This window comes from Magallana gigas, chromosome 5, assembly GCF_963853765.1.
Source record: "Magallana gigas chromosome 5, xbMagGiga1.1, whole genome shotgun sequence".
Lineage (NCBI taxonomy): Eukaryota > Metazoa > Mollusca > Bivalvia > Ostreida > Ostreidae > Magallana > Magallana gigas.
In genome coordinates this window covers 15,099,235-15,221,130 of record NC_088857.1, presented here as the reverse complement: position 1 = coordinate 15,221,130, position 121,896 = coordinate 15,099,235, and the positions used below count along the sequence as shown (strand labels likewise).

Sequence of the window (121,896 nt, the reverse complement as noted above, 5' to 3'; positions counted from 1 at the left end):
CACAAAAATTGGGAAAATGGAGAAAATCTGAAACATTTTTTAATTTGCGTCTTTCATTTTTTGCGATTTAAAAAGTCCCTTATAGAAACGATACAGGATATAATTTCTGCGAATTCAATAATTTGCGATCTAAAAGAAGTCGCGAAGAAAGCGAAAATTAGATCACTGCCTAGTAATAGACTTTTACTTAGTCCATTAAAGTTTGTAAAAGTTTGTAAAGGCTATTTAGTTGCTGAGAGAATTTTTTAAAGCACTCCACATTTTGATAGTCATTTACCTAAGTATTAATGGAAACCAGCCAAGCAGTACTGGGGAAAAAGTCGGACGTTTGAAATGTTTACAACAATGACAACAACAACAACAACAACAATGACTGACAACAAACAAACAGAAGGGGAATTCATTATGGCTGAAGAAATCCCGCTCCATCCTTTCTATGCTAAAATTAACTCCACCAGTACACAGGTGAAGACGAATTTAAAAAAATTGTTTAGTTCGTAATTCTTCTTGCTCACTGGTATTTTTAATCTTAAGAAATGTTTGATACGGTCAGTCCTTTTTTTAGCAGAATTGTTCTAGATTTTAAAAGATTCGAAACACAGAGGACAAAATGCATGTCAGTCAGAGAGACAGACAGGGGTAGAAATTAAATTAAATTACCTTCGGTCTTCAATAGACAACGATTTGTTTCAAAATCCCAATATTGATAAATTAAATCATTTCTACTTTAACTTCCATATCGCTAGACTACTTACGTGCACATCTTCCTTTGTGTTTGTCTAGCTTCCTGTGAGGCCTGCCATTCCACAGCCGACTGTACCCTGGCCTGTAGCGATGGAACACTAGCCTGTTACCACGGCAGCTTTAGCTGTATCAAAAGCTCAGGAGCATGTATGTACAGTGTATAAGTAATTAGTACAGCTATATCTCTTGGAGATATTTATACATACACAAATGAAAATTACAGTAGTCGTTGAATGTTACTCATTCAAATAAAAATATCTTTATAATGATAAATATTTCAAAAACCATATGTCGTAAGTAATAAAAGCCACTTAAACTTGTGATGTGGTTTATGAATTATTCTTGAAGAAATTAAAAAAAAAATGCAATTAATGAAACTGACATTTTATTTCTTTATTGCAAGTGTTGCAAATGTTGAAAATAACGCCTTTTTATATAAATGTGATGAAAATAACGCCTTTTTATATATATGTGATTAACATGGTTTTTTTCTGCACATGGACATAAAACAAGTTATGTGATAGGGTTTTTTCTCTCCTATTTTAAAATTAATTTCTTGGTTATTTCAATTTAAAAATCATACGTATAAGATAATATAATCACTCTTGCGTTTCAAATTTCACAGTATGTATCAGTAAATTACATAGACCTATGTAGATGGTAACAAGGGAAAGAGTTGGAGTTGTCATTCTTGGTACTTATTAAAGTTAAAATTCCAAATAAACAGTGACAGTAGTTTAAAAGTACTTAGATAATAATTAATGCTGATTTGGAATTATATGCACTTAAAGCTAATTCAGATTTGATTTTAAAGCTAATTGTAAAACACTGACTATAACTACTATAACTATCACCTAGTCTATCGTAAAGTTTGAATAATATCTGGAATAACAGTTATGATTAACCATTCATTTGTCGTTTTTATAGCAATGTAGGTAATGGTACCTTTTGAAGATATGGGGCTCTCACCAGAAATCATAAAATGCATGTTGGGATAATGCATGATTTTTTTTTTGATTTATTTTTGCTTACAAATTTTTATATATTTTAATATGAATTTTATGGGATTAGATTATAGATTTGACTTTCACATTTATCCTTTAACCTGTAGCCTGTGTGACAGCAGACACGTGTGAAACTTGTGAATTTGGCCGCGCCCACTGCTGGGGAGGAATATGTCATTGTTTTGGTCACTGAATAAACTCAATAACCCGGAACTCGTATATTATGTTTTACAATTGATACTAATATCTTGTAAGTAGTTATTATGTTACTAAAAGTCTTGTAGATTTGATTCACACGCATTATATAAACAAATCAAGATCAAAAAGTAAACACTAAATATCTAATAATTTTTCCACCTTGTCGATTTATAATTTGCCATATAGTTTAGTTGAGTTTAAATTTTCAATCAAATAACAAATGGATAGTTTTGCAATCAATACCACTTAGATAAAAAATAACTATAACAATATTTATTTACACTTGATAGAATCATGTTTTATTCAATCTAGAATTTTAGATTATCAATAGTATTGGTAATCAATCCACTTAGTTCCCCTCTACAAGCAGATAATTCTTTGTAGACTTAATATTGGTATTTACTAAGATTGATTACAGAAGTTGATTCATATGCTTTAATGCAATACATAGTAAAACCTTCCACCCAGTCAATGAATATAGTACTGTATAAAAGAAGCAATTTACTTTCACAATCCGTGCACGTAAGACAAACTTGACTGACACGTTCATCAACATTATTCTGTGTCTCCAGGGTAAGTTTTCTTTTTAAAAAAGACACACAAAATGATTTGACGAAGAGGTTTTTTTTATTTGTGCAAACAACATAAGCATGACATACTGTGTGCGCTACCACGGTATATAATAATATATACAAAAATTAACAACCAACCGCATCTATCACAGTCACTGATGGCAAGGGGCTCTGAATTAATCTCCTTGAGCAATATTAATACTCTGCAGAACACCTTAATACTGATATGGTGTAAATAAATAAATGTTTTTGCGATTTATTTGTAATTCGATCGGGTTCGGCATTCGTAATAATTATTTTCTTGTAATTTTTTAATTCAGACATCCTATGAAAAATTAGTATATCCATATCCCCCAAAACATACCAATATACATGAGTAATATGTTATAGAATACCAATAAATAAAGTAAAATATTACAAATTTATCAACAAACATTGATTACAATCACTGATAAGTGATTATTTCATATATTTTAATGAACATCAGCACAAAGAAATCTTCCCCAACTAAATGGTATGCTCTTTGTAACAAAACTCGAGCTGAAAACAAACTAGATAGTCAAAGCAACATTCGAAAACGATTTCATTTAAATCAACAGACATAAAAAAAATTAATAAAGATAAATAAATAAAACATTAGAACTATAACTATTAGCTAACAAAATTACTTCAAGTAGCAAACATACTTATCACATGTAAAACAATGAAACAATTTAATGACATTCTTTAAAAAAAACAACAAATGCAAATTGTATTTGCGACAATGAAATTGAGAAAATGAAAACATCGAACAACTTGTCGTTAATTGACAAAACACAGAGAGTGTCATTGTGTACCATGGAAATATAGAAGAATGTATTCCTTTTCAACATCTTCATACAGCAAACTAGAAAAAAATACACTACAAAACAGGATGTCTAAGGCATTAAAATGAAAGAAAAGTTTATAATTTTGATTGATGAAATTCGAAATAAAAGGAATACACCCTAACTCTCTGACTCATATATATAGATACAGAATAACATTTATATATTATTTATTATACTTTACAATAACAAAGTGTTTAACCCTTATATGATTAGTTCATCAAAATCGAATCAGTCGGTGTCCAATAACTCTGAGATAAAAATTGTTCCTAATTAGTTAAAATCACCTAGCATGTTGGCATTTGAAAAACTGGGCCTATTTTAGGGTCCATGGGGAAACCCTTGCGCATGCCCATACAGTAAGATGTATCGATCTTAACGGTGTTATCCTTGACTCCAATGTCGTGCTCCAGGGTGGCCTTTGTCTTCATCAGGCGAGCTAAGCTGAGCTCGGATGCCTTTAGCCTCTCCTTCAGAATCCTCACGGACTCCCTGATTTCGGTCACCTCTCTCTGCAGTCTGTTGAAAAAGTAAACGAAAACATCATTGTTCATATCATTTTCACATTAAAAACGTACACTTAATGAATTATAACTGTTCTTAAAATTTATACCATATACTTTCAAATATTCAGAAAAGAATCTTTCTGCGAAGATTTTAGAATCCCTGCATTTGTTTAACAATTAAATCATTCCCGCAAACAAGTTTTTTCTTAAATTTCTAAATTCTTAATAGCAAATTAGATTATTTTCATTAGAAATTTCTAAATTCTTAATAGCAAATTAGATTCTTTGCTGACTGTCGATCAGTACAGTACTTTGATTATTGGCAATACATGATACTAAGGTTCTGTTTTACGTACGATTTCATCACGGGGTCGTTACAGAGCTCCACGTTGATACGCCTGGTCCTCTCGTCCAGACGGGTCTGAGCAACCTTCATCGGGCTCTCCTTGTCCTGGATAGCCTTGCGCAACAACTCGATGTTCTTCTCCATGTCGAAGATCTCCTGCATAGTCTATTGAAGAAATACAGAACCATTTAACTAATGGTTTACATGAACGATACAATCCACCCATCTCTGCTGATATAATTACATATATATACACGATTGTATAATATAGATTTTTGTTATTTTATTTTTCAGTGCTTTTTGCATTGTGCTCAGGTTGGAGAGAATTATTCATGATTTTGCTTACTCTCTGCAGATGAGCCTGCAGTTTGTTCCTGGCATCAGTTGTCTCCCTGATCCTGGTGTTGAACGAGTTGTTCACAGAGTTGAACTGGTTCCACATCTCGTTGGCGCATGCACGCAGAGTGCTGTCGATTTCTCCTCTCAGGCGTTCAGAGGCGGCCCGTTCTTTCTGGGATCTTGCGATGTTCTCCTGGGTATACCTCACCCATGAATCGGGAATTGTAATTCTGTGAATCAAAGACGTCGATGATTGATATTGTACAGTTAAAGCACGTTCTTATGCAAAATGTCCAAGATTAGCGAGACATTTTCTTGTTACTTTTGAGCTTCTTTACTTTTTCGCATTTTTTTTTAACTTTTATTTTTTAGGGATTTGGGTAATAACAATGCACCGGCCTTTCGTAAACAAAAAAAATAACAAAGCTTCAATGTTTGCATGTTTGACCGATTTTGTACAGCGCAGCCATATCTGATGAACCAAAATTTGACAAAACATCAAAGATTAAGAACTAAAACTTGACAGGGTGCCCCTTTTGGATCGCCTTACGTGTTGTCGATGCTCTCGATGCCTGGGTAGTAGCCGATGCCACTGGAGGAGTTCCTGAGCTGCTGCATCCTGTCGTCCAGGCCCTGGGCGTGGTGCTTGTCCTTGGCATCAATCTCCATGGCGTGCTGGGCGGCGCGGTTCATCTTCAGCTGGACGTAGGCTTTGTCCAGAACCTTCTTCATCTTGGCCTGACACTTCTTGATGCAGTCTACCTCCTGTAAAGTAGTAAATAATAGGGTTTTATGTTTGTTTCTACATTTGGTGAGACATTTTTCCCTTGTAAAAACTTATTTGAAGTTTCGTAGATTATGGTTTTCTATTAATTTCTTCATTGGATGCAGTGAAAAGTTTAGTGAGGTTAAAACTATTGCTACATTTATGTTTACCTAATTGACTGCTTTTAACCTACTTTGTTACACTTTTGGATTGTTTTTTAATAATTCATACACTGTACCTTGATCAGAGTGCGTTCCACATCATCGTGAACAAGGTCGATGCCCTGGCGTTTTTCACGGTGCATCAGACACTCCTCGGCGATGTGGAGGGGGTTAGCAGTGTCTCCAAGAGCCTTCTCCAGGGTACGGCGGTACTCCTTCAGACATACAAACAATCATGACCATCCATTATAGTACTTTAATAGTTGAAGTCATGCTCTCAGTGAAATTAACCAAAATGGAATCTTACACGTAATTTTTTTTCATTACGGTATTAATGTATTTAATGTCAAATGTTAAGGTTAATTGTGTTGAGGAGAGAGAAAAAAAATATTAGTACAGATTAATATTTTTTGTTGAGTGTAATTTATTTATCAGTATCTTTTAAAGCTTGATAAAAAACATTTGGATCATACATTGACATAAACATATTTTTAAAAATCTGCTTCCGTTACCAGCCTACAATAATATTTTTTTAACAAATAAGCAATGTGATTTTCCCTTAACCAAACATATTTTCCATTGCAATCAATATAAAATGCACGTTTGTGTATGTGCATAGGTATATTTATGCTTACACAAAAAAGAAGACATACGAAAGATACACGTACAGAGAATGGTCAGCCATCGCTGGTGTTGTAAATTCCAAGCATTTTTGAAACTTTTTTATTTTAATTGTATCAATGTTATCGATTAATGTTTCTATATTTCAAGTTATGCCAGGAATTTACAACTGTTAAGCTTTGTTGAGTTAAGAATGCATGCAAAAATGTATTAATGTAGTCAAGCATAGACATGTATGTTTATTGTTTAGTTTCAGCAACTGCTATGCTGCTCCCAAGTTAGGAACCCAAACTGACCCCCAAAATAGTTAAAGTATGACTACAATTAACTTCCACCTATATTTTTTGTTGATTCTTTAAAAAAGAAATGTATAGCCACATTAAAGATGTGTTAATAACTGATAGCGCACAAAAAAGGTTTTGTAAGTTTATAGTGTGTCTTAGAAATACGATAAGAAATGTGAAAGTTTTCATTTCTACATTATTAAACCTTACAAAAAAATCAGACTAAAAGTGTCAGAAAGAGTCAAGATTGGTGGAAGGTGAACTTTTTATCGCCATGACAGAAATACAACAAAATAAGTGGAAAGAGGGATTTTTTCTTTGTATTTGTGAACATTTGTCGTCGGTCGTTACCTTCAGGTTTTCAATTTCTGTTGCCATGGCACTTATCTCGTTGTTTAGTTCACTTTTCCAGAATGTAATGTCATAGACTCGTTCCCCTGATGAAATAAAATGTATGTATAACATGGTGGATGAACTAAAACAATTACCCTTCATAAATATTTCAAAGGTCTGTAAATTCCCTTCGCACTTGGATAAGCAATCGTTGAACAACTTGATGAATATTTTACACCACCCACATACCACATTTTATTGGCGAAGTTTTACATGCACTTTGAAATATCTATGATGTAAAAACTGTTCCATGTTGCAAAATTTGAAACTTTGTCCTTTACAGCTTCGCTGAATAGATGTAAAAGGTGTCAATGTTCAAATTTTACGACAATAGACCAGTTTTCTACATATCCACCATGTTGGAGGAAGCAGCAGTTGTAGGAAGGAAGAACGGACTACCCATCATACAACCGTAGACCGGTCTACAATGATACCTCTAAATTATGACTCTCCGCTTCCAAGTGACTTATTTCAGATATTAATTCGCTCTTCCAAAAAGCTATGTCGCTGACTCGCTCGCCTAGACAATATCATGAGCAAGAAAAAGAAACAGAAAATTGTTGAAATTAGGAAAATGTTAAATACATTTTTTGTAAGAAAAAAGTTGAAAACTACTTCCTTATCTACATGTATATAAAATTATTATTTTAAACCTAAACTATCTAAATATACATGTAAGAATTTAGATTGAAAGTCGAACAAGAAAATCTTATCTTGAACCGACGAAATATAAGAATTTTAAAATATATAGAAAAATTATTTGGGTTCTATTCTTTGACTTGATAGCAGGTGCTTGTTTGGTTCAAGTGTTCACCTAGTTTCTTGGTGATGTCATTCTGCCTGTTGCGGGTCCTGGCATCGGTCTCCTTGACCGCTCTCCAGGCGTCGGCCCTCAGTCTCTCGGCGAACGACCTCTCCTTGTCGGACAGGGAGAAGTTCATGCTGTTGGACATCCCCCAGTCGTTGGTGGAGTAACGGGAGTAGACGGCATTCCTGTATTAGAGAATATGGTATCATGATATTGGAGTTAGAATGTCAAGGTCTATTGTGAAGCGTTTCCACTTCAATAACAATTGGGATGTACTAGTATACAAACGTTGATGTTCTTAATATTTATGATGCAGATAGTGGGTCTTCCAGTTTGAAAAAAATAAAAGACATATATGCGTATGTACATTAATGTTCAAAAAAATTTCAGGAAGAGAAAGGATCTTTCATCAGTTAGAAAAACTACCTGGCTGGGTTGTAGTAAGCCTTGGCGTGACCCATATCCAGAGATCGTCCAGCGTAGCCGAGATGGCGGGAGATGGTTTTGTCACTGACGTAGGGGAGGATCTTGGACATTTCCGGGGTGAGGGGCGTTGCACTGCGTGAACGCATGATGTTGTAATCGTTATATCCCAATCTTTAAAGGATAAAAGAGAAAATGTACATCTCTGAACTACTTATGTGTGTAAATTATGTATGGTGGTACCAGTATAAAAGAATATAGCCGACTTTGCCTGTTGCGTTCAATAAGGATAGTGTTGTTATAGTAGTGTAAGGATATTTTGACAATTCGCTTTGAAGATTAAATTCCTTAGACTAAATAATGACATGTTTGTAATGAAGTGTATCTATTTTTCATTACTAAGCAATATCGAACCATTAACCGATATTGCCTAAAAAGGCAGCACTTCATGAACACGAACACAGTTTAACTTGCATACCATTTAAACTGAGTGTCACTGTTTCAAGAAACATTTAGATAAGTGTTCAAAATGAAAATTTCAACGGGCATGTAACTCTACACTAGCAATTATCGGAAAGCCTTTTGGGGGGATTATATATATGAAATACGTCTTTGTAATATTAGTAAAATGTCCTTCTGATAACGGGGTTGAAAAGATTAAAGAGTCGATTTCAGAAGATGACTCGCAATTTATTTGAGTGTTAAAAACGGTATATTGATATGCGTTTTACATTGAATTATTTATCTTAATTAAGACTCTCGATCATAACTTACATTAAGATACACAACTGCTTAATTATATTTTGCAGTTTTTGATAAGGTACATGTGTGAGATCGATCGAAAGGTACATCTGAATTTGTGATATTTTGATCAGTTATTCAGACTACAAAATCTTTTCGGGTCTCCAAAATTCACAAATGTAAACAACCTTATTTGAAAGTACAAAACCAATCTTATGGCCTGAGAGAAATTCAATTTCTTTTTCAACACAGGTTCAATTCAAGATAAGATAAGTAAATTGAGAACATACCTGCTCATGTTGGTGTATTATCAAAAGTTTGATTAAATAAAACTAAAAGGCTGAGTTCTCGGTGACGATTTCTACTGTATGTACAATTCTATTTCCCGTTCGAGAGGATGCGTTGTCATAGAAATGCACCTAGCAACCTGTCACGTGTTTTTTTCCGGAGCAGGAATTCTGAAAGAGAGATGAATATCATTCGTGTAAAACTTTGTCATGTCATTAACTATTTATCGAGTGAATGGTTATTTTTTTTTTTCGAACGCACAAAATATCCGCAGCATGAACAATGTCTGATAAGCGTCCCTGGTAACGAATAATCCGAATGGCGCACTAAAGATATGCAGGTGCAACCTTTTGACCTGCGCATAATCCGTTTTTCTTTGTACTCAAATAATTTTAAATTAACGTAAGCATCGTATTTGAAGCAAAAACAAAAATGAAGCATGAAAAAAATGAATGTAGTATAGTTGTACATGTACAAATGTGCTAGACAAATACGGTTTACATATTGACAACGACATGCTTTTACTGAAATGTAATTACTCAAGACAATGATCGTCAAATACAATTAATAAAACGTATGTGTGTTTTGAAAACGGTAGAATAGCACTTACTACTATCATTATAAAATTTAAATGTCATGTCTATATACTTATTTAAATTACAAGAAAATATCCACAGAATCCGTAATGCCAAAATAGTGTAAACCTTATATAACCAGAGAAAACAAATATGTGTTTTCCTAAATATTTCCAGTGGACCAACCGACCAAGTCAGCAGAGTGTTTGTATTGACTATAAACCTATATTTTATTAAGTTGAGGATTAAATGATTGTACAGTGAAATGTTCATTAGAAAAAGGCCAATACAATGTCAATATATTTACATTTTGTTTTATCTAACAGCAAAGAATGGAATGTAGATGGCAATTCAAATGGTTACATACAATATTAACATATTAACCTACTTCTTTTCTTTAAAAAAAAAACCCTGTTTAAATTCAGTTAACTAATGCAGAAAAAATAAATAAGGAAGGGCGGCTTCAGGCGAGGGCAGCTCGTAAGTCAAAACAAACGTACAAATAACCGTAGTTAAATGAACTATACAAACATTTGTTTCGCTGGGCAAATAAAATATAAAGCATTCGCAGTAGTGATGATCACGGGTAGTTAGGTGTGTTGTAATGTTCATGGAACTCCGTGTAATGATAAAATATTCATAGTAAATAATCATTGGCGTCGACAGACACTGAATTGGGTAAAACTAGGACTGTTTCGATCAATAGAGGCCGGAAACAGCCATATATATTGGTACCGACAAAGCTCCTATTCTAAAAGAATTGGTTCGGTATACGTCAGCAAAGGCAAATCAAGTTTTTGAAATATTAAAACCACTTTTTCGTGTTGACATAAGCAAAATTTCATTGCCTTTTCTTGAATGCTTTCACAAATTCAGTTTCACTGTATCAAACAATGATGGCAAATATTTTGAAGTGTTGGTAAATGAAGCTTATTGACCAAACTCTCCAATGAATTCACTTACAAGTACATTCTATTAATTTTGTTCGAAACTTGTCGCTTTAGACTTCAGTACTAAACCTTTAGTTTGAAAATACATGTAATCCCATTGATTATCAATGTCGAGCAATGCAAAAGGTTAAAATAAAAGCTATTAATCTCTTATTCAAGGTTTAATATGCATTTGGCAACTTGTACTTCGAAATCATTAACATATTTACTGATAAAACAACATGCATTTTATTTGTTTGAAGTTTTTAAACCACCTTTCTCTACACTCCTTGAGCTAGAGGGATTTTTTTCAATAAAAAGAAAAAGATTTACTTTAGTAAAGGTGTAAGCTTTGGAAACAGAGCAATACTCCTCCGTAAAACCTATTTAGCGACAAAACAAAAGAGCTGCAGATTAAATGAACGGCAGTAATGCCCCGGGATTTCGAGCGGCCCAGACTAAATTGCTATAATCTTTGACCACCTGATCTAATCCGTCTTTCGCCAAACTTTTGCCGGAATCGATTGTGAAATCAAAATGGATTCATTTGGTCGTCTTTGAAAATGCACACTGTCAACGCATTTGACGTGTGTGTGAAAAGTAATAATAGACTTTACAATAGCAAAAGACCCCATACTCGAGTGTAAAAGGTCTTGATTTCAAAGACGGCTTCCAATTAAATAAGTGTTTCGTGTCAAACTTTTGGCAGGAGAGAGGTTTTTTATCATGCAAAGACGGACGGGGGTGTTAAAGCGGACCAGTAGACAATGGACTTTTCATATCCAATTTTTCATATGCTCTAGTTCCTGTTGAAAATGAGATCCTAAAGTATGTCATTAACAAAGTAAAAATATAATTAATATGGCCGAGTAATCATATCATTTTTTTCACATATTGATTTCGTTTAACGTTTCAATTAACGAAATGAAAGAAATAAGATCTATGAATTAAATCCGCCATCAAGAGTAAAATTACGCTCAATAATTTCCAGACGAATTCATTGTCACACCGTATACTCATCTTTAAATCGTATCCAAGAATAATATCAAGTTTCACTAGCAGGTGTGTATTACCTCACTACATGTATTCCAAGTTGGACAAAAATAAAAACCAAATTGTTATCACCGATGACAAACGTAATGAATTTCGAAAGACTCGATAAATCAAAGTAATATCATTCGAATATCACTCACCCAATACAATATCAATCGAATACCACTCACCCAAATATTCAATAGGATGAACTGGGCAGGAAATATATACGTCTATGTTGCGAGAGGTAGCTAGGTGCAGCTAGACGACTGAGGAACAATTGAGTTGCACTGTGACAACGACAGAGTGCATTAAGGGATTAAAATGCACACCGACTATAAACTAGTCCCAGCATTAGGGATTAAAAATCACAGTCGTCTGTTATTTATGCCGCTGAAAAATTTAATCTTTCATATTAATCTTATTGTTCTGATATTAAAATTGGTCGTCCAAGTTTCCCGAGCTAATGCCCCTCGCCTTAACGACCTTATCAATGTCGCTTGGAAACAGGCATGAAAATGCAAGTAATCGCGGCTACTTTTTACTTGCAGGAGGTAATTAATTTAGTCACTGAATGAAACAATGCTACCGAATTTCTCCGGGTGTTGAATTTCGCTCCTTTCTCTAATAGATTTTAAACGTGTTCCTGATAGGCTCTGCTTCGCGATTCAAGAGTACATATGACATAAAATCTCTTCTTGTCTTTTGAATTCTCTTGACAGAGTACTGTAATTAATATCATTGGCTGAAATTCAATCACGTGCGCAAAAAAAATTGTAGTAGTTTAATGTGCAAGGCACAATGCATGCCAATTACTTTGCATAATTTTTACACTAGCTTAAACAACTTATGAGGAATTTGGAATGAAATTCATTTTCTTAATCAATGGATACAGTTGCGATGCAATATCAATGGCGAGTTTAATTTGTAGAAAGTATATAAGGTAAAGTGAGTCTGATTTTTTTACCTCTGATGTTTAAATACTTCATTGTTGGACCTTTCAATGCCATTCATGTTAAAAAAAATGTTGGAGTTGTATACATTCTTTGATATTGGATCAGAACCAGATATTGAAAACATTAAGAAAAACCATGATATATGTTCTATTCTACTATAATCACCATAAAGATAAATTTTATTTGTATGTTCACTGTAAAAGAAGCCTTATTGAACAGAGCAGATGGTGTGGATTTTCAAAAGATTCATAAAATTGCGCAAAGAACTAATAACATGAGACTTTTGAGCTTACTATGTCTTTTATACACAATGACCAACCATTATATTTTAGGATACGATTAAAATTTCACCAAACATTATATTGGCCGTGTTACACATTAAGCTGTTAATGGAAACATATAATATCGTTTTCCATAGGGGAAGTCAAAGCATAAAAAAGAATGATAGAAGTAGGTTTACAAAAGTTCCAAAATGAATTCGAGATAATAACGGTTCTAATTTAAAAAGCATTATAAGAAAACTTGAATATCTTATAAAGGTCTCAACACCATTTCAGAGACACAAGCAGAATGGTTGAGAGAACAATCTACCAGCGATGAAGCATAACTTTAAACTTGTGAATAGAGGCATAGAATACCTCAACAAGAGCTACCAAACGTTATGCCTAGGAACTGTTTTAACAGAACAAAGAGGTTTATATTTCGCCTACCCTGTTCGTTCGATAACAACTGATACTGAGTCAATGACGTGGCATAGTATGGGCTCTTTGGTCGCCCGGAACAATCGGTTAGGCACAGATGACAAGATAAGAGTTACAAGCAATAATTGTCTCTGGGTTGCATTAAATGTGTTTATATGTTCATTAAGAAGCATTGGACGCGACAGAGGCCTAACTTCGCATAGGGAGATTGTATACAGCCTTTTTGGGGGGTTGTTTACATAATGCTTCAGTATGAAGTGTTCCATAAACTAATCATCGTTTTACGGTAACTGTTTTGGAGAGAGTGATTGCGTTCAATGATGTTATTTATAATTTCGTCTCAAGACGTTGTTAATGAGCTGTCAAATTGAGAGCAAAAATACCCCAGTGTCAGTATCAAATATGGGAGAAATGCCAACTCAGCACCCAGTGGCATTAATGATGAGAAATTTATTGAACACGCATTGATTTTATTGAAGGATAGAGCAAAGTTTCCTGATGCTACCGTGGCAGAATGTCTAGCCATAAAGACTCTAGAGACACTTTGTGACGAAAAGCGACTTCCGGTGTTTTTCATCAACCGGAAATAGGTCATCACCATGAAGATGACGAAATAAGGTCCCCATCTATTTATTTTTCACGGTTACAAGACGTAGATATAAAATTAGTCCCCTTAACAATTGAACTTTCTTATTTTGTTTTTGGGTGGGGTTCACGAACTACATGTATGGACACAAAACATTAGCCAGCTGTTTTGTTTATATGTGGCTTGAGAAGGTTCATATATTTTTAATATTCCCCAGCCCTAAAGTGTATACCCTATTCATGATCTTGTAACCATCGAGTTACTGTAAAACTTATGTATTATTAATTTTTACGACACCCGGTGATAAACCGAAGCCCCTTAACCTCCCAACAAAACAGACAGCCCAAATAAAGTCTGTAGAGTCAATATTGTTGCGTTATAAAGCTGACGGTTTTATTCATGTGGTTTTAACACAATGACACGAATGACACTTCTGGACTACTCCAGACATATTTTACGCTGCTAAGCCTCAAAGGGAAGGATTCTTATGACGTGTTTAAGTACGACAGAGCGACCACATTCTTAATATTACAAAACTAACTTTTGTGGGTCGGTCCCTTGTTATCAGTTCATAAGCCCCACCGAACAATTCGTCAAATTTTAAAGTTCATATTTGTTGCGTGACCGGATCTAAGTTTATTAACTTATTGTATACTTCTAGCGGTCAAACATTTTTCTCTCTAACTGGCCTTCATAACACGAAGGTGTGAAAACTTTTTGTAAGTAAAATCAATGGGAGAAAAACAGATCAAAGAACATGAACAAAACATGGCCGACCAAGAGACCAATACACACAAGTGTTATTTAAATTGTTCAATGAAAAGTCCTCCCCAGTAGATAATCTATTTAAGTCATCGACGACAGGTTTAGAGTGTTCAGTTTGATATTGAATGCCGGGACTATGTCCGAATCGTTGAATACTTGGTATTCCTATTGGTGAATTGGTAGTGGGCAGTGTATTCGCTCACTAATCCAATTCTCTTATCTTCCTAAGATCAATCAAACAAATGGATTAGATGGGGGTTAAGTCTGTATTTGTTACTGAATTGGCTTAGTCTGATCAATGCGGGGCAAATTTGTTCAGAATGGCTTTTATTGGAAAGTGCGTTCGTCTATATTTTACATACGTCGTACAAAAAGTGCACTGAACATACTCGATTTAAACAGCTTAACAACGAGTACGCGTTCTTTGGGGGTTTTTTTATTTGATCTGTTTATATAGGCTTATATTGTTTTTAACGTTTGATAGCCTAGTTGGCAGATGGATTATCTGAATACATTGCATAGTTGAAAACTAAGTATAACAATGATATATAACAATCAAGAGAGAGATGCATAGAAAACATTGTCAAATCATGTACATGGGTGCAAAGTAAATACTGGTAAACTCTATACATACAGATTGCATAAAAACTTATGTCTGCATCGATTTTAAAGAGCGAAACTAGTGAAAAATGCTACCTTGAAAACAGTATGCTAAAGTCATTCCAATTATGAAAAATTATGTTTCATTTTAAAACCGTTTCATAATTAATTTCATTAATATTCGTGATTATCTTTTTCCACTTAATTCTCTTATAGCTGTCATTTAAATTTCATTTTTCTTTTTACATAATGTGCTTTAAGTGATACTTGATGCCTTATAGCCCTTTAAATCTCAATCATTAAAATCTATTAAATTGTAACGTTTTTCTACTCTAAAATGCATCCTCCCATGATCTTATGGCGGAGAAATAGACCAAAGTCGTCGATTATTGATAATTTTTCCCGTTAAAATTCTGATATGTTAAATTGATACTACTCAGAAACCTCGTCTTACCTTTCCCTCGTTCAGCCTTTGCAATCAATTGGTTGTCAACGACATGGCGTCCCGTTGCTACGGGTACTCGTTTCATAGACACGCACATTTCGCGCATGCAATGCAACATCCGGTCAACCCCCCAAAGTTTCGTTTCTTTAAAATGTCTAATAGTTTTGTTTTTACAGAAGCTGAATTCTTAAGGGTCACCGATTGCTGAAAATACTAATAAGTAAATGATATTTATAAAGCTTACCTTGCAAAACCCAATGCTTTCTATAATATGATCCTCGGAAAACTTGCCTTACAATTCGCCGTCAGTCGCGAGCAAAATGTTAAGGTTGAAGGGTTTTCTTTTATCCAAAACCTTATTTAAAGTCTCTTTAAACATTCAATACATATATCTCTGAACCGCTTATTGAACATTCTAGACAGCATTTGTTTAGATTAATAGTTTAATTTCTAAGTCCGCTGAAATGTGCTTGTACCTCTATTAATCACTTCATTCATACGCAAAAGTGTCCACTTTCACTCATTATTTACTCTTGGCTGTTTTTAAGGTTTTTCCAACTTGAGACATATACAAGTATTTCAAGCAATAAGAGGTTTTATCTTTGTAAAGAAAAAAATCAATATAAAAACTTCATTTTTTTCGATAAAGAAACAGAGGTAGAATGACTCCTTCTTTGCCAACATTGTAATCTGGCAAATACACCTTTAAAACTGTAAGAAAGGTGTGAGAGTAAGACAGCAACTTGAGGATACTGCATGCATGGTGTGGGGTTAACTGCCAGTCTCGTAATTGATGGTCCTTTCTTTTCATTCATAATTTAAATACACACAAACAATATCAATATAAGGGTTTTGGGGTATTGACTGTTACACACCTGTCTATCTCAAATTTCGTGTATTTCTGCACCGAAACAAAGCATACTTATATCTGGGTCACCAAGCCTTAACCTGACATCAAATATTCATTATTTCCCTTTCCGGGCCACCGCTGCTAAACCAAAAAGGGAATATCTTATACATGTAAAAAGGGAGTGTGAGGAGATCTCTCACATTATAGCATTCATTTATTTATGAAAAAAGGGAAATTTTAATCAATTCGAACGATAATATTGAGTATATTTGCATAAGGCTCTCTCTCTCTCTCTCTCTCTCTCTCTCTCTCTCTCTCTCTCTCTCTCTCTCTCTCTCTCTCTCTCAATATCATAGAATAGCTTTTTGAAGTTGAATTTGAAATGATCGAGCTGTCCATTTACTTACATACGTCTGGTAATATACACTCTGTATCTATAGATACTAGCATTCAGTGGCACCTCAGACTAATTTCATTTTAATGATAAAAATGGGTATCTTATGAAATGGGAAAAAAACCCAAACAAGACTGCAGCTTGTTTTAAATGTAATAAAAGTTATGTAACGTAGTCTACACAACACCTCAAGCTATTGTCTGGGAACAGCTTGGATCGACAACTAACTTTACTCAGTGCTGAATGCAGTAATAAAACGCCATGGTCTATGTCAACAACAAAAGTTATATGTGAACATTCTCAGTGTGCCGACTTTCACTCGATTTAAATACATGAATTAATTAGGACTTCCCTTGATATGTTCTCTGGAAGAGAACAGTCCTTATAAGCGTACTCAAGTAGACAAAACATTTACTCACAATATCACTAATGCTGGGTTTTTTTTCTCCCCATTTTCTTTTTTTTTTTCCTTACCCCCTCCCCTCCTCCCCCAAATCTGTATGTCTGTTTACATGAAATGGAAACTGTTTAGCATGTCTTATATAAATGTGTGTATGATTAGCCAAATCAGTGCCTTCGATATTGATTCAGGTTTATTTTTTGGTTACATTTTATTTTTAACTTTCCATTAATTTGTGCAATATACATGTATTATTTATTATTTAGATGCAGTTAAAATCTGTAATGTTCCTGAGAGAAATCATACGTGCAATACTTGCATCATTACTGTTGTCAGGATGATGATCCGTCGCTCTCTTCTCACAACAATAAGAAGAGGAGCGAATCATCACCTACGGTCAGCAAAAACAAGCACCCAACATCAGCTGTTGTTTTATTCTTAATTTGATGTTGAGGTAAACGACAAACCAAATCAGAACAGGCGTCAACTTTTTTTTTCTTTTTTCTTTTCTTTTTTTTTTTTTGGAGAATAATATAATTCTTGAACTTGTATCACTTCACTAGTATACATGTACCTAAAAACAAGATTCGTATTTCAGAAAGGAGTATAGCTCTCTTTTAGTGAAGAGTACTTTGTGTAAATAGACCTTGGAAGCCACATTTTAAAAAAACTATGTGTATATACTTTAATTTTTATAATTTAATGTTATGGAATCAAAAGAATTAACAATCCCCGTTATTAAAAAGCTGACATCAATATTATAAGTGGAGTTTCCTAGCATTTCCAATGAATTTGTTATTAAGAGTTTTGAAAGAGCGTTATATATAATTAAGGGATTTTTTGGTTTTCTGTCGTAGTATGGAGTTAATTAATACTTTATGAGTTTATGACACTTTGATGCAAATGAAAATACCCAACTTGAAATAGGTACATTTTAAGTGTAAAATCAATAAAAGCTTTAGTTTTTATGTGTATTACCTATATCGGTGTGTAGTGTTCAATTCCAAAACTTGTTTTAAGGTTTGGGCAAGGGCAAAATCCCGCCTCCTCAGTGTATTCGAGAATTCGATTGTTAAAATTCGATTGTTAAAATTCTTTTACGAGTTCATAAAATACTCAAGTGTAGTTTTATAGTTTTCTTGAATTATATCCGGGGGAGGGGGGTCCGCCGAGGGATAATTTTGTTTTTCAGGGGCGGGGGGGGGGGGTTCCGATATATATTTTTTGGTAATATAACTACATATATGGTTTACCACGTTTAAATTTTCCAGGGAGTGGTCCCAACTCCCCCTCCCTTTCTCCCCCTAGATCCGCGCATGCAGGGATTTGTTGAAGTATACGATGAAAAAAGTTCAAACCAATCTATGACTATATAGAGAAAAATGGTTTATTAATACCGATATGTCTATAAACTTACAGTGTGGAAATGAGGGGTAGGCTAAGGTTACCGATTCTCATCGATTCTGTATCAAAAAGGGGTGATTAAAGGACAGATCTTAAATTACAAATGAAAAAAATAAATATGAAATTAACTTTAATTGTATCTTGTAAAGCTCACCTCAACATTTGGTTTAAATGAGCTAAGAATTAGAACTCTGGAACGAGAGCAATATCCATTAGTATTGGCCTTGAATGGTACATATTGAATAATATAAACTTTTCAAAGGAACAGACATGTACATGTGAAATAATAACTTTTATCGATTTCACAATTATTGCTCGGTTTTCAAATGCTTTTTAAGGCCAATGCCTGCATAAAAATTAAAAGTTATTCAAGCACGAGAAAATAAAATATTTGTTGCTTGCAAACTTTAAAGATTATTGCGTTTTAATGAGAATATTCGATAGATAAATTATTCTTTTTCATCGGAACCCACATAAAGTGTAATTAACAATATCTATTGAGTGTGTCCAACGCGTTATTTTATTGCAAAGCAACGTTTTCACTTCACATCTGCAGACATATTTTTTTTTTAAAGTTTGCACCTATTGTTACAAATCAATAGAGTGTCATTCGTCTGGTACATATATATATATTTACACCTAAGTGGTTTTTGCTATGTACGTTTTAACGACACCGGTTGGGTTTTTTCTCGCAGACGTATAAATATTTGATTAGCTAATGATCTGCCATGTTCCCCAACATTGTAAAACAAGTTTGGAATGAGATTGGCAGAACAAATATTTTGAAATCACATAATCAAGAGAATTGACAACAACTGAGCAAGGGGAATGAATGTCCTTTCTCCGAATATAAGAAATTGCTTTTGTAGTCAGGATGCATGTGTGTAAACAAAATGTTAACAAACATTCTCCTCGTAAAGAATGATCTTGAATTTGTGAAAGAGGACGGCGAATCATGAAAGTACGTTTGGAAGGTTAATTTCGGAGGAAGAATAATAAGTCTTTCAAAAAATATCGATTTCTTTTCATTGTTACAAATGCGTCTTGTTAAACAGATTATGTAACTGTATTTTTTTTTTATGTGAGGGTTAGTGGTGGGATATGATTAAGAATTAGTTTGGTTAGGTTGCATTGAGTAATTACTGTCAAAAAATGTGATTAATAACGAATCAAAGAATAAGACAAATGATAAGACAAAAAGAAAAATTAAACAAAAAATTAGCACGCCAAAAACTCACCATTCTTGTTGTGGTACTTTCTTGGTTTCAAAGACGTAACAGCATCAGTGACGTCACAATTAAAGTCATTACCGAGAATCTTGCCAGAGTTACCTATCTTTCTGTCATTATTCTTTCACAATTTTAAAATAATAGCTTGTGTGTAATACTATTTTCACTTTTGATAAATTTCAAAATACATGCAGAAATAATTGTTATTCCTTAATGGGGGGGGGGGGGGGGGGCGTTTTTTGTACAAAGGCTCCATGACTAATATCCCACATTTATGTACTGGTACTGTACCAGTACATTATTGTCAAAATTTGATGTTAAGAAAATCTTTTAACTCTTAACATCTCCAAAAATTCACTTCCATTTGTTGATATAGTATATAAAAAAATTATGTATGTTTTATACATGTATACTATTTCAACTTATGAAAAACCATCTGTCGCCATTCCTGTTTCATTATAATAACGTCATTTCCAATGCTGTTTTACGGTTCGCGCAAGGACATGATTCCTACGATGGACTTGTTCGATGTGGTGTCATGTGCTTAAATTCAGTTTTTATGATTGCTCCCGTAGGAGCGTTCAAAAATTGCGCTAGCGGCCATGTTTCAGGCCACTGCGCGGGGTATTGGGTATAGTTTTCAACTAGCAATAACCACGCCTCGGATTAACCTCATCGGCTATGGTACCGCCACTGCGCAAAGCTACCGAGTATTGGTTTAATACGTAATATGTAGTATCCAGCCATTTACCTGAGATGATTTTTTCAAGACTAATTTTCAAAATTTCGTGTTTATTGTTTAAATTTTTTGATAAGTTATCGTTTATTTTCAAAATAAATACAATTATTTTATTTTATTGTAAATAATTAAAACTAAAGAAATACATATTTGTGTAATTACATAAAGATTTTTAATTATTATACGCATACCTTTCTAAGGGAAATAACACACTCTGGCGTGTACATATTAATGGAGTGAATGTACATTGTACTCTACATACGAGTTGTCTTTCCTGAGAAAGCAGACAGTATGACATAACTGGTACATATACACGTACACACATTTAATTTTAATGTATATAATAAAGTACTATATAGAATGTGTATCTTTTTTATTTCTTAACATATATTTTAATTTGTGTGTTTTTGAACAATGGGTTTTTAGGAGAAGTCTAAAGTGGTAGTATTTCATGCAAACAACTATTTCCACATTTGCGGGGGGGGGGGGGGGGGGTTGTTTGTTTTTTTACTGTTTTTTAATGACTGACAAATAAGCAAAAAGCTTCTTGCCAAAACAAGATTTAACGTATTGTTCTATTGATACCAGAGACATAAATAACAGAGATTGGCAACTCCGCCATTAGCATGTTCTGTTGTTGAAAAATGGTACGGGACCAACCTTACTTTGAGAACTACATAAAAAGTGTGCATATAGGTTTTAGACATTTTGAAATGTACGTCTTAAATTGAAACAAATACCCACGCAAAAAATAATTAGAATGTATTGTATACATGTACAAGACATGGTCAATCATATGTCTCCTGAATACTTAGGAACAAAGAAACTATTATGATCACATTTTATTTTTCAGGGGGGAAGGGGGGGGGGGGTGTCGATACATGTACCAACCCATCTTAATTTTCCTTCGGACCTGCTGTAACAGGATAGAGACTGTCTCCATATTTATTGGTACATACAAGGATAACTCCAGAGCAGTAAACCTTTGCATTTGCTGAGAAAAACAAAGAGATCTACATTTCTCTTTGAGCTAGCTGATATTTTAGAGAATTGCAATGTATATTTCAATTTTAATTCCTACTAGCATTACATTGTGCATAATGATCAATGACATCTGAATTTTTGTTTATTTCATTGTATATGTACTGGATTTAATTAATTATATTAACAAAATTGTGATACACAAATAATTTTACAATTCCATAGCTTGTGTTTACAAGATTTTGACATTTTTTTTCAGCTTCACATCAAATTTCGTGATGGAATCAACCTTTAAAACATAACATTTTAAACATTAAAAATGTGTCAAGTCCACAATGCATACAACAGTACATGTATAGAACTCAACTGTATGCTAAATTTATCTTATCTCATTATATCAAATAATTAATGAAATCATGAATTTCAAAGGTGGTGCGTAAAAATAACATACTTGTTTTTTATTCTCCAATTTTGATTTTTTTTTCTATAACATTCTGAAATCTCATTGCTGTGACAACCTATGATTTTGTGTGCCTCGATTTAAATAAATTTGAATCTCTTAACATATAATTAATCATTCATATGTAACATATTAGTATCCCTTCTTAAACCCATCATTGGTTATGTGAAAAAATATATCAGATATTTTAAAAAATAATATATATCAAGGCATATAGGTTTCATAAATTTAATGAAAACTTCAATAAAGTTAAAATCATCCTGCAAACATAGAGGTTGTCATACAAATACCAGTACAGTACATGCAGTAGTAAAGTACATGTACTATATCTTATTTTTAAAACAAGCAATCTTTTTGTTTCTGTGAATAAGATGTTTCTCAACAAGGATTTGAAACTTGCTTTGCAGGAATATGCAACTTGCATATGTGCTTTGCAATAGATTTAATGCTTCCTTAAGAAAATTCATTGATAAAGCAATAAAATTGTACAAGAACAGTTGGGCACCAGAACAAAAACAAAAATATTATACACAGTTACACTGACAAGACAGGAGAGATGCATTGATACAATTTCAAGTAAAAGTTTATTTTTTAATAAATCTTTTATACACAATCCAAATTAAAAGAAAAAAATGTTGTTTTAAAGTACATGTTAATACAATAAATAAATTACAACACATCTAAAATAACATATTTTAATTCTCTGAGCCAAGCCTCTCTAACTGCTTCAAAAATTGTGTAGCACTGGTTAAGTCACTGCAACCATACACCACTTTACGTGGTGCCCCTGCATTTGACTTGTTTTTAGCATAGTCCACAAGATTCTGATATTCAATGTAGTTGCCTCCCCCCACCATGAACACATAAGCTTCCTGGAATGGAGACTTGTTCCTGGGAATACCCGAAGAGTCTGAGCGCAGGAGTTTGGGATCAAAGTAACGGAAATCATCCACATCCTGTAGTGATTTCATGTCCATTAGAGCATCTACCACTCGAGTTGCCGGTAGGTTATGTTTCTTGATGACCAAATTTTTCACTCCCTCCATCAAGAATTGGGAGCCCTGGTTCATCAGTTTGGAGAACATTCCCACCGTTTTGGTTCCACCTCCCGCATACTGGCTCGGAGCTGCGGTCATTTTGGTATAAGCCTTCCACTTGCGGATGTAGCTGAGAGCAGATGTGTCACAGTTGGCGCCAGTTAAAGCAATCAAATATTGGTCAATCTCGGCATCGGACATGGGTGGTCCGCACAGCAAAGCGATGATGAACAATCTGACTTTGTCTTGTGGTGTCCCACACTCGTGGTCGTTTATCATATCCATCAATGATTGATCCAAGACAGATTTCCCCATCAGCTTTTCTTCAGTTTCAAAATAGACATCTAGTTTCCTGGCCTTGATCTGCTCTAGGAGAGCCGTAGCGATGTTGGTGTGCTGGTCAATGAGGCGTTTTCTCTCTAGTAGCTCTGGCAGAGAGCTCACAGTTGATGTGAGTTTTGCTGTATGGTCAGACAACATGCTTATTGCTGATTCATCCTCTCCCTCAATTCCCATGGCTGCTTTTAGCTTCTTCACTTCACCCTCCTGAGTCCTGTAATTTGAAAATTCAGTTCTTTACTTTTTTATTTCTTTTACTTAATATAAAAAATAAATTATGTGTAGATCAAGTGCGGTACTGATTTCTCTGAGAAGTAAATTAATAAGAATTAAATGCATGTAACATTATACAATTCAATAAAAGAAATCGAACTCATAATGAACATGCAATCCCTTGATATCTTTGAGCAAATACATACTTTTTCTGATGGCATTTTTATGAAATCCAAATGTTCTTTATAATAAATGTTTTAATATCATTTTCACATTAGAGAAAACTTTTATCACACTAGAACATTTTTCAAGAAATAACACAATAAAGTGATTAAAATAAGAAAATCATATCTCTTTTAAGATCTTCATGTTCAAATAAGCTACCTGTAAGAATCTAATTCCACTTGGACAGCTTCTGCCACAGCTGGGAAGGGGCTTCCTTTCTGTGCCTGCCAGAATTTGTCAAATGGCTGCAAGTCATATGTTTTCTTCTTCTTGACAACTCCACCTGCAGGTGTTCTAGACTCAACAGATTCTTCAATATCCACTCTGTAAAAATAATAATTTTTATGAAACAAAATTAGTGAAAGTAGAGTTAGATTTTATTTTAGATAACATTTCCAGGTAAGAACAATTTTACAGGTAGGTCACTCTGTAAAATTTAAATTTCATACAGCTCTTGTATATATCAATAATATATCCATTTATTTATTGATTTTCATAAGTTTCTGTTACCTATTTAACTGAAGATCAAACACATCATGACTAAGAGCCTGATATGTCCAGGTATGATGAAGCATGGTGGCTAAATCTAAATTACGATCCAAGAGAACAAGCAATGGTCGCTGAAATGAAAACTGTCCGGCTTGAATATTGTCACTGGTGAAAAAACTACTTCTGGCATCTCGGATGTTCTCTCGGAGCTTTTTGTCCAACTTCTCTGCCACCATCTCTGCCGCATTGCCTCTTGGGCACCGAATGATAGGAACAGTTCCCAAGGTAACAAACACTGAAAACAAGCTGTCAACCACTGTATCCATGATGTGTTCTATTTCTGTGTCCTTCACATCGCCTTTGTTCAGGGCATAGTACGATATACTGTCTCTGTCTTGGTGACGGAGAGTGAACATGTCGTCTTCGAGAGAAATAAAATTCAGATATTGGTCAAACACTTTGGAAACTTGACTTACACAGTTACTGTGAATGGCAGCACTGGCGATTTCTTCCAGTCTTTGGCGAGATATGGCCGAGATAAAGTTAAGGTAGTATGTCTCGTACAACTGACTCTGGAAATCTTGGCCGATCCGACGAATATTGTCGTCTGTAGGCATAACAAAGTAAATAGCCGGTACGTCTGGTATAGGGTCGCGTTCCGAGTGTAATTTCAGATGAAGTGTTACACCCATGTCTCGTAGTTCTTTCACCGTTAAAAGTGGTGAAATGATATCCTGTCCAAATCTGTCGTATACCAGTACTTTCCATTGTGGTTCTGTGGTGGTAGCTTTTGTGGCAGGGACGTTAAAATTTAACATACGTTTCAGAGCTAAAATTTGTTTCTCTCGTAAGGAGGACGCCATCTTGAATAACAGCGCCGTCTGTCAGGCGACGTGGCGATTTTGACGCAAAGCTCAGGAAAGACAACCCAAGTCTTACTGCAGTTATGACCCTTAGACTCATGACCAGCTAATGACATTGCCTCAGGCAATAATTAATAATATAACAAATCAAAACATATATGCTTATAATACATCTCTTTATTGAAATATAATTCATATATTATGCATAATCTGGATGTGCTGATGAAAGCGCCTCATGCAGAAATTATTCAGAGAGAAAAAAAATAAAATAATAAAAATCACAACACGAAAATAATCACAAGTGAGTGCAAAATCCTAATTCATAAAACAGATAGACAACCTCTGTAAAAAAAACATGTATTTCTTACTGCATTTTAGGTATCTCTAAATTAAAGATTAACAATTTTTTCTCATAAGAGTCACTCATACATTTCATACATTTGTGGGTTCCCCCCCCCCCCCATTTAATGCATTTTAATATCAACAAATTGTACAATAGTTAACAACAGAAGATTTTTTACATTAAATGATACAAGTATATAATGAAGCAAGTACTGCATGATTTTAACTGATTCTCCTTAGTGACATTCAAATCATTTAAAATGCAGAAGAGGTCTTAAATTAACAACAAAAATTCTTAAAGTATGTACATACATGTAAATCCAGTTTAGACCAAAACGTATTCTGTGTCTATGGTAAAGTAAGTAAACCAACATCTTCGAGGAAAAAAGAAAAAATAACAATATACTGGCATATATTCATTTACCAAATTAAAAAATATTCTTTCAAAAAATAATATTGGAAAAGGGACATCTCACTTACTCGAGTTCTCATTATATTGTATAAGAAGATATGTCAGAACCAATTTTAATATATAAACATTTAAAAACATTTACAAAGTTTTTCAAAAGATACAGCTGCAAAAAATATTTTCATGGAGTGTGAATTAATTATAAATCAACACTGAATGTCAGATCTCATTTTAGTTTGAGATTCTTGATTTGCCTCCTCAATTTTATTTCATTATGATTTTTTTTAAAACAAAAGGATGAATTGTTTATTAGCAATCAAAAGATTTTTCAACAGAATTTAAAGGTTCAATCCATCACATTTCAAACATGTTTCACCTCATAAATCTATGCATTGCATCCCTCTTATTATACACTTATATGGTATGTTTTATTCCTTTGGTCAAAGCAAATCTGAAATGCATTCTGGGATTTATACACATACATATTGCACTAAATTTTCAACAAGCACATGTATTCTTCAGTTATGAGAACAAAAAAAAAATTACAAACTTGACAAATGGATGTTTATCCTAATATAGCTGTACACTCCAGGCTTGTATTGTTAGAGTTATAAGAATAGTACATGAGATGATATACACACTAAAACCTCCTTTGATTAATACAAGCATTATTCTAAACTGTTAGGCACTGATGTGTTTACATTAAGAAAATGGAAGACCTTACTTCGGATCATTATATGAAAACAGATTTAATGGTAGTCTTGGTTAATATATTTCCGAGTCATAAAATCTACGATTTCTATAGGAATATTAAGAATTAATGATCAGTAGCAGTAATGTTACAATGTTGTTTCTTCACACAAACTATCAAAATAATTGTCAATAATTTTCCATAAAACCATATACATGAAGTTCATCCCCCATATAATTAATATAAAATCTTGTGAAAATCAATCCACATTTACTGTTTCTAAGCTGCATAATCCTGACATCAATACCATCTTTATTTATTCAACACTTCCTTGCATTGTTTATAAAATACTCTTCCACACACATGTCTTCTTTATTGTATTCCTTATATTGAACTACTCTCTTAAACTAAACATAAAGTGATATTTGGGGTGAACATCAAAGACAAGAAACAAAATAACAAAAATTCTCTCCAGGATAAAATGTTATAACACAACATTTGTACATAAAATGAAATACTTGTGGCTATGCCAAACTTTCTGCTGGCCCTATCTGACTAAGAGCCAACATTAGAATGTCTCGTTTCTCTTTGAACACCCTCAGTTCTCTTCCAGCAAGTCTAGCACTCTCTAGTTCACGTTCAGCTATTTGAAGTTCATGTTTGATAATTCCTCCTGTTTCCTGTTCACGGGCAATCCAATCTAGAGCCATCTGTGACCTCATGTCATCGTCAAGGGAACGGTGCGAATAATGAGCCAGCACTTCCTGTCGAGAACAGTTTCTGTCACGCATGGCTTTTAAGCTGCCGTTCCAATGAAGGAGCTGAAAGACTGTCATAAGTTCTTGAAACTCAAGCATTGTTCTTCCTTTGTTGGCCTCTAACATAAAACGAAATGCTCCTATACCAGTAGCAGGATTATCCGCATCAGCTAAATTCCCCTGAAACATGATAAGGAGAAATTCTTGTTACAACATTCTACCATATAAAAATATGTTACAATATGTTATATTTTTTTCTAACTAAACTTATATGAAAAGTGTATTCTCTGTCTGAATCATTAATTAACTTGTCTAATCATACCAGAGCATGCATTTACTGTAATTATAACTGTTTATCAAACATACTTTTCAAAGAATTAAATTCACTTTTATTATTAGCTTCTGCAAATATTTTCAAGAGTTGACATGCTCCAAATAATTTACCTGGAAAGACCCTGCAGCATCTCGTACTGCCCTCTCAATAAACTCATCCGAGATCTTCCGAGAGGGGTGCTCGTTGAATACGGAATTCATTAAGGCAATTTTAGCTGCACTACGCCTTGCCTCAGCTTTTGTTGGACAGTGCTGAAAAATGGAAAAGCTCAGTCAATTTTCTTTATGAAACAAAACAAGCATTTTAAATAGAACAGCGATATGTTACCAAACAAAGAACAAAAAAACTTTGTAAAATGTTCTAGCCGAGGCTTTAACTTTTCAATGAGTGAAAGAAAATTAAAACAGATTTTCTGTTCTGTAAAGTATTACACAAAGATAAATCTCTATCAAACTTTACTTGAAGATAATTTTCTAAAACCTTTCATCAAAAATGTCTTGTTTAGTAATTTTCTTAAACACTTTGCAGAAAAAAATCCCAGATCTATCACATAGTACCTGAAAACTGCCAAAACAGCTTCCCCCGGGGAGGGAGACAAAGCACACATAGGGTGGGGAGTTTGAGGGCTGGGACTCGTACACCACCAGGGCTCCGTTCTTTAGATCCGCTCCCCGCTCCAGCTTCATCTGCCAGAATTCCTGCAGGGCCTCCACAACATTCACTGAAATAGACAGAGTGTTTGATTTTACACTAGAAGGCATAAAAACTGGCTAATAAATGCTGAACAAAAATGTTGTCATAACATTGAGATTACACTAAGGCCTTTTTCAAGATTTTAAAAATAGGGAATAAAATTAAGACACTGAAATTATGGAAAAGATATTTTCAAGTTTCTTTTATCATGTAGGACATTGTTTACATAAGTATTTTGAGTTCATTTGAAAAACATTTTAAAATTCTAATTAACAAATACGTGTACATGTGCACGTATTCCATGGAATTGCATAGCAGTTTAGAACTTTATGACAGAATGCTTTGAAACATTTCTTTAATGCTTCAATGGTAAACCTCGATCGGAGTCCATCCCTTATTTCCCTTGTGACTTTCCCATATTCTTTGAAGAATAGAGCTTATTTTATTAATAATATTTAAATGAATGCTTAAATAATAATAATTCAGTGAATTTTTGTATTAAAAATTAAGTCATAATTATATGAAATGCACTTTGCATTTCATTTGAAAATGAAATGTCAAAGCTATTACATATATAATAACATCAATAGTGCAGTTATAATTGCAGTATACTGGTAATGACTTCTTTTGATGTAAAACATTCTCTTGTGAAAATTTCTTTGCCCATCTTTCAATACATTTATTTCTCAATGACATCATGTCTGGTTTGACAATTAGATCACCCAAGTTAAGTCATGCGGACTAATCTCCGTCATAATGGCTGCTTTAAAAACCTGCACTAGAAACTTATATATGCGGGAGAATTTCCTGCATTCCTTGACAAATGTCTTTAGAAATCACCTTGAAAAGATGCACCCAAGGATAACAGAGTTTAAAGGCAGGCGAAATCCCCAGTGATTCTGTGATAACCGACTGCTGTATTGAATGAACTGGCAATTGATAGTGGTTTCCCCCTAAAGGATAGCTTTAATAACATGATAACAGTTCATTTATGAAATGAAATATTGGGTAAAGATGACAAATAAATCCTGAATGGCATCAATCTAATGGACATCTAGTTGAGTCCTAATGCAGGATGTCGTCCAACGGACTGAAAATTTTGTTTTACGACCTTTAATATATGGACAGTGGAATAATCTTGTGACCACATCTGTTTATCTACATTTCATCTCATTACTATACATGTGTTTGCCTAACTATTGATTAAAAGATATTGCAGATAAACAAATGTTTTATTTTAGGTCAATTTTAAAGAGTAGGAAGCAAATGACTAAATACAGTGATCCAGCTGATATCTGTAGATACAATCTATTGAAAAATCACTTGAATTGCCCCAAGTGAATAGCATATGTAAGGCCATCATTCTGATTCATTCATGATACCCCAGTGGGTTTTTTTTCACCAATTTAGGACTTGAGGCTGGGGCCCTTTCAATTGGGAAAAATAGCACAACAAAACAGGAACATTGGAAAAATTCATTTTTATTTGTACGATTGTAATGAAATTTATGATTTCTGTCATTTATTCAAATACTAATTAAAGTACAATGATTCTTTTTCTAGAGTTTTTGAAATTATTTATCACCAGGTATTCTGTTCAGTCTTTCTTGAAAATTTTGCAAACTCTATATCCATTAGTTTGAGAGAAAAAATAATTGTGGCCAATGCCCATGTTAGAAAAATTTGTGGAATTGACTTCATCGTACCTATAATTTAACCCTATCTTATTTTTAATTTAAAGTAACTCAATGAGAGAGAGACAGAGAAAAAGGTGCAAAGGTTTTGATAACTTTTTATTTAAAGGGGGGGGGGGGGGGGGGGAGGAGGGTGTCTGCAGACAAATGAAGATTATTGTTCAAGCACATAAAACATGATTTGCCATCTGACCTTTATTTTATGCTGCTACATTTAAGTATAACTGAATGTAAACAGGTAATTTACTAGTGATTTAAGGAGAGTGATTGAATGTTTAATATTGTAGATGAAAAGCCATTGCTTTCTTAAATTCACTTCTGCAGATTAAGTGACCCAGATAATTCACACTCTTGACCCTCTAATCCACTAACACCAACCTTCATTATTTGATGTCTTCTGTATCAATATCAATATTGAGTGAAAAGTTATAAAACCCTCAAACCCTCCCAAAATTGAAACTCCCATGAATCAGGGCTTCTGCAAACACCCCCCTTCAACCAGTCACAAATGTGTGTCAACAAGGAGGGGGGATTATAAATACATGAGGCCCTGGATTATCAGGAAACGGCCTTTTCTTCTTGTCCCTGCCTTTGTCTTGCATTGTGACATGGGGGTAAACAAAATCAACTGGTCATTTATGTGTCCTTAATCCGCGGCTTTCAAGCCTGATTGGACTTTAATTCACCATGTTTATCTTTATTTGTAACACCAAGCTACCTGTGAGAAGGGTCTCTTAACATTTAAAGAGAGCGCTTGTTGCGAGAATTTCTTCTTTTTTTATATAATCACCCATTTATGAGTATTTGATGTCCTCTCAAACAAAAAAAGGTTGTATTGATCCCTTTGTTTGAAGTTGAAATTGTTTAAATTTCAGGTTCTGAAGATGAAAATTGATTCTTTATAACAATTTGTTGTTTCAGGTTCTAGGAACCCTGCCAAATCAGTCTCTAACTTTTTTACATTGAAAAGAAAACAAAATTAAGTCAAATGCCTTCACGCATATTAAGGATATTTGCCCTCTTATTCTTATCACTTTCCCTCTAATAAATGGGCAGTAAACGAGACATTTATTACTTCAAATGTGACGATAAAACATGATAGGGGGGAAATGTCTCCATGTACATGAGACATAGAGTCCCTATTAAGTAGAATACAACAAAACTATACATTTACATATGCATGTATACCCGAACATCCACATGTTACATTTACATGTTAAGATAGCTTTCAGTAATATAAACTCCATTGAAATCATGTCTGCAGTTGACCAGACTAAACATACAGTTCAGGATCTCCCAACTTACATTATAAAAATACCAATGTGCATATTCGAGCCTGTAATCCCATTGCCTATTAAACTCATTTCAAATTCAAATCAAGCTAGTACATGTAGATTCAAGTTAATCAATCTTGGAAGCTTGAATTATTTGTTTAGTCTCCATGTCGGGCAGCAGTCTAAGTATTTGTTGGAATTCATATTCACAAATCTATTAGAATTTTTTTTTTTTTTTTTTTTTTGGGGGGGGGGTTAAAGGAATAAATTGTATCAATAAACATGTCTGTTTTATCTGGTTTAGCTATTACCATGATTGTAATTAGTACCAGCAATAAAAAATGCACAGAATAATCTAGTATTGATGTACCAGTAAGTGGTATACCTGTGATCAAAATTGCACAAATTAAAGATAATATCTATAGGCTAGACCAAATTTCTTTTTTAAAAAAATCAGCAAAAATTGCTATTGAACTAAAACCAGTGTATGCCATTAAAAGAATGCATATATACCGGTAGTATGGAAAATATCTTTTTGCTGTTGCCAACAAGCCTGTTGGGATAATTTTGAGTAAAAGGACCATATATCTTTTCTTTTCAATAAAAATCAGTGAAAAAAAAAAAGCTACATGTATTAGATTAAATGGACGAGTTGGTAAATGCAAGTATTATATGTCATCAGTGCATGCATTTAATCAACTCAGGTATTTATATACCTGGCACAAAAGACACCATTATTGTATCAAAGTCTGTACTGTTTGGTTACATAAGATAAGAGAAACCTTGATTTTTTTTCCCCGTCTTACCAAACCAGGCCCCACTACCTAGAGGTAAATGGAGTACATTTTCTCTTCACCTGTTCTATGAATCAGGTGCAATTTTACCTGTATCTACCTGGTCCCCAATTCATCAAAAATGATAATCAGATATGAAATTTTGATGAATACAAAGAAGCTATCTATTGAAGCTTGCCCCCTGAACAATACAACACACCTATTTTAATGATAAGTTCCATTCCTGTGTGGATTGAAAAGAATTGTCTTTCAATTGATATAAAATTTACAGGTATGAATTTGTGTGTGTTGTGCTTTAGCATTATCAACAAGGTGATAGATCAAGCTAAGTGCCTTACTGTAACAGGTGCTGAAATACACATAACATGTACTTGACTTTATAATGATGGCTTTGGCACATTTTCAATCATACATGTATAGTGAAGCCTATCATTATCAATGATATTGAAAGAGAGATAGAGGCTTTTTACAATATAAATGACATTGTAGGTGTTTATGAATAGGAAATTGGGATGGTTCATAACATGCATTGAAATATCAACATTTCTATCTGAATCTCAGCAACATTAATCACAAATAGCCTCCAGAGATCATTTTATTTGATTTTCTACAGTTAATGCATAAAAAATCAAGCAGACGTGTGATCGCATTTCTCATTTCTCGCAGCCTCATAAAAAAAAAATGCACTATTATGAAATTTATCACCTACGGGGAATCATATTCATTACTCATGTTTTATGGTAAATCTTACTAACAAGGTTTTCCATTTGTTAATGAAAAAGTTGATTAAAGCCCAGCTACCAAGTACCAAGTGATGGTTTCCAGGAATATTAAAGGCAATGCTTTAAAAAACCTTTTGCCTTTGGCATGGTTTGTCAGGATTGAACAATGAAACCATACATGGCTGACGAAAAACTGCATGACGAAGAAATTCTTATTTACTACATGTATATAAAGTAATTACCCCGTCCGTATCCATGAGAATGCTTAGCAAAGCTATTGACCACAGCATCCACTGCTTCCTTGAGAACAGTCTTGGCTTTGGCGTCTGACATTGAAGCTCCAGGCTGCTGAGACACAGACATCCCAGCTGCAGCAGCTGCCATGATTTGTGAGGGAAGGGGTCGGTTCATCTCAGCGTACATTGTTGGGGACATCGGAGAGGAAGCTTGGCGGGGTGCTGGGACAGGCTTACCGTGCCCACCCATACCTGGGTGTCCCTTATACATGGCCATTCTGAAATCATGAAACTTACAGATTAATTTTTTAACACTGTTTGAAAAGAATTCTATAAAGGACAGTTTGGACCCAATCTCTCAATTTAGCTCCATATTATACTTTAATTTAGCTAATATAATTTCATTACGGATATTTCAAATAGTTCGATATACAAGTACAAGAGAATATTTCAATGCTTGGTTTTTAAGGATTTAACTGTTAAAGCTACGGAGATCATTATGTAAACAGCTGCATTGAGATAAAAACTATGAACATCTTCATAGAAAGTAAATAAAAAAATCAACATAATTTCTTTTAATGAAAAATATCATGAATATAGCTGATTACTAATCCACATGATTCAGTGAATTCACTACCCTGATCTGTAAACAAAATGGAGAATGCAAACATCGAAACAATCTAAGGATCTTACCTGTCAATTTTTTGTTTTCATCACGGTTGCGGATAAAATATATCCCAGTAAATAAGTTCAACAGATACCAATCCTTCCCACGGATTCTTACATAGTCGATATACACCAATCAATAATTCATGCGACACTAAAATTACTGATAACTATTTGAAGAATTTCACTTTCATGTTGATCCAAATCTAATCTCCTTCATTGGTAAACTGCCGAGGCATTCCAAATTAAAAATTCACGGTCCATGAGTTTTCGTCTCCCTATCGTTTCGCACCGAATTTAGTTCCTCAAAACGCCAAAGAAGCAAAATTCATATTATTATAAATAAGTATTTGTTTTATATTGAAAGTTGAAGTTAATGGAAGACTAGAATTAAGCAGGTCATATTTAACAGATATCAGGTTTGGATTTGGGTATCATAGATTCTCTTTTGAGAAGTGGACAGGCATATAGCCGCTATGTTCAACAGATTTTGCGATTGATTTTTTCCTTCTTTTTTGATTAGATATATTTAATCTGCTTCGTTAAAATATTTAATACTGCCGGATTATTATGACGGTGCCAGTGTGACTTTTTCCCCACCCGTCTATAAATCTTTTTTTACGCCGTGTCTCTGTCTCACCTGTCAGGTGAGATATTTATCTTTATAAAATACATATGATAAAAAATAACAATTCCTCCTCACAGGAAAAAATCTAATTCCCAGAGGACATTAAAAAATTTAATCAGGAATTTCCATTAGAAATAATTTTCCTACTGATTTTCAAATCCAATATGGAATCTCTGTTAGAATTTTATAGGGATTGATTTCCAGTATGAAAAAATGAAGAGAAAATTATTCTTCCTTTTGAGTATTTTCTTCTATCTCACCTGTCAGGTGAGACACACCCTGGGTCTAGACATTAATGATCCTGCGGAAACTGCACCTATATGGCTGCTTTTCTTAAAATTGTGTTTTATTAATTTATATTTTCGAGGATTGTTTAATTCGTTACTGATCGAATCTGTAGCTACATTTTTTACATAGAGGGAGCCTGGGTTGAGGCCGGACTTTCGAAACGATAGACTACAAGTAATTTTTTTCGGCTGTCCATTCAGTAGCTGCATTAAGCATACCAGGCACGAAGCAAGCATTATTTCTGAAATTTACATATAGAAAATTTAATTAACATAAACAAAGTTACCCCCTTCCGTCCTACTTTAGAAGAGCATTAAAAACATGAAATTAAATTCACAATGAAATTGAAGATAGAGTAGGTATACGCTGTCCTCCTCCTCCATGGGTTAGTATTTTTACTTCCAAAAACGATGCTACGTGCCTGAATCGATGGTAAAGGTAAATTTACATACTTTTACTCAATTAGATATTCAAATGAATAATTAATATATATAATTAAACTAAAATATATAGATTCCGAAATTTTTTTTTAAAACAGACAATAAAATGCTTTCTTTGGATTTTCATGAAGTGGGCTTTGTATGCCGAGAAAAATACTTGCATATAATCAGTTTTTCTGCAATGCCCGCTACCTTACACTAAAATGACCCACCAAAGAAAACGATAACCACTGATTGAAAAAACTTTTCTTACGAAATTTCGCTCAGTGGTGTAAATATATATAAGAAGCATAATTGATTGCTTGGTTGGCCTTTCCGACATGCGCTACTTCGATATTCTAATGAATATTCATTCTAATCAATTAAACAAATGAAATCCTCAAACTAACAACACGACAGTATAGAGATATTACTTTGAAAATAATAATTAACGTAAGTGATAGCCTTGTAGAACTTTATAGATATTAATACAAGCTCGATAAATCAAGGGAGCAGTTTAAGTTGATTGTTGAAATTTATAAATGAGGTCGATATATTTCTCTTAACAATAAATTACGATTTTTAAAAATGTTACAAAGAGCAGCATTGATTGTCATTGCACATTACATGATTTAAAACTACCAAACGCGTGCGATGCTCTGAAGAAGAGAAAAATCATGATTCCGTTTCCAATACATTCTCAAAAATCTGATATTTCTTCAGAAAATGGTGGAGATAAAACGATAGATCATGGAGAATTCAACGAGAAAGAAAATGGCAGACAATCTCTTCGCGAGTTGTGGTGGGAATTTCTTTCGGAAACGACATGTCATGGATTAGGAAAAGTTGGCTCGATGCGCAGGAACAGACTCCGAGGGTAAGCAAGTATATTAGACAGAGTTACATGTAATTCCATTTTTCGTTATGCTGCATGTTATTAACAATTTCTAGTAAGTTATTTAAATGAAATGCTATACATTTAATTAAATCAATTTTTTTAGAGAGTGAATTTTACAATTTGCTTTATTTATACAAGGATTCTTAAACGGAAACTAAATTGTTCGTGAATTTCAGCAAAATTTCTCAAAAGTTGTCTTTTGATCATTACCTTTGAAAGTTTTAGAAAACAATTAATGAAAATATCTTTTCTCAAAAAGAGTTGTATCCCACACCAGAGGGTCATTGTACCTCAAAGAGAATCGTAACAATATATACGTTATTTCTTTCGAAAATTAAGCCTTTCCATTCAAACAATATGCTAAAGATTTCTAATGACATGCACGGATCTAGAGGGAAGTCAGGGGGACACCCCCCCCCCCCCCGGTAAAATTTAATACATAGTAATGTAATTGAAAACAAGTCTTGAACACCACCACCCCCCCCCCCCCCTTTCAAACAAAATCATCGCGCTGACCCCCTGGGGAAATATCTGGAATCTGAGATTGAATAACATTTGGCAAATGAGCAATGCATATGTAAATATATGGCTGACAATATCATTTAAAACAAATATTTTTTTTTCTTTTGCTATTCAAGAAAAAGTATGAATAGTTACATATACTGAGAAAGGATATAGATAACTTGAAGTCGTAAACGTGTACACTGCACCGATTCTTGTTTCAGAATACTTTGGATGGTGTTTTTGATTACGTCAATGTCGACCATCATCTGGTTTCTGGTGGACGAAGTTCGCAGCTACTATTCCTATCCATATCTGAGTAAGACATCTCTAGAGACCTTTAAACGGATGCCCTTTCCAGCCGTGACCATCTGCAACATGGGCTCCAAGAACAAATCAAGATCCTCCAAAACAGAAAAAGACGAACTGTATTGGCTATCTATATCCAGTATGTCTGTTTTCTCCTCAAAACGAGTCAATTGGACCGACTCCTATTACGAAGAAAATGGTTATTTCGAGCCAATAAGTCTTGAGCAAGAGTTAAGCATGGGCATGGATGTATCCAAGTTCATACTGTCCAGCGCTTTCGACTTTATGGGTGAGCTTGAGTTCGAGCCCATTCTGACGTCACTGGGGGTGTGTTATACCTGGAATGGCGACGGTAAGGCGACGACAAAGATGAGCGGTTCGCTGTATAACCTCCACCTCATACTGGACATCAACAGAGAGCTGTATGAGGCGGGTTTAACCACCTCAACAGGCGTGAAGGTAAATGTTATTAAAAAAAGAAGAAGAAAGAACTAACAATAGCCACTGCATGTAAATCAGTGTCACAAATTTGTCATATCATATCAATATTTGATCCCTTTTATAATTGAACCACACGTTTTCCTGAAATAACAACCACTTTTGGCTAAATCCTTTGAAATGGATTCAAAATATCAATTTAATTCCATTAATAAAGTAAAAAACTGTTGGTGTTTTCTATGCAAGAGTTGCCTGTTCTTTGTAAGAAAAATCGTTTAACAATTTTTTTTCCCTAGATAATTGCAGTATAAAAATGTGTGCCACATGTCACTGATGTCCTTGTTATCATGATTATGTCTTCAAGTTATTTTTGTATATCCTTGTTATGCCTCCAGTGGGCCATCGACTGAAAAAAAACCTCAATTATAATCTATTGATTTACACATAAACAGGGCCGCTGCGGGACGTATATGCTAATATAATGTCCCTGATATAAACTACTTTTAAAATTCGCTGTAGACTAATATAGATGATTTAATATTTTTTTTAAAAATATCTTACTACTTACTATAGATGAAAAACACGTGAAATACTTTGAATTGACCCCTACCGCGTTTTTTTTAATTCATGCACATTGTAAAATGAGAAGAATACTGCTTTTGAAGTAATCAAGTGCCAGTTAAATTAAATGCACTCTTCTACATAAAGGGACACATTCGCAAATTAGTTTTAATTAGACTGATAAAATATATATACAACTGGGTAATCTTTACTGTCATAATTTATTGAAAACTAATATTTGTGAATTTTGTAGGTATTCGTGTATTTCCTCAGTTGGTTAATTTTCAATAAGATTAATGCCATGAAATCGTTATTAAGAAAATCGTCGATAATTACTGTCCCACAAATATATATATAATTAATAATATCAAACGATGCCAGTAGTTCAATTTTATCAAAATCAGACTTGTATATAGTCACATCCCTACTCCTAATACATACACGAACATTGGATATCAACATTACTATTACAATATATTGTTTTCCTTATTTGGCAGGTTATAGTACATGAGCCGGGTACCATAGCGGACCCTATCAACCAGGGGTTTACTGTGGCCCCGGGGGTGTCAGTCCTAGCATCGGTCAGCAAGAAGCGGGTAAAGGTCAAAAAAGAAAAAAAGTCGTTGGTACTTTTTACAACACATCTAATTTTGAATACAACTCTTGGAAACGGTGTTATTTTTAGCATTACAGAGATCAGCAAAGGAGTAAAGAAAGTTGCATTAATTTTATCTGCATTAAATAGTTCCACTCACGTGCACGCGCGTACATACATCGACTAATTATAAACATATTGATCGTCTATGAAATCCCAGTCTAAATACCGTACGAAGGTGGTTACTGTTCGTGAAGGAGCTATAGCTTAAATAATAGAAGGGAAAAGGGTACACACGAAAGTAACACACATAAATACACAATTATCATTAATTAGTGTAGACCTAGTGTAACCATGCCTACCCAGTCTCCTTCATCCTACTTTCATTGTATATAATGTATATTTATGCTTATTTACTATTTATTTACTACCTATCTAATATTCATTTGTAAAATGTACCTCTGACTTTTGAACTGTATATACTTGTTGACCCCATGTACCATTTCATGGTTTGAGTGAATAGAATGAATTGATTCCGTTTACTAGTTCATTAATATTTTGATTGTAGTTTACGTTCCTGCCCTACCCGTTCCATGCATTTGTAGAAGACTACTGCCTGGACACAATGGCCCCGGATTTCATTAACAAATTCCACCCGCTACCCTACAGTGTTGGTGCCTGTAAAAAGTTTTGTTTCGCTGAGAAGATTTTCAAGAGATGTGGATGTGTACAAGTGGGCGATTTAGGTAACCAAAATAAATTGGCAACATTTGCAACCTATTTTTACTATTTTTTGCAATGTTTACAAAAAAGACGACAAATAGCTTATCTATACAAATCAAGTGAGTAGGCACTCTAGGTTTTTGAAATCTAAATCGTTTGACCTATGCATACTGAACATCGATGAGTGCAAATATATCACCTGTTGCTTCGACCTCTAGATAAAATGTTTTTCTTGATACATGCATTTGCTTGAATTATAATTTTTCTATTATGAGAATTGTAAATAAATTTCACTCTTGGCTTTGAAAAATAGGTAACCATTCCATATGCTCGAAGTACCAAATTTCTACATGCTACCTAAAGGAGATGGGTGAGTCTTCTCCTTTAATTAAATTAAATTTTATAGCGAGCGCAGCGAGGCGGCGCGAAGCGCCGCTCGCGTAGCGAGCTCCATATAGACAACGTGTACGAACGGAGGAAATTCGAGTTGAAATCTGCACATTGTTCAAAGAAAATTTTGTGGACCCGCGTGAAAACGTTCTACTATCCCAGTGATCCTTTGCGGTGCATAGCAACATGGTGGAACAGGAAGCGTTTCAACGGAAAATTCTTACCTCTAAATTGCATACATCATTTTAATTTAACAATAAAGAATCCTTCTAAAAACATTAAAATAGATAACACATAAGCCTACGTAAAATAAGCTGTACCTATCTGAACTTTTGCTGACATATGACGTCATTTCCTTCCCCGAATTTGTCCGACAATTTACGAATATGTTTTACGGTGCTACCGTTCTGGCGAGCGCAGCAAGAATTACACATACCTTGTATCATTGTCAACCTAGTGTTATTTAAGTATCAACGAACGTCAAATAATTTTTGAGAGAGTATTGCTCTACAATAAGTATGCCAAAAGTACTAATTTTAATGGTTATGATATATACAGCGCAACCCCCTACCCCTCTCCCGAGAGAGAGAGAGAGAGAGAGAGAGAGAGAGAGAGAGAGAGAGAGAGAGCGCCCGGTCCGTTTGTAGGTGTAGGTGTGTAATTTCCCACCTTTAAATTTAATGGTTTGAGTATATGCAATATCTACATAAATTTTTCAACTGTTTATTTTTTCTCTTTATTCCTCTTTATTTAGTTCAAAATGTCCTTATTGTTTATTTCCTCCCTACTCATATACTTACCTGCCTACTGTACATGCATGCACAATAAGCTTAAAAATGGAGTAAAGTATGGCTCTTGCTAGTATTTATTTAGATAATCTCTAAAAAAAAATAAAAACAAATCATATGTCAATGAGGCAGGTATCGCAGTCTATACTGAAATAGCTAGTACACGCATTACAGATGTTTGATCCACCTCTAAATTTATCGCGGGAAATATCACGCGAGAGCACTGTGACGTCATCTATGATTTGTTCGTCTTTGTTTACGTATCTCGACTCAATATACAAAGGTATGGAAGCATGTAACAAATCTCTTGAGTCTCGCCAAAGCATATGCGGTACTCAAAACGTGTCTTCACACCTTAAGACACCGTAAATTACGAGTTAAAAGTCGGCCATTTTTGGCATAGCACCACGGGTGAAAACATTAGAGAGCATTATGGGACGTAGACAAAAAATTTTGTTTGATGAACTGTAGGTTTAGCTCGTTCTTTTTCCCGCGCACACTGGTTCTTAGAGCTCGCTTCGCTCGCCGGCGCTGCGCGCCGGCGAGCTGCGCTCGCTATAAGTTAACTATGACGTCACAAAGATCTCGCGATTTAATTTCCCGCGATACATTTAGAGGCGGATCAAGCATCTGTACTGGATGTAACATGTAAAGTACTCAGTATCAGTGTTAACGGTGACTCTTTGGTTGATTAGTTTTGTTTTGATGATTTATTTTTTTTTGCTTAGTAAAATGAATACACATGCAAGTTCCATGCTAAATTTATTATCATATTTATCCAATCATATATGCATACGTTAGGTAGGTGACAAAAAATCATTAAAAAAGAAAAGTCTAATCATTATTAGATCTACGTGCAGCCACGTCATTTTGTAATGAATAAATAAAATAAAAGAATTAAGCTATTTGTTATATAGTTGCATATGTGGTCAAAACTTTCAATAATATTGGATATCACACACTAAAAAAGAGCACATGTCTACAACGCTTATATAGCGTACAAAAATTGAAAAGATTAAAAACAAAATTGATGTCACAGAGGAAAATAGTTAAAACACAGATAACAAATTGGAACAAAATGAGAAATAACACAGACATACAATTTATTGTTTACTGATTTTAATGATCATTATTAAAAGGTAAAGTAATGATAAAACATAATTGTATTTACAAAAAACCAAACGGCTTTGTGTTTATCCAAATATTTAAATAATTCTGTTTAACATTTTATTAATGCTCAGTGGTAGTTTGTTTAAGTGTATAAGCCTAGGAAGGGACCATTGGAATAAAAGTTAAATAACTTTGGGTTCCTTGCGGCGGTAAAAGTTTTCAAACAAAGCCAAAGTTTTTTGGTTAGGGCAAGTCCGTAGGTTGCATTTAACAATGATGACAGATGCGTGGTTCCTTCTACGCTCGCCCCAACGGTCACACCGTAAACATATTAATCGATTTTTAAAAACGTTGAGACCTACTTAAAGTCTTAAAGTAAACATTTTCAGTTAGACTTTTATACAAGGACGTTAAAGATGATGCCAGCTGCGATTGTCCACATCCATGCGAGCAGACGACATATGACGTCATAGTATCAACTAGTCAGTTTCCGTCTGACCTCTTTGTCAAGACTCTGGAGTCTCACTTGAATATGTCTGAAGAACGGATAAGGTGAACTGTTTTATTTACATTTAATACGTGTACATTGTTGTTAAAAAAATATTGACGAAACAAAATTTCCTTCTGTGTAGTTTTATATAATTTAATTAAGTAAATGCTAAATATAGATCTTTTTTCAATCATTTGTTATTGATGCAATTCTTTTCTTCTTAATGTTCCTTCCTCATCAGTTCTCTCTCAGTGAAAATGGTTGGGCCTGGGGGGTTCGAAAACTAGTTAAAACTTTGATGGGCTCTTTTTCTCTCTCTAAAAAAAAGAACATTTAATAAGGTCATTATGAGACAGATAAAATATGAGTTCTGCAAAATATATAGTATTCCTCGAGAGAATACAGCAATATCTTTCATTTATTTTAATTTTTATAAAAACCTATACAGCGAGGATTCTTAATTTCATCGTGCTTTCACCTTTCATTCCACATGACCTTGGTTTTTTAAAAGGTCCTTCCGGTATACCTTTATAATCATAACGCTTGGCGAAGGACATTTGCTACCTTTTTTGAAAGCCCAATATCTGTTGCAGCCAGGGGATGAACTAACAGCCTAGCTTTCGCGCATAGAATGATAGCTCAAATCAGGCACGTAGTATCGGGGGGGGGGGGGTATTTTTTTAAATTTGCATATAAAAAATAAATTAACATGGAGTTGTCCCCTATACGCTGTTAACTGCCCCCTTCCCTTGGATTTGGATTTTCATGATTAATTTTGAGATTTTTTTTTTGACTGACATGTCAGTCCCACTTTCAAAAACGATGTACGTGCCTGCAAATCCTTATAAAAGTCTACTACATGTATTTGTGTGTAATCTTACATGCGATATGAAGAAATTTAATGCTCCTTGGTTGTCTGAGTGGTGATCATGATGGTATGTTGAATTTTGATATTTATTTTTACTTACATAGGTCCAATCTTCTGGAAATAAACTTATTCTACGACAAGCTATATTATTTATGGGTGAGACAAATACCAAAATATGAAAGGATTGGAGACGTTCTAGGTATAATTTAATTTTTTCTAAAAAAAAAAAAATGTTTAAAGTTATGAATATTATGTTAAAGCATAGTTGTAACCAGTAAAATCTCTTTGTCTTTGCTTTCAGCCAGCATTGGTGGCCAGATGGGATTATTCATTGGAGCGAGCGTTCTAACCATTATGGAATTCATAGAAATCATATTCCTACTGCTGTTTTTTATTTTAAAACGACTGAGTTCTAAGCATAGAAATTCTTTGGAAAACGCTGACATTTGAGCTGACATTCGCGTACACCGGAAAAAAATCGTGCCAGGAAATCCTTGACGTTGAGCGTTCAATGCGACAACGAACTCTTTAATTTAAAGATATCTTTTATAACATGCAAATCTAGATTTTATATTCGTTTTACGTTTGTTTTTCATTTCTGGAGAATATGACGTACGGCGCGACGTCGACTCGTTGACGGAAGTAGTTTTCCTTTTAACGTTTGGGGACAAATAATTCGTCGTCATTAAGATATTTCTATGGTGGTTAACAAGGCAGATTCAATTGATGTCTGAAAGAAACTTAGAGGTGTCTTTTCGATGTGACGTTACTCTTGGACCCAGAGAGAAACGCTGGGGATATTTTTATTTTATGGAACTGTATTTTTCAGCGAACGATTATGTTGAGATTTCCTACTCTTGTGAAATCAGCATTACGTGGAATGTTTACTTTAATCAAGTTATCAAAAGATATGCTATAGATTGATAAAGTAGTAATGATAATAAGAAAGCTGATGGTTATGCTACACTACATAGCATTCGATTTATATGTTTTGACAAGGCCGAATTAAAAAAAGCCAGATCATTCTTAAAATATATATTCAATTGCTACTAAGTATTGCATTAAATAAAAATTTCACAGATATGACTTGTAGCGGCAAACAAGGGAGCTGAAGGAAAGGGTATTGTCACCATAGCAGTTAAAAAGGATACACATAGATACACTTAAGGATATTACACTATAAGAAAAAGATACATGGGTTTAGAAGTCTATATAAATTATATTAAGTTAAAAATTTAATCATAGAGCTGAAGGAAAGGAAGAGTTGGTACAAAGGATACACTTGGAGACACTTAAAGCTGCTTGGTCCGATTTTATATCAAATTTTATGCACGCTTTTAAACGATGGTTATGCTTAGTATATGTATAATAATAGATATTGCAGTAGTTTTACCCGTCAATTATGCCAAATTTCAATTCAATGAAGAATCAAAGTACTGAAGTACTGACGGGAGTTGATTTCATCAATTGTTATCTATTTATTTTGCATGGCAAGTAAATTCCTATAAATATTTGAATAACGCACATTTTTATAATATGAATCCTACAGGAATTTCGTGAAAATCCAATATCAATCATGTTGTGTAATATTCAAAGAATTATTCCATCAAACTACGTATTAGTAATCGAAATAGTTATGAGAAATTGTATGGATCCAAGCAAAATTGAACTCTACTCTCGTTCAACCATACTCTCAGCTGTATCCGTTAATCTCCGACAAGCAAGAGAGACTCTTTGCGCTTGTCGTAGATTTACGGAGACAGCCGAGCGTCTGGTTGAACGAGACTATATTGAACTCTGGCGTAGGAAAACATAAAATGTACGACTTCAAAAAATATCTAAATTGTTCGTACCATTTAAGATCTGACTATTTACAAGGTATCTATAAATGAGTTTCCTTGAAGAACAGTGCTTAAGAACTCATAACATCGAATTTATTGATTAGAACTAAATGTTGTCAGCGGTGTTGATTTGTGGGTAGACGGACATCTCGGCCCAACGACACCTCGGCCAAGGGCGTTTGACACCTCGGCCCAGACGGGTCGGCCCAAATTTATTGACACGTCGGCCCATGTAAAAGACACCTCGGCCCAATGAAACTTTCGGTTCTACTAAACATAGATATAAAAAAAAAATAGGGGCAGATAATTACTTTATCTATTCATTGATTTCTTCTTTCTATCTCTCTTTTGAAGATAATGACCAACGACATGAAATATTGAATTGGTGCTAAATGTGATAAAATTGCCAGATGATATTTAGCATCAAAATGTTTGTACAAGACGCGCACATGATCATTATATTTAAAATTAGTATGATCATATTTATTTAATCAACACTGAATGATTAGTATATCGTTATACACAACATTAATGAATAAAGTTCATTTAAAGTCTATAAAAAATATTTTTTATGTGGAAGGTTAGATAGAAACAAACCTAAATCAACTTTTAGTGAAAAGGTCATGTCTATTTTTTTTTAAATTTACATCGATATGTACAATAAGCGCGCATAACTTCGGACATTATAGTCGGGTCACACTTGCATACATGTATGACTAAACCTGTCAATCAAACTCTGTGTATTTGTTTCATTGGATGGCCACGCGTCTCATTTTTTTTTGTCAACAGCCAATTGAAATTTGATGACTTTAAGGTTGTCGAAATCTTATTAATTTTTTTCACTACAATAATAATAGAATATGTGAATTTTGTAGATCGGAAATTTCAGGAATTGATGACACACTTGAAATATATATTGGTGTTAAATCTAGGATTAAAAGATTGCAATACTAAGTATTTAGATATTTTCATGAATTTATTAAATCTACAAAGATTGATCAGAAAGTGGACACAATAAAAATATTTTGCGTAATAATGAAATGAAATGATGTGTTGTTTCTCTGACGATTTTGTAAATCTGATATGGGGTGGTAATCATCCAAAGGATATATATGGACTTCGGTGATTATCGTCTTATAATCAACTGTTCGTAATTAAATCTTCATTGTCACCCGTGACTCGCGTTTGCGACTCCAAAGGAGTTGTTTAACTATTAGCGTCATTGTCGAAATTGTCGTCATTTTCTTAATTTTACTTTCTTGTTTGCTTACAATTAGAACTTAATGGTCTCATTTTTTTTTTATTAATTCAATTTCTTTTACAAGTATTTGATATATAATATTTTGATAAAATATATATGTTGATAAAATAAAAACATTTAAATCAAATATTTTTGTTTTAATTTTGCTTGAACCGAGATGTCTTTTACGTGAGCCGAGGTGTCTCAAATTTTGGGCCGACCCGTCTTGGCCGAGGTGTCCTGGGGCCGAAGTGTCGTTGGGCCGAGGTGTCGTTGGGCCGACATGTCTGACATTCGATTTGTGCTTAGGTCCAAACACTGTTTCACTTTCGGTTTGCCAGAGTAACTGCATAGGAGAGTTGATTAAAATCAACTCCCAAAAATACGTACAAAATTTGCTAACAAAACAAACGACATTAAAAGGTACCGCGCATGCGCGGATCTAGAGGGGGGGGTCGGGGGGGTCCCGACCCCCCCCCCCCCCCCCTGGAAAATGAAAATTTATTAAATTTACATAGTAAAATTATCGCGAAAATATGCCTCGGACCCCCACTGGCAAACACAATTATCCTTCGGACCCCCCCTGGAAAAATTTTCTGGATCCGCGCATGCCGCGTTATTTCGCCTCATGTTAAATTTCACCCCTGACGACGAGACGGGCATGGTTGTATTACGAATTTGACATCGCTTTAAATAAAGGTCGAAATGATCAGACAAATTACAAATAAACATGTGTACGTTTTTTTCGCTAAAATTTCCAAAGTCTGCTTTCATTACAATCGATGCACAGCATGCGGGTTGAATAACCCCAATCATTTGGGGACGAAACCAAGCGGTTTCCTTTTCTAAACATTCCCGTGATGCATTTTGGTTTGTTTTTTCGTTTGCCCAAAGAGAAATTATTTTTATTTACTTTTGAATATTTCTAACTTTGAAAGGAGACTGATTCTGCTGGTGTAAATAGGAGAAAGTCCATAACTTTCTAAGATAAATGATTTGTATGAAAACAAAAATTTGATTCTGTAATTACAAAAAATCGGACCAAGCAGCTTTAATATGGTACAACACAACGAGAAAGACATACAAGGGTTTAGAAATGTTTATGTGTTTTTAAGTTTAAGTCAAATATTAGGAAGCTGAAGAAAGGTCCAAAATGAAATCCAATTTTTCATGACATAGGAAGAGTTGTTAACCTTTTGAGTAGTCTCCCTTTATATAGAATACGAAGCATGTACATGCATCGCTAAACAAAGACATTTCCAAGATTATTTCATACTCAAGGATATAACACAGGTACCATATATGTCTGCTTTGTCATTTTTACTTAAATTCAGGTGATGACGAGACCTGAGTAAGGTTCAACGTCGACCATTTTGAGAACTCGTTTATGGCGAACTACTGTATTTTGCAAAAATATGCGTTTGTTTGGTAAATCAAATTTTACATGCTGTCAAAGTTAGTCAATTCTGTTTCCGATGACGATGACAATGTCAGTAAAAGTGAAAAAATTAATGTTTTTCCATGATTTTAAAATGATTAAAGATGTCTTTCTGTGCTTCGGTGTGAAATAAATTACTACCTTGAGCTTTGTATCCCGTTTGTAGTCACTCAGTTGTTATAGATAGTTTTAAATTCTCTGAATTTTAACAGTTTAATGTAATATTTATCGTAAAAAGTCTTATTCCGTTTTTAAAACACTACAATGATTAAAAGCTTGAAACAAATACTTACATAAGTACAACATTGATATTTCCTTCTCCATACTTCCAAGTTTTTATTTGAAGTCTGATTTTATGATTTTCTAAATCCTAAACACGTGATGTAAATATATATAATTACTGATTTGCTAGAACTTTATCTATTGGGCCTTTGCATTTTTTCATATTTCAATACAGAACACCAACAATATTTATTGGCTTTCAGTACTTTTAGTTCTTTGATTTAACAAGGGCAGGCTACTCTAATATCACTTATCGGAAGCAGCATGATGATGATGATGGGTGTGTTGTGTTAATATTAATTTAAATGAATTATTTTTAGAATTTATGTGGTAAAATAATAATTATGAGAGGAAGAAGAAGAAATAAATTTTATGATTCTCATGTGAAGAGTTTCGCACATAACGTTAGACAAATCGGAAACATTGAGCGCGTGTATATTGGTTCGAATTTCCTCAGGAAGATAAATGACCTATAATTTTAATTAATGTTAGCCTTTATTATCATATCCTATAATTACACAACTAGGGCACAGTTTATCCCTAATAAAATTACTTATATTTTGATACATGACATGAATATAGCAAGTGTTAATAAACTGTTTTTGTAACATTACGCATGCTCTAGTGTTCAAAGGAATTGTCATAATGATATGTTTCTATTAATAGAAAAAACATAGTTTCTTTTCAGAAATAGGGAAGAATTTAACAACATCGCACAACTGACCATTGTCAACAATATGAATAACCACAACTCTGTTCCAAAGAAGGCTAAATTGGATGAGCTTGGAGAATTTGACAAATTATTCCCTGAACTACTTGAATGTTTAAATGAAGGATGCTCAAAGGAGAAAGAGCTAGATAAAGTATTAAGTTGGTTCAAAGAGGTAAGTCTTATGTTTTAGATGATATTATATCGTATAGTTATAGAAAATATACTGGCACTGTACCAGTTATCGGCTAAAATTCAAAGTTTTCTTTTCGTAATTCCTTATTTCTTGATATTTTTGGATAAAACTTGACATACCTTAAATAGTGAACTCCTTATTTATCAATCTGTTAGTTTATATCATTATTAAGAACCCAAAACATCTCTTTTTGTGCTTTTTAGCACGGCCCGAATTTGCCGAGTTTTTGCGATTTACTGTACCAGTTATCGGCTTCGTGATGATAACATAGTAAAATCCCTGTACATGTTGATTTTATACACTGCTAAATGTAATTTGAATTATGCCCCTTGTGGGGTCAGACTAAAGTAGTCGGGATTATGATGTATTATAAACAAAACTCATAAAATTGTTCGTTTATTATCATAAGGTAATACACCAAATCGTATACTATTCAATACATAATTGTGCAGTCAGGCGTTCAACTGCGCTACGAATCTCTCGGAAATTAGTGAATTCCTTTTGTTTATACATGTTACATGTATTGATATTATATGTCATATCAAAGAAGGGATATAATAACATATCACAAAGAGGTAGTATTCTAGTTTTAACTTATTACGTCACTTCCCCCTGCTGAAAGTGCAAAGATGTAAAATCAGCGGTAAACAATGATCGTTTAAGCTCGATGTTTAAATCATATTCAAGAAAATTTTCAAGCAAACTTACTTTTCTTTATTCGAAAAGACGACTGAATTAAAAAAATCTTGGAGTGCCGCGTGCTATAAACCTGAACTTTCAGTTTAGCCGATAACTGGTCTTAGCAGATAACTGGTACAGTACCAGTACCCTTTTCCGCCTTGTGCTATATAAACAGAAAATTCGCCTACCGGGGCTACCCTTTTCACTTTTGAGAAGTGGACAGGCATAGCCTACATCCACTTCTCTTCGCAAGCCCTCATATTTTAATTTTGGAAAACATGTAAATGTCGGAACCAAAGACGGTTTACAGTTCGACCCATGTTTCGACTGTCTTTGGTTCCGACATTTACACGTTTTCCAGAATCAAAATATGAGGGCTTGCGAAAAGAAGTGGACGCTGTATATCAGCCCTCGAGTCTGAAGGCTTTCTGGCTGATATACAGCGCCTTTGGGCTGATATAGGATGCAATACGAAAATTGTCATGTGATATTCTATACATAATAGTACCCGGTAACCTATTCTTTGTCCCAATATATCCCCATATCAAATTTTGATAGATTATTCAGTGTTGTTTTGCATAACTATTAAATAAAATGACTGCAAGTTCATGTTTAACAATATATATTCTCCATTTTCAGGTTTCAGAGTATAATGTTCCACATGGGAAGAAAAACAGAGGCCTATCTGTCATTGCCTCTTTGAGATGTTTCAAAGAAACTCTTTCAGAGGAGGAAGAAAAAATTGCCAGAATATTAGGATGGTGTATAGAATGGGTAAATAATGAATAATTCTAGTACCGGTACAAATACATTTAATGTACCGGTATTTAAAACCATTGGTGTTAAAGATAGTGAGCATTGCCAAAAATACTTAACCCATGTTAGCAGGCAGTCTGATTAAAATCAAACATCCACTAGCTCTTTTATTTTGATGGTCACAAGGAAGTGAAATATAGGAGCTTAAGTGGAAGGTTTGATTTTAATCAGACTGTGTTAGCAGGTTATGAAAATTTTTCGTTTGCTACCTTCATAGCCTATAGATACCAGTACTTGGAAGTCTCTCAGGTCAGCTCATGGAAGTCAGTGGAGTTTGTGCCCTCAATATAGCTAAAGCTTCAATTCTTCATAGAAAATTCCATGCTTTGTCATTAAAAGTATAAAACAAGACACCATGAAACAATGTTAACATTATTAATTTTAGGTATTGAATAAACATTGTTATTAAATGAACTTTTAAACAATGCATTTGAAAGCTAGTTTAATAATAAAATTTTATGTTGTCATTTTAATTTGATGGAACATTTTTAGTTTCAAGCATTTTTCCTTGTTGCTGATGACGTAATGGATAGTTCAATAACAAGAAGAGGGAAGCCATGTTGGTACAAGAAGGTAATGAACACACTGTAGTTGTATACATTTTGTTTTATATAATTCTGTGCAAACCACACCTTCACTAGCCACGGGTCTCTGAACCTTACTGCTCCTCTGTTTTTGAGGAGCGATGCCTATCAGAAACCTTTGGCTAGTGAAAATATGCAAACCACTGGTTATTATATAGGGCCCGCTCTGCGGGCGCCCTATAGTGATCAGTCTGTCTCTTCGTCTTTCCATCTGCCTGTCTATTCCAGATCGCTTGTCTGGAGCATATCTTCTCTCCCCTTGGCCTAATCTGGCTCATACTTCACCCATAGAGTGCCTTTGAGTAAAGGGTGTGCAGTGATCTTGAAACATGTTTGGAAGTTAAAGGTTTATGTCATAGCAGAACTATATAAAAAATCCTTGTCCGGGGCATATCTTCTCTCTCCTTGGCTAGTCTTGCCCATACTTCACTCACAGAGTGTCTTTGGTCAAAGGGTGTTAAGTAACCTTGAATCAAGTTTGTAGGTCAAGGGTCAAGGTAGAAAATCCTTTTTTCACAGCATATATACTTTCTACTTAGCCCTATTTGGCTCATACTTCACATAAAAATAGCTTTTGATTAAATGATTAAATGATGTGTTGTGACCAATTTTTAAGGTCAAATGTTTTGGTCAAAGCAAATACCGGTATATAAAAAAATCTTGTCTGGAGCATATCTTCTCTCCCTTTGGTCCAATCTGGCTCATACTTCACCCACATGGTGTCGTTGATCAGAAGAAGAGTAGATCTCTTTATAATCAATTTTAGATGTTAGATTATTTCCCATTTGCTTAATCTTGCTCAGATTGAACAAAAATGCCTGTATTTATTAAGGGGTAATGACATTGAATTAGAAGTTCTTTGCCAGCTGGAAAATTTCAAAGTTATAGGTCAAGGTCAAAGCATAATTGTCTGAAATTCTTTTCATCCTATTGTCCATTATTAAAGCGGGGTCCTTTGAAATGGTCACCTTCTTAATGTTGTCTAGTTGAAATTAAATTCCTTTGAGAAATGTTTTGGAAAAGAGATGAAGAAGAAAAGATAGGAATCAATTTTTCAAAATAAAAATAGCTATTTGTTTTGATGACAAAGGATGATGAGATGGAAATGTTCAGTCATTACAATGTATAATTTTATATCATAATTGGATACATAAACAAATCAGTTTCATGTAATAACATCAGATGCTTACAGATTTGAAGGTTTTAACTCTTGATTAATACAGTGTATGATCGTATGTCTTTGTATTACAGTATAATTCTGTAACAAATGCTTGTAGTGCACAAAACAGGGATATGTCTTATTTGACTTCATTTACCATTTTATTATTTCCGAAGGAGGGAGTAGGTCTGGTGGCCTTGAATGATGCTATTTACTTGGAGTGCTGTGTGTACCACATCTTGCGTAAATACTGCAGACACAAAACATACTATGTAGACATAGTGGACTTGTTTCACCAGGTAAAAACAGTTATATTAAACAATGTCTTTTGAGAGTCATACATGTACATACCATTAACTGTATTATTTATAATGATATCTCTTTCATATTAATTAGTTTATTAATCTTATTAACCATGTTTAAACAATCAGCTTTTTATGATTTAAAGTGGATCTCTCAGCGTTTTCATGTGACCTAGGTTACAAACAGAGTATGGCCAAATAAAAGTCTGATCATTGCAAAAATGTGAAAACTCAGTTTTTTGATCATTGTTAAAAGTCAGATCTCAAATTATGTACATGTATATTCAAGTGCCTCAAGATTAAGGAAAGTATATACCTTATATTAATGAAATCAGTGATGCAATTTCCTGTTTCACAGACATGTATGCAGACAGTGAGAGGTCAGTGCCTTGATCTGATCACAGCTCCCTCTGGTGGTAAGGTAGATTTCACGGACTTCACGGAAGATCGGTACAACACCATCGTAAAGTGGAAGACTGGTTACTACTCGTTCTACCTGCCTGTGGCGATAGCAATGTATATGGTAAGACATTTTATTTTCAAAATGAGGGATATTTGAACATTACATGGGTAACACATGTAATGTTCAAATATCACACATGATGTGTTACTGGTTATATTGTGCACAGTCTGTCACCCATCTTGTACAACAATTGTATTTGTAGAGTAGTATAACAGATGATGACTCCCATGAAAGAGCTCAGCATATCTTGCTACACATGGGCAGATATTTCCAAATACAGGTAAAAGCATTGTTATCAGTTTCTATTTACATATATTCATGTACATGTATCTAAGTCTAAGGAATGGCTTTTATATAATTATAACAAAATGGTTCATTGTTTAAGTATCTGTATTTTTGAAATTTGTTTTTAAAGGTAAATCTGTATTGTACATATGAGTGGTACTTTTAATAGTAATTTATGTATGCACAGGTATACATCTACATACTGAATTCATTAATACATATTTGTTATTGAAAGGACGACTATTTGGATTGTTATGGAGATCCAGAGGTGATAGGGAAAATAGGCACAGACATTCAGGAAAATAAGTGTAGCTGGTTAGTCATACAAGCTCTGAAAAAAGCCACAGAATCACAAAGAAAGATTTTAGAGGTACATGTGTACTTATGTTTATAACAGCTTCAAATTTCTGTTAGTTTGATAGTGTGTGTTGTGATTTTACATATGTCATTATCTTAAACAGCTTCACGTTATCATGCAGTACTTGAATTTATAAATCATTTTAATTATAGAACATATTTTAGTTCCTTTAAATTCTCATATAGATTTCTAGCTGATTCAAAATTGTCAGCCTAGCATGTATGTTGTGATAATAATGTAAAGTACTACATTTTTATATACTGGTTATTCATTATATCTGTGTGCTGTATTATGAATTCTGTCTAATATTTCAATTATTTCACATTTAACAGAATAATTATGCAGACACTGATCCTTCTAAAGTACAAAAAGTAAAGGATTTATACCAAGAATTACAGCTGAAAGAACTGTACCATGAATTTGAAGAGGAGAGCTACACAGAACTGTTGACGCTGATAGAGAACCACAGCGGAAGCCTGCCAAAATCAGTGTTCCAGGGCTTTGCCAAGAAAATATACAAGCGTGACAAATAAGAAAATAGTCATATAAATATATAAATTGGACCCAAAACTTATACATGTAGAACTTTTTTACATAACGGTATTTACGTGCATGTGTTCTAATGTGTAGAAATACCATTTTGAGATTTGTATTGTGGTACTTTTATCTGTATACACAAGTAATTGTATTGGCAAATATGAGTGGATTTAAGAAAAAAATTACTTTTAGCAATTATATTTGTGGGAGAAATGTTGAGAAAGAATGTAATGTATGAAATCTTTTACTGTATAAAAGCTTTATAGTAATTATATATGTGCCTATGCATTTAGAAAGTATGAACGAGGAAAATGTACATGCATTTAAAAGGGTAAAAGAAGAAAATACAGCATAATACTAGAATTACTGTATTGCAAGACATTTTTATACATGTGTACATGCATGTTTATAGCTACATGTATGTTGAAAAATATACATCATGATCATCAAATGATATTATACTTTTTTTGCCGTTGATCAATACTAGTCTAACAAACTTATCTATGACAAAAACAAATTTTGATATTATTCACATTCATGGTATTTTAACATCACATTAATATCATTTATATTTTTTACCATGCAGCCAAATGTACAATTTCGAACAATTTGAAGGTATTTTTTAATAGACATATGAATGTAATCATTAGATTATCATCCAATAAGTAAAAGCGATAAACCTTCATTTTATGCTTTGAATTACAGTACATGTGATATTTTTACCAGTAAATTACATGTTCCATGGTCACACATTGATGAAAAATACATTCCTAGCCCGGAAACATTTATTTGATGGTCATTTGGGCTTCTGCTGGAATTTTCTGATCAATTGAGAATTTTAATTGCCCTACTAGATCAATATGGAAAAGACATTGGCTCATATATAGTGCTCTTCATAAAACGAGCCCAAATTTTTGAAGTTTTTTTTATTTTTATATCTCAATGTTTTTATTTAGTTTATATTTATTGTTGTTACTTATAAGTCATATTGGTATTAATCTCTACAAAAGATGCTTTGTGTATATAATTCTTTTAGAATTAATTAATACTCTCTCCCAAGATATTTATGCAGCATATTTGGACGATTTTTAATAAAAATACACATACCTGTGAAAGAAGTGCAATTGAAATCGATGGAAGAAAAAATATCCGAGACATTTTCATTGACACATTATCATTTTTCATTCGGAAAAATCACAGGAACGAAAAAAGATTTTTTACAGAGATATGTAATGAGAAATGTTTACTTCTTTTCTCCATTCGGAAGTCACTGGAAATAATTCACACAATTTTTCAACATAATCATCTGATTACTTTCACCTCTTGCAATGCAATATCCCCATAGACATTTTGTTTTTAGCTGTGTATTGAAACCTGACAAGCTAGAAGGGGTATTTCAAAGGGGAAATCTTGGGATTTTTTCATATTCAACAGTATGAATGAACCCAAAGGTATTTATAAATATAGAATAATTTTAAAAATGTGCGATATAAATATCTTGGGACAGACCTTTATGGTAGACTTCTCTGTCGCCAAAATGCTAGCATTGAGTTATCTCCTATGTCACATATAGACATTTTGTCATTAACATCAATCGTGAAATGTTGGCTTTAGCTTTTCTTGTGGGTATATACAAAGTATATCTCATTCTTAACTTTTCTTGTGGGTATATACAAAATATATCTCATTCTTAACTGAGTTTTTTTTTTTTGGGGGGGGGGGGGGGGGGGTGGCACATTTTGATGTACATAATAGGAACAGGAAAAGAGGTACATCCAATTCGGATTTCCAAATATTTTCAATTACTTTGCATATACATATATTATAGTGCCATGACTGAACTATAAAGACCACAAGGACCAATTTACTAGTTTTTTGTAATGATTTATGCATTCATAATGTACATGTATACTTTTGTAAGTAAAGATGTTTGCATTTGAACTCTTACGTGGCCTTTTACTTTTACGGTTTGTATGCCAGAAGATCAAAATAAGATCTGCAGAGAAGTTATTCAGATGTTACTCATTCAGTTGTACATGTATCTGATTAATATCTTGTTAAAGAACATTACGCTGGATATATATGATTCCTATTTGATTTTAAGGTCAACATAAGGCCAAGCAAATCTATTGGGTCATATTCTTCTCGATATATCTGTGTACAAACCATACACAATCTAACACCAAAGCAGACCCCAAAAGCTACCCCAGGTCTGCTTTTTAAAAATTTACATCTGCTAAGTGTCTGCTTGAAGTCTGCTATGGGCTTACTTGGGGTCAGCTTTATGCAATGAAGAGTGAAGCAGACACATTTTTTTTCTTACCACCTGTAAGCCCACCCCTTGTATATGTAGAGACATTTGGTCATTTTTTATTAGCGATTTAAGTCTGCTTTCTGTGTCTGCTCTGCATCAGATCTGGGTCCACCAGAGTAGACCAAGAGCGGACACAGAAAGCAGACCCATGGTTTGGTTGGGGTCTGCTTTCTGTTTAATAGGTCTGGTCGATACTGTAAAAGTATAGGAAAATACTGACTTCTTAATACCTTAAGAATCCTTTTAAAAACCCACTGAAAATATTTCCTTTTCAATAATCAAATAGAGAGGAGAGGTTTACCATTTTCGCAAACAATTCTTGTTTTAAGTTGGAAGGGGGAAAAAGGCACACTGCACATAATTTTCAGAGACAGAAGAATGTTTTCTCAATATTCTTTAAATTTTACTTTTGCAATGATTTATGTACATGTACTTCTGCAAATCAATTTCTGATTTTCATTGAAGTCAATTTAATTAAGCATGTGCAGCAATTAAGAAACAACTATATTGCAAATTTCTATGATCATTTATTAATACGTGTATGCTATGATGAAGTTCAACGCAGACTGACACAAGAACAATATTGGCAAGTCTGATTCAGTTGAGACTTTTCCTTTTCAATCAAGAAAAGTATATTTAATAGACAAGTCTCTATTTAAAACAACACTGTATCTGCAACTATTCACTTTTCATCCACAAAAGATTTGAATTTGGTGAGGAACTTGATGTATTCGCCGTGCTCATAACCGGTGCTGAATTCGATCAACTCATTGGCAAAATCATTGTCAATTTTGCGCTCGTCCAACATGTCCATCAACTTTTCGTACATTTCTCCATCCATGGTTTCCCCACTGCACACATAAGTTGCGGGGCTGATTTCCTTTTGGTAAACACTGAACTGTTCAATTTCAAATTTGTCCCTCACTTCATTTTCATCTCCATCGTCTGCTTCATATTCACTGAGAAACTGGCAAGATATACGAACTTTGGTTCCACTTGGTTTCTTGATTTCTACAATAAATGGTGGTCTGCATATCATGTGTGGCATACCTTCCTCCGATTTCAAATCTTCTTCCACCAAGTCTGTTGCATTGTTCACGTTGAATTCGACTGTAATTGTTTCATTTCCTTCAGATTTTGACATCGAAACTTCGCATCCATTCGAATTAATTTTCCAATTTTTGAAGTAACTCGCTGTGCTAGCACCCATCTTCTTCTCGTTTTCAATTTCCTTCTCTATGTGTTGAGACATATCTTGGTCTGTCTCGGTGTACAGCCATCTCTTCTGGAGAGGAGAACATTCGAGTTTTCTCGACAATGCCGCAGTCACAGAAAGTTCGCTTTTGTTAAATACTGAGGATGACAAACCTCTTTTGAACGATGAAACGGTGTATAAAGCCCTTTTAGACTGTCTTGCTGAGTTAACGAGAGATTTGACGATTACAGACGTCATTTTTATCAAATTCTTCACACGAAGGTTACTGCCTGCTCGCACACAACGTGAGTTAATGCGTGTTTTTTGCATTCCGAGCCCGATCGTTTTGTTTCGACGCACAGTACTACGTACATTTTCAATGTATGTTACAAATAAAATTTGCTTGTACTAGGCCTATATTATACACTGATATACAAATGGCTTACAGCAGTATTTAAACTGATAAATATATTTTTTTCTCTTAAAATTATTCATTTACTTTGACACTTTTTGTCATTAAAATGTCCAGAAATCCATATCTTTAAATAAAACATGTCATTTTTCTGAATAGAATCTACATATTGTGTATATCCCCATTTTTATTAATCATAACACGTTTTCTGACAGCCAATTTCAGTTTTTCGAAGTTCTAAATTAAAAAAAAAAAGCTATATATATTTTAAATCATGTAGGTACTATGTTTGAAACTCGATCATTACTGTAACATTTGTATTTTTATTTATCAACTAATAAAACATACTTATGTGGAAAGAATATCAAATTGAAAAAATAAAAATTAATTGGAAAATTGAAACATCTTATTATTTTTTTGTAACATGATGGCTTATTTTTCTCTTTAGAATTTTAGATTTATATCTGTTGCGTTTGAAAAGTTTAAAATTATATCTTTATTTTCTTTCGACAACTATTAGAACGTTTATGCCCCCATTTTGCTCAATCAACTTTACCTTTGAGAAATTACTTTGTTAAATTTTAATTTCTGTCGACATTTACAGTTCTATATGGATAAGTTTGTATGTTTTGAAGACTATAAAAAATCTTTCTTTTATTTTTGTGATAAAGTAGTGTTTTTGTAAAAACTTTGGGAATGGTACCATGGGTCCATGTATGCATGTAGAAATACAGTATTTTAAACGTATAGTAGTTAAAGATATCAAAACCTTAATGTGCAGCTAGAATATTACAAACAGGACTGCTACTAATTGTAATATTATCAACTCGGGGTACAGTGTATATACTGCGACTATCCAGTAATGATAATTACATATTTTCAATGATGACGTCCATGCGCGGTTCCAGAAAATTTTTCCGCTGGGGGGGGGGGGGGGGGGGTCCGACGGTTATTTGAGTTTGCCGGGGGGAGAGAGGGGTCCGAGATATATTTTTGATCATATAAAGAAATTTGAATTTTGCAGGGCGTCCTCGAGTAAGGACCAACCTTAAATAATTTATAGAGCAAATTCCAGGCAAGTAGTGCAGTCTCATTAAAATTAGAGTGACACGTAGCATCGTTTTAGAAAGTGAGCAGGGGAGGGGGTTAGACTGAACAGAAATTTTGACAAGCTAAATAAAATATACAAAATAAACCACTTCGTCAATCTTCAAAATCCTCATGCATCTGCACGTGAGGTGGTGGCTAGTAACCAATATAAGATTATATTAATATTTTTCAAATCGTCTTTAAAATGTTCAGCAAATTAAAAATTCAATTTTTTAAAAAAAAAAAAAAAGAAAAAGGAAAAAAAAACACACACACAAAAACGATGCTTAGTACGTGCCTACATTTCATGTCATGATGAAGATATAAAACTTGGACCTTGCCATATTTTGCAGGCATTTAGACCCGATTTTAAAGTATATGAACTAGACCAGGTGTTTGTTGTTGTCCCTTTCGATGCCTGTTATTGCTTAGCCAGTTCCCTGGTTTTGGATTTACCATGCAAAATTTAGATTTGCAATGACACTTTGTTTTAACTCCAGTACCTATGTTATAGTCAATAATATATTTCTATTATGCAGATTAATTCATTTATTCTACCCAATATTTTAAATCTTACTTCCAATGGTTTACAATTAAATTGCATGTTAAATTAAACTCTTTTATAATTAATCATGACAGCGTAGTAGGACTAATAAATTTAACCTGTTGTACAATCTATAATAATTAATATACATGTAGGTGTTGCTACTTGCCTGAGACAATATACAATTATGAGACACTTGTGTACAAAGAACTATATATGATAAGAGTTAAATTTGGCCCCCATAAATCGCCATTTTTTAAGTGTTTCGGGTACAATAAAATGTTAAGGTGGCTCGACACACTAATGCATTATTTGATGGATCGATGAAGAATTCTCTTTGAGAAATGATTATTCAAAAATGACACCTATATCGGCCTCTGATTATTTTATATGAATTTTTTTGTATTTTTTTATAGAAACCGGAAACATCGTTTTAGCTGCGAACGAGATATATTAGAGCTAAAAATTAGTTATCAATTAATGCACAATACAATTATCTATAAATACATATCAAAAACGGCCAGATAAACTTTGAAATATTTTTGTAAAAAAAATATTTATGAAAATGAAAATAAAGGATAGTAGATATTTTTTAAATCTATGGATAAAAACTGCAGATAAACTGTTACTCGCATTTAACAATTGCTGTACAATCATATTTCAACAAGAAATTGAAACCAAATAGTGAAATTAAAGTATAAATGGAAATTTTTAAAATCGAACCGATCCCGATTGTAATTAAACTGATCCCGAACGAAATCACATAAAGTTAGAATGAATCAGATTTTTGCAAAAATTTCACGTTGTTTAGCTGTAAAATGGTTTCGTCATTTACTAACTTTATAATTTATATCAATTACTTAGAAAAAAACTGCAGTTTATTTGTAAAATTTCAATTTTAAAATAATTCTGATCGGGATCAGTTTTTTTTTCAATCGGGATCGGTTCAAATTTGATAAATAGCAATTTTTCCAAAATTTCGCCTTTTCATTTCAATTTCTTTGTAAAATATCATTGTTTAGTAAATAGTTTATGTGACTATATGTTATTTTTAAAATTTTATCCATAGATTAAAAAGATATTAAAGAATTACAATTTTGATTTTCAGAAATATTTTTTTAATTAAAAAATTAAACACTTGAAAAAACGATCTTTGGTATGAATTTATTTATAATTATATTGCACATTAATTGACAACAAGTTTTAAGCTCTAATATATTCTGTTTGTCTGCAAAACAGTTTTTCCTATTTCACTGGAAAAATACAAAAAAATTCGTATAAAATAACTGAAAGCCGATATTGATTTCTGTTTTGTGGAATCATGTTTCAAAAAAGATTCTCTATCGATCCATAAAATAAAATTTTGATGTGTCGAGGAACCTTAACTAATTTTTTAGAAGAGTTGATATAAAATATATTTTTCATCTATTCATTTGATTTGTTTGCACTCACTGGCAGTATATGACATCAGAAGTGACGCAATTTCTATAATTCAATCATAATCAGCCAAAAATTGACATTTTTCTTATCTGTTTACGAATGGGAAATATAGAGCGCATGCTTGAACAAGAAAATTTTTTTTGTCACTTATTAGTCTTGGCTAGATACATCTCTGATTAAAATATTTTATTTGTTCAAGAATGCGCTCTATGTTTTCAGAAGGAAAAACTGCTTGAAAACAAGCTGTTTTACGCTAACAATGCAAAAATGGCAGAAAAGGCTGTATTTACAATGTCATATTTCTAAATTGTGGGCACTTGAACCAAAATGAATATTATGTAAACACATCACATACATATCTGTACTAAGAAAACAAAGAATGATAGTAAAATGATGATGTTCATTTTAGGGGGCCATTTTAGGCCCTTATCATATATAGTCCTTTCATAGTTTTATCGAACCAGTGCTGTGTATGCAACTGACTATGCAAATAATTTACATCCAAGAAAATCAAATTCGAAACTAATGGTAAAATATTTATTGATGGAAAAGTCTACATTCCCACTGTGTCACAAATACAATTTTACATGTTAATTATTTCTTAGTTAAATGAGACTTCATTTTCACCAAGAAATCTATATAAAGCTGTTGTTCATAGTTTGTGCAAAAATCAACAAGTTCATCAACAAATTCATTGTCTATCCCCCTCTCCATTAGGATGTCCATAAGGATATCATGCAGTGGTCGATCCAAAGCTTGGCACACATAGTTTGTTGGCAATCGCTCATCTCTGTAAACCTGAACACTGCTGATTTCATATCCTGCATTAATTTCATCATCTTGCATTTCATCATCAATTTGATCCATAGGTTCCTTATTTGAAAAACATTCACACTCGATAGCCATTTTCATTCCACTCGGCTTCGCAATTTCTACTATGAATGGTGGCCTCGAGGACATCGGTGGCCCATCATAATCATCCTTTTCAATATCATCGTAATTGTCTGCCAGCGAGTTGTTAACATTAAACATTACAGATATGGTCTCTGATGGAAAAGCTTTGGTTATTTTCACGTCTGCTCCAGACTTAGTCATTTCCCATCCGTCGAAATAGGACTTTTCTTTCGACAAACTTTCCATTTCATCTTCGATTTCTCTCTGTAGACTTTTTGCCATTTCCTTGTCAGATGCCTTTGTGCAGTGCAATAGACTGCTGGATCCGAATTCCCTCAGATTGATGTTGATTTCACTTTGGCGCGCAGAGACTTTCTTTGCAAACGATGTTTGGAATGACATAGTTGATGAAAGTCTTATTTTTTGAAAAACAACCATTCTTTTTCCAAGCACAAAGTTTGCTGTTTTCCGAAGAATTTCCATTTTGATGATTTTGCTACCTCACACGCTGGATAACAAATATTGCGTAAACGTCATTTAGATTATTTTGTAGACCGAACCCGATCAAAATTACCCCCTTCCCCTTAAAAAAAAATTCTGGCAAGATTCAACCTCTGCCGTATCAACCTCTGTTGTATGATTCAACAGTTTTTGGTATGCCTGTATTTATTAGTCAACATACAGCTTAGAAATCACAGCCTGTCTCTGTGGTGTGTGTGTGTGTGTGGTTTGGGGGGGGGGGGGGGGGGGGGGGGGGGGCAAAGGATGACTAAATAACATGAATAAGGTCATACTTTTATGCACATCTTAAAAACAACAAAAACTGAATGCTGGATTTCATTTTTTATTGAGATTTCAATTTTCTATCAAACAAAGTTATTTTATAAAATTTGATCCAGGAATATACAATACCAAATGAACAATAAACTGAGGTTAGCATTAAAGGTAGGAATGGAAACTGTTCTGAAAAGTCTAAAAATGGAAATATTGCACTGTTCCACACTTCTAATGGTATAAGTCCAACTATATACAAGGATTCAAGTGAATTAAGAAGAGGAAGGGACCGCCAGCTCCAATTTGATCTGCAAAAGTTGAAATGCAATAAATAGCAAAGAATACAATAATTTTGTTTGACAACAGTGAACCCAGAAATTAGAATAATAACTAATAAACTGAAGAAAAAAAATCATATGGTGGTGACCCACTGACCTACCAGTATTCAGAAAATTATGACTTGTTACATTTACAAATTACGAAAATACATGTAAGCCTTTAGACACTCACTTGTATATGTATCCTAGACTAGAAAAGGCAAACACAGAATATGCTAGCATCAATAGAATCTTTGTTGTTGTTTCTGAAAATAAGAAATTAAGGATATTGTGTTATAATATTATAGACTTATTAATTTTTGGAACAATAAATATAAATTCCTTTTAGAAAACAATTTGTAGCAAAAATTCAAAATGCAATAAATAAAGAAGGGTAATAGGTAAAGAATGAATAATTTATTGTGAATAATGCTGTAACAAGTAATGCAATATACATGTATTTACTCTCTTAAGAGAATTCTTATGACATCATAACATTAACTATCTAACATATTGACACATAAAGACCAAAGATAACAAAATTCAACTGTAGATTTCCATGAAAAGATGATACATGTATATTATATGTGATTTTGTCCCCCCCCCCCCCCCCCCCCCCAAAAAAAAAAAAAAAATTAATAATAAATGAACCTAAAATACATTATCTTTTCAATATGTTGGAATTTTACAAATGTCAACCTGATGAAGGATATAGTGTTAATGATGAAATAGTCACCATCCATTCTAAATACAAGTTAATTATTCTTGTTCAAGATTAAATACATGTACAAATGTCAAACTGATGAAGGATCAAGTGTTTCTGATGAAGTAGTCACCATCCATTCCAAATACATGTACAAGTGAATTACTCTTGTTCAAGATTAAAATCATTTACATACCAGCTGATGTAAAAAGTAATGGAAAGAGGGAATAATGTCCCGTAGTGGAAAGGATCAGAAAAATCGAGGCATCTTCTCTCTTGTTGAACACTAGCAGGCTGTGGATGTAATGAGAAAAATGATATACAGTTTATCACTACCCTACCTAATTTAAATTAGAACTTACCGTACATACACTCCCCAGTTTTCGATACATTGAGAAACAAATCGATACCATTACCGGAAAGCGTAGGGAAGTTCTAAATAATTTAAAATTGATTGACTTGTAATCACTGACACAAACATTGATTTTGATAAAGGATAGGGTCTTGTATACTTAAGAAGACAAGGTGAATAAACAATACGTACCATAATGGTAAAATGATGATAAGAATGGCCTTTTCATGAACATGCCAACCAAACAAGTAAGATCCAAAAGCACACAGTACCACTGCCCTGACAAAGCCCTCCGGACCCTTAAACTTACTCCACAGGTAATACATGGCAGGCTGAAATATGGTAAATATCAGTATATTGAATAGGTGTAATAAGTGAAGTATTTTGTTCTGCCATTGCAACATACTGGTTCTTGAAATATACTTGTACGTGTACATTATTTTTATTCATATAAAAAAAACAAATACATGTTAGTGAATTACACATAAAATGAGTTTAAAAACATATTTTAATATGTAGGTTTGTGAATTTTCTACTCTTCTGTACCAACCAGAATAGAAGTAACTGTAGCCAGCAATGTAACCACAGGAGGGACTGATGGCAACACCACATGGTGGAATTCTTGTACTAACCCCCCAGTCATCACAGCTGAGGGGGTGCCTGTTGTCAGATGTAGCCTTGACCCTGTAAAACATGTGCTAAAACTGAGAATACTGGTACATCTATCCCTACTTTCCCTCTATATTGTAATTTTTGTTTTAAAGATATGTCCGAGTACAATTATAATCATATTGCTAATTTAAACACAACTCTTATGCCTTTTATTTGAATTCACAGAGTTAATGTTTCTTGATTAAAAATGAAATATATATTATTCTTACCCAATATTGTTAAAGTTTTGTCAACAAAGTTATATAAAGCCCAAAAGTTTGGAGCCCAATAGGCATGACACAGTCCTCTCTTAAAGGGAAACAACCGAGACAAAACTTGTGGCACTTGTTTCTGGAGAAAAAAAAAGTATCTGTACTTGACAATGTACGTGTGGTGACAATAAAAAAACTTGAACCAAATAATTATTTTCATATTCCTCTCCCCTTTCTGTTTACAATTTGAGGCAGACTTACCAAATATATGAATGGTCCAAAAGACAAGGCAAACACATAAATAACAACAAAACCAAGAGTTATGAGACGAAATGGGGAAAACGATGACCACTGGAGACTTCCCCCTACAATTAAAAGAAGTGATGAATATATGCATCCAACCATGTCTGAAATCAATAATATATAAGCCTTGATCCAATAAGAGAATCACACAGGGCACATAATCATTACAATAAGCCTTCAAATTCATTTCAATACTGGTACTTGCCTTCAAAGTCTTTTTAAGTTTTAAGTAAGATTTATATCAAACTTAAAGCTGCTTGGTCCGATTTTTTTGTAATTACAGAATCAAATTTTTTTTTCATACAAATCATTTGTCTTAGAAAGTTATGGACTTTTTCCTATTTACACCAGCAGAATCAGTCTCCTCTTAAAGTTAGAAATATTCAAAGTAAATAAAAATTATTCTCTTAGGGCAAACGAAAAAACAAACCAAAATGCATCACAGGAATGTTTAGAAAAGGAAACCGCTTGGTTTCGTCCCCCGAATGATTGGGGTAATTCAACCCGCATGCTATGCATGGATTAAAGAAAGCAGACTTTGGAAATATTAGCGAACAAAACGTACACATGTTTATTTGTAATTTGTCTGATCATTTCGACCTTTATTTAAAGCTATGTCAAATTCGTAATACAACCATACCCGTCTCGTTGTCAGGGGTAAAATTTAACATGAGGCGAAATAACGCGGTACCTTTTAATGTCGTTTGTTTTGTTAGCAAATTTTGTATGTATTTTTCTTCTTTGAAATTTGGTATAATTGACGGGTAAAACTACTGCAATGTCTATCGTTTAAAAGCGTGCATAAAATTTGATATAAAATCGGACCAAGCAGCTTTAATTATCTATACATCTGACCAATCTGAGGCTAAATCAAATAAAGTTAATTACCTGTTGCTTTAAAGCAGTAGTTTCTCAGAAGGTATATGAAGTATGCTGGAGCAATGTAGAGATAAATGTGTTTGAAGTTGAGCAGAACAGCAAACCATAAAGCCGACCAAATGAACTGATCCTGCAAAGAAATACATGTATGAACTCTAATAGTTTTATATTGATTTAATGATTTAGATGGTTTCTAAATTATTTTTCAATAATTTAATTGGTTTCTAAAATATTATTTTGGCATATTTATCAAAACTGAAAACAAAATTATTGGTCTTACATAGAAAACTTTTATTTAACATGTAATATTTGGCATGTAAACTAGTACTTGTATCAAATTTTGAACACGTAATTCCATGAAATAAAGGAAGAGCGATTGATTAAGTGAGTATGGTGTGTTTCCAAAGCAAGTATGTTTTTAAATAAAAAGACGTAAAATTGTGCACAAGAAATGATTGAGATATCGTAATATTATTGTATGCAGTCTTCTTACATACCTGTAACATACATGTCATCGACCACATAAGAATTCCAAACATGAACCCATTATACTGGAAATGAATATGTGACAGTGTTAAGGGTAACAAACAATTACTAATAATAAAAATTTGTCATTTTCACACATCTACATCTAATTATCTCAGTCTTCTCGCTCTTACCTAAGGTCAAAATAAGAGATGCAAAACTGAGTTTCAATATTAATGATGTTCATCATCATAACAACTCAAGTATATGTATGATATGGAAAATATTTTTAAATAAAATTCTAAGACCTTGACCATAATCAAATGACCTTGCCTAAGGGTCAAGACACACATCCATTATGACCAAATTTGAACACATTTTGAGTTTCTGGTGTTTTTTTAAAAATATATTTTGAGATATTCAATTATGTTTACACATAAATGGACAGACATGTTGATTACCCATAAACACAATAAATGTTGATCAACAATCTGATTTACTTTAAAAAAAATTAAATACTGTTCCAGTAAACTGGTAATGATTTAAGAAATAAATCTGTTAATCACTGCTTGGATTTCATACCAAATAAGACATTATTTGTTTTCTGTTACCATCAAAGCATGTTGAGAAACATTTAACAGAGGACACAAATTTGTTTATGCAAAAAGGATATGATCCACTATCAGGAGCCCAAAGTTGCACAAAACAAGGACAGAAAATATCAAGGATTTATTGTTGAATAAACTTTCATCAGAAGTTTTTGATTTTTTCCATACAGAAGTCTTCATGTAAGCACAAAACCTGAAAGTAACAGAAAACAAATGCTAGTAAATATTAAGATTACCTTTTATCAAATCAAACAAACGGATTAACATCTCAAGGTAATTATTATTTCAACTTATATATGTAAACTGTACATGATTTAAAAGATTGAAAACTATCAAATACGGTACATTAAGAAATTCTTACTTTTTGACAGCTAGCACCAGTATAAAATCTGTTACAATAACAGAAAGTCGCTGGAAAAGTACAGTTGCCTCACTAGCATAGTTCAGATTCTCCACATTTAGCATGTCTCTATCAAAGTAATACGCCACCTTGGCAAGGAAATGTTCAAACCATGCAAAGAAAGGAGGATAATCCAATGTCCATTCTGAGGTTTTCTGCAATGAAAAAAATTAATTTGACCTATTATTTTACAGTTTTAACAACTGAATTGAAATCACAGTTAAAATTCAACCATGTCATTTTTGTATTTTTTTTTTTTATGAGAAAACCTTATAGTGAGCACTGCCGGTGAGCGAAGCGAGCTCTAAGAACCAGTGTGCGCGGGAAAAAGAACAAGCTAAAACTACAGTTCATCAAACAAAATTTTTTGTCTACGTCCCATAATGCTCTCTAATGTTTTCACCCGTGGTGCTATGCCAAAAATGGCCGACTTTTAACTCGTAATTTACCGTGTCTTAAAGTTTGAAGACACGTTTTGAGTACCGCATATGCTTTGGCGAGACTCAAAAGATTTGTTACATGCTTCCATACCTTCGTATTGAGTCGAGAAACGTAAACAAAGACAAACAAAGTCATGGATAACGTCACAGTGCTCTCGTGCTATATTTCCCGCGATAAATTTAGAGGTGGATCAAACATCTGTAATGAGTGTACTAGCTATTTCAGTATAGACTGCGATACCTGCCTCATTGATATATGATTTGTTTTAAAAAAAAAAGTAGAGATTATAAAGAATAAATACTAGGAAGAGCCATACTTTACTGTCATATCGATCCATTTTAAAGCTAAGTGTGCATGCATGTACAGTAGGGAGGTAAGTATATGAGTATATGAGTAGGAAGGAAATAAACAATGGGACATTTTTAACTAAGTAAAAAGGAATAAGATGAAAAAATAAACAGTTAAAAAATTTAGGTAGATATTGCTTATAGTCAAACCATTAAATTTGAAAGTGGGAATTAAATTACACAGCCGACAAACAGGGACCGGGCTCTCTCTCTCTCTCTCTCTCTCTCTCTCTCTCTCTCTCTCTCTCTCTCTCTCGGGGTAGGGGGTTGCGCTGTGTGTATCATTACCACTAAAATTAGTACCTTTGGCATACTTATTGTACAGCAATACTCTCTCATTCTTTGATACCTAAATAACACTAAACACTAGGTTGACAATGATTCAAGGTATGTGTAATTCTTGCTGCGCTCGCCAGAACGGTAGCACCGTAAAACATATTATCTTTGATAGATTTAAAACATAAGTCAAAATTCTTCAGACTTTTCCATGTAAGTGAATTAATGTATACTTTAAGCAGAAAAATAATTACAAAATCTGGAAATTTATTTACCTCATAATACCACTGTTCAATTGGTCTGCTGAAGGTTATTGCCAACCAATTTCTGTGAACTTCAAAATCTGTGGAATGACTGGAGGAAAAAGAGGAACATATTATAATGATAATTTTATATAAACATCTAAGAAATATCATCATATGTTTATTAAATCGGGAACTAATCACTGGCCAGAGAATTTAGATTTATCATTTTACAGGCCATAAATATATCTTTATTTATGTGTAAGCTTGCAAACAGAGTTTATGTTTGGTGTGAAATACTAGTTACTGTGATGAGATGCATTTACACTTTTGTGCTCAAAGATTTTCTGCATACATACATAATCACGAAATATTTGTTGAATTATGAAATACAGCCCAGAAAATGTGATTAAACGTATATGAAAAATATGCAATAAGTACACTTACTAAGAAGGAATCAGGAGAAGCTTGATGCAACTAACTGCAAGGGAAACTTGCCACACTTCTCTCATTTTTCTTCAATGTCGATTGAACACTTTACTTCTTCCTATTATATACTTGCTTAACAAAACGTTTTAATGACCAAATGTTTCAGATCAAACTTTGTAATTCCGGAATAAATGTGTGACCCCCCCCCCCCTTCCAAAAAAAATCCACCAGGAAACAGAATCGCTATTAAAAATCTAAGATAATCTTGCGTGCTTCTGAAAATTCACAGGAAATACTTTCAAGATGATTAGAAAACAAATCATTGACAAATTAGTATATATTTTGCATAGTAAGCAGCCACGTAGCATGTTTTTTTCTGAAAGGGGAGTAGAGGGGGGGGGGGGGGGGGGTCTTGACAAGCAAATGAAAAAGAAAAAAGAAATAGGGAATTCTCCATTCATAAAAATCCTAATCCGTGGGGGTAGGAGAGATACTACATCATACTTATAAATCTTATATTTCAATTTTAATTTTATTAATTTCATCACTTAGTTTTTTCACATGCACCTAACGAGGTGTGTGTGGGGGGGGGGGGGGCTCCTTATAAATCAGTTTTTACGTAAATCTAAGAAATATGTTTGCAGAGGGGTAGCCCTCCACCCCATGCATAGTAAAATTAACTCTAGCTTGAATACATCCACCACACGCCGGTGTAACGAAGAATTTTGACCCGGGTTGAAAATTGACCCGGGGGTCATTTTTCAACGTTGAATATTGAGACCAAAGGTGTTGAATAAAGACCCTAATCCGTTGAAAATTGACCCGCATCGTGGAATTTTGATCATGATACCGGTTCAATATTCAACAGCAAAGTTGCACAAATTTACGAATCAATATACATAACTTGAATTTATTTAATTAATTTATAATTGATTATTTAATTAAATTATCAGTTTTTACATATTTATTTCTTAGATTTACATGTTTATATATTTCAAGATGGGGGAGGGGGGGGGGGCAAAAAATGATTATTTTTTTAATATAAGTATCATTTCGTTTAATATGTAATAATTATTTTATTGTTTAATTGTTTTTCTGATATTTATTTTTAAAACCAGGCTTGGGGTAATGCTAAATGTAATGGCAATGCATTGCAATGCATTACATATTTTCAAAGTAATGCTAGTAACGTGAAATGCCACAATTTTAGCATTACAAGTAATGGTAATGTAATGCATTACTTCCAAAAACCTAGTGTAATGCTGGCATTACATGGAATTACTTTGCATTACTATGCTTTTCTATGCATGTTCATGCAGTGTAACTTAAAAGAATCAAAAACGCTTGGGGGTTCTAATTTAACTATAAACATGGGAAACAGTTTTACATTTTTATTTATATCAAAAATCAGAACTACCATAATGAATATAAATAATAGTCAATATGAAAAGGTACACTTTTTTAAGTTTTTAAAAAAGATCGTCTATTTGTTGAGTGTATTTTGGGCATCCAAGAAAAACAAAATTCATATTTTCTTTAGATTTAGACCCACAGTATAAACATCGACTCTCATCAATTAACAAATTCTGAAATAAGTAAGTTTTTAATTTAGATTACTACCTTTATTCCGTAGTTTACCTAAAATAATTTCTTTCCTATTCTCCAAACTGAAATGTTTATAAGCTATTGTTATATTTTGTTTTTAAGTGTTGATTTACAGATGGATAAAGTTTATGAGATTTACATGATTTATTTAAATGTAGACCGAAGACGTAACAAAGCTATTGTAATAAGTAATCCGATATAGTGGTAGACAGGAAAAAAAGGTCATTCGACCTAAGATTATATGCATGATCAGTTGGAAAATATGACTGAATTAAATATAACATGTGTTTTGGTGCTAAACCATTTAAAATCTTGTTGAATAGAATTAGTTTATGTTTATCCCTTCGAGATTGTAAGGTTTCCAATCTCGGTCTAGCCGAACTTTTTTAAGCGTTTCTTTATTAATTGTATACTTTAGAAATCTTAATATATTTTTTGAATGCCTTTTCATATACATGTATAACATTACAATGTTTAGATCAATCATCCTCCGCTTGTACATGTAGATGCAAGCCTACTTTTTTAATTCCTTTGTTTTCATTTTTATTGTAGAGGGTATATGCATTAAATAGAACAAAATATATAACCTCTGTTTTATGTGTTTCTAATTTACAGGTATATAATGAAACTGAAAACTCAAAATAATAGAGATGAACTGTATTAATTGTTTAAAAATAAACTATGACTATGCATATGCAGAAAGTTGGCTGGTGCTTCAAAAATAGTTTATCTGGAAAGTTTTTAAAAAACTATTGTTAAGTCGTATAAAGTAAAGACTGCTGCAACTTGTTGGATAAAAATATGACAACCACTCATAATTATTATTTCGTCATGGAAGTATTCTGACTTCTTCAAATTAAGCACAGGTACTTGATGTTATATATTTCTGTCTTAATACAAATAAATATATTACCCTTTACCTAATAAAACAGTATAGAGGTTATATTTATTTTGAATATTAGAAAAATATACAACGCCAGGTGCCTGTCGAATAAAGCTGAATTGTAACGATAATGGTCAATATTGATTAGATAATGATTTGTCAGAGACTATGTCAAGTTTAAACATTAAATTCTATCACACGAAGGAATGATGGTCAATTCTATGTCAAAAATTATCATATTTTGACTAGCCCGTTCCATTCCGAAGAAAACGGTTATCGTCCTAATTTTATTTACATAGTATTGTAATGATATAAAATGGATATCATATTTTCAGTCTCAGAATTATATAATAAATCGGACATTAATCGGACATATCAACCAACAATAAATCAGCCACGTCCGCATACTAGTATGTGTCGGACAGTATGAAAATTTTAAAACTGAAACTTTCAAATATGTGCATGATTGTACATTTAAACCGTGTGGAGTAAGTTCCAGTTTAGATCAAAACTCTGAAGTTGGGGTCAATTCTCAACAGGATCAATTTTCAACGTGTCGAGGTCATCAAAGTTTAGAAGAAAAAAAATTTCATCCCGTTGAAAAATGACCCCGGGTAAAAATTTCACGATTTTGGTCTCAATTTTCAACGTTGAAAAATGACCATCCGGGTCAATATTCAACGTTGAAAAATGATCCCCGGGTCAATTTTCAACCCGGGTCAATATTCTTCGTTACACCGGATAAGTTTCTGAATCCACGCATGCTATGTACATTTGTTTCTGCAGTATCCGATCGCAAACCACCACAAAGTTGCATATGTAACAGAGTAAATTTAAACTAGAGTGCATTTACGAAAGAACTTATGACATAGTTGTAAATATTTACAATCTTATCTCACAATTAATTCAAAACTTTACTATCTTAATCCATAAATTCCATCTCGCTGCTGTTGGGGAACAAAACAAATGTTATTTTATGAAAGCTTAAGCATTCTGTTATTTGGTTGTAAGTCGTAACTGAATTCTATAAAACGCACTTAGATGTTTGAGCGGTTCATGCCATTTTTACCAATTGTTCTTTTCTTCTAAATACTACCATAGTGATTCGATTTGTTTAAATATCTACCAAATGACAAACAAGCCAGGAAATCAAAACATGTATAGATTAATTTTGTTTGATTTTAAGAGGATGTTTTATTTCAATATCAAAAAAGTAGTTTCTTTAGATTATAGGTTTAGAACGATACAGAATAACGGTTTAAGCGAACGCTAGAATTTTTAGCGAAATTTGCCAATGCACCTTGCCAAGAGAGTAAGATAAATCGACTGTCTTTGCCAACAATCGACGAGGAATGTTGGTTTATTTACATGGACTGTAAATTGACGTGAAATGAATTGTATGATAATCGAGGCTCGTCTTGGACTTTGCTCGACATTCTTAAATTCAAATCCGGGAGGAAATTCTTTAAAACCGCAAAGATTCCCCCATCTACCTAGACATTACCACACAGTTGAGATTGCTTAGCTCGTATATATTTATACCACGACCGCTAGAGTTATGTTTGCTCATCCGCGGTCTTTATCTAAATAACTACTCGCGTATTTTGTAAACTACAGTTCAATTTGTTAGTTCCAAAACGAAGCCTTGACCTAGGAGTAATTTATCAAGAAGAAGAAAAAAATCAGAAGAAAAAGTTATCGGATCCTTAAAACCTGAATTTTTTTCTTTCGTACAGTGATAAACGTTATACAGGCCGACCAGTGATTCAGTGTTGACATAACGTTGCTATTGACAAGAAAGACCTTGTGTTGTCTTCGATGCATATATACATATAGTTTGTGTAAATTACTTTCTCTTTTTTTTTTAACTCGAGGACTCTCAAAACAAAACAATTCGTTCGACACGGAAGTATAAATGTGACATGATTAGTACCACCAAAAAATGAAAGGACCGATTAACATCCTGGTACTGGGGAAGGAAGGTGTCGGCAAAACAGGTAACTTTGTAGAGGGATGTCGTATATTGTAATTCATATTTCACGTGGTTATGATTAATTAAAGCGTGCATGTTTCTGCACGAGTGTCCTATTCATTTGAATTTATAGAACAGGAAATAAATCGAACGAATATTCCATTGCAAAGTGTATAGAAAGTTTCCATTTGCGATTGTGGTTTCCCGCAAAATATAAAACCCCTGGACACTAATAACCCAGAATTCTTTGAACTTTACCGTTTATGTAACTGTACATACAAATTAAATGACTCGAGTTGAATAAAGATATTATCATGCTTTGCTGAATGCGTCTAAAGACCATCTTGAAGTTCTTTGTTACTGTAATGAAAATTCGAAGAAATTATGCATGATACTGAAGAATCCGATTTGCATGTCCCATAAGTCATCCAAATCAAATAAGTTTTAAATAATAAGTTGAATGTGATGAACATACATCATTTGGAAATGCTGCAATTAAGAGAAAAGAAAATCTTTCAACCTATTGCAGTGTTGTATTTTTTTAATACCCATTTTTTAAAATTCTCTTCTTCACAAACTAATCATCTTGATGTCTCTCGTGTACTTTTATGTGCTTTTTCTTAATAAATTTACTTCAACACGATAGTACATGAACGGAAGTGCAGTTGATTGATATGTCTAAGTCATTAATGAGATAATTAGACCACATGAACAAGCTGGCCTCCAAAAAAAAGAGAGTTTCCGTGCAAATGTACAGGATTGAGAACGATCTGTGTCTGAACTAAATTACAATTAAACCAGACCTTCCTTGTCTGAATTAGAACGTGATCAATCTTACGAAAAGACATATAAGTTAAATTATACATTTTGTTTAATTATAAAGAAGCGCAGTCTAGTAGCAGAGTGTTGACATTCTCATGAATGAAACGGGTGGAACTGATGTTTATAAAGGAAACACGTTTGAATAAACATGTTACATTAAAAGTTTAAAATCGAAGATTTCTAAACTTATCTATAACAAACTTTTAATGTAACAAACATATTAATTTACATTTATAGTCTTATTTTCATTAACACCAGTATAAATATTTGTTACAAAAATCTGCGAGTTTCATGTAATGGTGGACGATTGTTGCCTTTTATTGAATCCAAAATGTATATATTTAAAGAGGATCTAATATACTGGTGTATATATGTATAGTCAGTCAGAAAGTGTACGCAATTGTCATTAATTTGAAGTGATCTATAATCTGGTAAATTTCATTTTGTGGATTTTCTTTCCTCTACTTATTAAAGGTTTACCCAAAAAGATCAATAAAGCATGAAACATGCATAATTAAAACTAAGTTTTACGGATACTTTTTAATGCGAATTCATGTCAAAAATAAGTTTAATTGAATTGCGGTTTATCGCTTTTAAGTGCATCTCTCTGAGAGATAGAGCTAACGAAAACCATCTTTAAGTCTGCATGGAATGGAAAACTTGTATATTACTAAATGTGAAAATGCACTGTAGGTTTGATTAATTTTCTTTCAATTTCCGGTGTAATCCAAAATTGATTGAAACATCTAAAGTTTAAGAATTAAAGAGAACCCTTTATAGAACTAACTTAGATGTTGAACCGATCAGAGAGCACCTGTGAACATCTCAAATAAATCTGCGCGCTAAAACCGGCACGATATGCGATGAATTTTTCTTTGAAGTTATTTCTGAGTGAGGCAAAACCAACATGATGCATGTTTCCTCCTCTAGAGAGAGAGAGAGAGAGAGATAGAGAGAGAGAGAGAGAGAGAGAGAGAGAGAGAGAGAGAGAGAGAGAGAGAGAGAGAGTTTTTTTGGATAGGTACAATCTAATTCCAGTGAAGTATTTTAAGAGTTGTACTGGTTCAAAATTTCCCATTTTCCTTCATTGGTTATTTCAAGTGTACTTATTCTGATCGCATTGTCTTTAATGTTACAATGTACGCAAGTATAGAATTGATGAATGAACGAAAGATTAATGTGTTCCCTGTTTAATCTGCACTTGAGTCCGTTCCCTATAACGGGTAAATTCAATCTCCGACACTTTTACAATAACTCATGGCCTCACAACCTGTCGAATATTGCACCTTTCTTGCCGAATCCATTCTCATATTATCAGACTGTCGTATTTCATTCACCGGGATAAATTCAATAGTGATAGGGAGTTCCTTTGGATTTGTGGGGTTGTAAAATTGCTATTTGATCGATGATGTTGTTTGTTTTTCAATGGGCATTTTAAAAGTTATGACTATGACGGACATTACGACGCAGCATTATACGAAATGAAGCCTTAAATGACATTATAATACACAGGGAAAGGGAAATAAATGGTGATAATTTGGTGCTTGGTTCTAAAAGTTATAGTTTTATTATATACAAAGCTAAGGATAGACCAACCCACACTGTACATTTAAGATTAAATTTGCATAAATTATAGTTTTTTCTACATTTTTTTGCAGTATGGGTTTATGGTATGCTACACAGAAAGATTGTAACTTTTTTCACACCTGTGAATGAATGAATGAAAAATTGAAAGAATTCATGAATGAACGGGAGTTTAAGCTTTACATGTAATATTATTGTTGTCAATTTAATATTAGTAAAAATGAAAAAGCTAAAATACACAGGAATAAAATCACAATCCCCCCCCCCTCTTCCACAAGGAAACCCGGTTGCTATATAGTTCGGATGGTTTTCAATGTTTTTGAATTTCGTGGAGGTAAATTAAACCATTTTCTGCTTGTTTAAACTCAGCTTTTATGATTATGTAAAGTAAGATCATCTTGTCTTGATCGAAGATAAGCTTTGAAGAACCCGATAAGATACCGGTTAAACATTTTAAACAAAAAAAAACCCAGTAGGAAACGGGCACGATCGTTTTATTGGTCAAGTCTAACCCCAACAACTCTTTATTATACTGAATAATAAGGATACAAACATTAGACCATCGAGATAAGAAAGCACAGAAGACAAACTTTATGGTTTGTTTTGATTGTGAAATACATTAAAGTAGGCTTTGAAAGATAGATAAAATGGTCACATATATATTGCTGTTTGTCTGTAAATACCCATGCAGAATTATTACACATGATAAAGCCCCCCCCCTCTCTCTCTCTCTCTCTCTCTCTCTCTCTCTCTCTCTCTCTCTCTCTCTCTCTCTCTCATTGCCATGTTTCCAAAGAGCTATAGAAGACTAGTCTTCAAAGCAAACAACACGTGTCTATTCAAGTGGTTATTCATCTTCGTCAGTTTTTCTGACTGATGGATGTTGTTTTTAATTATTCCCACAGTAATTACAAGAGGGTTCGTGACCTCTCACGAGATCTTCCAGTCAATGCCTCTATTAATGTCTCTTCCGATGAACTTACACTGCATGTGTTATAGTACTCGCTTATGTGTCATATCATATTTAAAAAAAAAGGCATTGGATAGGAAACTCCAATTGCTCAAAAAGAGGAAGCAATCTAGCTTGGTTTTTTACACTTCAAAAGATTTCAAGTATTTGGTAGAATAGTTGCGGAAATTCCATTAAATCTAATTTCAGAATAAAACATTTACACATAATATAACTATTGAAATACACTTGCAACACCTGAATTATATATTATATAATTTTTCTCTCTCTCTCTCTCTCTCTCTCTCTCACACCGATAATAACATTCACTTGCTTTAATTTGTGACAATTAACGCAGTTGGGTTTGTGTTTCTGTGTGTGAGTGAGAGAGAGAGAGAGAGAGAGAGAGAGAGAGAGAGAGAGAGAGAGAGAGAGAGAGAGAGAGAGAGAGAATAAACAAAATTACTTTACAAGTGCACTCTGTTTATTGGAAAACTAAATAAGCTAAAGCCTCCATTTGATTTTCCCGAATCATAATGAAAAAAAAAACCCGCAATATTTTTTTCATTTGCCTCATAATCCAGATATCGTTATTATATATACAAAGTAGCTATAGAGCAATATTCAAAAAGCAGCTTGAACATCATTCTATAAACATTTGTAGGAATATATTTAAGTTATACGTGTTTAGAGAATTAGGAATCGGCTCAATAGTCGGAAAAAATGGCTCAATTCCAATTCATTATAAAAATAACGTTATCAATTGATACATACCTTGAGCTTGATCTTAGTTGACATAAACAAAATATATAAGAAAAAAACAATTATATACTCTCCTTTCTGAAAGCAATTAAAACACCAATGGATAGATATATATACTTAGGGTGTATAATAAAATCGTGATGTAGAAACTGATAAATCTTAAGCCTGATTTATATTAACCAGAAACAGCAATTAAAGATCACTCCCTTCTCTTAGCACTCATTTTAATTTTTGCCGCTGCGTGGATAATTTTCCAAGTCTAAAACATAATTGGAATTGCTCATAACCTCAACTAGACATGAATCTGCCAGATATTGATCTTAACTATCGTATTCAAACCAATGGATAGAAAACCCGAGGGTTCCGAGAAAGATATAAAACAGTCATGGTCATTTATCAGTTATCCCTCATATCAGGGTTTAAATGTACTTTAAAGAAACACATCCAATGATAGCTATTCTTCACGATACTTTATAGACTACGTTATAAATTTCTCATACCATTGCTTTCATGATGTATTTTACATAGCGACATACATTGTTCAACCTCTATGGTCACATTCGCGAGCGAAAGGAACCGTATACTACATGTATATATTAGAAGTATATAAAACATGATCAACGAGTCTCAAGCTAATTAGAATTGGACACTTTTTTTTTTATATCAAAATCATTATCAGGTACCATAAAACAAGCATGTTTTTTAGAAAGGGTGGGGAGGGCGTCACTAGTTGTGTTGCAGGTTTTTTTTTTCATCGTGTGTTTTAAATTGCAGCGGTTGTGGTGCGTTTTTTGACCGGAAGATACCTCAGCGAGTATGCGTCCCCGGAAGAAGTGACGTATGAACGAAATGTCTTGGCGGATGAAAAGCAGGTGTCCATAAAAATAACGGACGTAGCAGGAAAGGTAGAGTTATTGTGCCATGTTCACGTATATAGAAACGGTACTTGTTGTCGAATAGACCCATATTGTTCTAAGCTGAAAATAATCCAGAAAAAGAAACATTTCAAACGCAATTTCGACTAATCGTCACAATTTTGAGATTTTTATCGTAAAATTGAGGGAATGGAGATGAAACATGACTCACTGTGTATTATTCTCCCATTTGCTATATTTTGCAAGAGTGAATTTGTTACGTAAATAGCAATTAAAGCTTGCTGAGATGATGGCCACTTCACAGCATTCTTACACACTTCCTTCCTTGACGCGTGAAGATGATGTTTGAAATATTGATAGGACTTTTAGATCTTCTTTCAGTTTTAATCATTCACCACCTTGACTGCGATTTGCTAAATAAAAAACACGACCAAATACATTAAAAGCTGTCGAATGGTTTAACTAAATACTAGTAAAATGCTTTCAATAGTTAAATTGTTTGATATCAGTTGGTTGTAAACACATTGTACCTTAAGAATAATTCCATGAGATTGAACGGATTTACGACTTATTCATAAGTTTAGTTATTTTGTCAAGAATAAAAAAAAGTCCAGTTTTTACTCTTTTTGTCTTCTTTGCAGAATCTTGACCGGAAGTCGACTACCAGAGACTGGCTACACAAGGTAGATGGCGCAGTGATCGTCTACTCAGTGACGGACCGGAACAGTTTTGACATAGCGGAAGTCGTCATGGACTGGCTAAAGAAAGAGAAGAAGCCAAACCAGGTCATCCCCATGGTTTTGGTTGGAAACAAATGTGACCTCGAACACTCCAGGTGGTTACAACTACGAAAACAATTTTGATGGAAACGCGAGAAAGGGGTTGGGGGGGGGGGGTTCAATCTGAACATCTTTTTGTAGAAATACTTTTCCAACAGTTGATTAATTGCAAAGAATATCAAATTCTGAAATTAAACAATAAGCGCATGCATACTACATATCATACAATACGGGTATTTAATTAATGGTCACCGTATTTATACAAACTTTACTGAAATTAGCACTAAGACAAGACTGACGTGCTGAGTTCGTTTAGTAAGTACTATACTAGTCTATAATTTGGTTTACCCACGTTGTCATTGCGATTAAATACAACGATCATCGATTGTATAAAAACAATTCAGGTCATACAAAATCACTCTTGAACTTAGTCATTTTTTGCATAATAATGCATATAGGTTATTATTAGGTCAATCATTTCGTTTCTAAAGCTTTTTAAAATACAATTGGCTTGGTTTAGTCTCAGACAGACAGGTAGAGAAATACTGTGTCTACTTAAATAACGGTCTCCATAACACTTCTGTAATATAATGGCTTCACATTTCGATTCGTTTTCATTTGGGAAGTAAAACGTTATGTTTCATTTTTTTTCTTTTGAAATCTGGCGAACAACGAATCAATTCATTGAAAGAGGTACTGAATTTTTGCAACCTTGAACAACGTTTTTCAGGGTGTTTAAGTGAAAAACACTCCTTTAATTGATATAACATATAAATAAATGGATAAGAAAAAAGCCTATCCAAAATACTCATAGTTATTCAACTAAATACCTTAAGTAAACTTAATTCAGATACAAATGCTTTTACCGAACTTTACACTAGTTTTTGTAAATAAAATAATAATTAATAAGAAAACACGAATAACCGACGACGGCAGATTTATCAGAATTTTCAATTTAAAGCAATATGAGCTGTATTATTTAGATTTTTATTTTGCTGCAAAACCTGCTAGTATGATAAGTCTGCATATAACTTAAGCTCTAATGATAAATAAGACTTGAAAAAAAAAAACCATTAACGTTTGTCCGAAGAAAGATTTTTCTTCTAAGGAATATATAGCAGATCAAATTTTATACAGGATGACAATAATTCAATTTTTCTCAAATCAAGGCTTCTCAACAGCTTTCCCACAAAAATATGGCAAACAGAAATATATAAAACATGATATTTTTTGTCAATTTAGTAGAAAATAACATTTTCGTATAAAAAAAAATTCAACATGAAAATTGCAGCTCATATTGCTTTGAGAAGAAAAGCATTTTCAGCAAGATTTGACTAAATTTCCAGGACTGTTCCAAAGCAACCCCAGGATGGACAGGAATGGCGGACGGACGGTTATATGGTGACAGAGTGCTCAGCCTCGGCCAACACAGAGAGCATAAGGCGGGTGTTTCACGAGCTCATCAGAAAGGTATTGTACACAAGGAAATATTCGCCCCGTTTTATTTTTGACCCTTTCGCCCTCGTTACCAGCGGGCGAATTTAAGACTGGGCGAATGCCAATATCTCGTATTATCTTTCTTTAAACACAACTGTGTCCGGGCGAATTCAAGACGAGTCGAAACTGTTTGCATGTGTTAAAGGGCGAAAATTACACATGGCAAAAATAACCCTGTATACAGTAGGTATTTCTTGACACGGCCACGCGACCATAAAACTTAGACGGCCACAATGTTTATCTTAGCCTCTCATTTTCCAACAATATATGTCCTTTCTTTACTGTGGAATCTTTTTTTATTCGTAAGGGATCAATGCGTAGTCACTTTTTTCCTGGTTCGTTGGGACTTAATTTCATTGATAGTGTAATTTGGATAATTTTTATAAATATGAAACAAATGGTTGTGAATAGTTTCGTGCGGGTGTAAATTCGTGGGCAAGTGTTACACACGAAAGCCACAAACATTGCCCCCCCCCCCCCGGAACAATGATGATTCCACAGTAAGTGACAACGCATATATCAAATGAATACGTTTAGTCGCTTAAAAAGCAAATATCATTAATTGCGTTTAATAAGATTAACTAATGAGATTACTGTTATTTCCTTAATGCGTTTAATAGCAATTCTCAATAACTTTAAACGCCAAAAACCTTTGCATTTATACGCAAACTTAACATTGCGATTGAACGCAAAGAATTTCATTTAAAATAGTTTCCTTTTACTTGCCTAAACAAATTTTTCAGTTTAAATTTTCTTATTCAAGTATTGAAAATCTTTTTTTTTCTTGATTTAGATAAGTGAAAAAAAAGATGCAACAACAAAAGGACATCGCAAATTATCGCATGCCCCCGTTGGTTCCCCGAAACTAATTCGAGCATCATTAAGGAGGCGTTTTAGTGTGTTTACTCGCGAACGGACATCAACAATGTGAAAAAATTAAAGTGCCCTGGATTTCGTTTAAAGTCGGATGATTCAACCGGAATCCCGCTGAAGATTTCCGCATAAGCAGTCTGCCACGAGAGATGATGGCGACAATTTTACATTCCAAAATTTCACAGGCATTCAAGTACGCTCAAGTGCAATTGTAACTTCATGCTGAAAAGTTTTGCTGCTTGGAGCGGATAGTTCTTGATATCCTCTGTGTTTTAAGCAGAAATTAAAGGTCATGAGATTAGAGATTTATTTTCTTTAAAATTTGGGTGGAGAAATATTGTCCTGATAAAGTTTGTGTTACAGAGACACGGGGTAGTTACCTGTTCAAATGAATACTTAAATATGACCATGGTTGTACAAAAGTTATTTTCAATTATAATTTATGTGCACATTAAATAAAAATTAAATATGTATATTTACATATATGCAATATAATAAAATACCTTGAATTTGGAAAAAAACACTTCCTGTCTTTTTCAATTGAGAAGTCTACATATTAATTATGAGTAACACATCCGTAATAAGAGTGTAAATAAAATTGTAAATAATAGGGAAACATTGTTAACAAAAGTGTGGCGCAAGTCGACGGCCACTCTCGAGTTACTTGTTTCAAGATTTACATGTAGAGATCTCTACCAAATTGTATAATTGAAGTAATTTTTCAAGCAAATCTGAATGTTATACTTTAAAAATAAACTGTAAACTGCAAATTGATAAGTGAAACGAGAAAACGGTGTAAAATCAGCAAGACCAACAGTTACGATATGGCATCTAGAATAAAGTTATTCACATTAAGTTTTTTTTTCGATTTTTTACGAATTATAAATAATACTATACCTAAGTAAAAGAACTACACATATTAATCTCAATTCCAACTACATAATTGCAATCGTGCATTTAGAATATCAGCCACATTTTCTGAACATGTTCGCTCCAATACATAGAAGAAAAGATATAAAAAAGTGACTGATGATTCAGAATTCGAACTCTTTCTCATCAGTGGGTCTGACGACTGTTTTTAATTTGTTTCATACATAAAACAGAAAAGAAACGTATAATATCAGCCTTTTATATATATATATTTATATATCAAGCTATACAAAACATTGAATACATAAAACAAGACTGGATTATATTCCAATACAAATTAAATTCTGTGTAAACTCTGCAATTTAGAAATAAACTTGTTTGTTGAATTTATAAAACTTCAAGATTAGAAACGTGTTCCATAAAGCCGGCTTCCTTTGATCGTTGACAGTACGTTTTGATGATGTGTTTGATTTGGTGAGACTGACTGTGGTGGCGTCGGTTTCTGAACACGGAGCAGGAATCCCCCAGGAACTTCGGAACGAGGCAGACGATAATCGTAGCTGCGGCTTGCGTCAGTATGTTTAAGTTTCTATTCGCCGAAAATTCGTACAAAAGATCCACCGAAATGTACAACACAATTACGATCACGATTAGTTTTAGAAAGGACATGAACACTTGGTGTCTGATCGGCAAGTACTTTTTGACGACGAGAAAGAATAGGTCACGTGGTATTCCTTTGCATTCGTCTTCTCGTTTGAATAACTCGACATCAGGATATTTATTATATTTGTGCATTTTTTTGCAAATTTTTCGGACGTGGTGGAACAAGTGATCGTAGACTTTAGAGATGGTGTGAACACTGTCAAACATGTACATTAGGACTGTGGAGGAAAATATAAGGTATCCATAAGTGATTTCTGGATGAGCGAATAGTCCTGCATATGTATACACTGACACATCACACATAAAAATAAAGCTGTCCACAAATATAATGCTAAACATATACATTGTGAAAATCACAAAGAAGATCGAAAAAGCTCCAAATATGATTTTTATTGGTACACCAACTGAAAGACCTCTCCAAGGGGCGATGACGTAGGCAATTATTATCGTTTTGGCAAAACCAACCCAAGGAATTCCGTACCGTATCAAGCAAAGAAGGAGCTCCAAAATACATATCATAATATACAAAGGAGTAAGTATTAGAAACAACCTCCCAAACAACGCAGATTTTCTCCGAAAAACACGAAAGTATTTCCTCCACCGGCTACATTGTGTAATGACAGAAAATTTCCAGAAAGAGGGGTTCAAAATCATGAAAAATTCGGACAAAAGGGTACGAAATATTTCATGATAGCCGTTGACAATGTCCGTTGTTTTCATGGCTCCAAATCTTACTCTTATGGAATCCATGACCATAAGCGGGCTAATGAATTCAGATTCTTCCTTCACTAAGCCTTTGGCAAGAAATTTAGCCAAATCTGAAGGGACACAGGTACTTATAGTGTAGCACACAGCATAAAACAAGCAGGCGACATACGGTCCTCCAAACATCCGGAGAAAATTTTTTCTACTTTTTTCATATCCTGATAAAATGGACTCAAAGTCTTTTGGCACGCCTTTATTGACACTGGCAATTATATTATCGTACTGAAAAACCCCATGAACAAGCAATTTTAATCCAAGAACGGATATGCTTGCAAAAAGGAAAATGATTCGAACAATTCTTGATATCAAAATAGGATATTTTAAGCAGCAGCCCCGGAATACATGTGAAATAATTGTTCCTATATGTACAGGATTATAAAAGATCCAGTTCTCTGATTTTTCTTGTTCATGCACTTCATAGTTAATGGCGTCAAAATCAGACAGCTCAAGGTAGTTTGAGGTATGGCTAAAGGTCAGTTCGTGAACATGCTTAAGTAACCATACCAACATTAGAGGACAAAACATGTACAGAGTGAGACCAATAACAAACGGTAGTAGCCATCCTACCTCTCGGTATTTTATGTATCTTCCAGAACATTCCAAAGTTCTCGTCTGATTCAGAAAATCCCACTTCCAACGACAACATCGGTATCCAATAGCTTCCAGCGGACAAATAACATTTAGACATAGCATATACAGTAAATGACTATCAATGTAGATCCGCTCTCTGTAACACCAGTAACTCTGGTTGTAATACTCGGTCAAACTATCCCCCTTATCACCGCCTCTTGTGTTGGACACAAGGTAGTCTGTGAGGTTTGCCAAGGCCAACGAAATCCGCTGCGTTGTCTCGTTAGCGCCATATTGAATGCCACTGCAATCTCCGTGAACTGTTAATGGTACAGAGAAATCATCGAGGGTGTACATACTCAGCAGACCTAAGGACCACACCCTGTACTCTAGCGGCCAGTCGAGATATTGGCGAGCTCCTTTGGGCCCAGGGAATGTCCATGTCCACTTGTTCCCTTGGATAACACATCTACTCTCTGTGGTGGACACATTGTCGAAGTGGAGCACGAAGTTCACCAGACTGTACGAGTTTTTCGACACTTCGTGAAGGAATTTTTTCTTGGTATCATACGACACAGAAAACCAGCATTTGGAGTCGACTCCGTTGGAGTATGGGTACGTGGTGTCCCAATTGGGACATTTCTTCTGAGTTGTGTCTCTCTCTATAATCGAATTCTTTTTCTGAAGGCTGGATTCCCCTGCTTCAGTTTGGAGAAAAAGAAGCGTGAATGCAGATACGATATGAAATCCTGCACTGACCATCTTGTTAGTTTGTCGATGTTCAGTTGAATTATGACACTTTTAATGTTTTACTTCCCAATTATACTTAATATGCATTTGAGAATTTTAAGCCTGGTGTTTAGCACAGCTTATTCAAAATTACTGCATCCATCTGCGCGTTCACTCTTCTACTTCCTTGTTGGAAACAGGGATGAAAAAGAATACACTTCCTAAAATCCTTCCATGGGCAGGCAAGCATTACGATTTAGAGCTAAATAAATGCACACCTGGATATGAAACGCGGAAAAAATTTGCAGCTTGGGTTTAAGAACTGGAAGACGGGTAGCTCTGATAGGAAAAATGAAATTTTATGTGATATAATAAATTAATCTAAATTTCATCCTCCACTTAGAATCAAAGTATTCATTGTACAAATAACCGCGCTCATTTGGGCGTCGGAAGGTATTTCATACTGGGGCGGCGAATTTGATCGATATGGTGGGTGGGGTGTAAATTGAACCGGATTTGAAATTGAAAGTACGATAGCAAATGGTAAGATATCTTGATAAATTAATTTCTATATTGTCACTTAGATGCTGGCACTACAAGAAACAAATCAAAGTTGATCTTAGTTGTTCATTTACGCTTGACGACATACCACCAGGTAAAATGTGTATCAAGATAACACAGCTCAAGTAAGTTTATATGCATGTAACAATGATGTATAAGCGTCACTTGAGTCCATATAGAATTGATTCAAGTACTGTTCTATGTAAGATTCAGGAAGAGGGTGGCACATGTGCATGATGAAAAATATATTTGATTTTTTTTATGTAATGTATGTTCACAGACTTGAGCTTTGAACATAACATTTTTTTTCATTGTTAATTGTTGCTATGGTTACCAACTGGATATCATTCTTGGATGAAAGAACAAACAAATATGCAGGAAAATTACAATTTTACTGTATTTTCAACACAAAATGCATCAAACATCTCAAATTTCATAAAGACATTTTTGTTATTTTCAGAAACTATAATACAAAATGTATTTATTTCAACAATTCAAGTTTTGATTTTTTTTTTAATGTTTCTAAGCAATACTGATTCTTAAATGTATAAATAGCCCAGCTGAGCAATTCTCAAAAAATGCCCAAATTTTAATTACTTTAAAGTGAAAATTCATAAAAAAAAAAAGCAATCAGTATGTAAAATTTCATTGATGAATTCAGTAACCGTAAGAGATGTAAATTATCAAATAAAAATTCTGCGTTTTCAGTTTTTTGATGAAAATTACTTTGGGGGGGGGGGGGGGGGGAATGCGTTTTTAACGTATTTGACAATTTCTGAAATTAAACATTCTGAATATTATAGTCTATCCCCTCAACAAAATTATTTTATTAATTGATAGTTCCACTAAATGCAAAAAGAAATGATATACAGAGCAAAAGTAAGGTATTGAATAAAAAATAAGTGACATTATTGGATGCTGTGGCAACATTTGATATTGACCTTTTTGCCTAATAGAGATCTTATGCAATATAAAGTTTAAATACAAAAGATTAGAAAAATACAAATGTCATGCGTAAACATATATTATTACTGGTATATAGGAATTGACCTTTACCTTGACCTCAAAATTAATAGAAGACTGTTTACTTTGACCTTTTGATTTCATCCCAAACAAGAGGCCTACGGACCTTAACGATCAACCAGAGTATAAAACAACAATTAAGAAGATCCATGTATAAAAAAATAAACCGACACTAAAGACTTTGTACTCAAAAGCGAGAGAAAAAGTCCAGGATTCAGAAACAACTCATATACTAAGTACCTATCTGTCTTCCATTTAAAACCAATCTATGTTCTTATATCAGTCTTATAAACGTTCAAAATGAATTTCCACAATTCCCGTGATCTATATTGGAAGCGTTTCTTTGATATGACATTATTATAGAATAAATAGACACATTGAGCATTAATAAATTAACTGAGTTTATATGCATGTTAATAGGTATTTATAAAGATATCGTAAATGAAATAAATTGTCGGAGGGTTAGATACTTAAACCATCACTTGAGAATAACTGCTTCCCGCAGCCATATGTACTCTCACCTCTATTTTTAGAATATGTAAACAACGTATTCTGCTGCTCAGCACATCTACATTAAAACTCGTACTAGAACTCTATTATTAAAGTATAAAAGGGGCATGGTCACTACTGTGGCCATATTTTATTTTTCTATTTTTGTTGTTTACAATGCTGAAGTAATGCATTTTTCCTGTTGTAATGATCATCCATTTGAGAGGCAGTCCTGGAGTTATAAGCAAGATACAGAAATTACAATTCTTTTTTGTGTTAACAAGGCTCGTACCATGTTTTTGTTTGGTACAATATACTGGTAAAATCTTTTACAATCTGATTTTTTAAAGTCTGCTTATTCATTTTGAACATAAATGCAGTTTCTAGCGTTTGTCACATTCATTTTTGGTCTGTCAAATTCATCTTAGGTCTAAACCTAGAAGTTTTCATTCAGCATTTAAAATGTAAACTAAAATATGACATGAGTTTTGTTTACATAACAAAGAACTATGAGCTCTGTATCTCGCTTAAAACTTGACGACTGGTACCCAAATTTAGGTTGTCTATTGGAAATGCCTCACTGAAGCATTGTAAATATTGAAAACGAAAAAATAATTTTTGGCAAAAATCGTAACCACTCCCATTTTAATAGTATTAGCAAAAAAGGGTCACACAAATGTTATAGAAGCAGTACATGAACCGAAATGTTTATATCATAGTCAAATTAAGATAATGATGAATCCAATGTCTTTCATTTAATTTCAAGTACAGCGATACTGTACTCCGTTGAATAAACGCAGTAGAGCAAAGACAAAAACTTGGTGAGCATCTTTGTCAGATCATGATTAGGTATCTGTAGATAAAATCATATCAAGAAAAAATAAATAGTTATGAATAAATTACACAAGAACCGTTAAATCATTTCATATCCGTTTCAGAAAAAAAGACGAAAAGAGAGACAACTTTAGAGCATATAATCTCATTGACATTTTACCGGGGTAATTTTGCTGCAAACCTGCTATGGTTATTATAGATGAAACGTTAGCAAGTCTAGAAATAAGATCAAAGTACGTAAATCATTAAATATTATCTCTATCAAGTAATATATAGCAAAAATCGTGTACAAGACAATAATATAATTTTGCTTATGTTAGGGTTTCTAAATAGTGTTTCCCACAAAAAAAATTATGAAATACTAAAAGAATTCTCTTCTAACGATAAATGTATTGTAATAGTATATAGCAAACCATCTTTTCTTCCCGTTGACAATTTTTTTTCAGTCAGCATCTTTAAATAGTATTATCCACAACAATATATTCTCCACAAAAATATGACTCATAAACACGACTGTGGCCACGATAATCATTTTTGGTTTTTTTACTAAATACCTCACTCATTAAAACATTTCGACGTGAAAATTGCAGCACATAACATTGCTTTAAAAATGTAACAGTGTGCCAATTTTTATTGGTAGAGAAGGTATTACAAATATATTACAAAGGAATGAAACAAAACACACTTAATAGTACGGGAACGACCTGGTATCAAAAATCACCATCCTTAACTTCTAAATCAATAACTGAATACTATTTACGGGTTACAGTCAAACAAACTATATGGTAATATAATGCCTCAATTCAGTTTTGACTTCTGAAGTAATAAAGGCACAGCTCCATTGGGGTAGAAATCCCTCGCAGTGTCTAAAGCAGACTGCGTCGTCTTGGTCCAGCATGGGATTTCACTACTACATCCATATTCTAGGAACAATTTAATAACCCCATCATGGTCGACTTCGTGTGAATACCTTTGTTTTGGAACCCATTTTATATTGGAAGAATATCTCAAAACAGTCATGTCCCCTTTCATCAACATGTCTCTTTTGAACATGTATGGAAGTTTAATATGTTCAAGGAGATATAGAGTTCCTCTGCTAGAAGCCAACTGAAGACCCGTATATCCGAACGCATCCATGACGTCTCCGTCAACCCCATGTTGTAAAAGCGTTTTCGTAAATTTCCAATTGCCACTCGCAGACGAGTAATGAATAGGATATCGACCATTGCTATCCGGAGAGTTACAAATTGAGCCATGTTTTATCAGTGATTCCGCAATGTGAAAATGGCCGGCAGAACACGCAGTATGAATAGGAAGGTTCCCGTGTTTGTTCAAAGCGTTAACGTCTGCTCCGAACTCCAGCAAACATTGAGTTATAATCAAACACCCAAGAGAGCATGCAAGATGCAAAGGCTTGAGTCCTTCTGTCGTTTCAATGTTAGGATCAGCACCATGTTTCAACAGAAGATTTGTTATGAAGATACTTTTCCTTGAGATTGCAATTTCGAGTAATGTATGGTCATTTAATGGTATATTGACGATTTGTTGGTTCGCCTTCAAACTTATGCTTGCAATATCGCCTGTGTATGTAGCTACATGAACATCGGAAAGTAACGATACAGATACCTCCGAGAAATCAGTGTCGAAAAAGATGTATCTTCGTAGCAGATTGGCTGTGGGTAAACCCAACTGATTCTTTTCATATAATGAATAGTTTAATTTTCGTAACATGGCATGTCTACAGAGAATCTGTAGTGTCAACGACTTTTGGTCAAAAGTTCGACTGTCGTTGAAAGGAAAATGCACTGCAAGCATTTCGCTCAAAGCTTGTTCAAGTACCAAGCGAAAATTATTTGTCTTGACTCTTTCAACCTTCGTGACATCCTCCTTTGCTTTGCAGTAAAACTGAAAAGAAAATCTGCAAAAGAATTTGTAAAAGTATAAGAATATGAAGAAAGCTATTTCAAAATGGTTCCTTGCTACGGTCGTCTCAAAGGCTTGTTGAATTGTTTCTGCCGTGAATGAGTTATGCTGTGCTCCCCATTGGATAAGTTTTAAAGTTCCCATAACATTGTTATTCTCTATTGCATGATGCAGTGCCGTATAACCCTTGTTGTCGGTAAGGCTTAGATCTGCACCATTCTCTAGTAGAATATTTAAAACTTTTAAGGACCTAATATACCTCTGTTTGCTGTTAGCATCGATGGAAGTCGGAAATTTTCCTGCACACAGAATCAACGGAGTCAGAGCGCGGTGTTCTTCAGCAGTGTTGACGTTGGCTTTGCATTTTATCAGGGCTTTGGTTACGTTCACGAGTGAGTTTTGTACCGCAATATAAAGCGGTGTTCTATTTCTTTCATCTACAGCATCAACGTTGACACCATGTTTCACTAAAGCGAAAACTATAGCCTCGTTATCACTCTCTCCGTACGCGCATCCATGAAGTATTGAAGGCGTCGATTGGTTAACATGAGCTCCCAGTGATATTAGTTTTTTGACCAATGAAATTGGTCCAGTTTTGGCTGCGAAATACAACCCAGTTTGACCAAATCTAACTACGGTGTTGACATCTAAATTAGGACATGCCACAACAGCCTCGATTATTTCATTGGCCTGGAGTTTTAAAGCTAATGTCAATGCTGTATGGTTAAATCTGAGCTTGTTGACTAGGTAACCATTGTCTGCAAGGATGCTCACCACTAATTTGAGGTCATTCTTTTCTATAGCAACATGTAGAAGATCCAAGACTTCAAATGATTCTGTCATCTGGCACTAGTAAACGACTAACATAAACTGCATCTGCACGAAGAAAACAAAATTAGGTGCAATTTAGCATCGGAATGGTTAAAACAAGTTTTAATTTTCGAGCATTGATTAGTTGAATACGCTTTGTTAAATTTTGCGGCAAGGTAAAATATACAACCTGTGATTCAAACGGTATTTTTTTTAATTGCTGCAGTTGTGATTCAAAACTAAGATTTTCTTTTATTTAATATACATGGGCTAAATAAAGATCAACCTTATTTTAATTGTAACTGAAGAAATGAAATTGAAAAGTTGTATATTAGTCAGTATAAAATACTAGCAAGGGATTTTAATGTTGTTTAGCACCAAGAACTAAATACCATGAATTACAAAATAATGAATAAACCAAAAAAAAAACCAACGCGAACCTAAAAAGATAATTGATGTCTTAGGTTTGGAATAGTTTTAGTATTTCTCATCCAGAGCTTAAAAGATATACTTGGCGTATAAAAAAATTCTGTAAAACAGGCAAGATTACACTACTTCTTGACTTCCGATTCTTTATTACCCTTTATCCGTAACATTAAATTTGAAAATAGTTATAGATCAGACCACTCCCCAGTTGTCTTTAATGTTTTAGCTCTGAGTTTCTTTTCAATATTTTGGTCTGACTTAAAATACCTTCTACTAAAGCAAGTAACATATGGTATGAAATAAGCGATATTTCTCCTACTAATAAGTTAGGAATAATTGCCTGTATTGACAAGCAAGCTAAACTTAAACAGTGTTTGGAAAAATTGGCGTCCCATAACTTTATTAACAGTTGTATATAAAAAAAGCTACAGACTGTACAGCAGCATGAATTAAAAACGAATTAATAAGTCCTTAGATAAATTAATTTGTACAGATCAAACAGGCTTTGTTAAGGGTGGGTTTATTGGGGAAAATATCAGACTTGTATATGATAATATGATTTACACTGAAAGTAAACAAATAATAATGCTTATTAATTTTGAAAAAATCTTGAAAATTTATTTTTGAAACATTAGGGTATTTAAAGTATGGTAAATCAATTTAAAAAAAAATAGATAGAAGTTTGTTTACAACAATATAACTTCATGCATTACACAAAATGGCATAATATCTGTATATTTCCAATCAGAGAGAGGATGTTGACAAGGAGATCCAATTTCCCTATATTTATTTATACTCTGTGCTAAAATTCTTGGTATCTTAATTCGAAATAATAAGACTATGAAGGGCATAAATATAGATGTGGAAGAGTATAAAATATCGCAGTACACAGACGGCTCCCCAAAATCTCTTGACGGAATTCTCCAAACACTAGACATATGCAAATGTAAACTTTCGTAGAACAAAATAATATGGATAGGATGTTAAAAAAAATCTCAAAAGAAGTTTTTCATCACTTTAAATGGAAATTAACTGAATTTCACACAAGGTTTAATCTTTGGGTATAAACGATAGGATATAAAAAATCTCAAAAGAAGTTTTTCATTACTCTAAGTGGAAATTAACTTAATTTCACACAAAGTTTAATCTTTGGGTATAAACTTTTCAGAAAATCTGGAAGATATGATAGAGATAGATTCCAAATCAGTAGATAAACTCTTATCTTAATGGAATACTAGAAATCTTACAACGATAGGAAAATCAGTTATCAAAAAGTTTAGTAGTCCCCAAAATTAATCATTTAATTTTGACTCTACCAAACCCAACACTAGAATTTATTAGAAGTTTGGAAAGAAAACTATTTGAATTTATTTGGAATGAAAAACCAGAACAAACTAAGAAGAGCACTCTCATTCAATGATATGAGAATGACAGATTAAAACTGATAGATTTTGAAAACTTTATGATGGCACTTAAATAAGGATGGATTAAAAGGCTTTAGTTATACTTTCAACATTAACAAATTTGTTTAAAGCTTATTTTGGAAATCATATGCAAACACTGATGAAATCTGGTATTGATTTTACTAAAATAATTATATAAAATTCAAACAATAGATTTTGGAAAGTTGAAAAATGTTGAAAAACATTTATTCTGTGCAAAAAGGAAACAATGGTAGAATGCATAAATCAGATATATAAAATTGACAATAAATCAGTTTCCTTTCAGGATATTTAAAAATTAGGTTTCATTTATATAGGGGATATGTATGAAAAGGTCAATCAGACGTTTGTTATACGGAGTTGAAAAACAGATTCAACTTTTTGTTCAATATCTCGTTCTATTAAAATCATTACAAAATTATTTGAAACTGTCAAATAAATAGTTAACACAGAATTAAGATAGTTGTTATCTAAATACAGTAGACTTATTCTGTAGAACTAGGGAAGGGTTGTAGGGACATGTACAATCTCTTAATATCCAAGGAAAAAACTTATCCTAAATCTGAAACAAATTGATATCAGAAATTGAACTCAAAAGCAATTGAGGAAAATGTATAGTCTGCATTTTAAGTGCACAAACAATTAAAAAATTACTGTGGCTTCAATGCCAACTATTACGAAGGATTTTACCAACTAAATATTATTAACATAGAGTAAGGATTGTAAATTCCTCATTGTGTCACTTATGTCAACAGACCAGTGAGACGTTAAAACATATTTTTGTTGACTGTAATTTAGTGAAAGAAATTTGGATTAAATTGGAGTGAAGATAATAGATATCCTTGGTTTACAAACAAATTTTGATAAATATTCCATCCTTTTTAGATAGTATCCATAGGGTTAGCTGCAGATCTGTAGATCTCTGGTTGAAAAAATTCGGATAGACAAACCAGAGAGCTACAGTTCCATGCGTTGTAAAAACCTCCGATTTACGCCGCCGTTTTTGTGTCGCTCGCTTCGGGAATTATATCCGACTTTAAAAGCATTCAACCGCCTAAAAAATTGGATTTATTAATTAAACATATAGTTTACCCTAACTCTGCTAACTTTGTTTTCCTTTCAATGGTTCACAACGGCCATCCTTCGAATGTATCAATCACACAAATACTATAAATGTATATACATGTATACACTTATGTTTATGCGCTATGCTTATACTCTGATATGTGAATATGTGAAAGTTCAATTAAAAAAAGAGAGGAAAAAAGCGTAATCAACTTTAGGTTCGTGACGGTGATGTTGAAGCAAGAAGAACCCACTTTAGTGCAAAACTGTAGTTATTTGACATGTTTTGTTACCATATCATCTGAAAGGCTTAAAATAATATACATTTATTGGACTCATTCATTTATACCCCGACACATACAGTCACCCTTGCTACATAAAATGCAAACTATCTAAGGTTAAATTAAAACTGCAAGGTTTATTTGCAACCGTAAATCAACACCTCAAATCTATGTACCAATAAAATCGCGTGTCTAGCTTCGATTATTTAAAGAATAAGTAACCATTCTTTGAATATTATGAGGTGATAATTTCTGTCGGGGCGTGATCAAATCCAATAAAACCCGAAAGGCTTTATGATAAATTTGATCACGTCTCGACCGAAATTATCACGTACCTCATAATATTAAAAAAATATGCCTTATTACCTATATTTATGTTATTTTCAGCCATTGTACGATTAGATATTTGAAAATAAATAAACAAAATTCGCTTGCACCCTAATTATACCTCATTTGAATTGTACAAAATCGATACGTAGTGTTATCACAGGCAAAGAAACTGAAAAATGTAAATATATATGAATGAAAAAAAATATCTGGATTCTGAAAGAAAGTGTTACTTATTAGAAATAGACGGTTTACATTTCAAATGACGATTTCATTACCTGAACAAAATTTTTTCAGAGTCGACTGTCGTAGAAGAATGCATGGTCTCTTCTCAGCAAGCAAGTTACGTACACGTGTGATCAAAGTTAGCAAGAAGTCTGGTATCAAACTGTACATATCCTATTCTGTTTCCGGAAAGCACAACAACACGGATTCAAATCATGTTATATGGCTACCATTTCTAGCTGCACTTCATTTGCATACAGTCAATAACTTATTATATGAACATACAATACATACACAGAACGAAAGTTCTAAGTGTTCTCCCTATAAAATGTGTTCTTGCCTTTGCGGTGACTAATTTCCACCTAATTCTTTAGTGGTTTCAAACGATGTAGCAATCTTTACCTCTGGTTGCGACTCGAGGTATAGATCTGTTTCGATACCTGGCAGACCAAATTCTATATTCAGCTAAGTTACCAAGCAAATTATGTTAACACTGTATTCTTTTGTGTAATTTTTTAACATGAACGGTTTATTTCTTATCTTTTGATATTTCCATCTCCTAGTGTCTTTGTCTGAGATACTTAACACTATGAATCGATTGTGTAATGTATGGTCCCATACATTTCATCAATGGCTATTTGAAAATATAATTTAATATTTTATATATGTATAATTGCTGAAAATAATATAAATATGTGCGTAAGGTGCATAAATAAGGAATCATTCTTTGTATACTAGTTTTAATGTGATCAAATACGGTTGGCATTATCAAAATATATCATAAAGCTCTCCATGCTTTATTAGATTTGATCACCCCGACCATATTTGATCACCTCATAATACTCAAAAGAATAATTCCTTATTTCTTCAATAGCAAATAAAGCAGTAGAAACACATATTTTAGGACGATATGGTTTTGCGTAGAAGTGTCGACTATTTCAAGTGTGAAAACTGCAAGCTACTTTCCTTGATAATTACAAAATTAAAAAAGCATGACTGTCTGTCATGGCTATAAGCTTGATAATAACTCGGTAATGGTGCTCTACAATCAGCAAAAGTAATGCAGCTAAATCTTTAGCATAATCCAAATGTGTGATATTGAAAAAAAAAATGTCATGAAATGTGACCAAAGAAATATGTTTCCTTGTATACTGCAAAAGCCAACACACAAAATATAAACCCTCCAACCAGTATTATATTATTTCCTTGTCATATCTTCTTGGAATGGAACACGACCTTCCTTTTAATGGACTTTAAAGTTCTACATCCAAGGCTGCGTTGTACTAATTTAAGTTTACATTGACAAATTGTTTATAGAAGACAATGTTACAGCAACAAGCATGAAAACAGCATTGTATGAATACTATAACTGCAATCAAATAAAGTTATGTTACACATCAGCCTAATGAAATTCAGTTTTTGTTGTTATTTGTAACAATTCCATGATGTCAAACAGTTTTGCCTTTATCCTTTGGATCATCCCCCTTGGATATATCAGCTCCACCCCATTTTACTTACGTACATTAACAGTAATTTAGTGAATTGCATTTACTTTTCATAATCAATCTATCAATTGGCTAAAAGAAAGATGTTAATATAAACAATAAAATGCTTTCTTTTGTGATTCATTCGGGGTTTGAAGGTAGCAACATTGCAGAAAAAATACATAACCCGCGTTACCTTCTCATGAATTATCAAAGAAAGCATTTTATTGTTTATATTAACATCTTTCTTTTAGCCAATTGATAGATTGATTATGAAAAGTAAATGCAATTCACTAAATTACTGTTAATGTACGTAAGTACGTTAACTAAAAGAAACAGCCAAATCGTCTCCTGTGAGACTTTAAGTCTGACATCGTCATGATTATTTCGTGCAGTTCGTGATTTTTCCTAGGTTGTTGAAGTTCTCGACCAATCGATAAACTGGGTGTGTCAAGTTTGGTCCTGTCACTTTTTTGTCAGTTTCAGCCGCTGTAGATTTCGACCAATCAATAAACGGGGCGTGTTGATTTCAATCTGGCTGTTTCTATAGAGCTATTAATTAACTATAAGTTTCCGTAAGAAATAGAGGGAATAATACTTGGTAGATGTAAATACAGTCTCTTATCATGATGTTCAACAGTTTTGTGTTTATCCTTTGGATCACCCCCCTTGGATATATCAGCTCCACCCCCATAATACTTTCATAGTCTCTTCTCTGGTCCAACTTGGTAGTGTTCCTACTGTATCTGGTGCCACCGGTGAGGTAGGGCATGCTGTTCTGGTTTGAATTGTCTTAGACATTTCTCCCTCTTCTATCCAACTATTTCTCTGAAAGCTCGATTTGCTTGCTTGAGTTTAGAGAAAATGAGCGTAAATACAGACACGATATAAAATCCCGCATTGTCCATCTTGTATGTGTCTCATTGTTCAGTTGAATTATGACACGTTTAAAGGGGCGTGGTCATGATTTTGGTCTTGTTCTATTTTTTTTATTTACAATGCTTTATGAATGCATTTCTAATGATCTTAGAAATTTAAGTGTCAGTCATAGGGTTTGAAGCAAGAAACAGGGCTCACAATTCTTTGTCATGAAAGCAATGCTTGTTTCCTGTTTTTGTTTACATAGTTTCAATACATCCGTGAATAATAATATTCATGCTAATTTGCCCATCCTCTCATTCATTTTAAGCATAAATAAACAGTTCTTGACGTTTAAGATATTCATTTTAGGTCGTAACCTGGAAATTTTTTCTTTAAGATTCAAAATGTAAACAAAAAAAGGTTGTTAACATAGCAAAGAATTATAACCTCTGTAGCTCGCAAATAACTCAACAAATGACACTCAAATTTTGGTTGTTTATTGGAAATGCCTTACCAAAGCGTTGTAAACATTAAAATCGGAAAAATAATTTTTCACCAAAATCGTGAAAATGCCCCTTTGATGTTTTATTTCCCAATAGGACTTGCATATGCATTTTCAGCATTTCAAGCTTGATGTTTAGCACAGTGTACTCCACATTACTGCATCCATCTGCGCAATCACTCTTCTAATTCCTTACTGGAGACAGAGATCGTGACAACAAAGATTACGCTCCCTAAAATCTTTCTATGGGCAGGCAATCATCAAGATTTAGGGCTAATGCATACCTGATATATAAAACGCATAAGAAATTTGCATCCTAAGGTTTAGAAATGGATAAAGGCTAGTTCTGGGAGTGGAAGTAAAATATCGTGTGATACAATAAATCAATATTATTAAACCATCTACTTATATTTAAGAAGTATAACATGAACCGCACATTAAAAAAAACATTGATGAAGCGAAAATAGCACAAGACAAAATTAACCCTAGTTTACAGTATTTTGCTTGTCAGGGTCTTCAAATATTGTTACCAAAAAAAATATGACTACAAGATGGATGTTAATTATCACCATGATTATCCATTTTGTTAAATTAAAAGTAAATTACAATTTCCACAATAAACATTTTTGAAAGAGAAATTTGTCACAGTGTGCAAATTACTACATATCTCAGGGGTAGGTAGCAAGGGACAGTTTCGCATAAAGTAACCGTCAATATTTTAGTAAAAATGGGTGTTACTGTATTTGAAGGCCTGTATGTACTATGAAAATTAGTAAATTGATTATAGGTGATAATTTTATGGTAGCAGGGAGTCATTCTTGTATTTTGATGTAAAGCATGTAGGTCCCATAGTGTTATAGGAGGTGCTTGGGAGTCAGATGCAAAACGGTGGCTGTTGACAGGTGTGCTCACTTTTCATGCAAGAAGAAAGTAGGACAGACGGTAAGTGAAATAGTGTGAAAATAACATGGATGGGGGGTGGGGTGGTACAGACTGGCAGGGAGGGGACATGTTAGACTACAGATTGCACCCTGTCCCGGGGGTCATCTCTCTGCAGGGAACACGGTAGGGTGGGGTCTAAATGCGCCAAAATGGGTAAAATTTTGACATTACACGGGGTGGGGGTCAAGGAGACATTTTATTTGACCAGAAAAAGATATGTTTCATTTTGGGTAAATTTTTAACATGAATGTCCTTCCTTAAGTCTAACAGGTAGTTACAAGTCATTTTGATCCAGGTTCAAGTTATATTTTCCCCGCAACATTGTGCTAAATGGGAGTACCCCCACCCCACTATTTCATGCATCAAAAAAACTGTCCCCTGCTACCGTATTCCAAAACTATAACTAAGACATGCATAAAAAAGTCGACTTTTAATAGAATTATGTTTGGACTAGTGTTTTGATGAAAGATCTTTTAGAGATGAAGAAATACATGTATACTGAGTGTGGTAGTAACTGCCACGTAAAAGAAGTCCAATAAAATATACATGTAATAATATCGCAGGACCTGCAATATATCACGTGATAAAACATGGGAAAATATTATGATCAGACTGCGTGGCTCAAGAACTATCGAGCAAAAATTAAAAAAAAACACACTCTTTAATTTATAGTTCCATCACTGAGTTTCATTTGCGGGTGAAAGTCGAACATACTATACAGTATATATACCTGTACATATACATATTATATAGTATACTAGTATATATACCTGTACATATTCATACTATTCAGTAACAAAAAGCCTCAATTCAGTTTAGACTTCTGAAGAAATAAAGATACAATATCAGCGATGTCGATATCTTTCGCAGTATCTAAAGCATACTGTGTTGACTTGAGCATGCGTAAGATTTCACTACTACATCCGGATTTTAAGAGCAATTTTATAACCTCGACATGGTCAACTCCTTGCGAATACTTCGGTTTAGGTACACTTTTTGTATTACAGGAATACTTCAAGACAAACATGTGCCCTTTCATCAACATGTCTTTTTCAAACATAAATGGAAGTTCAATATTTTTCAGGAGATATAGATTTCCTCTGCTTGAAGCCAACTGAAGACCCGTATATCCGAAAGTATCTATGACGTTTGCGTCAACTCCAAGTTGCAAAAGCGTTTTCGTAAATTTCCAATTGCCACTCGCAGACGAGTAATGAATTGGATATCGACCATTGCTATCCGGAGAGTCACAAATTGAGCCATGTTTTATCAGTAATTCCGCAATGTGAAAATGGCCAGCAGAACAAGCAGTATGAATAGGAAGGTTCCCTTGTTTGTCGTAAGCGTTAACGTCTGCTCCGAACTCCAGCAAACATTGAGTTATGCTCAAACATCCATGAAAGCATGCAAGATGCAAAGGCTTGAGTCCTTCTGTCGTTTCAACGTTAGGGTCAGCACCATGTTTCAACAGAAGATTTGTTATGAAGATACTTTTCCTTGAGATTGCAATTTCGAGTAATGTATGGTCATTTAATGGTATATTGACGATTTGTTGGTTTGCCTTCAAAATTATGCTGGCAATATCGCCTGTGTATGTAGCTACATGAACATCGGAAAGTAACGATACAGATACCTCCGAAAAATCAGTGTCGAAAAAGATGTATCTTCGTAGCAGATTGGCTGTGGGTAGACCCAACTGGTTCTTTTCAAATAATGAATAGTTTAATTTTCGTAACACTGCATGTCTACAGAGAATCTTTAGTGTCATTTCCTGTGGCTCAACTGTACTACTTTCTTTTAAAGGAAACTGAACTGCAAGCATTTCACTCAAACATTGTTCAACTATCAAGCGAAAATTATTTGCCTTGACCTTTTCTACGTTCATGAGACCCTCTTTCATCTTGCAGTAAAATTGAAAAGAAAAGCTGCAAAAGACTTTGTAAAAGTATAATAATATGAAGAAAGCTATTTCAAAATGGTTCCTTGCTACGGTCGTCTCAAAGGCTTGTTGAATTGTTTCTGCCGTGAATGAGTTATGCTGTGCTCCCCATTGGATAAGTTTTAAAGTTCCCAAAATATTGTTATTCTCTATTGCATGATGCAGTGCCGTATAACCCTTGCTGTCGGTGAGGCGTAGGTCTGCACCACTCTCTAGTAGAATATTTAAGACTTTTAAGGATCTTATATACCTCTCTTGACTGTTCGCGTCGATGGAAGTCGAAGATTGCCCTGCACACAAAATCAACGGAGTCAGAGATTGCAGTTCTCCAGCAGTGTTGACGTTGGCTCTGCATTTTATCAGGGCTTTGGTTACGTTCACGAGTGAGTTTTGTACCGCAATATAAAGCGGTGTTCTATCTCTTTCATCTACAGCATCAACGTTGACACCATGTTTCACTAAAGCGAAAACTATAGCCTCGTTATCGCTCTCTCCGTGCGCACATCCATGAAGTATTGAAGGCGTCGATTGGTTTATATGTGCTCCAAGTGATATAAGTTTTCTGACCAATGAAATTGGTCCGGTTTTGGATGCGAAATATAACCCAGTTCGACCAAACCTATCCACAGTGTTGACATCTATATTAGGGCATGCCATAACAGCTTCGATTATTTCATTGGTCTTGAGTTCTAGAGCTAATGTCAATGCTGTATGGTTAAATCTGAGCTTGTTGACTAGGTAACCATTGTCTGCAAGGATGCTCACCACTAATTTGAGGTCATTCTTTTCTATAGCAACATGTAGAAGATCCAAGACTTCAAATGATTCTGTCATCTGGCACTAGATAGGAAACGCTCAACATGAACTGCACCTGTACGAAGAAAATAAAATGATACGTAGTTCAGTATCAAAAAGAATAAAGAAATGTATTTCAATTTACGATCATTTGTTGGTTGATATCGATTCGTTACGATTGATGGAGAGAGAAACGAAGCGTAATCAACCATAAGTTGCCGACGATATTATTGAACCTCGAGAAATATTCTGTAATGTTGTAAATTTTGTATTATCACCCAACCAGTAAATTCAAAACTTTGATAGCTATTTGCATATAGTTTTGAATATTCATTTTATAAATATCAATTCATATAGCTAAGGCACTTTTAACTTGATATCATGAGGGTATTTACACCCAAGCAGCATATTTAAAAACATGAGACTACTTTAACACGAACCCTAGATTATATAATATGTTTTGTGACCGTAATAGTTCTTTCTTTCTGAATACATTTAAAGCACATGTATATAGTGCACTGAGTCATCTGTTCATGATCCCGAAACATACACCCTAGTCACGTGCAGAAAACTGCAAACTACTGATGTTAAAATAAAAAATTCAAAGTTCACTTGCAACTGTAAATCAACACTTTCAATGCAATATTAAATAATAAGTTGCGAGTCTATATTTTCTGTATATCGGGATTCTGAAGAAAGCGCATTTTTAAAAATTAGTTTACATTTCAAATGAAACTTGTTTACCTGAAAAATGTTTAGGGAGATGTCAGCATGGTCTCTTCTCAGCAAGCAATCTACATACACGAATGATCAAAGTTGACAAGAAGTCGAGTAACATCTGTACATATCCTCCTCCGTTTCCGGATTACATACAAAAAGGGATCCAAATCCACTGTTTTCTAACTACATTTCATGCAGTTAATAACTTAATCCATGTACAAACAATATACACAACAGGACTGTAATCCACTTTTCAAACACAAATAACTTTTTTTTTAAATGAAACGCGTTTTCCCACGGGCAACATCTCTTTAATAAAACATACGAAGTTTTTAAATGTGCAGTAAAGAGATTGCATTGATCCATAAAGCATGTGCACTGAGCATGACTGGGGCATTTGTACATTATCTTTCCTGGTCCCTAACTAAAAGCTTAATCCTTTTGAAATGCACAAGGAAACATACCTCTTTCTAACGTTTTCATGACATTTGAAAAAATTACACGTTTGGGTTATGGTATACTACATTTAGCTACATCAATTTTGCTTTTTTTAGACCATCATTACTGAGTTATCAACAACGTTCCAGCCATGATAGCCATGCTTCATAAATTTTGTAATTATTAAGTAAAATAGCTTGTAGTTTACACTTCTTGATACAGATTGCGATCAAAGCTTCAACACAAAAGCCCAACGACTCTAGAATATATAATAAGCATATTAAGAAAACGTTAATGTGTTTCAATTACCCAATTTTATTCTCTTGTATGAACACGTAATGCACAATTGGGATCAGTAAAAGTGAAGGATTAATAGATTCAGCGAACATGCACGGATCTAGAAGAGAGGTCCAGACCCCCCCCCCCCCCCCCTGCAAAATTCAAATTTATTTAAATTTACATTATAAATCTACTAAAAATATGCCTCATACCTTCTTCCCGGCAAACCTCAAATAACCGGATAAATAGTAATCGGACCCCCCCCCCCCCCAGGGTAAAAAAAATTCTGAATCTGCGCATGGCGTACGATCACAAAATATCAGTAGTGTTTAAATAGCTTGCTTGGTACATGTCTAGCTTATGTTAGCGTGCACTTTAGTTTGCCAAGTATTTAATGAAGTCTCTAACCCAGTCATTAAGTGGTTAAAAATCCCACTTTGTCGCCATAATCTTACAATCTGTGTGTGTGTGTGTGTGTGTGGGGGGGGGGGGGGGGGGCTATGGCCGTTTCTTAAAAGGTAGAGTGAAGATTCCCCTCCTCTAATTAACAAGAAGGTCAACTGTAGACAGCATCCATGTAGTTTACTATTTGCTTGAATACATGGGTTGTCCAAAAAGTTAGTGTACAATCTCGTTTTTGTCATTTTAAATGGGTTTATATATACATATTCTATATCTAAATCTTCGTATATTTTTGCAGTTAACTGGCTAACCCAGCGAACTGCACAAACAGGCACACAGTTTTCATGCTTGAAGATTTTAATGCATCATCAAATATAAAAAACGGGTTTTCTTAAAGTATCTGGTTTATTTTTTTTTATTTATTTATTTTTTTTTGTTGGTTATATGAAATCCAAGTATGTTACGGATTTTATGTGTATAACATTCCGTCTGAGCATGGTCAACACTATAGAACTAAGCCAACGCACAAAGTATAAAACCTCCAACATACCCTGTATTACATTATTTCCTAATCATATCTTCTAGGGAGGGAGCATGGTCCTTCAGTTGATTGGACTTTACAGTTCTTCACCCAAGGATGCTTTAAGCCAAGTTAAGTTAAAATTGGCAATGTACTCATAGAACAACATGTTGTATTTTGGAGAGGGTTTACATAGGCATAGCCTGTTGTCTAGCTAATCCTTTTGATTCTCAATAAAATATGTTATAATTAAACAAATAAAAGACCATGTAACAGAAATACCATGCAAAAGCTTAGCTTTGTTGAGCATGCAAATCACATTGTATAAATACTAAAACTACAATCAAGCTAGACAACATTGAGATGGTGACCATCTCAAAGGGCCCCGCCTAAATAATGGACAAAAGGATAAAAACAATTTCAGATAATTCTGCTTTGACCTTGACCTATAACTTAGAAACCTTCGAATTCAATCTCATCACCCCTTACATACATTTTTGTTCAATTTGACCCAGATTAAGCATTTGGAAAATAATCTATGGTCTAAAATTGATTATAAAGAGATCTGCTATGACCTTCACATTGACTTGGTTCAAGGTCACTGCATGCCATTAACAAAAAAACTATGTTTAGTTAAAGTATTAACCAAATAGGGTTAAGCGGAGAGTATATACATATGCTCTTTAACAATAGGCCAGTAGGAAATACACAAACTTGTCGAGGAGTCTCATATATGCATTTAATTAAATTTCATTCTGGAGTAAAAAAAATTTAAATATTGTAATGACGACCACCTTCCTGCCTGAAATCTTTCAAAAAGGACTGTGAAACCTATAATTTTAGCGAAAAACTTTAAGATCATATTAGATCATAAATGCATGACCTGATATTGAAAAGTTACAAGAAAATAGTTGAAAATAATTTTCCCATATTTGTTAGCTTTCAAGATAGGTTTTATGTGTATAATTATGTTTTCTTAGATAATCTTAAAAAAGATGGCTAGTAGACATGTTTTATGAAAACAACCTCCCACCCCCACCCCCTATCCCCAGGGGCAGACACTCTCCCTGTGGGCAAACAAAAACATAAGAGAATATGAAAGCTTAAAGCAATATGAGCTGTATTTTTTAGAGATTAATTTTACTGCAAAACCTGCTAGTATGATAAGTCTGCCTGTAACTTAAACTTTTATGATAAATAAGATTTGTGAATATCATTAATTTTTGTCAGGAGAAATATTTCACTTATAAGGAATATATAGCAGAGCAATTTTTGTACAGGACGACAATAATTCAATTTTGCTCCAATTAAGGCTTCTTAATGGCTTTTCCTACAAAAACAGAGCTTACAGAAATTTAAAAACCATGATATTTTTCGTCATTTTAGTAGAATTTAACATTTTCTTTTTAAAAAATTTCAACATGAAAATTGCAGCTCATAATGCTTTAATTATACTTTTCACTTCTGATCAAACTTCTGAATTTTCATCCGTAAGTGTATAATAAAACACCATCTGGTATATAAAACAAACTCATTTTACATGTACTGTTTATCAGTGATTTTGGTTAGCCAGTTAATACTTAACTATTAATGAGTTTATTTATTTATTTAAAGACTTAAAAAACTGGGGGGGGGGGGGGGTTCAATAAATAAAAATACTTGCACAGTTGTTTTGACCATACAAATTCTTAATTACGTTATATTTAATGATTTATAACATCATTATGAAGAAGAGGGGAAGATAACTCCATTATGAAGAAGCAAGGGAAGATAACCTAATTAACTTTCACAATATCTTAACTTTGATACATTCATTTTTTTTCTAAATTCACATGAATGTGAATTATCTCATTTCTTTCATTGATATTCCTGAGCAGAATTAAATAACAAGACATATATACCCCCTTCTCCCAGCCATAACACTTGCCTTACATGTAGGCGGCATGAAATATTATAAAAGATGACAGCTTTAATAATGCGTTTTTTTCTAAATATGCAGTCAGTTTTTATTTCGTGTCAGTAGACCTTTTTTAAACATTCTCTATACATTAACACAAAATGACCATGCTTTTGGCCACGCCCTGCATTAAGAATCCCAACCCTATCCACTATATGAGTGTTTTGGCCCCGCCCTATATTCAAAACCCCTACCTTTGGGGAAATGAAATTTAAAAATTTTGGTAGAGGACTTCCTAGTCTACAAAATAATGAATTCAGTTTTCCCTACAGGTGTGTGGGAGTAGAGAAGATAATCTTTAAACATTAAATGCATTAACACTATACATCCATTTTGGCCCCGCCCTAGAGTCAACATCCATTGTCTAAGGGACATAAAATTTATAATTTTAATAGGACTTCCTGGTTAACATAGTTATGAAGTCAGTCTTTCTTACAGATGTGTGAGAGTAGAGAAGACGATTTGTAAACATAATATGCATTAACACTATATGGCCATATTGCCCCCCCCCCCCCCCCACCCCCCAGGCTGAACCCCTGACCCAGGGCCATGAATCTCACAATTTAGGTAGAAGACTTCGTGGACATCATAACCATACATCTAGTTTTTATCAAATATATATGGAAGTAGAGAAGAAGATTTTCCAAGATCTAATACATGTTTACTAAATAACTAAATAGCCATATTTGCCCCACCCTAGACTCCTGAACCCCTGACCCAGGGGCCATGAATTTCACAATTTTGGTAGAGGGCTTCAGGAAAATCATAACCATATATTCATATTTTTCCTTACATGTGTGGGAGTAGAGAAGAAGATTTTTGAATATTTGGATTTTTTTGCATATTTGGCCCAGCCTGTGGCGCCCTGGGAGTGGTAGAGCCATGCATTTCACAATTTAAAATCTTCTACCCATAGAAATGCTTCACACCAAAAATGGTAACAATTGGCCTTGTAGTTTTCAAAAGAAGTTAAAAATGTAAAATTGTTAACGCACAACAACGGACGAAGACCAATTGCATTAGATCACCTGAGTGTACTTTTGCTATAACCTTCACAGCTGACCTTGAAAATTGGTTCAAAGTCACTACACACCCTTAACTCATAAAGCTCTGTTGTATGTAGTATGAGCCAAATAGGGCTAAGTGGAAAGTATAAATGCTCTGAGAAAAGGATTTTTGTGTGGTCCAATATGACTTTGACCCTTTACCTACAAAGGGTACCGCCTACAAACATCATTCAAGGTCACTGCACAATCTTTGATTTTTTTCTGAATTTTTTTGACAATCTGTGAGTGAAGTATAAGACAGATTGGATCAAATGGAGAAAAGATATTCCCGGACGAGGATTTTATATATAATTCTACTATGACCTTAACCTTAGACCTAGAAACATGGTTCAAGGCCACTGCAAACACTTAACCCAAAGGCACTCTGTGGGTGCGGTATGAGCACGATTGGACCAAGGAGAGAGAAGCTATGCTCCAGGCAAGCAAACTTGGACAGACAGATGAATGGATGGATGGACGGACAGACTGATCACTATAGAGCGCCTGCAGACCTAATAAAAATTTGTGATGTAACTTATCATTTATGCCTCATTTTAAAATAATTAAAAATCTATATAGCTAATAAATAAATGATTTATTTGGTATCTTTGTTAGTAAACATTTCACCTCTAACTGATAATCGCATATGGAATGGCTGAGCTTTACAGACCATTAATTCTGGTTTCTGTAAGTATTGTAATGGGTAATGATTAATTGTTTGATATAAATGGTAAATATTTGGATTAGGAACAGTTTCCTTTTGCTGTCCAGTTCCTAATATATTATATAAACTTTCTAAGTTAAATAAATTATTCTTTTTTACTGTTTTGAAGTTATTAATATGATGCACATGCTTAGCATTAGACTGCACTTTGTCACTAGTCTGCACACTGGCTTGTCCAGTACTATCAGTTTTTACACTCAGAACAACAGTCTTAGGGGGTTCTGCTTGTTGCATATTCCTGTTTTCACTTTCACTTTGAATTCTTTTGCTGTCATTTGTAATGATTTCATGATGTTCAACAGTTTTGTCTTTCTCCAATGAATCACCATCTGTGGATAAATCAGTTCCATCCCCCAATCCCTTCACAATCTCTTCTTTAAGTCCACTGGGCGGTGCTTCTGCTTTATCCGGCACCACTTTTGATGTGGGGATAGGTGGCTCTGGTTTAAATTGTCTATCCCCTTTCTGCTGCTCTGTGTTTGATACTGACTCACTTTTCATGGAATCTTTTAATCCCACGCTTCCTTCAACATTCTCACCATTTGTGGTTTTTCTCAAATCCACTTCCACTTCCACATCACTCATAAAGTTTTCTGTGTCCTTGGATTTTGTTGATTCTAATTTGGAAATTTGTGTTTTGAGCAACTCTAAACTAGCCCCCAACTTCAATAAAGTGTTATCCGCATTATCTGATGTTTTCAGGTAATTAGACAATATTTCAATCACAGAGTTCTGAAATCCATTTTCTGAAGACAAGCCATCAGAGGGCAATTCATAACTTAATTCTCCAAGTTTGTCACCATGTAAATCTTGTGTAAAGGATTTCAGTTTTTGTCCTCGGAACCTTGTTTCCTCATCTTCAATGTTGAACAGCGAGAGCAGGTTCAGGTTATCATGCATTTTCTGCAGCACTGCATCGTCTTGTTTCTTCTGGGTACTACAGCAATAAACTGAGGCTGCATCAATAGGGTGAGCTTCTGAGGTGAAAAAATATCCACCTGCGTCTATCACACATTCTCCATTTGGTGTCTGAATAACTGTTCCTCTGCTGCCATTGTTGTGAATAAAGTTGTCAGGATCAAACAACAAATACAGGTATTTTGTTGTCTCTGCTAGGAAAAAACTCTCCATTCTGTTGTCTAGCTGGTGTATGTTTACATTTTTAACCTAAATTTGTGAACAAGGGGCACTGTTATAGATAGTTATATAATAGTTAATAAACAGAATGTAATCATTACCATTCACTTCTTCTAAACATGCCAGTCTACAATATACTGTGGAATCATTAGAATTCAAGGTGGCTCAATTTTCGTCGTATTCGTAGGTAGCTCTTACCCATTAATTTACATCCTCGACGAAAACTAATTATAAAGATTTAGTATTTCTACTGAAACTAAAGACCAAGGCATCCACAAAATTACATCCCCATGAATAACCAAAAATCCCACAATTCACGAAAAATGGCCCCCAGGAAATAAAATGATTCTACAGTATGCACTTAATCATACTTTCACTCTGGTCTTCAGAAAAAAATTAACATTTTTTTTTATCCTTTTTCTATTCTTCTGACATGGAAAAACATAAACGTTTATTCATAACTTGCTCTCTTTACATATAAACTACATATTTTTTTCATACATGTACAATGTTGTTAAAAATAATTTGGGAACATACTTGCATTCAAACTGATCTTTTTTTAATTAATAGGACAAATCATGAGGCAGTACATGTACTAACAATAAACAAGATTTTTTTGTGAGGAAAACTACCGGTAATATACTCACAGTTGCATATCCACATTTTGTCTTTGTGCTGTGTTCAATTGCTTCCAACATGTCAATCCCTATCTCAAGTAAGAAGGGATCTTTGGTGGCTTGGTAGAGATATACAGCACTTTCTATCAGTTCTAAAAATAATATAAGCTGTGTAAAGAATGGCACGTAATGGTCACTCAGTTATACAACTACTCCTTTAAGATTGGTAAGGTAATTACCCCGTACATTTACTACATGCAGCTACATGTACACATAGGTACAATCACTTTTCTTCCACATAATTTTCTCGAATTATAAAATACATAATCATATTTTAGATACATGTATTACTTTTAGTTTTGGTTTACCAATTACTCGTGTGATTTTAAAAATTTTATGAAATTAAGTTAAAAATGATTAGGTCCCTGTACAAAAGTCAGTACTCTCAGTGTAAGATTTAAAAGAAAAAAAAAATTAAAAGAAATTTTTTTTTCTGTATGTGTGTTTAAAACATTTGAAAACAAAATCAATGAAATACCTGGCCTAAGTGGATACCCCTCCCTCCCTGTGTGGGCCTCACTCTTAGGGATGTTGTAGTATTCAGGTAAAAAACCAAACTGTCTCCAGACTTGATGGAAGTTGTGGATAGTCTTCATAGCACTATCTACATCACCTAATAAACTCTGAAAAATAAAGACAATTAGTATGCTGAGTTTTTCTTTTCTTTTTTTTTAATATTTTGCTAGCCTAACTCCTGTAGTTCAGCAGGAAATAAGAAATATTAGGATTCAGTTGAATAGAAGCTACTTGTAATAACAAATGATTGAAATTACTAGTATTAAATTGTCAAAAGACAATTCTGTTTAAACAAGCAAGGAAAAAGTATATACATCTGAAACCACAAGTCTCAATCGGATCATAAAAAAAATATCGATAAAATCTTAGATTTTTATATAAATTATTTTTCACATACATGTAGTTGTTATCTAGAGTAGTGAATTACCTGAATTCCTGGCCAATATGCATCTAATGAGGTAAACATTGGAAGAGTTATCCCTCCTTTGGACATGTGTGCCCACATATACCAGTCTTCTCTCTTCACATGCTTCACAATGGCTTTTTCATAAACTATTCCAATACAAAAAAGTACATAAAGATGACCCAGGTAGCCTTTTCTATGAGGAAATATTTCTTTTCACCATAAATAAGTACAAAGTCTTGTGTACCGGTAGTGAAAAGATGAAAAGAGTATTCATGATCCTTTAAAAAGAATTCTGGAATTTTACCTCTGAAATGTTCCAGTAGCTCTGGGATATCAAACATAATGGCTCCCTTCACAAGGTACTCGAAGTAGGAATCAATTCCACCTCCAATTCCAGAGTCCAGGGCTGTCCATTTACCTGTTGCTACGTCAATATGATTGCCAACCTGTCAATCAAACAGTAATCAAATCACAGTCAAAGCTCAATATCCAAAAAAAGTCTTCACGATATCTGAAGACTCGAGATACTATGGTTGAACAACAATATAATACTATGGTTACAACTACAAATAGTGATTGGGTCTTTCAAATCACTTTGATATAACCAATATCCATGAATATCAGTACATCAAAGCTCGAGATTATATTTTTTTTTTACTATTTAAATGGTGTAAAATGAGAGAGAATAGTCAGATGAAAGAAAACTGATTATGTATAGAAAACAGGAGCATTGCTTCTCGACAGTTCAGCCACTGAGTTAATGTATTCACGTACCAAGTCTAGAGAAGATTTTGCATTCCACAGAGCTCGCAATGCTCTTACTGCCACTTTTTCAAACACAGGGTCTCCAATTAATCGACTTAACGTCCCAAACTCAATCAGAAAGGTACCCACTCCTGCTGTACATGTAACAGTTGTCTCTCCCTTGGGTACGCCATGTCGAAGATTAACTGTACCATAAGGCATGCCCGTTGGTGTGTCAAATGCTGGTGGGAATAGTCAATGTTATGTTTTAATTAATCCAACTCAAAAATATCTAATATACAGAACTTTTCATTACAACAAGAAACTTTCAATTTTCTAAAATATATATGGTATCAAATATACTGCAACATGTTAAAATTTTAGCTCTAATTCCAACAATTGTACAAGCATGTATGTACTTTTGTAAACTCTCCTCTGATAACATTCCACTAACCATATCACTAATGTAAATAATAAATTTCTGTGGCAAAAATGAAACAACCCTTAGTTTTCCGTCAAAATTGTAACAATGTAATGCAGCAGGCAGGTATTTTATTTTCATTTGCAAGATTTATTTAAATAGCGAAGCATGACAATTTGATTATTATTTTATTACTAATAAAAAATAACTAAAGTTATTTCCCTTCACATTGTCAATTGCATTAATCAATTCAGTAGCATTTGAGACCACGCCACAATGACTGAGACTCTCATCATCAAAATTTTTTGGCCTTTTGAGCAAATATTCTTTATACTTCACTTGTGTCAATCAACAGTACCTGGAAGTAGCCGCCTGGCCACGTCCTCGGCAAGCTGTAATAGTGGACCGGTACAGGGCCAGCCTGGCTCTACCTCCATGCCCGCCCTCTTTGTGAACAGATGGGCAGATAACAGACCCCCTAAAACTGTAGGAGAAGGCACCTGAATACTTAATGTTAAGAGACACAACGAACATACAAAATAAATGCATGCATTTTTTATAAATCATTTTATTTCTTGGTAAATTTGACTAGGCAACTGAATGAGTGAGACAATAGACCATTTAGTAAGGATGTATTTCATAAAGCTGTTAAACAAAGTATCGGTATTAAATATCCTTAAAAAAATGTATTGCAATGTTTATTACATAAACAAAACACTTTGAAAATAAAAGGAACCGGTACCTAGAAAATATAAATATCATTTAATACTAATCCATGCATGTACTTAAGAACTTCCAATTTTTATTCCAAACTGTACTCTATAGCTTATGTATAAGCTGTACTTACTTCTGATATTGGTTTCAAAAACTGATGCATTTATGTCAAGATCAAAATTCATTTTATCGATGACCAATTCAGCCACTCGTCGGAATTCTGTGTAGTTCCCCATTATAGCTAATGTGTCTAATGCATCTATCAGGGTTAGTGAATAGCTGTGTAAAAAGAAAAAAAGAAAAAAATTCAAATGGAATAATTACATTGATTACACTACAAGAATGTTCATTTTCAAGTGATTCCTGCTACATTAAAGACACGGTGTATAACTAAAACATGTATGTCTATTCTCTAAAAAAGGAAACTGGTTTTTATTCTTTTCTTGTAAATGTACATGTATCTATCATTCTGTATTGGTATCCAGCTTTCTGGGTTTTCATTTGAAAAAAAAAATTTGAATTAAACAAACAATACATGTATAATAATTATATTCATGCTAATAATAATGTACAGATTATAATTAAATACTTATCACAAAACTGCTTTACACAAGTATGTATAAGGATAAATATTTTCTACATCTACTCATTGTAATATGTCTCAACTAAGAGCATTGTGAATTTGTGATTCAAAGTAATATTATAACCATATTCCTGAAAAATAACTTTGTCCTTCCTATGAAATACTAATATTAAGTTAGTTTGAACTAAACAGAGAGAAATTTTCAGCTAAAGATAATTAAAAAAAAAAAAAAGAAGGTTCTCTTTTAGCAGTTAAGAAACAATTTTTACAATACAGTCAAAAAACTTCGAATTACTTTTCTTGAATACAACTGAACATTCACAGAAACTCTGACTGAAAAATTCCATTGGATCAATGTGCAGCTGGTCATAGTGTGATAGACTTATAATTTTCTATTCACACACACCTTACCAGTAGAGCTGACTTCACTGCCAGTGCAGCAATCATTATGATGATCTAATCTGATTAAAACTACCCTCCTCTTTTACAATGATGAGTGTAAGAAAACAGGGTGGTTTTAATCAGACTGCATGCCTCTTTCATGCCTCTTTCATGCCTCTAAACTAAAATTCTTAAATTTATTTGTTTGCTGGTAGAAAATGGTGGCCATTTTTCTGCACATGAATTTAACACATATCACTTTCTGAACTTGATGACTGTGTAAAGATTATATACGTAGCTATACAGTAATTCAGCAGCTAACATATTATGTTAATCCTTCTATTTGCCTATGGCAAAAAAAAAAATACATCCTTACCTCCCCCAAGTGTCATGGCCATCACATGTGAGAGGACGCAACTCATCATATGGATAAGCATATTTTATGTATCCGTCATAAGCATGATGAAACATAGACACTACTTTCTCTCTGCAAATTAAGAAAAAATTACAATCATATTGATGGCAGATGCAACATATGCAAGTATCATTATTATACTTATCATAGCATTCATGTTTAAATAAACCCTCTCTATCAATTGAAACAGTTAAAATATCTTCATAAAACATTGAAATCAATTAATTAGAATGTTAGCCAAATAGCCAATGCCCAGGAAGAAGACAGTGAAGTTTTTGTTTCGAATTTCCTCTATCCATCAGCAGACGATTTTCCATTTCTAACATTACTGAAAGTTGAACGACGATTGTCATGAAATTAATTAGTTAACAATATGTTACCTGTATAATTTTATGTCATCTTCTGTAATTTTTCTCTGTGAACAGACTGTTAAAGTGTTTATATTAAAGAGAATAAATACACAGATGACACGTTCCCTCATTGTCGCCCCTGATTTATTATGAAACTAATGAACGTAAAATACAAAATATTGTTTTTTTTATTTTATTTTAATCTATCGAAGAATATATACAAAATGATTAATTCATGTTTAAAATTGAATTTTAATAAAAATAATTCATTCAACTTCTGGGCATTTAAAAAGCATTGATTTATAAATAAAGTGAATATAGAAAGAACAGGATTTGCGTTATTTAGACACCTTCCAATGTAGACTTCCTTTTCCGGTTTTAGGCCATATTGAATTGGCAAGTGAGTGTCTTGACATATCTGAATCTAACGATATCGGCTTTTATACACAATGTATCTACTTGTTTTAACTGAGAATGCAAATAAAAAACATTATCCTTTACTTCTGAAAGGCTACTATTGATTCCGTTCGTAGTATTAAACTTATACAACGCATTTGTTTACACCATCTCTGCTGTAAACCCATTTTCAGTTTACTATTTCACGAGGTTTTTGAGTAATTCCAAATAAAATAAATGAATAAATAATGTATTTTATAGTTATAATTGTGCAAATACCAGAATTGGTTAATGGTAGTAAGCAAAAAAATTAAGAATCAGGTAGTTTTTATGGAACTTGGAAGATAAGTGGATATGACTGAATTTATTTTTCATCTCTAACGATTAGAGTTTGTCTACAAATTAAGTTGTTACACAATAGTTATTAAACAATTGAATCCATAACGTTGGGTATTAAAAGTTGTAATATGTCACACCTTAAAGAATTGTTCATAGATATGCACTTTATTATATCAATCACTGAAAAGATGAAAAATATAATTATACTCTGTCCCAAGATATCCTCAATTCACATTTTGCTAAATGAATCGGTATTTATAAATACCCCAGAGTTCAGACAATGTTCATTCAAAAGTATGAATATTTTCCAAGATTTCAATGAAATGCCCCCTCTAGCTAATCGGGTTTCAATGTGCGATGTATTCCAAGTGATTTCCGAATGGGGAAAAGATGTAAACATATCTTTATATTATAAATCTCTGTAAGAATTAATGTGTTTTCATTTCTGTGAATATTTATGAGTGAGAAATGATAATGTGTGAATGAAGTTATCTAGAAAATATTTCTTCCATCAATTTCAATTGCACTTCATTCGCAGGTACATGTATGTGTATTTTTTTAAAAACCATCCAAATGTGTTGCATGAATATCTTGGGATATACTATAGGTATAACTTGATGGCAAATCCTTTTGGGTGCTTTATATGGTATATATACATCCCATGGTATTTAGAATTTTACATGCAAAGTTTAATCTTTTTGTTCAAAATCGAGTAACAGCTGGTCTGTCTACACTGCGCTATACTACAATGCTACAATAGACCCATACTATATACTAATGTATACACCCAAACGTATCTTGCAAATCATCACAGGGTAGTGTAATCATAAGGGTTAAAGAGACATGGTGACGCACAAACCAATGATTAATTACCAAACATCAAATTTTTCACACAAATTACCACATATTTTATATATCATAATTCATATGAAAAGATGAAGTTTTGAAAAATCATGTTCAAAATTGAATAGATCAAATTAAAAAGAGAAAAATAGAATTAAGCATTGGGCCAACACATGAATATTGAGTTTTCCTTCCATTCCATGGCCTCTCTGAAATCTACATGTAATGTCTTCAAGAAGTAAATATTAAGATGCACTCTATAAATGCATATTCCTTACTACAGTCATTAAATGACTTCTCCTCATAATTCTTTTCTCGGTGTGTCAGTCCCACTGTAACTATTTTTAAACGCCAATCTTAACCATGGGACACTCAAATCAATATCCAAATTCCAAGACAAGTTGGTTGATTTACACATGTAATTTCTGGATGAGTTTTAACAAGTTATAAACTGAGAGGTGATGACTCATAAAACTTCCGCGTGATGAAATTTCGAATGTTTCTTATTTCTGTTGTCATAATAAAAAAAGAAAAACATCTTTTTTGAGTCACAGTGTCACTCTAAGGAGTTCGGTTTGTGCATTCCAAGCCTGTAGTGAATACCAATATTGTAATATGTTTAAACTAATCAGTTGGATCTACCGATATATACTAATTTTTTTATTAAATTAAATTATGAAAAAATGTAATACATTGTAATCTGCATTAAAGTCGATGTTTTTCAGGATGTTGATGCCCAAGAAAAACCGTGTGCAAATATTTGAATACTTGTTCAAGGAAGGCGTTTTGGTAGCCAAGAAAGACTTCTCAGCTCCAAAGCATCCAGAAATTGATGTCCCTAACCTTCATGTTATTAAGGCATTAACAGTAGGTGTATTATTGCTTAAATATTCATTATACCATGTATTAAGATATATATTTGGATGTATATATATAATTAATGTAAATGTAAATTGATGTAAATATAATTATAATTAAATATAATAAAATTAGATCATAACGCTTTAGGCTTTTTGAATACTTGAGTCTGTTCAATATTACATTTCAAATCAAGAAAATAATCTCAACTCATACATATATTGCCTAAAAACATTGTATATTCATTATAATTGGAGATAGCACTGGTGTTATTCTTTTCAACCAGTGCTCTGTGTCAATAAGTTACTATTTTCTAGTTATTTCCCAATATTAATTTTGCAGTCTTTGAAGTCACAAGGCTATGTAAGAGAACAGTTCTCATGGCGTCATTATTACTGGTACCTGACAAATGAAGGCATCCAGTATTTACGCGATTATCTCCATCTGCCAGCAGAGATTGTTCCTGCTACACTAAAGAGACAGACGAGGCCCGAGACGGCTAGACCCAGACCCAAGGGTAATTTGAAACAATTTCTATTTAGTCACCAGGTTTTTTTAATGCAGTTATCAAATGTTGAGTTGATTATTGTGCATGAGGTTTGATCCGAAAGTAGTATGTCACTGATGTGATAATCATGAAAATGTTGGGGTACAAGTGAACTATACACAGGGCTGTCCCAGCACTTTTTGGTACAGGGCCGGGTCCCTCTCCATTGGGAAAATTATCGCCATTTTTTCTCAAATTGGGAAAAGTAAAGATACTTTACTATGTCATTAAATGACTTCAGTATTTAGTACAATCTGTTGTTAACTTCTTAATTAAAGTTTTACAGCTAGCTCACATGATGTTCTCAGGAACTAACCAACAGTTTTAGAATTATGAAGAGGCCAATTTTTAAAAAAAAATTATTTATACATGTTGATTTAGATTTTTTATTTGAAATTTTATAGTGGTCAGGAAAATAAGACTACATTTTTTTAACATGATTGATACATGTTGATTTGCATTTTTTTTAACGGTTAAATCAAGGTATTAACCTACAGACAAAGATAAAAAAAAAAATTAGAAATATTATTAAAAAAAAGATTAAAATCAAATTTGGAAAAGGGAACCAAATTTAGTCATGTGGAATTTTTATACTTTATTTCATAGATTTATTATTTGCAATATTTCAGAAACAAAATTCTGTGTATGTTACTGACATCTTGTGTATTTCCGGGTATTAGTAAAACCCTATGACCCAATTTCAGCCGTAATGCAGAAGACCTGTTTACAATGTCTAAATTATTTCATGATAATCAAAGCATCTACTTTGAAGGCTTATTATCTAATTACAAGATATCAAACAATGCTACTAGCAGTCATCACAATAATTTATAACCATCTTTTATAAATTTCTGAGCACTTTCAAAGGCATCACTCGTAATGCCGTACTGTATAATGGAAGACTGTATATTCACCACAGTGGTTGAGTCCACTTGTGAAAAGTTGAAAACCTTTTAATTAAAATAATTATCAGTGTCTTCCCAATTATGTGATCATTAGAGATATAATTAAGCCAGCTTTAATCGATTACAGTAAATGTACTGACCAAAAAGCAAACAGCTCTTGCAAATCTCCCAAGTTGTTAATAATTACCGGTAATGCAATTGGGAATTTTTATCCTAAAATTGGGAAAATCTGTGGCTTTTTGCCATTGGGAATGGGTCCGATATTCGGTTCAAATTTGAGGAGAGTGATGGCCGATACATCAGCTAAAATTCATGGTACAAAATCTCAGCCTAATTGTTTATAAAAGATTGAAAGATCTAAAAAACAATAGTCTCTTTTGATGATATCATTTTAATATGTAGGAGGTGAGATGATAAAAGGTAAAAAGGTTATGTGAGTAACAGTTTCGATAGATAATTGACATTTTATTTTTGAAGCCTAATATTTGTGCTTTATGAAGTAACGAACGTGATGTTTTATTCACATTTCATTTCATTCAAAAAGACTTGAAACAAATCCTTAGCACATCCCTAATGCTCATAAAAACCTTAGATGGCAGCTTTTAAGTTTCCATCTAACCAGCTGTATTTTAACCCACTGCATTCTATTTTTATAAGATATTAAATGTTCAATTATATGCTTTCTAGAGTATAATAAATTTGTCTTCTGTATTATCTGAGTAAAAAAACAGAATTTATGAAATTTTTCAATTCAAATTTATTATTATCCCCTCGCCAACTTGTTGCGAAGGGGGTATAGCATTGATGCTGTGCGTGTGTATGTGTGAGTGTGTGTCTTCAGCTTGGAAGCAAGTGTAAAAGAAAACCCTTGCATGGATATTTATCAAACTTCGTACACTTATTTGGAATGGTAAAAGGACAAACCCTGTTAATTTTTAAGTCAACTAGTTTAGTACTTTTTAATATATCGATCGTTAAGATAAAAAAGATTTTTAAACAGAAATTTCATGTACGACTTGACAATAACTACTTCCGCTTCACTTCTGTGAAACCAAAGGGAAAGTAAGCAGTTCAAATCAACAACCTGATATTTTTTGGATTTAGATCTAGTACAGGTGAAGAAAAAGTAGTTTTTGAAGTAATGGAGGGTTAGTAGAATGTGGTCTCCTCATTTACATTTACATAACTATATATTCCTAAATAATGCATCCCCCACACAATAACTCATGTCGCGAGGGGATGCTCCGCTTAGCGGTGTCCTTGTCAAAATTACAATGGTGCATATTCTGATATTTTCTATGATTAAATGCTGTTATCATTGTAAAGTATTTTGCGACATAACCTTTGGATCAAACCTTGCACTGCTAGCAATAAATGAATGTTTAATTATGTATTAAAAATTGAAAAATTTATAAAATTGATCTCTTTAAAATGTTTTTAAAAGTGACAAAACTAGAAATTATATGAATGAAGATAAGATATCTGTGTTAAATTTGACTGTATTATTTTATATATTGTACAGGTCCAGAAGGCCCCCGTGGAGCCCCTGGGGCACAAGACAGGGCTGAATACAGAAGAGCAGCACGTAAGTACCTTGGGACGAATATGGGATAGAGCTGAATATGATACCAAGAATTGATGTTTTGATACTTTGGACTTCCAATATATTCTAATTAGATTCATCAATGACATGTACTTTGGTTTTATCAATAAGGAGTCAATCTACAAAATCAAATGAAAGAATATGACAAAAGGTTGTATTAACGACCATTGTCCACAAATTGAAGTATGCTCAATACTTTCTTTTTCACTATCGCATCGTTGAAGCTTCAGTTCAGATAGCAATTACTTAACAAGAAGCAGACCTAACAATTGATATTAATCACAAGACAGATTAAGTGGTTGTATACATAAATTTTGTTGTTTGATTTTTATTAGCCGGAGGAGACAAGAAGACCGAGAGTGGTGCTGGTGCTGACCCATCCTTCCAATTCGTAAGTACTGTATTCCTAATCCAGGCTTGGGGCGAATTACATTGTAAAGTAATGCATTACATTACCATTACGACTTGGATTTTGACATTAAATTACCATATCTATTGCTTAATTTTCTTGAAGTAAAGTAATGCATTACCATTACTTTGTGGAAAGACGATAAGTTGTAAAAAAGTTAACTATAAGAGATTAGCAAATGTTTCAAATATAAAACATAATTTAACATATATACGACATTATTATTTGTTCACATCATAAATGTTTTTGAATTGAGTACAGCAATAAGTATTGATTTTATCAAACATGTTAGTGAGTCAACAACTACAGTTCTTTTTGTATTAAAGAAAGGATGAGAAGGTTTTCATTATATGTTCTTCATTGGTATTGTAGTCATTTTTAGAATATGAAATGAACAAGTGAAAAGCTGTCAATGTGACAGCAAACCGGGTTTTCTTTTATGTAAACTGTATCCATAATCCATGTCAACCCTTAATGTATATGCAACATTTTGCCAAAAAATGACTAAGTTCAAAAGCTAGTATTTTTTCGATAAACTATCGGAAATCAAAATCCTAGCAATATGCACACCTCTGATATATGTACAATTGATCTGCAAAAGAACAACTACCTATCTTGAGAACTGTAGGAGGAGTTATCCGTACAATGAGGGTACCCTATATGCAACATTTTGCCAAAAAATGACTAAGTTCAAAAGCTGGTATTTTTTCGATAAATTATCGGAAATCAAAATCCTAGCAATATGCACACCTCTGATATATGTACAATTGATCTGCAAAAGAACAACTTCCTATCTTGAGAACTGTAGGAGGAGTTATCCGTACAATGAGGGTACCCTATATGCAATATTTTGCCAAAAAATGACTAAGTTCAAAAGCTGGTATTTTTTCGATAAATTATCGGAAATCAAAATCCTAGCAATATGCACACCTCTGATATATGTACAATTGATCTGCAAAAGAACAACTTCCTATCTTGAGAACTGTAGGAGGAGTTATCCGTACAATGAGGGTACCCTATATGCAATATTTTGCCAAAAAATGACTAAGTTCAAAAGCTGGTATTTTTTCGATTAATAATCAGAAATCAAAATCCTAGCAATATGCACACCTCTGATATATGTACAATTGATCTGCAAAAGAACAACTTCCTATCTTGAGAACTGGAGGAGGAGTTATCCGTACAATGAGGGTACCCTATATGCAACATTTTGCCAAAAAATGAGTAAGTTCAAAAGCTGGTATTTTTTCGATAAATTATCGGAAATCAAACTCCTAGCAATATGCACACCTCTGATATATGTACAATTGATCTGCAAAAGAACAATTTCCTATCTTGAGAACTGTAGGAGGAGTTATCCGTACAATGAGGGTACCCTATATGCAATATTTTGCCAAAAAATGACTAAGTTCAAAAGCTGGTATTTTTTCGATAAATTATCAGAAATCAAAATCCTAGCAATATGCACACCTCTGATATATGTACAATTGATCTGCAAAAGAACAACTTCCTATCTTGAAAACTGTAGGAGGAGTTATCCGTACAATGAGGGTACCCTTTTGGCAGCCGCCCGCCCGCCCGCCCGCCCGCCCGCCCATCCGCCCGCCCGCCCGCCATTTTCACCATTTTAATAACCGGATTTTTCCGTTGGAAAACCCGGTTAAAAATTAAACAAATGATAGAACTTGGCATTTTGAATCATTAACACTCTTTGGACTTTTGCCACTTCCTGAACTATTTGAAATCTTAGATGTATTGATTTTTTTTTTCTGTAGAGAGGAGGATTTGGTCGAGGCAGGGGATCATCTGCACCCCCACCACAGTAGGGAGTCATGTGATATTTATAGGGACAATAAATCATCAACAGTCTGTCTGTCTTCTGGTTTGGTTTTGTTATCAGTTGATGTAGCTGCAGGGCTGTAGATCCTGGTCTTGAAAAACTTCAGATTGACGTCATGGGAGCTATAGTGCCTACCATAGTAGTAAAAAGTTTCTGCTTGGGAGTGTAACAGTTGAAATTGACACCCCGAGAAAAAATCATTGTCAACAGACGCGAAGCTGTTACCCCGTTACCCTCCCAAGCAGGCACTATTTCATTATACTGAATGTCTTAATTTTAAAGAAAACTTTACTGCTTTTATATGGGAATAACTTGAATTCTGTGGCAAACTGTACGCAAATAATTTTCGCGCATGTAATAATTCGTATTGTTATACTTTCATGTTAAATACTGAAATCTGATCGGTTAAGACACAGTTCATAATCTATTCTATTACCCTCAGCGTTAGCAACGCACTTAGCAACGGGTAACATTAAAAATTGTTACATGCGCGAAAATTATGCGCGTCAGTTCGCCGTAGAATTCACGTTA

General features: G+C 33.6%; 13 protein-coding genes, 1 long non-coding RNA gene and 2 other non-coding genes across 18 annotated transcripts; 5 read left to right on the top strand and 11 right to left on the bottom strand.

Moving 5' to 3' along the window:
* The first annotated feature begins 655 nt into the window (after nucleotides 1–655).
* LOC105319549 (uncharacterized) lies at nucleotides 656–1,961 on the top strand. The gene is made up of 2 exons (XR_010714201.1): nucleotides 656–891; nucleotides 1,856–1,961. It is a non-coding gene; the product is annotated as an uncharacterized protein (transcript).
* A 1,132-nt stretch (nucleotides 1,962–3,093) lies between these two features.
* LOC117680292 (tektin-3) lies at nucleotides 3,094–19,960 on the bottom strand. 3 transcript variants are annotated; one of them, XM_034472182.2, is made up of 10 exons: nucleotides 19,936–19,960; nucleotides 9,063–9,230; nucleotides 8,035–8,205; nucleotides 7,615–7,793; nucleotides 6,759–6,844; nucleotides 5,580–5,717; nucleotides 5,126–5,340; nucleotides 4,583–4,805; nucleotides 4,247–4,401; nucleotides 3,094–3,903 (listed from the first exon to the last, which is right to left on the bottom strand). In XM_034472182.2, exons 2-10 carry the CDS (start codon nucleotides 9,068–9,070, stop codon nucleotides 3,672–3,674), a joined length of 1,407 nt encoding a protein of 468 aa, XP_034328073.1. In that variant the 5' UTR covers nucleotides 9,071–9,230; nucleotides 19,936–19,960; the 3' UTR covers nucleotides 3,094–3,671. The 3 variants fall into 3 exon arrangements, with proteins under 3 accessions (XP_034328073.1, XP_034328059.1, XP_034328092.2); XM_034472168.2 differs by lacking the exon at nucleotides 19,936–19,960 and adding an exon at nucleotides 15,659–15,771; XM_034472201.2 differs by lacking the exons at nucleotides 6,759–6,844; nucleotides 19,936–19,960 and adding an exon at nucleotides 7,235–7,320.
* A 532-nt stretch (nucleotides 19,961–20,492) lies between these two features.
* Nucleotides 20,493–20,631, bottom strand: LOC117686691 (U4 spliceosomal RNA). The gene has a single exon (XR_004599792.1). It is a non-coding gene; the product is annotated as a U4 spliceosomal RNA (small nuclear RNA).
* Nucleotides 20,632–22,318: 1,687 nt separating this feature from the next.
* Nucleotides 22,319–25,305, bottom strand: LOC105319552 (sec1 family domain-containing protein 1). Its single transcript, XM_011417143.4, has 3 exons — nucleotides 24,431–25,305; nucleotides 24,080–24,244; nucleotides 22,319–23,696 (listed from the first exon to the last, which is right to left on the bottom strand). The coding sequence occupies exons 1-3, from the start codon at nucleotides 25,270–25,272 to the stop codon at nucleotides 22,802–22,804; spliced, it is 1,902 nt and encodes a 633-aa protein (XP_011415445.2). The 5' UTR covers nucleotides 25,273–25,305; the 3' UTR covers nucleotides 22,319–22,801.
* Nucleotides 25,306–25,431: 126 nt separating this feature from the next.
* Nucleotides 25,432–34,123, bottom strand: LOC105319553 (protein limb expression 1 homolog). Its single transcript, XM_034472162.2, has 5 exons — nucleotides 33,912–34,123; nucleotides 33,225–33,496; nucleotides 28,364–28,527; nucleotides 27,917–28,057; nucleotides 25,432–27,652 (listed from the first exon to the last, which is right to left on the bottom strand). Exons 2-5 carry the CDS (start codon nucleotides 33,493–33,495, stop codon nucleotides 27,239–27,241), a joined length of 990 nt encoding a protein of 329 aa, XP_034328053.1. The 5' UTR covers nucleotide 33,496; nucleotides 33,912–34,123; the 3' UTR covers nucleotides 25,432–27,238.
* A 1,759-nt stretch (nucleotides 34,124–35,882) lies between these two features.
* LOC105319564 (acid-sensing ion channel 1A) lies at nucleotides 35,883–43,468 on the top strand. The gene is made up of 8 exons (XM_020063813.3): nucleotides 35,883–36,096; nucleotides 36,843–37,386; nucleotides 38,424–38,522; nucleotides 39,090–39,267; nucleotides 39,558–39,614; nucleotides 41,922–42,084; nucleotides 42,995–43,089; nucleotides 43,192–43,468. Exons 1-8 carry the CDS (start codon nucleotides 35,897–35,899, stop codon nucleotides 43,338–43,340), a joined length of 1,485 nt encoding a protein of 494 aa, XP_019919372.3. The 5' UTR covers nucleotides 35,883–35,896; the 3' UTR covers nucleotides 43,341–43,468.
* A 4,862-nt stretch (nucleotides 43,469–48,330) lies between these two features.
* On the top strand, nucleotides 48,331–55,722 carry LOC105346203 (farnesyl pyrophosphate synthase). Its single transcript, XM_011454700.4, has 8 exons — nucleotides 48,331–48,575; nucleotides 49,917–50,051; nucleotides 50,586–50,666; nucleotides 52,013–52,135; nucleotides 52,497–52,661; nucleotides 52,804–52,881; nucleotides 53,122–53,256; nucleotides 53,577–55,722. The coding sequence occupies exons 1-8, from the start codon at nucleotides 48,429–48,431 to the stop codon at nucleotides 53,775–53,777; spliced, it is 1,065 nt and encodes a 354-aa protein (XP_011453002.3). The 5' UTR covers nucleotides 48,331–48,428; the 3' UTR covers nucleotides 53,778–55,722.
* A 1,026-nt stretch (nucleotides 55,723–56,748) lies between these two features.
* Nucleotides 56,749–57,623, bottom strand: LOC105346204 (complement component 1 Q subcomponent-binding protein, mitochondrial). Its single transcript, XM_011454701.4, has one exon. The coding sequence runs from the start codon at nucleotides 57,618–57,620 to the stop codon at nucleotides 56,778–56,780; it is 843 nt and encodes a 280-aa protein (XP_011453003.3). The 5' UTR covers nucleotides 57,621–57,623; the 3' UTR covers nucleotides 56,749–56,777.
* Nucleotides 57,624–61,369: 3,746 nt separating this feature from the next.
* On the bottom strand, nucleotides 61,370–62,071 carry LOC105346206 (complement component 1 Q subcomponent-binding protein, mitochondrial). The gene has a single exon (XM_011454702.4). It carries the CDS (start codon nucleotides 62,069–62,071, stop codon nucleotides 61,370–61,372), a length of 702 nt encoding a protein of 233 aa, XP_011453004.3.
* A 429-nt stretch (nucleotides 62,072–62,500) lies between these two features.
* LOC105346207 (dolichyl pyrophosphate Glc1Man9GlcNAc2 alpha-1,3-glucosyltransferase) lies at nucleotides 62,501–69,212 on the bottom strand. The gene is made up of 13 exons (XM_066084725.1): nucleotides 69,087–69,212; nucleotides 68,673–68,751; nucleotides 67,295–67,488; nucleotides 67,000–67,126; nucleotides 66,358–66,426; nucleotides 65,870–65,990; nucleotides 64,940–65,043; nucleotides 64,697–64,817; nucleotides 64,366–64,499; nucleotides 64,008–64,147; nucleotides 63,660–63,757; nucleotides 62,954–63,026; nucleotides 62,501–62,751 (listed from the first exon to the last, which is right to left on the bottom strand). Exons 1-13 carry the CDS (start codon nucleotides 69,149–69,151, stop codon nucleotides 62,514–62,516), a joined length of 1,563 nt encoding a protein of 520 aa, XP_065940797.1. The 5' UTR covers nucleotides 69,152–69,212; the 3' UTR covers nucleotides 62,501–62,513.
* A 3,868-nt stretch (nucleotides 69,213–73,080) lies between these two features.
* LOC105346209 (ras-related and estrogen-regulated growth inhibitor) lies at nucleotides 73,081–82,184 on the top strand. The gene is made up of 5 exons (XM_011454705.4): nucleotides 73,081–73,553; nucleotides 78,420–78,550; nucleotides 79,162–79,355; nucleotides 80,646–80,769; nucleotides 81,590–82,184. The coding sequence occupies exons 1-5, from the start codon at nucleotides 73,499–73,501 to the stop codon at nucleotides 81,725–81,727; spliced, it is 642 nt and encodes a 213-aa protein (XP_011453007.2). The 5' UTR covers nucleotides 73,081–73,498; the 3' UTR covers nucleotides 81,728–82,184.
* On the bottom strand, nucleotides 78,449–79,280 carry LOC117689855 (uncharacterized). The gene is made up of 3 exons (XR_004602042.2): nucleotides 79,142–79,280; nucleotides 78,732–78,933; nucleotides 78,449–78,622 (listed from the first exon to the last, which is right to left on the bottom strand). It is a non-coding gene; the product is annotated as an uncharacterized lncRNA (long non-coding RNA).
* A 600-nt stretch (nucleotides 82,185–82,784) lies between the features above and the next one.
* LOC117689850 (uncharacterized) lies at nucleotides 82,785–85,479 on the bottom strand. Its single transcript, XM_034472121.2, has one exon. The coding sequence runs from the start codon at nucleotides 85,297–85,299 to the stop codon at nucleotides 82,927–82,929; it is 2,373 nt and encodes a 790-aa protein (XP_034328012.2). The 5' UTR covers nucleotides 85,300–85,479; the 3' UTR covers nucleotides 82,785–82,926.
* Nucleotides 85,480–98,876: 13,397 nt separating this feature from the next.
* Nucleotides 98,877–102,416, bottom strand: LOC105346210 (ankyrin-1). The gene is made up of 2 exons (XM_011454706.4): nucleotides 101,940–102,416; nucleotides 98,877–101,271 (listed from the first exon to the last, which is right to left on the bottom strand). Exon 2 carries the CDS (start codon nucleotides 101,232–101,234, stop codon nucleotides 99,267–99,269), a length of 1,968 nt encoding a protein of 655 aa, XP_011453008.3. The 5' UTR covers nucleotides 101,235–101,271; nucleotides 101,940–102,416; the 3' UTR covers nucleotides 98,877–99,266.
* Nucleotides 102,417–107,133: 4,717 nt separating this feature from the next.
* Nucleotides 107,134–113,771, bottom strand: LOC105341413 (ER degradation-enhancing alpha-mannosidase-like protein 2). Its single transcript, XM_011447949.4, has 10 exons — nucleotides 113,656–113,771; nucleotides 113,237–113,347; nucleotides 112,030–112,175; nucleotides 111,541–111,666; nucleotides 110,792–111,003; nucleotides 110,322–110,463; nucleotides 110,039–110,163; nucleotides 109,574–109,718; nucleotides 109,066–109,187; nucleotides 107,134–108,448 (listed from the first exon to the last, which is right to left on the bottom strand). The coding sequence occupies exons 1-10, from the start codon at nucleotides 113,754–113,756 to the stop codon at nucleotides 107,153–107,155; spliced, it is 2,526 nt and encodes an 841-aa protein (XP_011446251.3). The 5' UTR covers nucleotides 113,757–113,771; the 3' UTR covers nucleotides 107,134–107,152.
* Nucleotides 113,772–113,992: 221 nt separating this feature from the next.
* On the top strand, nucleotides 113,993–121,394 carry LOC105341412 (40S ribosomal protein S10-like). The gene is given in 6 exon segments (NM_001305369.2): nucleotides 113,993–114,025; nucleotides 115,929–116,070; nucleotides 116,404–116,578; nucleotides 119,036–119,098; nucleotides 119,452–119,507; nucleotides 121,301–121,394. Coding segments are annotated over 5 exon segments (486 nt in total). The 5' UTR covers nucleotides 113,993–114,025; nucleotide 115,929; the 3' UTR covers nucleotides 121,352–121,394.
* The last annotated feature ends 502 nt before the right edge of the window (nucleotides 121,395–121,896 follow it).

Excerpts from the sequence above, each read along its gene's own strand:
- LOC117680292 (XM_034472182.2), bottom strand. Across the intron at positions 5,718-6,758 it reads CAGAAATTGAAAACCTGAAG|GAGTACCGCCGTACCCTGGA; the intron begins GTAACGACCGAC and ends GTATGTCTGAAG. Across the intron at positions 5,341-5,579 it reads TGGAACGCACTCTGATCAAG|GAGGTAGACTGCATCAAGAA; the intron begins GTACAGTGTATG and ends ACTACTTTACAG.
- LOC105319552 (XM_011417143.4), bottom strand. The coding sequence starts at position 25,272 with ATGGCGTCCTCCTTACGAGAGAAACAAATTTTAGCTCTGAAACGTATG. Across the intron at positions 24,245-24,430 it reads TTTGATCTTCAGTTAAATAG|AGTGGATATTGAAGAATCTG; the intron begins GTAACAGAAACT and ends TTATTTTTACAG. Across the intron at positions 23,697-24,079 it reads GTGGAATTAGATTCTTACAG|GACTCAGGAGGGTGAAGTGA; the intron begins GTAGCTTATTTG and ends TTCAAATTACAG.
- LOC105319553 (XM_034472162.2), bottom strand. The coding sequence starts at position 33,495 with ATGGCCATGTATAAGGGACACCCAGGTATGGGTGGGCACGGTAAGCCT. Across the intron at positions 28,058-28,363 it reads GCTGTTTTGGCAGTTTTCAG|CACTGTCCAACAAAAGCTGA; the intron begins GTACTATGTGAT and ends TCCATTTTTCAG. Across the intron at positions 27,653-27,916 it reads ATGCTGCAGGGTCTTTCCAG|GGGAATTTAGCTGATGCGGA; the intron begins GTAAATTATTTG and ends ATCATGTTTCAG.
- LOC105319564 (XM_020063813.3), top strand. The coding sequence starts at position 35,897 with ATGATTCCGTTTCCAATACATTCTCAAAAATCTGATATTTCTTCAGAA. Across the intron at positions 38,523-39,089 it reads CATCGGTCAGCAAGAAGCGG|TTTACGTTCCTGCCCTACCC; the intron begins GTAAAGGTCAAA and ends TTTTGATTGTAG. Across the intron at positions 43,090-43,191 it reads AAGGATTGGAGACGTTCTAG|CCAGCATTGGTGGCCAGATG; the intron begins GTATAATTTAAT and ends CTTTGCTTTCAG.
- LOC105346203 (XM_011454700.4), top strand. The coding sequence starts at position 48,429 with ATGAATAACCACAACTCTGTTCCAAAGAAGGCTAAATTGGATGAGCTT. Across the intron at positions 48,576-49,916 it reads TATTAAGTTGGTTCAAAGAG|GTTTCAGAGTATAATGTTCC; the intron begins GTAAGTCTTATG and ends CTCCATTTTCAG. Across the intron at positions 53,257-53,576 it reads CACAAAGAAAGATTTTAGAG|AATAATTATGCAGACACTGA; the intron begins GTACATGTGTAC and ends CACATTTAACAG.
- LOC105346204 (XM_011454701.4), bottom strand. The coding sequence starts at position 57,620 with ATGCAAAAAACACGCATTAACTCACGTTGTGTGCGAGCAGGCAGTAAC.
- LOC105346206 (XM_011454702.4), bottom strand. The coding sequence starts at position 62,071 with ATGTCATTCCAAACATCGTTTGCAAAGAAAGTCTCTGCGCGCCAAAGT.
- LOC105346207 (XM_066084725.1), bottom strand. The coding sequence starts at position 69,151 with ATGAGAGAAGTGTGGCAAGTTTCCCTTGCAGTTAGTTGCATCAAGCTT. Across the intron at positions 65,044-65,869 it reads CTACTGCTTTAAAGCAACAG|GGGGAAGTCTCCAGTGGTCA; the intron begins GTAATTAACTTT and ends TTTTAATTGTAG. Across the intron at positions 62,752-62,953 it reads AGTCTAGGATACATATACAA|ATCAAATTGGAGCTGGCGGT; the intron begins GTGAGTGTCTAA and ends CAACTTTTGCAG.
- LOC105346209 (XM_011454705.4), top strand. The coding sequence starts at position 73,499 with ATGAAAGGACCGATTAACATCCTGGTACTGGGGAAGGAAGGTGTCGGC. Across the intron at positions 73,554-78,419 it reads GGAAGGTGTCGGCAAAACAG|CGGTTGTGGTGCGTTTTTTG; the intron begins GTAACTTTGTAG and ends TTTAAATTGCAG. Across the intron at positions 79,356-80,645 it reads TGTGACCTCGAACACTCCAG|GACTGTTCCAAAGCAACCCC; the intron begins GTGGTTACAACT and ends CTAAATTTCCAG.
- LOC117689850 (XM_034472121.2), bottom strand. The coding sequence starts at position 85,299 with ATGGTCAGTGCAGGATTTCATATCGTATCTGCATTCACGCTTCTTTTT.
- LOC105346210 (XM_011454706.4), bottom strand. The coding sequence starts at position 101,234 with ATGACAGAATCATTTGAAGTCTTGGATCTTCTACATGTTGCTATAGAA.
- LOC105341413 (XM_011447949.4), bottom strand. The coding sequence starts at position 113,756 with ATGAGGGAACGTGTCATCTGTGTATTTATTCTCTTTAATATAAACACT. Across the intron at positions 113,348-113,655 it reads GATGACATAAAATTATACAG|AGAGAAAGTAGTGTCTATGT; the intron begins GTAACATATTGT and ends CTTAATTTGCAG. Across the intron at positions 108,449-109,065 it reads CAAAATGTGGATATGCAACT|GTTAAAAATGTAAACATACA; the intron begins GTGAGTATATTA and ends TCACAAATTTAG.